General features: G+C 42.2%; 1 protein-coding gene across 1 annotated transcript; it reads left to right on the forward strand.

The window, feature by feature from the left end:
- The first annotated feature begins 41,413 nt into the window (after positions 1–41,413).
- On the forward strand, positions 41,414–107,328 carry LOC117366167 (GRAM domain-containing protein 2B-like). Its single transcript, XM_033957341.1, has 13 exons — positions 41,414–41,663; positions 51,443–51,586; positions 59,478–59,559; positions 79,769–79,838; positions 82,180–82,283; positions 85,033–85,131; positions 87,538–87,636; positions 90,369–90,440; positions 90,582–90,642; positions 93,077–93,154; positions 94,222–94,321; positions 96,251–96,358; positions 105,020–107,328. Exons 1-12 carry the CDS (start codon positions 41,611–41,613, stop codon positions 96,348–96,350), a joined length of 1,062 nt encoding a protein of 353 aa, XP_033813232.1. The 5' UTR covers positions 41,414–41,610; the 3' UTR covers positions 96,351–96,358; positions 105,020–107,328.
- Positions 107,329–108,436: the final 1,108 nt, after the last annotated feature.

Genomic DNA, 108,436 nt, shown 5'->3' on the forward strand with positions numbered 1-108,436 from the left:
TTTGATCAACTAAACCCTCCATGACAGACACTATACATAAAACATTAGAAACAATAACATCTTGGATGAAAGACCACAAATTAAAACTAAACTCAGAAAAAACAAAATTCATTCTCCTAGAAAATGATAAGACACCATCCATTACAAACCTAGTAATCAACTCAACTACATTCCCCATGCAAACCACTCTAAAACTACTGGGAGTGACGATTGACAGGTGCTGTACCATGCAACCAAAAATCAACAAAATAATACAGAAATCCTTTGCAATCATGAGAAACCTATGACAAGTGTGAAAATTCTTCGACAAAACTCAATTCCGGATCCTAGTTCAAGCCCTAATGCTGGGTCTACTAGACTATTGTAACATTCTCTATCTACCCTGCCCCGCGACCATGATTAAACAACTGCAAACAATCCAGAACACAGCCTTGAGGCTCATCTACTCCTGAGAAAACATGACCACATCACCGAGGCGTATCTCCACTCACACTGGCTACCAATTCAAGCAAGAATACAATTCAAGTTCTACTGTCTTCTATTTAAAACCATGAACAGAAACAGCCCAATATACCTAAACAACCGTCTAATCCAAATCACCTCAACCAGACAAAGGAGAACCCATGCTCCACTCACATACCCCCCAATCAGAGAAGTCAAATGGAAAAAAACTGTATAATGGCCTCCTGGCCACACAAGCAGCGAGATTAGACCGCCAACTCTTTACTTTGCTGATAATGACCCCTGACTACAGAACATTTAGAAAAGAAATAAAAACCATACTATTTAAAAAATCCCTGATACCCAACAATTGGAAACCAACCTAACGCCTCCCCACTCTGTAAAACAACCTAACGCCACAAGAACTACTTCATCCCTATGAACCAAGTTGACTACTCCCTAACTATTCTATAATTCCTCTGGAAATGGCCAGATAGATCCTTTATGTAATCCGCCTTGAACCGCAAGGTAACGGCGGAATAGAAATCACTAATGTAATGTAATGTAATAACTTGGGACTGTGCTTCTTTAGGTTCCAGCTGGCTTAGGGCTCTCCCTCTGACCAGGGGGCAGTTGCCCTAGTTGAACTCCCCTAACACTATTCCTGCCATGTGTGACTGAAGTATTTTGTTAGCTTAATTTTTCTATGTAGCATTCTGTAGTAACTTGGTTTGTTCAGTTTTCACAATAGTGAAGGGGATATTTGTGAAAGGGAGGGGAGACAGGGGTTTTGTTGATCCTTGCTCTATATTATTTGTGTTTACAAAATGACAATTGTACAGAATATTGTCTCTTTTTATACTTTCATAAAATAAGTTCAGTATAAAATCATAACTATTCGAGGCTTGTGCGGATGGGATCTGACAGTTTGCAAGGCGGGGACAGGGACCAAGCATGCGGGGCAGGGACGGGGATCAAGCTTGCGGGAATGGGGCAGGGACGGGGACTGAGCTCGCGGGAATGGGGCAGGGACGGGGACTGAGCTCACGGGGATGGGGCAGGGAAGGTGATAATGTTTTTCCCCGTGTCATTCTCTACAATGAAGTCCAGAGGATTTGATAAGATCCCTCACCCAGGCAGACTTGGACCTAGGAATCTACAATTTAGCAATGCCAACAACAGTGACAGCCATGTGGCTGGGACATGTGGTACAAGATCTTTGGTGACATAATGCAAACATCTGTTGTACAAGGATGGGGAAAAGGATTGAGATGCTGGAGATAAAGTTGAAAAGGGGGGTGGTGATGGCCCCAAATCACCAGGATAGGAGACATCCTAGCAGAGTCAGTAGAACAATGCAACTGCTAACATGAAAGAAACAGAACCCAAAAGATGCAAAGAAACCAACATTCTAGAATTCTGTAACCGTACCTAACCAAGAAATACTGACATATAGAGGTCCTTTTACTATGCTGAGGTAAGCACTAAAGCATGCTTTCTGCAGGTTAAAAAGCACTACAACAAGCATGGCCATTAGTGCATGAGTCCTTACTGCCACTTGTTTTGAAGGTGGTACGGGCTGACACACCAACCACATGCTAATCGGTTAGCATGTGGCAATGTTGATGGGCTAACCATTTACTACACAACACACCTACTCTCCGTCCACAGACATACCCCAATGCTAAAAAATAAATTCTACTCTTTAGCATGTGGGTAGTGTGTGCTAGTCCCAGAGCTACCATTCCCCGTTGTAGAGCTTTTTAACCTGTGGTAGGCATGCATCAGTGCATACCATAACTTAGTTTTATCCTATCTGCTTTAAATGTGCTACATGGAGCATCCCCTAGAAATAAAAAAAAAAGCAAATCACAGTTACCAGATGCTAGGGTCCACCTTGAGGATTAGCACCCAAGAAAAGGATCTGGGTGTCATTGTAGACAATATGATGAAACCTTCCACCCAAAAATGCAAACAAGATGCTAGGAATTATTAACAAATGGGATGATTAACAAGACTAAGAATGTTATAATGCCCCTGAATCGCTCTATGGTGCGACTTCACCTGGAGTATTATGCATTCAATTCTGGTCTCCTTATCGCAAGAAAGATATAGTGGCACTAGAAAAGGTTAAAAAAAAAGCGCCCAAAATGATAAAGGAGATGGAACTCCTCTCGTATGAGGAAAGACTAAAAAGGGTTAAGGCTCTTCAGCTTAGAAAAGAGACGGCTGAAGGAAGATATGACTGAAGTCTACAAAATCCTGAGTGGAGTAGAAGGGGTACAAGTGGATTGATTTTTCACTCCATCAAAAATTACAAAGACTGTGGGACACTCGATGAAGTTATAGGGAAATACTTTTAAAACCAATAGGAGGAAATATTTTTTCACTCAGAGAATAGTTAAGCTCTGGAACGCATTGCCAGAGGTTGTGGTAAAAGTGGATAGCGTAGCTGGTTTTAAGAAAGGTTTAGACAAATTCCTGGAGGAAAAGTCCATAGCCTGTTATTGAGAAAGACATGAGGAAGCCACTGCTTGCCCTCGATCGGTAGCATGGAATATTGCTACTCTTTGGTTTTTGGCCAGGTACTAAGGACATGGATTGGCCACTGTGAGAACAGGCTACTAGGCTTGATTGACCTTTGGTCTGACCAGTAAGGCTATTCTTATGTTCTTAAAAAGGTGCTCGTTGCAAACTTAGCTATCTCTGTTTTTGGACTTAGGTTAGCATGCATAAAATTATCTAAAGTGTGAACTTTAGTCCCATGACTAACTAATTCTTAATCTTTTCAAACTGCATTGCACTTCCCTGAACAATAGTTTCTACCTTAGATGGATTTAATTGCAATTTGTTGATGGTTACGCTATCATCAGGTTTCAAACATACATTCAACGCAGCCATTTTTATTTATTCAGTCATTCTAAGAACACACAGAGTTGAATAATATCTGTGAATATGTGAAATATAAAACCACATTGCCTTATTCAATTTCCCAACAGCCAGAGATAAACATTAAACAGTAAAGGTGAAACACATCAGTCCTATCAGTATCAGCCCTTTCCAGCTCTTAGGCCATCTAATACCATATTCTAATCATTTTTTGTATAATTAAATATTTTTACCACTGTAATTATCTATTGCCTATATTTGGCTTATTCTTTCTGTACACCGCCTTGGGTGAATATCTTCAAAAAGGCAGTAATAAATCCTAATAAATAAATAAACATATCCTAATAAATAATGAATATATGTACACTAGAGGAGTATCCTAGTGGTTAATGCAGTGGCTGGAGAACTGTTCAGTTCCCACTGCAGCTCCTTGTGACTTTGGGCAAGTCACTCAACCCTCCATTGTCCCAGGTACGAAATAAGTATTTCAAGTTTCAAGTTTATTTAAAGTTTGCTATACCACCAAATCAAGCTTCAAGGCGGTGTACATCTAATAATTAAATTTAAAATAAAAAAGGGATATAACATAAGTCACAATATACCAATAAAAGACTTTAAAACCAAACAGTATTTTGTACATGTTAATCCAGAGACAAACTACAAGGAAGAAAACAAACAGAAACGATAGGGAAAGGGGGAAAACTACATTGTATCCAAGTACAGAACGGAGAAGGGAAGATACAAGACGGAGGGGAAAACAGAAAGTTGCAAGCTGAGAGAATTAAAGGCAAAAACGTCCTTAAGAAGACGGTTATGGCCCAAAGGCATCTTGAAACGAAAAGGTTTTTAGTTTTGACTTGAAGTAATTTAGGGTTGTTTCATCTCTTAGATGGTCTGGGGCGGAGTTCCAAAGCGAAGGAGCGATAACCAAAAAGTTATTATTGTGCATGGTGTTGATGTGTCTTAAAGAGGGTATGGTAAGCAAGTTTTGTGAAACTGAACAGAGAGTTCTTTGAGAGGCCTACGGTATTAGTAATTTATTGATGAATTCAGGTTAACAAGAGATTCGAATTTTGAAAGTTAATAATAGGATTTTATGTTATTTGGTGCTCCACAGGTAGCCAATGTACTGTATATATATAATATGTATGTATTATATAGTATATATATGTATGTATTATATGCATATATATACATATACTTATATGTATTATATACCAATATATATATATATATATATACAGTATATATATATATACACATATTCACACACATATACATATATGTATGTATTATATAATATATAATGTATGTATATGTAAACTGCTTTGACTGAAAACGTAGAAAGGCAGTATTTCAAGTCCCCTCCCCTTTCCCTTTATTGAATGTAGATGATAAACATAATAGTACCCTCAGTAGTAGCATTCCTCCATCCACAGAGCATAGCAGATCAACCATTAAAGCAGACAACAAATATGTAGTTTCAGTACTGTGTACTGCATGTAACTGATATTTCTACTCACCCAGAAGAGCCTTTTCTCTAGGCTGAATTAATGGTCAATTATCTTAGCTAAGAATGGTGCATTTGAAATATGCCTATAATTTTCCAGAAACTTGAAAATCCAAATAGGTCTTTTTCAAAAGAGGATGAACTTTTGCTTTAAAATAGCAATCAAGGACAAGTTAAGCCCGATAACTCCACATAAGACTCAGGCCCTCTTTTACAAAGGCGTGCTAAGCATTTTAGCACGCATTAAGCGCGCGCTAAATCAATGCGTCAGCTAGCCGCTAATGCATCCATAGGATAACATGCATGTGTTAGCGTTTAGCACATGTTTAGCGCGTGCTAATATTTAGCACATGCTAAAAAGCTTAGCACACCTTTGTAAAAGAGGGAGGTCAATAGTTGAACTTATTATATGCAGCATCATAAGGCTGGCTGGGATCATCCTGTCTGTTGGTGAAAGTTTAAACAGATTTGGGAGCCTTTATGGGCAGTTATGGCTCATAGGGTAGGAGTTGTGCGTTGAATTGTTTTTGGTATAAGATATACCCCCCGTATGGCCATAAAAAGGCTTCACAGTAATTTCCATTAAAACAACAATTAAAAACACATTACAATTTCATAATGCAGCAATACAGACAAATAACAAGGCAACACCAACAAAGACAGAATAGGATGAGACTAATTTCTAGCCAGCGTTTTACTAGGATGTGGAAAGAATGCCAAAAATCTGTAAGAAGGTTCTGAATGTGGGAGGGAAGGTCATTCCAAAGTTTTGGTCCTATAACGGAATACTGATAACCAGGAGGATGTCAGGCAGATTTCAGATACTGGTGGAAGAACAAGACGATTACTATCAGAAGAGCAGAGAGCCCAAGTGGGGTTCCAGGGAAGAATAATTATGCTGAGATAATATGGACTGCATAAACAATGAGATTTGTAAGCCAAGGTCAATAGTTTGAAGGTGATATGATGATCAAAGAGTAGAAGCCAATGTTCTAATTTCAAAAGGGGGCTTACATGATTGAATCGATGTGTGGAATGAAGTAGTTTAACTGCTGTGGATTGTACAAGTTGGAGTCTTCAGCATGGTGAGTGGAAGACTGGCATATAACGAGTTGCAGTAGTCGAAATGGAAGATCACCAGGGCATGAACTAGTGGGTGGAGCAGCATGGGTGATAGCAGAGACTGAATGAACCTAATACGATGTCATCCCAAAAAGGAAGAGCGAATGACAGAGTTAATATGAGGTTTGAAAGTTATTGCTGAAAATTATAACCAGAATTTTGATTGAATCAGAGAATGTGAGTTGGAGACCCTCAGTGGAAGGAGGAGGAGTGTGTGGCGCAGTGGTTGGATCTACAGCCTCAGCACCCTGGGGTTGTCGGTTCAAACCCCGCGCTGCTCCTTGTGACCCTGGGCAAGTCACTTAATCCTCCATAGCCCCAGGTACGTTGGATAGATTGTGAGCCCACCGGGACAGAGAGGGAAAAATGCTTGAGTACCTGATTGTAACAACCGCTTAGATAACCTTGATAGGCGGTATATAAAAAATATCCTAATAATAATTATTTCAATGACCCTTGGATTATCTTTGTACACTTTCAGAGTTGGATAAGTGTTCACCAAGTCTGGAAGTACTGTATTCTCTTTATTAAAAGCCCACCCCTCTGTTTTGGCATAAAAAAAACTCTGTAAATTTCATCTTGAAAGCCAAATTTAGATTTGTCCAATAACAGCCCCTCCCCCTCCCACCAAATTCACAGTAACTGGCATTGCTATCCTCCACCATCCACCTCTCCCCCTTGCAATGACTCACTGGATCCCGCTTCTTCTTACCTTTACTCACTGTTCTGGCATAGATTAGTGCAGGGCCTTGAGCATGCGCAAATGCTCAAGACTCTGCACCAGTCAAGTGCCATAACTGTGAGGAGAGAGGTAAGAAGAGAGATTTGGTGATCTTGGGGCGTTGGGCAGAGAAGATTAATTACTAATCAATGTGATGGATGTGCTTGTTTTTGAATGCATATTAACCCTCCCCCCTCCTTTACAAAGTCGCGCTAGCATTTTTAGGAATTCTATGAGCGTCGGAGCTGTTACTGCCAAGGCCGGTGCTAAAAATGCTAGCATGGCTTTGGAAAAGAGGGGGTAAGTCAAAACATGTCTCGATAGTCGACAAGAAAACACGCATTTCATCATCTACTACCCGCAGTCATTCTAGGTTTTTTCAAATTAATTTCTGCCAGAGCCGAAAATCCAAGTTCGCAAAGATAAGACGATCCAAATGGTAAAAAAGCCTTGATTGCTTTGTTGCTCAAGTTAGGATAACTATTGCATAAAAAATAAAACTACAATTACTTACCGTTAGTTTTCAAGGACCAATTATGTCATAGAATGATGTTTATTTGGGCAGTTGTATTCTTGCACAGCCAGACGCTCATAACATTGACAGACTCTTGCGTATGCAACGTCCATGTCATCTATTCTAGAGTATATTTATGAAAGGAATTTTTAAAAATAAAGTAAAATTCTGGACTCTCTCGTGGTACACCCGAAATCTCTTTGTGGCACACCATTTGAGAGACACTGGGTTAGAGGGTACACTTTCTGTTGCCTGCCCAGGAATACTAAACCTTAAGCTTATATACTGCATCTTCTCTATAAATATAGAGCTCAACACAGTTTACAAAAATTAAAAGGGAAGTACAGTGGGAGTTGGTGGAAAGGGGAAGTGGAAATTTACATTTTTGAAAATACCCAGATTTTCAAGTGTCTACGGAATAGTTGGAAAGAGCCCAGGTTGCGCAGATGGGCAGGGAAATTATTCCAGAGCTCTGTAGTTTTGAAGTGAAGAGATTTCCCTAGTTTTCCAATGTAGGTAATGCCTTTTAGTGAGAGGAAAGATAATTTGAGCTTTTGGATAGATCTGGTGATGTCAGGTCTCGCAGCATTCCAAGACAGAGGAATTAAAGGGGGAAGAATGTGATGGAGGATCTTGAAAGTTAGGCAGGCACATTTACAGTAGACCCTGGAAATTAATGGGAGCCAGTGGAGTTGTAGCAAGAGCGACGAAACATGGTCAAATTTGCTCTTTGCAAAGATCAGCCTAGCTGCAGTATTCTGGATCTGCTGAAGTCTTTGAAGACTTTTCTTGTTCAGACTTAAATAGACCGAGCTGCAGTAGTCCAACTTTGAAAGAATGATTGATTGAACAAGGACAGCGAAATGTTGTTCCTGTGCTTGGCTGCCTTATGCAGGTTCAGAACAAATGAACCCAGAGAAGGAATGCCTACTATTTGGCTAATGTTTTGAGAAGGCACCAAAATAAATTAAGACATTCATGCTTCAAATGAAGCTGGGGTGGTGGAATACCTTTTTCTGTAAATCTAATTGGAATAGTCCACAATTTGGGCCTTTATGCTTGCAGTAGACAGCATGCTACCTTTAAGAACATAAGAATGGCCTTACTGGGTCCGGTAGCCTGTTATCACAGTGGCCAATCCAGGTCACTAGTACCTGGCTAAAACCCAAGGAGTAGCAACATTCCATGCTACCAATACAGGGCAAGCAGTGGCTTCCTCCTTGTCTTTCTCAGTAACAGACTATGGACTTTTCCTCCAGGAATTTGTCCAAACCTTGTCCTTTCCATCCTTCCTTCTCTTTTCTAGCATAAATTATAATCTTTTTCCCAGTTTCTCCTTATTGTCTCTTTGTGTTATTTTCATTTTCTCTGTTTTAGTTAGTTTTTATAATTATTTCCCCCAACCCACCTCCTTTTTCATACATTTTTTTTTTTTGGACTGTAAACTACATACATATCAAAAGAAATTGAACTTAAAATCTTGTTGCGAATGCTGTGCAGGGCAAAATTTGGTAGGGCCATAGCCCCTGTTCTGCTGTCTATGAGATAGAGTCAAAACAGTTTACATCGAACCTGTGTTTCCCTTTCTATCCAAAACTTTTTGATACAAGAAACTTTATCCAGAAAAAAAGTGGTAAAAGTCTCAACTGACATTGGCCCTACAGTCATATTTCCTGGCTGTTGTAACATATTCCCTGCTCTAAATAAATTCTAAATATATTCACAGAATTCCCTCTCCAGGCTGATTCAGTGGCATACTAGCCCTCTCATTTGTGTCAGATTATAATTACTGGAAAGCCTCAGCACAATAACTCTCTATTTTCTAGTATGAGGATGACTTTCTATATTTTACTGAGGGTACATCCTCAAAAGAACTGGGAATCACAAGTCTTCTGTTCTCTCACTATGAATGGGGTATGGGAGGGATGGGAGGGATCATAAGTTGCATGGACTTTATAATCAAGTTCCACATATCCTCAGTAGGAGGGACAGTTTTCCAGCTTGAGCTGCACTTTGACACTGAAAATGAATGTTTCTGATCCCTGGATGATTTTGTATCTGCAGTTTTCATAACTCTCTAAGACAAACATCAAGCTAATAGAGGTGAAAGTGCATCACTGAAGTGCCTCTGGGAATCATAATGTTTAGCTCAAATTTTCCAAAGGTTTAGACAAGGTAGTTCAACATGAAAAAAATAGACATACAGAGGGAGCAACTGAACCCTGATTACATTCGAGCATCAGTAAGCGATCAGAGAGACACCAAAACAAAGTGAATAGCTCAGAAATGTGATTTTATACTGGGATGAAGTTAAGAGGTGATAGGCTCAGAAGTAATCTAAGGAAATACTTTTTTACAGAAAGGGTGGTCGATGCGTGGAAGAATCTCCCGTTAGAGGTGGTAGAGACAAAGTCTGTCTGAATTCAAGAAAGCATGGGACAGGGAGAGGAGGTGTTAGTGGATGCTGCGGATGGGCAGATTGTATAGGCCATTTGGCCTTTATCTGCCATCATGTTTCTATGAGTATATGGAAGATGCGTAAGGACCAGGTGTACTAAGTTTTTATTTTCCTTGATAATATACCAGAAGAAAAATCTCGATTGTAATGTACTTTGAATGGCATAAAGGTTTGAAATCTGTGTTTTCATGCATGAATAGACTGTGTGCTGAGCTGCACGACCTCATAACCATTGCAAGGTTACTCCTCTGTGTTAATGCAGTAAATCTGTCTACCCACCTTGACCCCTGAATTTAGGGCATTTGAGAAGCTTTTATTTATTCAGAAACAAAATGTATTAGAATAAATAAAATAGTTTCTGCAAACAAAGCATGCTGTGGATATTTCTAATGGAATGGCCAAGTGTGACTGAAAATTGGGGAGACTGGGTGGTGGTGGGCTTCATCTAGTTAAGGGATCTCAAAGTCCCTCCTCGAGGGCCGCAATCCAGTCGGGTTTTCAGGATTTCCCCAATGAATATGCTTTGAAAGCAGTGCATGCACATAGATCTCATGCATATTCATTGGGGAAATCCTGAAAACCCAATTGAATTGCGGCCCTCGAGGAGGGACTTTGAGATCCCTGATTTCTAGTATGACCAAAAATCGGGGTGGGAAGGGTTAGTGGAAAGTGATTATGTTCTGTCAAAGATGGTTTCAGCCAATGTTTCACCTAATTTCTATTTACATTTTATCCCTTCTCAAGAAGAGAATGCTGAAAGGCAACTGACACATTCTGCCTCCCCCCCCCCCCACACACAAAAAAAAGTTATTTAACTGTTTTCTTTGAAAGCATGGAACAAGCATACAGAAAAGGAAAGGAAAGTCTTCCTGTTTTAATCTTGTCGAAACGTGACCTGCTATTGTCTGTTCATACTTTCCTGGAATTTTGTGATACAGTGTGAGGAGGATGAAGTCCAAGAACATGTTAAAAATAGATCTGTCTATTTCTGCCTTCCTGTGTTACACTTGTTGTTATCTATTTCTATTGTTTGTAAATGGAGTTGAAGATGATTTGTATGTAATTTGTAAACTGCATAGTCAATATGCGGTATATAAAATTTTAAATAAATGGTAGTAGGTATGGATGGGCAGAGTAGAGAGGATGTGTGATCTTTATCTACCAACCATGGGGATGACAACTGGAGGACCTTACTGGACTAGCACAAAACCAATTTCTTTTTAGATCTGTAATTCATCAAGTTGCTAGGACTCAAACACGAGTCAATGGCACCTAACACCATAATTTTATTTGTTTTTATGGGAAGGGGGTTGGTGGGGGAGGGCTGGATTGGGTTGCCAGTTGATGACTATTGCTGTAATCGCTGGGCTTTAGCAAGTTGGGAGCTAATAAATAATACTCTGAGAGCTGTAAGTAAAGTTTCACGATGCCATAGCTAGTTCTGATAGACTACCAGATCAAAATAATTACATGATTCAATACAAAATACAAAGCAGGAGTGTGAAAACAGCCAAATACATTTGTATTGAATCTGGTTGTGACCTTTTTCACTTTCAATAAAAATATGTTTAAAAAAAAAAATAACTACATGAAAGAACCGGGATTGTCCTGTTATTTTGATTTGCTTGTACACACTTCAAAAGGCAGATAATGGAAGAATTTTATGACTTGTGAAAATTAGAATTCAACTACATGTAGTGTTTAACTTAGATCCCCTGCAGTGAATGTGCCCTAGAGGGCAAGGGGTAGAAGTTGAATGAAGGGAGCATGGCCCACTGGTAAACTCTGCCTCCTTTCCATCTGAGTACCTGTTTTGCTGTCTCCATGGAAACCAACATCAGCATCAGGGAGGTAAAACCTCAAGTATACCTCTGCTTAGATGAGATTCGCAGCACGCCGGGATCTTTCTGCAGAGAGTCCTGATCTGTGCAGCGACCTTGTACCATTGTTAAAGGCAGGTGAAGTCATTGCTGACAGAGTAGGAGATGAACTTTGCACCACACTACCAGCGGAATTAAGTGCAACAGGTCCAGTCAGCAGATACACTACTTGTGCACTCCCTGGCAAGGGCAGAAGGCTGAGGGAAACCGGGTGGGCAGGCAGGCACGTGAAAGAGTGACAGAAGGAACCGGTGAGTGACAGGACACTGCAAAAGAGGAGGAAGGACACAGCAGTATGGATGTTCCAGCGTTTGCACAGGAACAGGCTGAAGGACCCGCTATACATAAGTAGGTGAATTTTGATTCCATTACTGCAATGTTAGCAAGGCTCCTCCAGTTCAACTGACATCTATCATGATGATCTGTTACAGACCATTGTATAATCTGCCACATGGCTTCCAGTGCCTCAGACCAGATTGATACAAGGGGCCGAGATATAGTGGGCCATGAACTTGTAGAAGATAGGTATTACATTTTCTAGGCATAAGTTATATTGTTAATGCTTTTTTTTATAGGGTCTGACTTGTCTTGATTGAGAGTGAACTGTGAACTTAATTTTTGATGATTTGTCCCTCTTTTGTACTGTATTAAGTATTGTGGATATATTGTAAACTGCCTAGGAACTAGACGGTATAGAAATTTTAAATCTAAATAAATAAAAATAAATAAATTGTTGCTATAAAGGAAGGGCATTTTCTGGTTGTTTCAGTTAGGAGGATCTGAGCACCAGGGCAAAGCCACGGGTTCTAATTAAGCCATAAATGTAATAGCTTTAAAAATAGATTTGGGTCCTATTCTGTCATTCCAATGGCTAACAGCAATGATTAGAATTTCAGGTCCAACAAGTTCCTGTTCCAGAGAGCCACAGTCTAACTCTGTGGATAAAGGGCTCCTTTTACAAAGGTGCGCTAGCGTTTTTAACGCACGCACCGGATTAGCGCACGCTACCGCCTGCTCAAAAGGAGGCGGTAGCGGCTAGCGCATGCGGCAATTCAGCGCGCGTTAAGGCCCTAGCGCGCCTTTGTAAAAGGAGCCCAAAGTGACTCATCCAACGTCATAAGAATTGTCAGTGGGGGCAGTTGTGCCGATGACTCCACCGCCAGTTGGGTTTTCAGGATATCCACAAGGAATGCACATGAAATATATTTTCAGACCCTGGCGTATATGCTAATTTATCTCACACATATTTATTAGCTGCAAAGCATTAAAGAAGCTATTTTACAACTTCAATTCAATTACACAATCTGCTTTTAATAATAATATAACTATCTTTTCAATTCTCACAAATCTTATGTTAAACATAAGAACATAAGAATAGCCTTACTAGGTCAGACCAATGGTCCATCAAGCCCAGTAGCCCGTTCTCAAGGTGGCCAATCCAGGTCACTAGTACCTGGCCAAAACCCAAGGTGTAGCAATATTCCATGCTACTAATACAGGGCAAGCAGTGGCTTCCCCCTTGTATTTCTCAATAACAGACATCATGCTACATACCTACAATGAGCCTTATCACGAACTAAAACGTTCAATAATATTGCTATACATTACAGCACAATACAACATGGAAACAAGTGTGGCCAACTTATCAAGTTCAGTCCTAACTTATCAAGTTCAGACCTAACTTCAGCACCGAATCCCTACTGGTCTCCTTAATTTCAAAGGTACAACAATTACATTCTTGTAATAAGTTTGCTGTCCTATTACAATTCGATCTCTCTGCAGCTTTTGATGTCGTCCACCACGATATTCAAATTTATCAACTTTCCGAGATAGGCATCAACTCCACAGTTCTAGATTGGTTCTCGAACTTCCTACGTTCCCGTTCCTATACTGTCAACACGAATGGTACCACGTCCACTCCTTGGACACCGACTGTTGCAGAGTCCCGCAGGGATCGCCCCTATCCCCTATTCTCTTCAACATCTACATATCTTCCCTGAAACTCTTCCATCTATCTTCCCTTGAAACAATCTATACATATGCTGACGACATCCATGTCCTTCTTGAGACAGACTCGAACCTCACCAACCTGTCTGAGAACATAATAGATTGTATAATGAAACTCCAATCCTGGTCCCTCTCAGTACAAATGAAACTGAATGAATCCAAAATGAAATTACTCAGGCTCGGTCCAAAATTAGAATAGCTGCCCACCCTCTTCGCACTGCCCTCTGGCGCCACACTGCATCTTGAGTTCTCAAGCAAGGTCCTAGGCATCATTATCGATTCTTCCCTTCCCTTTCCTTCAATGACCACCTCAACATGCTTTTTTAGCCTCCACATGTTGAGGAAAGTAAGATCCTGCTTCTGCCAACAACATTTTGCCATTCTTGTTCAATCTATCATCCTCTCCAGACTAGACTACTGTAATGCCGTCTATCTAAGCCTAACTAATAAATCCTTCAAAGACTTCAGCCAAGACTGCGGCCAAGTTGATCTTCGCAAAACGCAAATTCGATCATGTTTCCCTACTTCACTGGCTCCCAGTAATTTGCAGGGTTCATTTCAAATGCACCTGCCTGGCTTTTATGTTGAATCATTTTTATTAAACAGTACTAGAATAACAACATTCACAGCAAAATGTTTTTCAAAACATACCAGAAAGCCAATCCCCACCCACCAAACCAAACCCCCCACCCCACCCCGGCAGCAGCGGTGGAATCAAAAGAACCTGAAAAAAAGTAACTAAGGAACTCAAACATTCCAAATTTGAGATTGAACATAAGCAGTAAAAGTCAAACTAAAGGCTTTTAATATCCTTCATGGCATCCTCCTTCCCCTAATTCCACTATCTTTAAACTCCTCAAGTCTCGACACCACCAGGCCCACCCAAAAACTTAAACTATCCTTCCCCTTGCTACAAGATATTCTCTATGCGGGAAAATCTCTCCTCTTCAGAATCACAGGACTTTAGAATAATCTTACTGTCCCACTACGGATTCTGGGCTCCTTCCAACTATTCCGTAAGCACATGAAAACTTGGCTTTTCACAAAAATGTAATGCTCTCTTCTCCCCGTACTCAACCTCAAACCCCATTACATCAATCCTTCCTATATTAAGCTCTTGTAAACCGTGCCAAGCTCTATAATTATGGAGAGAATGCGGTATATAAACTCAAGGTTTAGATTATATTATATTAGAATCTGTCCACTCTCTCACTGTTATACAGATGAGCAATTTATATACTTCTGATCAAATTCCATCAGATCTTGTTGCTGGATCGCAACAGAACTTTTCACACTCCCTTGTGTTTCGTTGTTTTGGAAAGCAAACAGCCCGACACAGAACTGTGTTTCGCCCACTGGCGTCCTCATGAGCTGCAGTTGAATAAGGCTCACATCTTCATAGTTCCATTGAAAGCTGCATGTTGATGCCGAGGTTTGTCACAAACCAGGCATCAGATGAACAAACAGGACCTATGCTGCTCCACTCTGGAAATAATTGAATATTTATTATGGATTATCAATATTTATTATGGATATCCTAAAACCCATGTGGCCAGGAGTTCATGAAGGCACATTTTTAGGAACTGTTGTTCCAAGGTGACTATTTCCAAGGCTGGACAGTCAGTCCTAGTTTTACTGTATTACATGCAGGAGAGCTATAATATTTTTTATTTTTTCTTTAAGAAAAATAGAACATCTCCCTGCGTGCTACAGGTAAAACCAAGACTGACTCAACCTCTTTCTTTCTCCTCTTTCTGTACCCACCCCATCCCCTATAACATGGAGTTTAGTTGCTCTGTTTCTCTTTGTCTCTGCATACCACAATTCCTGTTGAGTTGGTGGTTGAGTTAATGAATCAGGTGGATCTGAGTTTCACACACTTCTCTCAACATTCAGTTTGTGTAAGAGGAAGAACAGAGCAGATATTATGGCTAAACAGGCTGCATTAGAAAGTGAATTTTTATCTTGGGTGGTCCAGAAAAAAAAATAAGACTGGAAAACAGCAGGATTGTGTCATAAGTAGTGTATGTGCCAGAAAGTAAGCAAACCTGTTCGTCGACGTGCATGCTCCAGTGCTGAGCTTCTGCATGACACAGCTCTGACAGTGCACTTCACTCCCGCCTTGCAGCACCTTCTGCTATTCCAGTACACAGCTAAGGCAGTGTTCCTGGACCTGCTCTGTTGTACACCCCCTCCCTTACTATTCCAGTACCAAGACTGTCACGCACCTCACTCCTGCCCTGCAGCACTCCCTACTATTCCAGTGCTGACCTTCATACATAGTTCTGCAATGGAGCTCCCTCAGTAATACCACCACTAAGATCCCCACACACAGCTCTGCTGAAGTACCTAATTTCTGCCCTGCAGCATCCCCTGCTATTCTAGTGCTGAGACCCTCGCATAGAGCTCTGCAGATATACCTTAGTCCTTCCCTAAACTTCCATCTGCTATTCTAGTACTGAGACCATGCCCCATGCTCCCCTCCCCCGAATCTACCAATGCACTTAAAATGCCTACTGTGATTCCAGGACTGATAGCAAACACTCCTCTTCTGTGTCTCTGCTAATCAGTGAGTGAAGCTTATATAAGGACTAGTTAGTGTAGTGCCTTTAGTATGAAGTTCATCCATTCCCCCTCCCTCAAAGAATCAAACAACTCAAGAGTAAAGGGATTACTGTGGCAGATTATACAGAAACATCTACCACCCCAAAGGATGCCCCTGAGTAATTCCTTCTCTGACCTGGAAAAAGAGGATGCCCCAGGAATAAAATCTAAAATGTCTCAGGGATTGGCATGGGGCCAATTCTATTCAAAATATTTGTAAGTGACCAGGAGAAGAACCTTGAGGTGGCAGTGTCTGAGGATGTCAAGATGGCAAAATAATGTGACAAGGTGGTGGCCAAATGTCATCATGTGACCGGGCCGAGTGGTAACACCCATCACAAGTCCACCCCTATGCACCTTGGTTATCTGTAACACACAACACAACAGGGTTACACACAAAGTTCTTAAAACATGTGACCAGGTCTTCCCGACCTCCTAGTCATCCTGAGGTCCTCCCGGGTCCTTCCTGGACTCCATTCCTCCAGGTCTCTCTTGAGTCCTTCCTCTGACCTTGTATTGGCCCTCTAGGTCTTTGGCAGCTTTGGTCACTCCATCAGTTGCCACTTTCCCAGCTGGTCCCTCTGCCAGATGCTCCATAGATCTTGGTCAATGCTCCCAGTATCTCTCAAGCTGCTTCACCTGGGGCCCTCTCTGATGGCTCTTGGTGCCATCACCAGTCTCTCTGCCGGTTGCCACTAACGCCACTACTGATCAGCCACCAGAACCCCTCAGCCTTGAACTCTGCCAGCTCTTCCAGCTGCCTCTTGTAGGGCCACTGCCTGTCCCTCACTCCATGGCCTCTTGGGTCCCCACTACCTGGATCTTTCTTCGCTAGTCCCTCTACTGGTTGTCAAGCCTGAGTCCCTTCCTCAACTCCAGGCTCTGCTGGGCCCTCTAGTTACTTTTGGCTTTTTCCTGCAGATCCCCACAGATCTACCACTGGGCATCACTCCAAGGCCAGATCTTTCCACCAGTATATAGATCCCTAGGAACCTCCCACCAGCATGCTTTTTACTGTTGCACCAATCCCCCACTAGTAGGACTAGTCACCCTGTTCCACTGCACCAGGACCCCTGTCAGTGCTGGTCAGCAGTGGTTTTCAAGGCTTACCAGAATTTAGGCCAGCATTCTTCCTCCTGAGAATCACCTAGCTCCTGAAGGAGTGTATTGCCTTCTGAGCTCGCTGTGCTAGGAGCTGTTCTTTTAAGCACCACAATCCACTCAGGGTGCGTGAATAGCTCCCAGCAGTACTTGTAGCTCTATGCAGATTAGCTGTTCTCTCTGGCTCAATTAGCTCCACTGCTTGGGCTCCCTCCACAGGCCAGTGACAGGTACTTCACCTTGTCACACCAAAGCCATAAGGAAGCTGGGCTGAATATAGAGAAGCATAACTAGCTGACAAAGGTGTTAATGTCACTGTACAAATGATCAATGAGGCCTCACATGGATTGATGTGCACTATCGGAGGCTGTATCTCTTTATGGACATAAAAGACTTGAGACGGTTCAGAGGAAGGTGACAAAAATGGCACAGGGTTTGCGCCAAAAGATGTATGAGAAGAGACTTGAAATCCTGAATATGTATTTCTTACAGGAAAGGAAGGACAGGGAAGATATGATATAGACATTTAAATACTTATTTAATATACAACAAATCTTTTTCAGAGATGACAAAGTAGTAGAATTAGAGGACATGGATTGAGGTTACACTTCTCCCTCCGAATCTGTGGTTTTAGTATCTGCGGATTCGGTTATTCACGATTATTTTTGTGGAGGGAAGAAAAGAAAAGAAACGCTGCATCCCAGACCTCCCCGGACCTTACCTGGTGGTCTAGCAGGCTATCGGGGCAGGGGCGATCTTCCTACGCTCCTGCCTCGTGCAGATCACTCATACAAAATGGCTGCAGGGAGTTCCCGTCGTAGTCTCGAGAGACTACGGGAACTCTCGAGACTACGACGGAAACTCCCCACAGCCATTTTGTATGAGTGATCTGCACGGGGCAGGAGCATAGGAAGATCGCTCCTGCCCTGAAAGCCCGCTAGATCACCAGGTAAGGTCCGGGATGCCGGGGAAAGGCAGGGGGTGGGTCAGAGCCAGCCCAAATGTTATTTGCGGGCCGGCTCTGCCCCTAACCCCTACAAATATTGAGGGAGAAGTGTACTCCTAAGACCACCACCCTGCAACAACAGGAAATACTTTTTCACAGAAAGGGTGGTGGAAGCCTGGAATACCCTCCCGGTGGAGGTGGTGGGGACAAAAACAGTGAAAGAATTCAAAAACACAGAGGATCCCTATACAGAAAGGGGAGAGAATCAAAGGAAAACTTAAATGACCTTTACACTTTAAACAGGGCATAGAGAGGCTTTGTAGGAGCAGATACAACTCTGGCTGCCTTCATGGGCAGACTGGATGGATTTATCAAGTACTGTGTTACTATGTTAATACATGCATTACTAGTAAAGAGATTCCACTGCATAATATCAGACTTAGATAAACAGAACAGTTTATAAAACTAAAGGGGGAAAAATCAACCAAAGGAGAATATAAATTAAATATATAAATAAAATAAAAAGACAAAAAAAAAATGTACACATTACACCAAAGCAAGATGTTTGGTATTACCATTTTTATATACTTCCAACAAGTCTGAAAGCTATAGACGTGGTGTTCATTCAGGTAAAGTAGATATTTTTCTGTCCCTCATAGGCTCACAAGCTGTGGTAAGAATTAGCTTCAGCGTGCCTTTAAGTGGGTCTTTCCCGTACAGTAAGACCATTTTTATTACAGCCATAAAAAGCCCTTATTTTCCATTAATTTTGTTTATGGCCATGCACTGATGTTATCATTAGCACACAGCCATACTTAAAAATTGCTACATGAGCACTTGCTACCACCTATTTAGGAGGTGGTAAGGGCTCTAACCACAGCTTAGTAAAATGACTTCTAAATATGTATCTCAGGCAATGGAGGGTTAAGAAACAGACACAACCACAGCCTCTACCTCAGCATAGCAAGTACACAGCTAGTATCAACAATGTGGATCAATACTAGACTTGAACCAAGCAGTAGTAGGACAAGAGGTCTGGACATCAGCAGGATTGACTTCAAAGTGAGGAATGACTGCACGCAGAGAAAGCTCAGTCAGGAATCTTAACAGCTCACCGATCTTTCTACAACCACGGCCGCAGCATGCGCAGCCATGATGTTTAATGAGGTGCCTGCCCAGGTCACAACTACAAACGCACATTCTGTGACCCCATTTGGGATCCTGGCCCACAGTTTGGGAAGCTCTGGTATAAGGCAAGTGAGCAAACTGAAAACAGGAAAAAAAAAAGAGAGAGATCAACATGTCGCTCTCAGGATGTAGCAGAAAATGCAAAAAAAAAAAAAAAAAAAGCTGGTATGAGGACCAGTGGGTAGAATGATCATGGTAAAGAAAGGGAGTTAGAAGAGCAAAGGTCCTTCAATAAAAGAATTAAATAAATCATTTTTATACATCTAAGGGAAAGACAGAGAAAGCAAACTAAAGGCAGAAGAAGAATGAGCAGTTAGTGAGGAGAAGGACTCACAGAAGGCAAACATCTTAAACAAGTTCATTTGCTCAGTACAAAAAGGGAAGCTGAGCATCTCCAAGATGAATAGAGAGGTGTAATTAATTATGAAATCATAAAACCTTTTACAAGAAGGAAATATCTAAAGTGCAAATAAGACTAGATAAGGCTCTAGCACCTAAGTTGATTACATTCCAGAATGCGAACAGACCTTAAAAAAGTGTTGCCCACACCCATTACAGCTTCATTTCATTTGTCTTTTTATTACAATGAGTGGTGGAAGAATATTGCAAGAAAATAGGTTTTGGATTAAGCATGAGTTCTTGTATCTCCTTTACTCAGAATGGTGCAGAGTGAAAAAGGAAAGACAACAAAACCTAATTTGGATATTCCACACTATGGCCCAGAGATTCACTAAAGATAGCGACTCAATCACTGTTGGCCGATTCTCAGGGGGGCCAACCTAACCTGACAGCAGGAAGGAGTGGGCATCCCTCCTGCTATATCAGTTCAGTGGGGAGAGGGCAGGACCAATGGCAGGAGGGAGTGGGCATCCCTCTTGCCACATTATTGTGGAGGTGGGTGAGTGATGGGGGGAGCGTGTGGTGTCGTGGCAATTGTTGGGGGAGGAGGGTGCGTGATTGTCGGTGGATCATTGGGGAGGACCAGCGGCAGTGATGGGGGATTTAAAAAACATTTTTTTAATGGGACAGATATTTTGCGTGTGTAATACACGCAAAAAAATCTGTCCCATTAAAAAAAAAAAAAAAATCCCGGCAGACCTGTCAATAACACAGGTCTATAGCAGTCAGGTTTTTAGGATCATAAAACCCGATGGAAAATAGCCAAGCAATGTAAGTGAATCAAACGCTTGGCTATTTTCCATGGGGTTTTACTAATTTGCATGGCCTGATCAGAAATGGGCGATCTAGGGGGAAAACACACGATGGGCCGTTTTGTGAATGGGGTTGATTAGCAGCAATCGTCACTAAACCTGTGAAAACAGGTTTAGCGACGATCGCTGACTTTAATGAATTGAGGCCTATATCCTTGTAGCATGGATGGGAACTACTTGGTAGACTGGATGGGTCAATTAGATTTTTTTCTGCTGTCATCTACTATGGTCACTGTGACCTTAGAGACCAGAGACATTCCCAAGGACTGGAAGAGAGTGAATAAGTCTTGTTCCATTAAATGTAATGATAGACCAGCTAAGATCAGTAGAGGACAAAGCAATAAAAACACTACATAAAAAGGAAAAATATTTTATTGCAAGTGTGACAAAGTCACATGAAGTTGTGATATTCCTGACTTTTACTGAGCATTGTGTCCCAGTTGGCAACATGAGGCTTTTATGAGAGAAAGACATCAGGACCAGAAGCTCAAATTACAGATAAGCAGAGTGGCAAACTTAGATGCCCTTTTATTATGGTGCATTAAACGCTAACAGATGCTTAACACAGCAAAATAAAGCCTAACAGAGGAGGCATGCATTCCATATTACTTTTGGCATCAGGGCACGCTAAGCCTGCAATAAACTTTTTTGTTTTTTTGGAAGAATCATGTCAGGGGTAGAAAATGAGTGTGGATGCACTAATCAACTACTAATATTATTAATTATTTCTACAGCACTACCAGACGTATGCAGCGCTCTACAGAGCCACAAAGAAGACAGTCCCTGCTCAAAGAGCTTACAATCTAAACAGACAAACAGGATAAACTAACTAAACTAAAACTTAGTTTTATAGACTGGGTCATCAACCAAATGGAGCTCGACTCAGTTAACAGTAAATGGTAACACAATACTTTAAGAGAACAGAAAACAGAAAATCTAAATTAACAAAAGGGGCTAGTTTTCAAAATGTTTAGCAAACAAGAAAGTCTTCAGAGCGTTCCGGAAGTGGAAGAAGGATCCTAAACTTCTTAGTACAAGAAGTAAGTTATTCCATAGCTCAATCAATTTGAAAACGAAAGAGTAACTGAATCTCCTGGTAGATCCATTATTACCCCTGAGAGAAGGAAATAAAAGTTTTAATATTTGAGATCTTCTTGCAAGATGAGATACAGTTAAGGGAAACAGTTAATCTGTTAGCTGGGTTGGAGGGCAGTGGGGAGTAGGGTTATGGATTGAAGGCTATATCAAAAAGGTGGGTTTTCAGTCTGCATTTAAACAAGGGAAGGGGCTTGGCAGAAAAACTCAGGTGATTTATTCCAGGCATAGGGGGCAGCTAGATGAAAGGAATGAAGTCTGGAATTGGCAGTGAAGGAGCAGGGTAACGTTAAGAGTGACTTATCTGAGGAACGGAGTACTCTGGGAGGTGTATAAGGAGAGAGAAACAAGGAGAGATATTGAGGGGCAGCAGAATGTGTACACTTGTAGGTCAGCAATAAGATCTTGAACTGTATATGATGGCAGATAGGGAGCCAGTGAAGTGACTTAAGGAGAGGGGTGACATGAGCATAGTGAGGTTGGTAGAAGTTTTGCACAGATTGCAGGGGGAAGAGGCGGCACTGCGGGAGACCAGTTAGAAGTAGATTGCAGTAATCTAAGCATGAGGTTACAGGTCCGGGCCCGGGTAGCGTGCTTAGAGAGGAAGGGACAAATTTTGGCGATGTAGAGATAGAAGCAACAGGCAGCCTTAGCAGTATGTTAGATGTCCATAGAAAATGAGAGATTGGAATTGAAGACGACTCCAAGGTTGCAAGCAGAGGAGACTGGAACGGTGACAGTATTATTTGCTGAGCTGGAGAACAGAGGAGGAGAACAGAGGGTTTAGGAGGAAAGAGGAGCAACCCAGTCTTGGACATGTTTAGTTTCAGATGACGGCAGGACATCCAGGCAGCAATGTCAGCCAAATAGGCAGAGACTTTTTCTTGGCTATGGCCTACAGCCCCTCCCCCAGAAAACTGGAGTGTGGGACACTGGGGGGGGGGGGAAGGGAAAGGAATGCTGGCTTTGGCCTACCCTTCCCCCAAGCAAACTGGAGTGGGCAGGCCACATCACAAGCACCATAAGTTGTGCATGCAAATCAGAGCACTCAGCTGATATTGCTGAAGGGTTGTCGGGTAAGGTTTGCCTCTTTGCGGATGAAAGGCGGGAGAGCGGAGATATGATAGAGATGTTTAAATACCTACGTAATGTAAATATGCATGAGTCGAGTCTCTTTCATTTGAAAGGAAACTCTGCAACGAGAGAACATAAGAATTGCCACTGCTGGGTCAGACCCTTGGTCCATTGTGCCCAGGAGTCTGTTCATGCGGTGGCCCTCTGGTCAAAGACCTGCGCCCTAACTGAGAAAAGCCCTATTTGCGTACATTCTAGTTCAGCAGGAACTTGTCTAACTTTGTCTTGAATCCCTGGAGGGCATAGGATGAAGTTAAGAGGTGATAGACTCCAGAGTAATCTTAGAAAATACTTTTTTACGGAAAGGGTGGTAGATGCGTGGAACAGTCTCCCGGAAGAGGTGGTGGAAACAGAGACTGTGTCTGAATTCAAAAGGGCCCGGGATAGGCACGTGGGATCTCTCGGAGAGAGAAAGAGATAATGGTTACTGCGGATGGACAGACTAGATGGGCCATTTGGCCTTTATTTGCCATCATATTTCTATGTTTAACAAGACCAATTGACATGGATAACTGGGAATTAAAATTTAATAATTGATGTTAATTAGTACTAATTAGAAGTTACACACACAACTTGGTAGGTGCATTCCTTAAAGTGGTGCATGCCATTTCTAGTGTGCAAATCTCAAAACAGGGCATGGGTAGGGGAGGAGCATGGGCATTCCTAAAAGTTAGACGCACTATTATAGAATACACCCAATCCACGTACAACATAGGTACAGGTATTTAAGCCTGGTTTTCCTTGGCCTAAATAGGTGCACCTAAATAATGTGCATATACAGCCGCTAAGCGCAATTTATTTTTATTTATTTATTTTAGTATTTATATACCACTTATAGACTAAGTTGTTTACATTCAGGTTCTTAAGTGTGTTTCCTTATCTGTCCTGGTGGGCAAACACTCTATCTAATGTACCTGGGGCAATGGGGGTAATGGGCTAGATTCACTAAGCAAACCGATCGTGTTTGCGACCCCTTTGCCACCCGATTTCCCTCTGACCCGATTCACTAACCTTTGTCCCGATCATCCTCCGATCCGCGCATGCAAATGAAAGGGAACGGCATTGAAATGTAGGCAGGCAGTGATTCATTAACAAAAACCCTGCAACACCGACTGGGCTGGTTGATCACAAACAAGAGACTGCTGGGGACCAGTCGTTCACTGCTTTCCGACTGCCATCTCCTACTCTCTGCCTGCTGTCTACCCCGACTTTCCAGCTCTCTGCCCCCAACTCTCCTGCTCTCTGCCCCGATTTCCTCCTACTGCCCTGCTCTGCCCCGAATCTCCTCTCCTGCTCCCTGCCCTGACTCTCTGCCAATTTTCTCCTGCCGCCCTGATCTGCCCCGACTCTCCTGCTCTCTGCCCTGACTCTCTGCCAATTTTCTCCTGCCGCCCTGATCTGCCCCGACTCTCCTGCTCTCTGCCCTGACTCTCTGCCAATTTTCTCCTGCCGCCCTGATCTGCCCCGACTCTCCTGCTCTCTGCCCTGACTCTCTGCCAATTTTCTCCTGCCGCCCTGATCTGCCCCGACTCTCCTGCTCTCTGCCCTGACTCTCTGCCAATTTTCTCCTGCCGCCCTGATCTGCCCCGACTCTCCTGCTCTCTGCCCTGACTCTCTGCCAATTTTCTCCTGCCGCCCTGATCTGCCCCGACTCTCCTGCTCTCTGCCCTGACTCTCTGCCAATTTTCTCCTGCCGCCCTGATCTGCCCCGACTCTCCTGCTCTCTGCCCTGACTCTCTGCCAATTTTCTCCTGCCGCCCTGATCTGCCCCGACTCTCCTGCTCTCTGCCTGCTGTCTACCCCGACTTTCCAGCTCTCTGCCCCCAACTCTCCTGCTCTCTGCCGCGATTTCCTCCTACTGCCCTGCTCTGCCCCGAATCTCCTCTCCTGCTCCCTGCCCTGACTCTCTGCCAATTTTCTCCTGCCGCCCTGATCTGCCCCGACTCTCCTGCTCTCTGCCCCAAGCGCTGCCCTGGCCTTCCCCCGCAGTGCGAGCCTGCGGTTTTAACCCGCAGATTAAAGCGAGTTAAAACCACGGGCTCATTGAAAAGTTTTGTTAAAAGTCACTGCTCTTCGACACAAGTGCAGACTATCTACAGATGGTCTGCGCATGCGTCAGAATCGCTATAGAGCGATCCGGGCGCTCGTTTGGGGGCGTGATTCCGATCGCCCTCATTTACATGAGGGCGATTCATGAATCAGACCCCCCCGGACTCGGATCGGATCCCTCACGGATTGGATCCGATCCATGCCCTTAGCGAATCTAGCCCTAAGTAACTTGCCCAGGGTCACAAGGAGGTTGATGCAGTGGTTAGAGCTACAGCCTCAGCACCCTAACCCACAACCCCAGGGTGCTGAGACTGTAGCTCTAACCACTGCATCACACACTCCCCACTGTATATACTGTATATTCAGTGGGGGGGTCTTTTATAAAATTGCTCTACGCACCATGCTGATCAGCGCCAATTTTTTGGCACTATATATAGAATTTGGGTCTTAGTGCACAAGTGTGCGAGCAAAGTCCATTTCTTAGCACAACTTAGTAAAAAGGCCCCTTAAACATTAGTAGACTTTTGAACATATGGTAGACTTTTCTGACTTCAGGGCTGTGAGCCACTGTTTTCAGGAGCTAGATGAACGTTTAGAGTGCACACGGGATGATTTTCAGATGATCTATTAAAATATAATTGCCTGGCCGAGCTTTTCTGCCCCAGAGCTAGTTTTCTGAGGGAAGGTAATACTGAGAGAGGGTTTTTACTGGTGGTATTTTTATTATGTGGAATTATAAAGGATTGTGGTGTACTGTTAGTCTGCTGTGTTGTTGTATTTCACGTGTTCTATTTATTAAAGTTTAGGCAGCTTCAGTTTTACATAATTGGTGTTATGTAATTGACTATTAGTTTATGATATGTTGTTTTAATGATGGCTTGTTTTTATACCGTACTGTACTATATGTTACAATTTAGCATATATTAGGGTGAGTTGTGTAAAGCACTTTGAGCAATAATTTTGGAAAAGTATGGACAAACAAGACTAAATAAATAAATGCACAAACCTCCAGCATCACACACAATTTTTATCTGACATTTCAAATATTTGAATAGGTGAGTAAATTACATGTTATGAAGGCTATTCTTTCTGGAGCCTTATGGAAACCCTAATCTAAGTGGTTACCTAGCTAGATTACCCCTGTTGAAAACTGTCCATTTTAGAGTGGCTAAAATTAAATATGGGGTTTTATATTGCACTTACTTATAGCCAAATTAAAAAGAGAGATTCCTAGCTGCATGTCCAAGCTTTACTGGCTTCCAGTAATTTCCAGGGTCTACTTCAAGTGTGCCTGCCTAACTTTCAAGATCCTTCACGGCATTTTTCCTCCCGTTATTCCACTATCTTGGAATTTCTCTAATCCTAATTCCACCAGATCCTCCCAAAAATTAAAACTATCCTTCCCTTCTATAAAAGGTATATCCCATGTTGGAAAACTAGGGACATCCCTCCCCTTTAGAATCACTGAGCTCTGGAACAACCTTACATCCCCTCTCCGAAACTCGAGCTCCCTCCAACTCTTCCAAAAACATCTGAAAACTTAGCTTTTTCTCAAAAATGTAACATCCCCCCCCTCTGGTACCCTAATACCCCTTTTATCTTCCTTACACTTAATCCTATAACCCTCCTTTGTAGTTCCTTTCTATCTTAACCCTGTAAACCGTGCCGAGCTCTACGATTGTGGAGAAGATGCGGTATACAAACCTAAGGTTTAGTTTAGTTTAGTTTACAGTAAAACTTTGGTTTGCGAGCATAATTTGTTCCAGAAGCATGCATGTAGTCCAAAGCACCCGTATATCAAAGCGAATTTCACCATAGGAAATAATGGAAACTCAGACGATTCATTCCACATCTCAAAATCTTTAATACAAAATACAATACGTACTTGCATTGCAAGACCTCGCTCATTTAGAACAGTCATGCTCTTGCAGCATCAGAGAGAGAAGAACTATTGGTTCAGTTGTGATGATGTGACGCGTGTATACTGTATGTACTCATTTTGTATATCAAGTTAAAATTTATTAAACTGTTTTGCAAAACACTTGCAAACCAAGTTACTTGCAATCCAAGGTTTTACTGTATTTGGATTTTTGCTCCTGCTCTGCCACCTGCAGATCAGGGGCATAGCCAGAAGTCCAGTTTGGGGTCCTAGGAATGGACTATGGAGGCCACGGATTTCCTCTCAGTTCTTCTTTCCCACCTCCCAGCTCTCCCTTCCCCAACATATTCATTTGCTGGCTGAGGCCCCGCCATACTGCCTCAGCAGCAAGGAAGCCAGCAGACTGCATCAGATGTCGACGCCAGCACTTCTGCGCATGCTCAGTTCAGTTCAGGAAAATGGTAAAACAAGAGGGCATAATTTGAGGTGGAAGGGCGGAAGACTCAAGAGTAATGTTAGGAAATTTTGGCACGCTAAGTTATTCCGCAGGGATTACATCTGTTGTTAAGTTTAATTTGAATTCACATTTATTCATTAACTTTGTCACACACGTTTGAGTATGCTATGATGGTGTGTGTTATAGGGCTTACAAACAGCCCTGGGAAAATGTACTCTAAGCATTGGGAGCAGCGCAGAGCATTCAGCCTGGCTCCCTGCGCTAATAACCGCTATTGCGGTGTAGTAAAAGGGGTGTCAGTTTATTATTTTTACGGTGCTTTTATCCAAAATGGAGTACAAAACCATACATAACATAATACGTAACAAAATAACACAATGTATAAAAAAAATAACACTACAAGTATTCAAGACAGCAAACCAAGTTATCCCAAATTCTCCCATGTCACAGAAATGCTACCAATCAAAAGCATTTTGTACTGTGTACTGTATAGGCCAGGGGTGTCCAATGTCGGTCCTCGAGGGCCGCATTCCAGTCGGGTTTTCAGGATTTCCCCAATGAATATGCATGAGATCTCTGTGCATGCACTGCTTTCAATGCATATTCAGCGGGGAAATCCTGAAAACCCGACTGGATTGCGGCCCTCGAGGACCGACATTGGACACCCCTGGATAGGCAGTTTCCCTCTGATAATTGGCTGAGGTTCATGGACAAAAACTACCTGCTTACTTTGCATTAAAGCAGCCAGTTTTGAGTACAATCAATCCTGGGCCTCACAGATTGGGCAGCTGGCAAAATCTGTAAATGGTGTGTGATACAGCTCCACAGATGGAAGTGCTGCATTCAGGGGTGCACTGGATAATGTTCTGAACTCCTGCTGTGTAATAGATGTGCCTGCAAGCTTCTGTTGGTCCAGCTTATGGAACCAATTGCACAGGTCAAACCCCTGCCACCCATCCTGAGGCCTAGCTGTATACCTCTACTGTTTCATATTACACCTATATGTAGGGTTACCTTATGGCTCCAGAAAAAGGAGGAAGTAGTGAGACATCCGGGTTTTACTTCTACTGAAAGCAATGGAAGTAAGGAGGACAGATAGAGACATCTGAGCTCTACTTCTATTGAAACAAATGGAAGTAAAACTCAAATGTCTGAATCCGTCCTCCTTTATTTGGAGCCATACTATATGCATTTGTACCTGTCTGTTTTATGTAGATGCAGAAGTCAATGGTTAGCCAAATACAAATAGAGGGATAAAAAGAGATCAGTGCTTCATCAGAATCAGAATATTTTGACTTTTTGTGCCACCATCCTCTCTACACATCTTTTTCTGACTAAAACTGTCATATGTCTTATGCATGTTGTTTACCTTTCAAAGTGTCTGAAACATCAGGTGAAGAATAGGCGTGGTGCTGGAGGTTTATGTATGATCTGAATTGTCACCTTGTTCCCGAAGGCACTGGCTCACAGCCCTGAGGTCAGGAGAGTTTGTCTTCTGTACAGAAACCTAGAAAAAGCTTGTTTTGTGCTTTGCTCATCTGCAGTGAAAGCTTCTGGTCCTGATCTCTTTGTCCAATAGAGAAATAGAAGCCTCACAAAAGAATGCAAAATAAAAATTAGACATACAACAACTTCAGTTGACTAGGGATACTAAAAAGATTTTTTGCTTCATATATAGATTGGGAAAGCTCCAGCTAGCGCATTACAATCTAAAATAACCATGGTAGCCTTTTCCACATCCATGATCCATGAATTTGAAATCTGACCGAGATGCATAGGTAGCAGATCTAAATACCTGGGTGTCACCTTATAGTTCCTGAAGAGAATCTTAATCTTCCAAGAAAAGACTGCTTGGGTGGAGGTGATGCTTGCTGTCATGATCTGTGGTTCTCAACTTTCTTCCAGATCAAGAAAACAGGAGTATAACTTCTGCAGAACTAGCAAGAAGATCAAAGACAGAAAAGGTGGTCCAAGGAGGGAGAAACAACCAAAGGATCACATACGAGCACAAGGTTAGGCACGGTCTTCCTAAGTAATGGTATTCCAGCAAGAAACCATTGAGAAAGTTAACTGTGCCTTAACTTGTGCTTTCACTCTTTATTGAAGATTCTGATGATCCCTGATGAAGGCTTGGCCAAGTTAGGACCTTCTTCAGTAAAACTTTGTATGTGATTCTTTGGTTGTTCCTCCCTCTTTGGACCACCTTTGCTGTCTTTGATCTTCTCAACTTTCTTCAGCAGGAAAACTCCAAGTCAAGGAATGAACTCAGCCCCTGATCTCCTGTACATGTATCTTAAGATATTCAACTGCTCTATGTCACAGATTCAAGGCCTTCAACCTAAGTAGAGAAAGATTACTTACCCGTGAGATCTTAGGAGTGGTACTATTTCTAGCACATTAGTGGCTGGTTGGCTGGCTGACTGGCAGCCATCCAAGCTGCCAAATTACCCATTCCAGGAGACAGACTTTTAGGTCAGTCCTAGTTTTAAACTTACATCCCAAAGAAGTATAGGATGAGGGTGACAGAAACCCAGGACTGCCCAAAATGTCTTTCTCCTGAAATGGGTGACTTGACAGCGCTACCTCATAAATCATTCTACTTTACACACGATGTAGCCAAATACTTCATCATGGAAGCCATTTTTTTAATATTACATTGTGCCTGCAGAGTCATTAGCACATGGGAACTGAAAGAGTCATTATTCTCTATCTCATGGTGGCATTAGTTTGGGTTTATTGGTGACCCAAGAAAAATTCAAAGGTTTCCTAGTGGTTAATATGCTATTGTTCTTTAGCAATGAAGCAAATTATGGGTACCTGTGAAACAAGCTCTGAGAAAAGAATTAAGATGTCTGTAACTGGAATGCTACAAGTGGTCTTCATTCTGCTTGTGCGGTTTCCAGCCTTCACTTTCACTTACTCAGAAATACACAGCCCGTTGCTTTTATTCCTATATTATCCACAGTTTATTGTAAATGCTCAAAACAGACACTCCCACTTCTCCTTCAATGGCTCAATCAACCTGATGATTTACAGACATTGTATGTGTGTGCAAACGTGATTGGGTAGTGGTAGGAAGGAATGGGGAAGACCGAGCGAAGAAAGGGGGAACCAGACAGTTTCCTAGCATAGGTTGGCCAACACTGATAACAAACTGCAGGAAATGAGGTCCTGCCCATCTGTGGAAGGGGAGATTAACAGAAATAGAGATCTGTATAAACTGACCAGACCACCAGCTTCTATCAAAAGATGGTGATGTTAAAAAGGCTACTGCTGTGCCAATCCACCTGATTTTATGTCTACCTGCCTCCCTTTCGTAAAACAATCATTTTTCTGTTCATACCAGTGCTGCCTTTCAAGGGTGGGGTAGGAAGAGCGAGGATTAAAACTATAAGGCAAAGCAGCAGCAGGGCATATGCAATCTCCCTAAAGGAAGGAATGCAGAGTGTATGCATGTTGCATGGAGTTCCAGCAGGGCACCAATAGCTTGGAGTCTGATTGGCTAATCATTTTGGCGATGTCATACCCAACACAAACCTCCATTCAAACCTTTCTCACTAAAGCATTAAACATATAGGCCCGGATTCTCTAACTGCGCTGATTTCTTTAGGTGCCAGTAGGCGTCCACACTCAGTTCAAAATGCTGTCCAAATGGCAATTTTAACTCAGTTTCAAGGCACCAGAATTGCACCTTCATAGGCACTGTGGGCTGCCTCACACCACTAAGGGCATGGCTAATGCCGGAAGTGGTGTTAGGCGGCCTAAAGCACCTACATAGGTGTGGTTCACTGCAAAGATAGGTGCCAGAAATGTAGGCCTGGAAAACCCTGGCCTACATTTCCGGTGCCTATCTTTTGCAGAAGCATGAGTATCTATAAGGCACTGTCACGTGGTTGACACGAGATCGGCAGCCGCCGATATCGTCGGCCTATAGAGAATCCAGGCCACAACATAGTTATATAGTAGTTGACGGTAGTTAAAGACCTGTACAGTCCATTCAGTCCACCCAAAAAGATAAATTCATAAGGTGAGATGTAATACTAAATATGCATACTTGATCTTGATCTGTCCTTGCTATTTTCAGGGCACAGACTGTAGAAGTCTGGCCAACACTGGCTTTGCTTCTTAGTTGTTCATCCATTTGGGAAACAGGGTTCTTGGGCCCTTTGAGTTGTAGCCTCTTTGGGCCAGATTCACTAAATGTACCGATTGTGTCCCGACCAGTTTGCGATTGTTCTCCGATCCCGACTCCGACCAGTTTGCCATTGTTCTCCGATCCCGACTCGATTAAGAACATAAGCAATGCCTCCGCTGGGTCAGACCTGAGGTCCATCATGCCCAGCAGTCCGCTCACGCGGCGGCCCAACAGGTCCAGGGCCTGTGCAGTAATCCTCTATTTATACCCCTCTATCCCCTTTTCCAGCAGGAAATTGTCCAATCCTTTCTTAAACCCCTGTACTGTACTCTGCCCTATTACGCCCTCTGGAAGCACATTCCAGGTGTCCACCACTCGTTGGGTAAAGAAGAACTTCCTAGCATTCGTTTTGAATCTGTCCCCTTTCAACTTTTCCGAGTGTCCTCTTGTTCTTTTATTTTTCGAAAGTTTGAAGAATCTGTCCCTCTCTACTCTCTCTATGCTCTTCATGATCTTGTAAGTCTTTTTCATATCCCCTCTAAGTCTCCTCTTCTCCAGGGAAAAGAGACCCAGTTTCTCCAATCTCTCAGCATATGAGAGGTTTTCCATCCCTTTTATCAAACGTGTCGCTCTCCTCTGAACCCTCTCGAGTGACGCCATATCCTTCTTAAGGTACAGAGACCAATATTGAATGCAGTATTCCAGATGCAGGCGCACCATCGCCCGATACAATGGCAGGATAACTTCTTTCATCCTTGTTGTAATACCCTTCTTGATTATGCCTAGCATTCTATTTGCTTTCTTAGCGGCTGCTGCGCAGTGTGCCGTCGGCTTCATTGTCATGTCCACCATTACCCCCAAGTCCCTTTCTTGGTTCACTAACCTTGTGCCCGATCAATCTCCCACCCGATCCGATCCACCCATGCAAATGAGGGGAAATGGCATGCATAAGCAGGAAGCCATCGATTCACTAAACAGAAGAAGAAATAGCGATTGGATTTGCCGATCCAAAATGAAGCGACTGCTGAGGGCCAGTCGCTTACTGTCCTTTCTGACTCTCCTGCTCTCTGCCACCCTGAAATCCCAGTGTCGAGGTTACATAACAACCATCAAAAAAAAAAATAAAACTGTACATTACTTCCTTTTTAGATATTTTCTTCAAAAAACGCAGTGTGAGCCCGGGGTTTTAAAGCGTGCTCTGTTCCACAATCTGGCTGCACAAAGCGTGTTTTGGCTCCGTGTCCCTGCAGTAGACAGCACACAGCTCTGACGTGCTGCAGGGTAATTAATAGCTCTTTTTCCTACATTTTAATGTGCTGTATGTTAATGTCACATAGGTATCAGTGCAAAACCCCTTTTTGCCTACAGCGGCCATTAACAATCAGGTATGTGCTGCCGCCTGTGGTAGCGTAGAGCCGGCAAGTAAACTGCAACCCCCCTCCCCCTTTATTTTGAGCTCACTTGTGCCAAGGGCAAGCGCGTGTGCAAATGGTATCCACGACCCACAAGGATAATCTGCGCATGCATCCCGATCGCTCTACGATCCGTGGGATCGCCGTAGGGCACGCATCCGATCAGATCATTTGCACGCTGAATCTGTAGTGAATCGGTCGCTCGGCAGAACTCAACCACAAATCGCCCAACAACGATCCAGATCGGTGAGTTTGGTGAACTTGGGCCTTAATGTTCGTGTATAAAGAACATTAAGAGGCTACAACTTATCCAGAGCACTGCTGTTAGATTGATATATACCCTTAAGAGATTTGCTCATGTCTCAGGCTACTATCGGAAATTACACTGGTTGCAAATTGAATCAAGGATATTATTCAAACTTGGGTGCTTTTGTTATAAAACACCACATGGTTTAATTCCAACCTATATGTCTGAGCATTTTTTTTTCTTTGCAAACAGAAGACGCCTTGTTCGTGCAATTAGATTTTTTTGCTTTTCCCTCTGTAAAGGGTTGTTTATATAATAGATTTTTCAATAGAATTATGGCTTACCAGGCTGCTCTTTGGGATAAGAGCTTTAGTAAGTTGATTTCCAGTTCTTATTCTTATTTTAACTTATTCCTATTTTTAAAACCTATCTTTTTAAGAAAAAACATTTAGCAACTGAATTGTTATATCCCTGCATATGTGCAAGTCTTCTTTATTTGTAAACCACGCAGAGCTGCGAGGTTGTAGCGGTGTACAAGAGTACAGTGGTGCCTCGCATAACGAACGCCTCACACAACGAACGCTGCACACAACGAACTTCATGTCTTGATTCACACAACGAACTTCGTTTCACACAACGAACTTCACACAACGAACTTCGTTTCACACAACGAACTTCGTTTCACACAACGAACTTCGTTTCACACAACGAAGTCGCCCGAGCTGCCGATGTATTGCATCCTTCCGCGCAGGCACTGCAGGCAGTCGTTAGTCACTGCGCTTAACTGCCCTCTCTCACTGTATACAGTCGTCCTTTTAAGATAAACTCAATATTTTTTATATATCATGGCTTCTAAAAAAAGCAGGAAGGTGATTTCTGTTGAAATGAAACGGGAAATAATTAGAAGGAGTGAATGTGGGGTAAAACAGTGTGACCTCGTCAAAGAGTTTGGCCTCAGCAAGACCACCATTTTGACAAATTTATCTTTTTTTTATGTCATCTTAGCATATTTTATGCTGCAGAACGAATTATTTTTTTTAACATGTATTGTTATGGGAAAACGCGTTTCACATAACGAACTTTTCGCATAACAAACTTGCTCCTGGAACGAATTAAGTTTGTTGTGTGAGGCACCACTGTACTGTTATGTTATGTTTGACTCACTTGAGTCTCAGAGTGGACAAGAAGAGTTACCATCCTGGGTGCTAAGCTGGAGGGGCACCGTACCACCCTTTTAATAATAATGGTTTATTTTTTATACCGCCAACCCATCAGTTCTTGGCGGTTTACACAATAGTAATTACAACAAGTAATTAAAATAGAGATCCAAATAACAATGTCTTATAAAAGAAAGTAACACAATTCAATAAAAGATACTGACTAACAGAATGCGACCCTAATTTATTCCAAGTAAAATATGCACAATACAAATTATCTCTACTAAAATAGATAAGAAACTGTAAACATTATTCTATAAAAATAATTTTGAAAATCCGCTTATCATGATAATTTTGAAATTGATTAAATATTGTATTGTTTAAATAGATAAGTTTTAAGATCTTTCTGAAATTGATAATAAGTGAGGGCTGGAGAAATAAGAGCATTCAAACATGAATTCATTACTCCTGCTTGAAACGCCAGAGTCCTATCAAAGAATTTCTTAAAGGGAAGGAGATGCCAACGGTATCCCTTGACTAGGTTACTATTTTGGCCGGGGCTGCCTTCAGTGCTGGTACCCTAGCAGTGATGACTTACCACAGACACTCAGGCAGCGGGTGTTCAGAAGCCTGCTTGCTGTCATCCCCTCACCCTCCTCCCCTATGCATTTTTTTCTAGGACACATGAAGTTGGCTGGCATGTATGTCTGAGGGTACCATAGCAACAGCTTTATTCACGTGGCATCCAAACAGGTATCAGCTTGTGCTCCGTCCTTCTCTGCTTCCTTAAACTTGCCCCTTTGCACAATGCAACCAGCGACATGGAAAGGATAGAGAGGTAGAAAGACTGAGGCATGAGAAACATGCAATAAAAACAGACAGATAGATACAGAAGAGAGAAATAGTTTGACAGCAAGTGAGAAAGGATGAAATTAACACGGAAGAGATGAGGAATAGGAGGGAATAGAAATTACTGGCACAGATTCCCTTTTTGTCAGTATCTATGTTCTTTGTAGGGGTGTGAGTTGAAAACAATTTTGTTATACTTTCTATGTTTTATGTGCCTTTTTGAGCACATAAATAATCTTTTTTTTTTTTTTTTTTTTTGCAACACTCAGACTTTTGCAAAATGAATGCCTCAAAATGATTTAGCACAAACAAGATAGAAATCATATCAATTTGTGTCAGTTCAGAGTAAAAATAACACATGATGATATAAATGTATTGCCAATGCTTTTATGTCACTTTAAAATGACCGTGTATCTCTAATTCTTTGCAGTGCATAGTTTAATTTTCTAGGATCCTAATGTGCCCAGGTAGAAACATGATCATAGCCAAGCAATGAGAAGGCGACTGAGTAGTTTGATCACATACTGTCCACTGTGTTAATTATCTGAGACGAGGTACATGCTGGCCACTAACAACAGAAGTATGTAACATACAATGCTTACATAATATTTACAGTGTTGCAGGTACAAACATTGTCGTTTGTGGTGTGATCCTTAAAATGTGTGCTGAGCAGGCACTGGCCCTGCAGAGTTTCCCACTTCGGCAACAGTAAAGTCAGGAAACTCCCACTATAACAGGAATGTGGAGCTGAAGGCAGTAGCAGAAGGATATTTCAAAAGAACAGGTTGTTTTAATTACACAAACGTTATATAAACACCAGCTTTTGTGAAGCATTTCCAGTTATCCTACAGTCCCACAAATCCCCGTATTATTAATTTATTGGTATTTAATAACTGCCTTTATGAAAAGATTCACCTGATTAGTCATACATGAAGAACCAACACACCCTGCAGGCCTCCCCCATACTATAGTCATAGGTGAGGGACCCATGCCTCATGTGATACTTCAGTGCTCTATGCTGGATCCTCGCAAATGACTGAAATACAGGGGAGTGCTACTGGGAATGTGGGACCATCACTTATGACATTTGTACAGGTAAGCGCTGCTTGGAATGTAGGACCCAAACATATGACTGGGCCAGTAGGTCACATGTGAGGGTCCCGTGCTACCTGCAGCCTCCCCTGTACTAACAGCCCTATGTGAAGGTCCCCACACAATATCTGCAGTATTCCCTACAGTTCTCTCTACACATGTGGCTATATCATAGAAAGACTTGAAGCAGTTCAGAGGAAGGTGACAAAAACAGTATGGTGATATGGAAAAAGGGGCAGGACAGGGTTTGTGTCAAAAGATGTATGAGAAGAGACTTGAAAACCTGAATATCCTAGAGGACAGAAGGGATAGAAAGATAAGATATGGATGTTTAAATACTTGAAAGATATTACATATATAACAAATCTATGCTGCAGAGGGGGACGCTTAGAAAAGATACCCTAATGCCACTGAGGTACTTAACAAGATACCAGAATTAGAGAGGGCTGACCTGTTGAGCTCCAAAGTTCTAAATCTCTAACAGTCACAATATAATATAAAATTAAATCTTTTTTTTTTGTTTTATGTGAAACCTCAGTGTGAGGAGATGAGCTCTGAAGAGAAATTTCCAATAGAAAACAACTCTTTTGCTCTGTTTGGCCCCGGGCCCCAGTTTTAAGCCGTCAAGGAAACCATATCTTGATTTCAGCCACATACCATCATCGGATTCACAAGTGTGCATATAAATAAATGTGAATCAAACTGTGATTAATGTCATATAGTTCTAAATCGTGACATTCAATGACAATTGTGACTTAAATTAATTCAGAGTTCAGCAGAACACTCCCCCGGCCAATAGCCAAAAGCTTGAAATATCAGAGGTGCGATAAAAAGTAAGCAAACAGCAAACTTAGCTTATTCCATGTTGTCCGTTTGCTGCTAAAATGTGAGTGTCTGTAATTTATGTAATTTTTCCGCCGCCCATTATCCACTCATACTTCGGTTCGACCCAGCTTGGTCTCAGGGCGCTATTGCTCCTTCCTCAGGAACTTTACTAAAATGTTCAAAATCTTTACAATGCCATGTATTTGTTTTCCTCCTTGATTGGCTAAAAGGCAGAGGGGGGGAAGCAGCAGATCTAGAGAAACTTGAGGTTGCAGGGTGGCAGATCGGACTAACATCAGGAAATTCTTTTTGACAGAAAGGGTGATGGATAGCTGGAATGCCCTGCCAAAACAGTGGCAGGACAAAAACAGTGAAGGAATTCAGAAGCAGTGAGATAAATACAGCAGATCTCTACACAGAAAGAGGATGGAATCAAAACAAAACTGACCAGTGCTTAGAAGGCAACTCCAGTAGTTGGAAATTAAGGCCAGTGCTGGGCGGACTTCTATGATTTTCATCCTGCAAAGGGCAAAGACAGATCAGGAGTCAGCGCAGTTCCTCTGACAGGAGTTTTTTTTTTTTAACCGCCTGTTTCTTCAGAGTTTTATGTTTTATTGCTGTTGTCCATATGGTTCTTGTATACTTCATGTACTGAGCATCATGGACCCCTGAGGAAGAAGTGTTTTGCAAAACACGGACCGTGTCTGGTCTGCACTCTTTACACCAAGAACCAGTTTTGGAAACACATTTTTCATTGATTTGAATAAAATTCCTGTACCTTGTACATTCTCTGCAGTTCTTTTTTTTTGTTTGAAAGACAGATCAGGATCAACTATGAGCATTTTATGCCCTATTTCTATCATATGCTATCAGTGCAGTGCTGTGTAACTCAGTGAGGGAAGTGAAGCCATCTTAAGGTTGAAATTGGTGAACATATTGCTAATTAGCGATATCAATAGATTGTTGGATTGGATTATCATATATTTATTTATTCAGTTTTCTATACCTTTCTCCCAGGGGAGCTCAGAACTGTTTACATTAATTTATTCAGGTACTCAAGCATTTTTCCCTGTCTGTCCCAGCGGGCTCACAATCTACCTAATGTACCTGGGGCAATGCCCAGGGTCACAAGGAGCAGCGTGGGTTTGAACCCACAACCCCAGAGTGCTGAGGCTATAGCTTTAACTACTGCACCACACATTGATAATGGATGTGACTGTGCTACAGCCATAATGATAATGCAGCTCTGTCTGCTTGGTTAGGCAGACTGGATGAACCATGTGAGGCTTTGTCTACTGTCATTTGCTACATTCTAGTCCCATACTTCCCCATAGCACTTCCCTCTGCTACAGCCTTACTGAGGCTCCCACATTCCCTGCTCTGTTCCCTCGTCACGAAGCATCACAGGAGGGTCCCACACTCCCTGCAGCTCACCATCACTGTCTGAGTGTGACATATTCCCAGAAGTGCTTCTCGGTAATGCAGCCCTAAGTGAGACTACCACACCCTGCAGAATTCCCTGCCCATTAATATTAGGGCAGAGCAAAAACCTGGACAAATTCAAAGGAGGAAAAAAAATGCTTCCTCTTCAAAGATGCCTTTGAATAATGATCTCTTCTTTCTATCCTTTTTTTTCTTTAATTTCAACATTAAATAGGCTTTTCCCTACCCTTCCTCTTGTTTTTTTCCTTTTTATGTCTGCTGTACTTTTAAATACTTTTGTTTTATTGTACTTATCTTTTGTTTTATTGTACATCAATATCGTGCCCCCTATTTTAATTATTGTAAAACACTTCGAATTTCTGATAGGCATTTAAAGAAATTTTAATAAAACTTGGACACTTACACTTCAGAGATATCTGAGGATCCCACTTTTCCAGCAGCACTCCCCTGTAGTACTGTCATATCTCAAAAAAGATATAGTGGAATTAGAAAAGGTATAGAGAAGGTCAACAAAAATGATAAAAGGGATGGGATGACTGCCTTATAAGGAAAAGCTAAAGCAGCTAGGGTTCTTCAGCCTGAAGAAGAGATGGCTCAGGGGAGATACATATGCTAGAGGTCTATAAAATACTGATTGGAGTGGAACAAGTTTCAAGTTTAATAGTTCTCTTGATTAATCGCTTAATCATACTTCTAAGCGATGAACAATTTAAAATACATTCAATGGAAAACAATACAGTACAAACTTTAAATAATAACATTGGGTTAAAGACTAACACATCATTCTCATAACACAAGGTAAAAAGGGAATGTGAAATACAATTCAATAAAGAAAAGCAGTACAAAGGAAAAGTACAATAGGGAAACAAATGAAAGCATAATATAATACAATAAAATCACTGGCCTAAGGATTGTTAAATTAAGTACCAAAGGCATCTTTAAAAAGAAATGTTTTTAGATTACTTTTGAATTTTCCTAAATCCTGCTCCTTTCGTAAATAAATTGGGAGGGCGTTCCAAGTCTGTGGAGCGGTTACCGAAAAGATAAACTGCCATCTAGTATTGATAATCTTAAGCGAAGGAATAGTTAATAAATTTTGTTCATTAGATCTTAAAGCTCTGTTTGGATGATATGGAATTAATAATTTATATAAAAATGCTGGAGTTTTATTGAGAAGAGACTTAAAGGTAGCTGTGAATTGCTTGTTTACTCTTTGCAAAAATACTAGGACTAGGGGGCATGCGATGAAGCTACTAAGTAATAGATTTAAAACAAACCATAGAAAATATTTCTTCACTCAGCAGGTAATTAAACTCTGGAATTCATTGCCAGAGAATGTAGTGAAATCAGTTAGCTTAGCAGAGTTTTAAAAAGGTTTGGAAAATTTCCTAAAAGAGGCCATTATTAAGATGGCTTGGAAAAATCCACTATTCCTAGGATAAGTGCATAAAATCTGGTTTTCTCCTTGGGATTTTGCCAAAAGTCCAAAAAGTGAATGAAACCAGGATGGTATCTTCAGGGCAAACTTTATTGTTGAAAAAATATGTATATGTTGTTCAATGTTTTCAAACTTGAATGGTACTATCTTAATACCTTGCTTTACCTAGAGAAAATAATGACCATAATCCATAGTGCCTCTAAGTCAATACAGTTCAACTCAGCTTGTCGTTTAATGATTTATATATACTTCAATATTAGATCTCAGAAACACCACTCCACCGCCCAAAGGAAAAAAAAAATTTCACTGCTTTGGCAAGCTTTATATGTTCAATCCTCACTGGTCTGTGTAGTATTTTTTTTTGTCATATCTAATGCCTCTCTTCTTAAGACTTAAGACTAATTCAAATAACTTTAAATCTCATTTATTCTCGTATTTGTTTAACTTTTACTTATCTCAATGGTTGCCATTAGTTGTTACTTGCGATCTGAGAGGCTGGATCCAACATGTTTTGCAAACGCTTTATCAAGGATCCCCCCCTGAAACCAAATATTTAACATTTAGTACTAATTTATGACTATAAACTAAGGAACCCTCCTTCGAGGGTACAATCTATTGCAGTCATATATGAGGGTCCCACATTCTCTAGAGCTCTTCCCAATACTAAGGTCATATGTGATGATCTGGAGGGGAGGGGTGGCCTAGTGGCTAGAGCAGCTGATCCAGCACCCTGAGGCTGTGAGCTCAATTCCCACTAGGCCAGGGGTAGGCAATTCCGGTCCTCGAGAGCCGGAGCCAGGTTTGGGTTTCAGGATATCCACAATAAATATGCATGAGATAGATTTGCATCTCAAGGAGGCAGTGCATGCGAATCCATCTCATACATATTCATTGTGGATATCCTGAAAACCTGACCTGGCTCCGGCTCTCGAGGACCAGAATTGCCTACCCCTGCCCTAGGCAAGTCACCCAACACCTCATTGCCCCAGGTACAAAACAAGTACCTGTTTAAACTACGCAAACCGCTTTGATTGCCCTGTACTACAATCATATGTGAGGGTCCTGCAACAGTGGCAGCACCCTCCTAATCTATTCATGTGTGAGGGTCCCTGCAGAACTTTTCAGTCTTAGCTGAGCTACTAGAAAGTGTCTTATTTCAGTCTGATCATTTCCCTTCCCTGGCTAATCATTTTGGTTTGGTGTAATAACATTTCCTAGCCCTCGTTCTCAATTCACAGTTGGGCACCCTCCCAGAAATCTGAAGCTAGCACAGATAACATTTTCAGTATCTCTAGTGATGTGGAAATGTAGGAGTTAGGCTTACACCAGGGTCGGGGGTGAAGGAATGCTAGCCAAAAATGGTCAGTGCAAACTCTACACAGGAACACTTTGCAGCCCTCGCTTCTCCACGTTGTTGTTTCTCGCCCCCCCTCCCCCTAAAAAAAAAAAAATGTCCTGTGCCTTTAAGGAGATGCGGTTTCAGACTCGTGCCGTGGGAGGTAAATCGAATTACGCCGGAAGAGCCAATGAAGTGTGAGCCGGGCGCCTGGGCTGTGCCAGCAGGAGAGGAAAGGGGCGGTGCTACCTGGTGTCAGATAAAGCGGCCGCTGGGGAAGAAGGAGGGTCAGAGACGGACCTGGAAGAGAGAAAGAGAGAGACGGGCAGAAGAGGTGCTGGGTAGCCAACAAGAAGATGAGATAGCACAGGGAGCTCGTGTGTTGTAGAAGCCAAGAAGATTCAAAGGAACATTTCAAGAAGGAGAAAAAGCTTCTTCCTCCCTTAAGGTACCCAAGGAGAGCACCGGAAATGAAACTGTTTGGTACGTCGGGACGGGAAAGTTTGACTCTTCCACTGATCAGGTAAGGATCTGTGTCCTATTTGTGTGAGCTGGAGTGGTTGGAGGATGAAAGACTTGACACCGAGCACCAGTGCTTGTTTGACCTTTAGAATTTCATACTTTGCATATTGTAAAGGAGGGATTATTATTATCAATTGTACTAAAAATCGACCTTTCTGGTGCAGTACAGACTGCGATGGGTTGGATCACACCTTGACTTATACGTCTTAGTAGCTCTAAATCATTTTCCTGGTGCCCAGGATTTAGATTTTGGGGGGAAGCGATTTGACATCTCCAGCTGTTGCAGTCGCCCCAGAGCTAAGTCGGAGGTGATCGCCCGGAGATGGTTCAATTTAACTTCTTATTTCTAATGAACTTCTTGTAATTCAGTTAAGTGAGGAGGCTGGAACTTCATGTCTGAGTGTGAATTTAGTATTGTGTGAATTTCTGCAACGTAGAGGTAGTCTTACTGTGTCCTTATTACCAGTGCTCTTAACAGGGTTATATAAATGAGACTGTTTTGGGATATAAGTTGTACAGCTATGCAGAACAGTACAGATGAGTAACACTGACTCAGTCCCTCTCTAATCAGAATCCTGGTAGAAGGCAAATGAAAAAAATATGCTAAAATTCACTGCTTGGAATAAGTAGGGTTCTAGAGACAAGAACAAGTCCCCGTCTAGAAAAAGCAACTGATCCAAGGGGGCCAGTCAAGAGATGAGAGGGGATAGTTACTGACTATATTGCTATAACAGAAAAGCAATGGGATTTCAGCTGCAGGATCTTGGGCTGACAGGGGCACTGCCAAGGCAAAAGTGCCCTCTTCTTTGCAAGGGAAGTATGGTAATATGGACATGAAACCTTTCTGCCCACAACCTAGATTTTTTTTCCCAAGTCCTCTGTGACTAGTGAGATTGACTATAGGGTGAAAACCCCCTAATTGCTTAAAAATTCAGCTAGTGCTAGAGAGAAATAAAAAGGAGATGGCAGCTTAATTTTTAGTTTTCTCAGTACATATCTATTATAGCCAATAGCCAATTACTGGAGTGTCCTTTTGTGTGTCTGACTTGCAGCGAGCAGGCCACACAGTTCTCTATCGGACTTTTTGAAGAGCTTTCTCTGGACATGGGATGAGAACTCCTTTCAGCTAGGGTCTCCATATCCCTCTGCCTCCTGTTGGAGTCCTATAATACCTTCTGTCTTCAGCCTAGCATCTACAAAATCTATAAATTCACATCATTTGTGACCAAAGAAGTCAGCTCTGTTGGTGCAGTGAACGCTGAGCAGCCCTGATATTGTGCAAGTGCCTTCACTGTGTCCACGGAGGGTAATTTGTCCTGATTATTTTCAAATGTTGGCGCCTATGGCTATGACTTCTTTGTGCCATATTTCAGAATAAACAGATCTATACATATTCATTTGCATATAGGGGTACAAAGGGCATCTCTGTATGATACTTGTATCTACATAGCATATATGCAGAAGCAAAATCTTGGTATAATGTAGGAATTATGTACCAACATTTAAAGAGATTCTCCAGCTGCATTTAGAACAGGGGTGTCCAACCTTTTGGCTTCCCTGGGCCGCATTGGCCAAAAAAAAATTTTCTGGGGCCGCGCAAACACTGCAGCAAGGCAGAGGAGGGAGTCGGCAAGACGGTAAACACCCAGGGGCAGCAGAGGAAAACACTGCATTGTCCTCGACCGGGGCTGCACAAAAAACTTCACGGGGCCGCATGTGGCTCTCAGGCTGCAGGTTGGACCTCCCTGATTTAGAACATTTTATAATATGACTTTCAGAAAAATGTTTGTATATGGTACAGTCTGAGGTGCGGTGTACAGATCCGTGCTCTGTGCTCTCTGACATAGTTTAAGTACCTTGACCCTTATATATGCAGATAACATGTATATAAACCTTGATCTCATACACACATAATGTGCATATAATATAATTTTATTGTTTATGCACTGACTGAAATGGCATGTGCTCAGGCTTCTGGGCCACCTTTCAATTAAGAGTATAGGCTCAGCAGTCATATTAAGGAAATGTTATTGGCATGACAAGTGTACGTGTGTTGCCAAAATAACATGTATTGTACAACCAAAATCGAATCAGCAGCCAAAATTTGCCTTGCAGTTTCAGCCAAACCCAAAAACAGTGCTCTTCTAGCAGAGAGCGGGTCCTCCTAGGCCACTGAAGCCATTGCCCACCCCCCAGCAGGTCTTGTTGGGCCAGCCACCTGCAACCACAACCCCTTCATCCTTCTATCACTTGAAGGCCTTTCCCTGGCCTACCTTTAAATGCCCTAGCGGTCCAGTGGCCTCTTCCTAGTGAAGTGAACCCCAGTCCTCTTGCACCTGTCAGTTTCTCTATCAAAATGGCTTCTGAGACCTCCCAGAGCAGCCTCGCAATGCTGCCATGGGAGATCTTGGCAGCCATTTTGTGACTGGAACCAGCCCGATAGGACTCGCTCTGACGACAGCAGCTGTGGAGCTGGGGGCAGACAGAGAGTGATTGGGTGTGTGTGTGTGAGGGGGGGGGGGGGGTAGTTTTGGTTTCTGCCAAAAATGTACTGGCATTTTCAGCTGAAATCAAAGCAAGACCAAACGCTGATTTTTGGCATCAAAATCAAACCCAAAATTTGTTTGGTCTCTAATATGTAGAAGGTAATTTCATATCAGGCTGCCTAGGAAAATATGTGATCCTCTTCTCCTGCATATACAAAGTGGATTTAGGAGTAGCTCAGTCTGCCAAGTTGATACAGAACCTATTGGTGAGCTCCCTGGCATGGACAATGCTATGCTTGGTGGGAGCTTCTTCATTTGTTTCGGAGATTTTGTTTCCAAATAAAACTGTAAGAAATGATAGCAATAAGAGGTGGGGGTGGGGAAGAGGAGGTCCTGTTGGCGTTGTCAGGGTGATGCTGCAGCAGAAAAGGAACATACTGTGTTTGTCCCAAATGAAATTTGTCCATCTGCTGCTTTTTTTTGCTTTCTGGGAAAACTGTATCATCAATAATTAGTTTTTGCTTGGAGTACTCAGTGCTTGTGGTGGGGGGGGGGGGGGTTGAAGGGGTGTTTAACCATGAGTTACAAACATAAGAACATACTGGGTCAGACTGATGGACCACCTAGCCCAGTATCTTGCTTCCAACAGTGACCAATGTAGGTCACAAGTACCTGGCAGGATCCCAGATTGTAGTAAGATTTGATGCTACTATCACCAGGGATAAGTAGTAGCTTTCCCCATTTCTACCTTAATAGCAGGTTATGAACTTTTTCTCCAGGAACTTGTCTAAACCTTTTTTAAACTCAGATATACTAACTGCTTTAACCACATTCTCCGGCAACAAGTTCTGGAGCTTAACTATTCATTTACTGAAAAAAATGTTTTCTTATATTGATTTTAAAATAGGATTTACACATTAATCATGATAAAAAAAATTTAACTGCTGTCACCCTGCATGTCCCTCCCTCCCTTGCTAGCTTCCATGTATCTTCTAAGTTGCTTAGAGAGCATTGGCAGCACAGCAATGTCTGTACACTGCCTATTTGCTCTGGAGGCTCCCTCTAACCAGTTCTGCCCCTGAGGAAACAGGAAATTGCATCATAAGGGGGCAGAACAGGTCAGAGGGAGCCCTGGAGCAGGTGGTGAATAGGCATTGCTGCCGCTAAGTAACTTGGGAGATTCAGGGGGGGGGAAAGAGGGAGAGTGATGTTGGCCCTGGGGGGGGGGAGGAGCAGAGAGAGAGAGGGAAAGATGTTGAACTGGGAGATGGCAGAGGAGAGGGAAGAAGAAATGGACACAGGACAAAAATAAGATGCTAGCAGATGTTTTATAATCTCACGATTAATCACAATTAAGTGTGTGAGAGTCTTTACTTTGTCCTTGCAGTAGTTATCTGGTCACTTTGGATACTTTCTTGGTACCTAGGAAGTCTCATCAAATATTTGATTATTCCTGCAGGACAACTAAGTTTAGGCCGGCCCACGTCCCGCCGTAACCATTCCTCCAGAAACGTCCCTTTCAGCTCTGGGCACATAGCGGGATTCAGATGCCTAAAAAGTCCCTGGATAGGTCCAAAAAGCTGTTTCGATTATCGGCACTTGGACAATCAAGTGGCGACTTGGGCGGGATTTTAGGCGTATTGAAGTGTCGATTATGAACCCCATAGTGTATTTGATCTGTGTTTTAGGAATGCTTCTTTGAGATTATTGTCATTTGTCTGTGGTTTCAGCTCTGTGTCTACTTTGTGTGTGTGTGCATCTGTAGTGCAGTATCCATTCGTGACATAGCAAATATCAGTAGATAAAAACCCATATGGTCCATCCAGTTTGCCCAACAAGAATTCCAGAGTTTTAGCCAACACTCTGTGCAGGTCCCACTTGTTCATAAATAAACAGGGCAGTCTGCAACTTGTTATGGCCATCTTTATTTGATATACCGTCTTTCCTCCGCAGATATCAAAGCAGTTTACACTACATTAACTAGTAAGCAGGTACTCTAAGTATTTTTTCTATCTGTCCCGTCGGGCTCAGAATCTAACTATAGTACCTGGAGCAATGAAGGGTTGATCGAACCTCTAAAGTACAGTTACATGATGCAATCTTGGAATATAATACCACAATACTATTGTTTTCAACCGTAAAAATGTCTTCTCCACCCCCTCCACTGACTAGCTTAATTTATTCACTAATATCAACTTTATGATTCTACCCCTCTCCCTGTGGGGATTTGCAGCACCTGCGATCATAGTATATGCTTTGAATGTGATATGATCTACACATACTTAATTTCTTTTTTTAATTTATGCAAATTTAATAGTTACAATATCAGATGATACCAGGAAAAAAAAGGATTCTTAACATAATTTAACAGTATTTATACATACAAACAAAATTCCTTTTAAAGCCCACAACAATGAGAAGACATGCCACCATTTCTAATTACGAAAAAATAAGAAGAAAACTAAGAATTGGTTCTTGATTCATCCTTATGAATCTTAAACCCTTCCATACTATTTGGGACTCTTACCTCCTCCAATTTCTCAGTTATGAAACACATTAAAGAATAAGACTCATTTCTGTTTTCTAGCTAATAAAAATTGTTGCAATTGAATGGGATCCCAAAATACATATTCAATGTAGTTGCTAAAGCGGGAAGGTCCCCACTGAGACGTAACATACACACAACATGGAGGGCTATGTATGTCAACGCCCACAATCTGGGAAACAAGATCCTGGAATTGGAAACAGAAATGAGAAATGCCAACCTGGATGTGGTGGCGATATCTGAGACCTGGCTCACGGACTCCCATGGGTGGGACATGGTCATACCGGGTTACAACTTGCTTCGCTGGGACAGGGAGGGCAAAATGGGAGGAGGTGTAGCATTATATACTAAAGATGACATTAAGGTCACCAGAATCACAGATGTACAGTACACTGGGGAATCCCTTTGGGTAAATTTGGCCAGAGGGAAGGACAAATGCCTGTATCTTGGCGTAGTATACAGGCCCCCAAGACATCAAGATGACCTAGATATGGAATTAATCGGAGATATAGAGAATATCACCTTGCGTGGGGACAAAGTATTGTTAGGTGACTTCAACATGCCTGATGTGGATTGGGTCACACTTTCCTCTGCTTCCGGCAGCAGCAGGAAGCTATTAAACTCCTTGAAGGGAGCAAGACTCAGGCAACTAGTGTTGGAACCAACAAGGGATCAGGCAATACTGGACCTGATACTTACCAATGGAGAAAGTGTCACTGAGGTCTCGGTGGGCGACACATTGGCCTCCAGTGACCACAACATGGTATGGTTCAATCTCAGGAAAGGTTTCACTAAATCTACCACACTGACCAAGGTCCTCAAATTCAAGGACACAAACTTCCAAAACATGGGAGACTTCGTTCACCAGGCGCTACAAAGCCAAGCAGAAACCGATAACGTGGAAGAAATGTGGTCGACTTTGAAAGCCACCATACAGGAAGCAACAAACCACTATGTTAAATCAGTAAGTAAACGGAGTAGGAACAATAAGCCACAGTGGTTCTCTGCAGAAATCTCGGACCTCATCAAGGAGAAGAAAAAAGTGTTCATCTCTTACAATCAGAGAAACAGGACTCTAGAGTAGACTATCTGGCCAAGTCAAAAGCCGTCAAAACAGCAGTTAGGGAGGCCAAATTCTGCATGGAGGAGTCTCTAGCAAAGAACATCCAGAAAGGAGATAAATCCTTCTTCAGGTATATCAGTGATAGAAATAAGAACTCAGGCGGGATAGTACGTCTCAGAAAACCAGACGGTGACTATGTAGAAACGGACTCGGAAAAAGCCCAACTGTTAAATGAATACTTCTGCTCAGTCTTCACCCGCGAGGCGCCGGGACTCGGCCCTCAACTACAAACAACGGTTGAATCAGTTGACCCGTTTGGTAATTTCAAGTTTACACCCAGCAGTATTTACTGCGAACTGTCAAAGCTCAAGGTTAACAAGGCAATGGGGCCTGACAACCTACACCCCAGGGTGTGATGTCTTGGCGGAACCGCTATCCGTGCTCTTCAATCTCTCCCTTAGTACAGGTAACGTACCAATGGACTGGAAGACAGCTAATGTCATTCCACTCCACAAGAAAGGCTCCAAGATGGAGACAGCAAACTATAGACCAGTGAGTCTCACATTAATAGTGAGCAAACTAATGGAAACTCTAATCAAACGCCAATTGAATACGATTATGAACGAGGAGAATCTACGGGATCCCCGACAACATGAATTTACTAAGGGGAGAGCCTGCCAATCCAACCTGATCAGCTTCTTTGACTGGGTGACAAGAAAGCTGGATGTTAGGGAGTCCCTGGACATCGTTTACCTGGACTTCAGCAAAGCATTCGATAGCGTACCACACAGCAGGTTGCTGAGCAAGATGAGTTCTATGGGATTGGGCGGCATATTGATGAAATGGATTGGGAACTGGCTTGGAGGTAGCAAAGAACATCCAGAAAGGAGATAAATCCTTCTTTAGTGATAGAAATAAGAACTCAGGCAGGATAGTATGTCTCAGAAAACCAGACGGTGACTATGTAGAAACAGACTCGGAAAAAGCCCAACTGTTAAATGAATACTTCTGCTCAGTCTTCACCCGCGAGGCGCCGGGACTCGGCCCTCAGCTACAAACAACGGTTGAATCAGTTGACCCGTTTGGTAATTTCAAGTTTTACACCCAGCAGTGTTTACTGCGAGCTGTCAAAGCTCAAGGTTAACAAGGCAATGGGGCCTGACAACCTACATCCCAGGGTGCTCAGGGAGTTGTGTGATGTCTTGGGGGAACCACTATCCGCGCTCTTCAATCTCTCCCTTAGTACAGGTAACGTACCGATGGACTGGAAGACAGCTAATGTCATTCCACTCCACAAGAAAGGCTCAAAGATGGAGACAGCAAACTACAGACCAGTGAGTCTCACATCAATAGTGAGAGGAAGAGATAATGATTGCTGTGGATGGGCCATTTGGCCTTAATCTGCCATCATGTTTCTATATTTCTATGCAAATCACATGCTGAGTACCTGGTGAAAGATGGGGAAGAACTGTATAAATATAAATACTGTGAATGAGCTAAACTCAAAATCAGCAAATTGAAACTTAATAATAGAACTGCCATGAAACAGTGTCAAAAATATCCTTAACAGCACTGAAATTCAAATAGCAGAGATTTAATACGTCAGCATAATGCTTATGAAACACCTACTAAAATGGTGCGTGGTCATCATAAGGTGTAAGGAGACAAAGATCTCAAGCTGTATACTTTGGAGGAAAGCGGACGCGGGAGAGGAGAGATATAATAGAGACGTTTAAATACCTACGTGAAGTAAATGCGCATGAGTCAAGTCTCTTTCATTTGAAAGGAAGCTCTGGAATGAGAGGGCATAGGATGAAGTTAAGAGGTGATAAGCTCAGGAGTAATATAAGGAAATACTTTTTCACAGAAAGGGTGGTAGATGCATGGAACAGTCTCCCGGAAAAGGTGGTGGAGACAGACTGTCTGAATTCAAGAAAGCGTGGGATTGGCATGTGGGATCTCTTAGCGAGAGGAAGAGATAATGGTTGCTGTGGATGGGCAGACTAGATAGGCAGGGCAGGATTAATTCATCGAGGGCCCCTAGCCACACAAGTACACTGGGCCCCCCTGCCCCGCCCCACCCCACCATGCGCCCAGGCGGAAACAGGAAACTGCGTCGGAGGGAAGCTTTGGGCAAGCAGCACCGCTTACACAATTACAGTTCCCATTGCCTTTCTTACCCGCATTGTTTGCTTGTCTTACTTTCCGTCGATGGAGTGGGGGTTTGCCGATCGGGTTGGTGCCCGTGTTGCCGATCGGGGGGGGGGGGGAGCGGTGTTGCCGATCGATGCTGGAGGGGCCCATCACCGTTTGGAAAAAGCAGTGTTGATTCCTTCCTTCATCGGGCCCCCCTGACCATTTTGGGCCCTAGGCATGGGCCTACTAGGCCTATTGGTTAATCCTGCCCTGTGGATGGGCCATTTGGCCTTAATCTGCCATCATGTTTCTAATCTAAGATCAGGACATTCATATAATCTTCTTGAAATAAATTTATAAATCCACGTGCAAAGCTGTATCTATAAAGTTTGCTGCCGCACTGCCTGAGAGGCTGATCTGAATGTGGCCTTAGGACACTGGGATGTGTTGACTAACATCAAGTCCCTACCCTCCTTAACGCAGAGTGCTTGGCTACGGGACACTTAAAGAGTTGTACTGAGAGCCTATTTTACACTAAAACAACTACACTTCTTCCTCCATATTCATGGGTTCAACACTCACGACTTTGATTATTCGCAGTTTTTATCTTTCTGGCTCCACTCCACAAATGATGTCATCCTGGAGTGCTGAGAAAAAGTTTGGCGCTTTTTTCAGCACTTGCTTCAACGTGCAGAGAGAGAGTTTTGCTTTTTTTCAGCACTTGCTTCAGTGTGGTTGTGCAAAGGAGGTGGGAAAGCTGGTGTCCCTCAGGAGTCGTTTCCTCAGTGTGAAGCACTATTTTGCAAATGTTCTCAAGAACAATTTCTTGTCTGCACTTTTGATTAAGTGCAGACAAGGAATTGTTCCTAAGCACAGCTGCTTTGAGAACATTTGCAAAAATAGTGCTCCACACTGAGGAAAAGGCCCCTGAGGTAGGCCTTGCGGCTGAAACACGTATGTTTCAGGTCTTGAGTGAATAGAAAGATTGAGCACCACAGGCCTCCTCTTGTTTTCCTTTGTTCTACTTTGAGGAGGTAGAATCTCCTGTTTGGGTGTATGTTTTCTACTGTAACCCGCTTAGGTTTTTTTAAATCTACTCTGTCTATCTACCCAAGTTCAGGACTGAAAGGGGGGAATGAGCAGCATGTTGAAGGACAAGGTATTTCTCAGTAGACAAGAGAGAACCCATTTGGAAATGCTCACAAACTTTTAGATACCTGCCAATGAAGTTTGAAGGTGGACTGGTGGGAATGGGATGTCACTGACACACACTGGTCAGCAGTGTCATGGCCCCACATGGGAAATTATTTGGCGGCTCACCTTCAGATAGAATCCAAAGTGGCCCTGGCTTAAAAATTAATGAAGAACAGCCTGTGCTGGAGGGAAGGAGATGTGATATTTGTGTGTACAATACAGTTGAGCTCGGATAACTGTGTACGATGTAGTAGTATGTGTTGCTTGGATATAACAAGGAGGCTGGAATACACAGGTAAATCTATATACAGAATAAATGAGTCTTGCTCTCACATTGCTTTTGCTGTTCTTTTCAGCTTTTCAAATGATACATCCTCACCCCTGGTTTCTACAAAAGTCAAAAAGAGCAAGAAGAAAATGATGGAGCAAAAGAAATCACAGAGCTTTGAAGAAACTAGTTCTGAAGCTTTAAAGCCTCCCAAACTCTCTGCTATGAGCAGGTAAGAGCATGCACCCCCCCCCTACACACACATACACACTTCTTTGGATGATGTAAGAGCATAAGAATTGCCATACTGGGACAGACCGAAGATCCATCAAGCCCAGTATCTTCATCTTATTGTAACTTTATGTTGCTATTTATCCCCAACAGGTCCTGTCGGACATTACCTACTAAAATGTACATATTACATTTTCACTCAGCAAATTGTATTTCTATACTATTGCCTCCTGAGGTCTCTGATCTCTGTATTTCCTCTGAATATCTACTTATTGTAATTCGCTGAATGTCCAGCACTCTTGATTGTAAACCGCCTAGAAGTCGCAAGATTGTGGCGGTATAGAAGAATAAAGTTATTATTATTATTATCCTGTTTCTAACAGTGGCCAACCCAGGTCCCAAATACCCAGCTAGATCCCAAGTAGTAAAACAGATTTTATGCTGCTTATCCTAAGAATAAACAGTGGATTTCCCCAAGCCATCTCAATAATGGCATATGGGCTTCTCTTTTAGGAAATTATCCAAACCTTTTTTTAAACCCTGCTAAGCTAACTGATTTCACCCCTTTACAAACTAAGTTAAAAAGAAGAATCGTACTCAAATACAAGGTTGGACAGCTAGAAACAAAGGAAGAAGATCTTATCATTTAAAGCTTCTATATACTACTATAAACAAAATATAGAGTTGGCAAAGAAGCATTTATTTCAGAGAATATTAGTCAGAGTTCAAATCCTTGTAAAGAGCTTTTCAGATTACTGAGGTCTTTTACCCAACCACCAATACAAAATGGTCCCATACCTTTTACTGCCCAGGATCTTGCAGATTTTTTATAGTCTAAGATAAATAAGATTGTAAAATCCCTACCACAGTTAGATGTAGAGATAGTTATCACTCAAATAGAAACAGAAAACCTTAATTCTAGTAGATCAAATGTGGACTTCATTTAAGTTGGTTGATATATATGATAAGATGATGCTTCTGCAATTCTCTAAAGGAGATTGTAGACTGGATCCTTGTGTTGCAAGGTTGTTAGACTCTGCCAGATCTGTTTCAGTGGCTTACCAATCTGATAAATTCATTATGGCAACATGATATTTATTCAAATGATGTGGAAATAATTATGTTAAATCCCTTATTAAAAGGAGATGATCTGGATCCTATAGATCAGTGTTTTTCAACCTTTTTTGGGCAAAGGCACACTTGTTTCATGAAAAAAATCACGAGGCACACCACCATTAGAAAATGTTAAAAAATTTAACTCTGTGCCTATATTGACTATATATAAAGTAATTCTCTTGAATAGGAATCAAATAAACACAAAGAAAGTATTTTATAATGCTGCCACCGCCAACAACACCGTTGGCGGCGGTGGCACTCAAGTGGCTAAAGAGCCGCAGTTTGCCGGCCTAGGGACAACACTGGAGGGTGGCCAGCTGTGCACCCCCTTGGGACATAAACCTGGGGTGGGGCAGACCGCCCCCCCCCCCACCCTGGTATGCCACTATCTATACTTCACTCCCTCCCTATGACCAAAAATTCTCCTTTCTTCTATTCCCCGTGTACACAACCATCTCTTTCCCTCCCTTCCTCTCTCCAAAGTCCATGCCTTCTGTGTCCAAACACTCATTCCCTCCCTTCCTCTCTCCCAAGTCCATTTCTTCTGTGTCCAAAAACGCATTCCCTCCCTCACCTCAGCATCTCTTTCCCTCCCTTCCTCTCTCCCAAGTCCATTTCTTCTGTGTCCAAAAACGCATTCCCTCCCCCACCTCAGCATCTTTCCCTCCCTTCCTCTCTCCCAAGTCCATTTCTTCTGTGTCCAAAAACGCATTCCCTCCCCCACCTCAGCATCTCTTTCCCTCCCTTCCTCTCTCCCAAGTCCATGCCTTCTGTGTCCAAAAACCCATTCCCTCCCCCACCTCAGCATCTCTTTCCCTCCCTTCCTCTCTCCCAAGTTCATGCCTTGTGTCCAAAACGCACTCCCTCCCCCCTTTTGTGTTCCGTGTTTGCCTCCCAGCCCATCTTTGCAACTTTCTCAGCAAAACGAAGCTCAAGCCGCAAGGCTTGTCTTCTGCTTCCTGCCTGCCCTGCCGCGCACAAATAGCCGAACGGAAGTATTCTCCGACGTCAGCGCTGACGTCGGAAGGCAGGCTTTGCTTAAGCCCTCCCTCCGACGTCAGCGCTGACATCGGGGAACGCTTGCGATCGGCTATATGTTAGCTGCAGGGCAGGCAGGAACAGAAGACGAGCCTCGCGGCTCGAGATGTATTGAACTCCGCGGGTCCCCCGTCCAGCTCTCTCCTGTCCACGTGGGGCGGACCGCCCCTCTCCCTAGACTGGTGGTACTGCCCTGATGGCGGCCCTGACCGTACGGCACACCAGGCAACATCTCGCGGCACACTAGTGTGCCGCGGAACAGCGGTTGAAAAACACTGCTATAGATTGTGGGAACGATCGACTGGTTGCTAACCTTCTAACTAAAGTTATAGAAACAATTGCTACAAGTCCAAGAATATTTAGTGTGTTTTGACCTGCTGGATCCTTTTCAATCAGGATTCCGAACACTCTAGCACTCAAACAGTTCTTCTGGCACTTATGTCTAAAGTGAGAAATTATTTTGATAAAAATGTAGGAGTGTTGCTGATGCAATTAGACTTGTCTACAGCATTTAATTTAGTTAATCGTGATTTGCTTTTGGCTTTCATGGATGAGATGGATATAGGAGGGATGTTTGGAAACAGATGGAAGGTTTTCTTAAGAGAAGATGTTTGCAAGTTAGTTGACAGGGAAACCTCTCGCAACCATGACAGATGACCCAAGGAGATCCCTAGGGTTCTCCCCTTTCCCTCATTCTTTTTAATTTATATCTGAGAGATTTAGGTTTAATTGATTCAGAAAAAAAAGATAATTGAATATTTCTTCTATGCAGACAATATTGTATTAATTTTTCCCTTATTATCTGATGTGTCCAGAGAAGAGCGACTAAAATGGTTAAAGGGCTGGAGGAGTTATCGTACAGTGAGAGATTAGAGAAACTAGGCCTCTTCTCCCTTGAAAAGAGGAGACTTAAGAGGGGACGTGATCGAAACATTCGAGATAATGAAGGGAATAGACTTAGTAGATAAAAACAGGTTGTTCAACCTCTCCAAGGTAGAGAGAACGAGAGGGCACTCTCTAAAGTTAAAAGGGGATAGATTCCATACAAACCTAAGGAAGTTCTTCTTCACCCAGAGAGTGGTAGAAAACTGAAACGCTCTTCCAGAGGCTGTTATAGGGGAAAACACCCTCCAGGGATTTAAGACAAACTTAGACAAGTTCCTGCTGAACCAGGATATACGCAGGTAAGGCTAGTCTCAGTTGACCTAAGGGTCGCCGCGTGAGTGGACTGCTGGGCACAATGGACTACTGGTCTGACCCAACAGAGGCAATTCTTCATTCTTATGATGAATGATATGTTTATGGAGGTCTTTAATTGGATGTCCCTCCCAAATCTCTCTGAAGTTAAACTCAGATAAGACAAATGTAGAAGCAGTGAAACTCCAAAATATAGAGGTTAAATTTAAAAATTAAGGCTCCCTTTTATCAAGCTGCGTAAGAGGTTTTTATCGCAGACCACTGAGGTAAAAGCTCATATTCCTATGAGTGTTGGAGCTTTTACCACAGTGATCTGCGATTTAAAAAAAAAACAAAAAACCCTTACACAGCTAGATGAAAGGGGGCCTAATTTAAATCCGGGGAGTTTGGTTGGATGTAGGTTTAACTATGGAAACTCAGATTAGTAACATGATCAAAAAATATGGTTTAAATTAAAATTGTTGCATAGAATGAATATTTTTTTTTTCTTTAGAGGTTGCAGGTTATAATTCAGTCTCTAATTCTTATTTCCTTGGATTATTGTAACATATGTCTGCTAAGTCTTCCTGCCAAACAGATGAAACGACTGCAGATTTTTGAAAATGTTTCTGTTAAACTTATTCTAGGGGGAAACAGATTTGGTCATGTTATTCCGCTATTGCGAGAATTCCTCTGGTTGATTCTTATTTTTAAAATTTTATATGGATTATGTCCAGGTTGCTTGACAGATTTGTTTACTGTATATATCAATCAACCGGCATTTGCATTCCTTCCGAGAATTGTTATTGGTAATATCTTGTAAAGATTGTAGATTGCTCTCTAGGAAGAGAACACTTTTGGACAGAGCTGCAGAGTTTTGGAATTCATTACCCAGTGAAATAAGAAATGTATCTAATTATATATCACAAAAATATATAATCTGTTATTCTGACCTGCCCATAAGTATCCCACCCTGATGCAGAGCTTTGCTCGAAACGTGATTGTGGTGCTTTGATTTATGGGGATTACTTCATTTAGAAACTAAATATTATTTTTTTAAATATTTCTGGAGCATTTATATGATTTTTAGCATAACACCTGGATTCGTATAGATTGCCCAAATTGGGACATGGATCCCAGATCCGTGTGTAAACTAATTAACCAATTAGGCACTAACAATCAATTATTGGAGTTGGCAGTAATTTGGACTTATGTGGATCTGCCCTACACCCTATTGTATAACATATGTGCCTAACTTTTATAGTAAAAGTGGGCGTAGCCATGGGAGGGGCATGGGTGGGTCAGAGATATTCCCAGAATTTAAGAAACATAGAAACATGATGGCAGATAAAGGTCAAATGGCCCATCCAGTCTGTCTATCCACAGCATCCACTATCTCCTCCTCTCTCTAAGAGATTCCAAGTGCCTGTCCCATACAGTCTTTGTCTCCACCACCTCTACCAGGAGACTATTCCACGCATCTATCATCCTTTCTGTAAAAAAAAAAAAGTATTTCCTTAGATTACTCCTAAGCCTATCACCTCTATTGAAAGAGACTCACCTCATGTGTATTTATTTTTGTATTTATTTTTTTTAAATTTTATTTAATTCTATCTAATTTTTTTTTTTTTTCATCACTTGTTGGATTATTCATTTCTATCTACATCTCTACCTCTGTCTTTATATTTTATCTTTATTTTTCATAAATTGTTTCTTGAGGTACTTTAGTTAGATTGTAAGCCTTTGGGACAGTTAGGGAATTTCCAAGTACCTATCTTATGTATTTATTTCTATTCATTGTATCTTTTAATTTCATCATTTTTGTAAACCGCTTAGAAACCTCACGGTTATTAGCGGTATATAAGAATTAAATTAAAAATTAAATGTCTTATCTCTCTCCTCTACTGTCTTTCCTCCAAAGAATACATATTGAGATCTTTAAGTCTGTCCCTGTACGCCTTATGACATAGACTACTGACCATTTTAGTAGCCTTCTTCTGGAATGACTCCATCCTGTTTATATCTTTTTGAAGGTGCGTCCTCCAGAATTGTACACAATATTCTAAATGAGGTCTCACCAGAGTCTTATACAGGGACATCAATACCTCCCTTTTTCCTACTTGCCATACCTCTCCCTATACACCCTTTAGCATCCTTCTAGCTTTCGCAGTTGCCTTTTTAATAAATATATATATATATATATATATATATATATATATATATATATATTTGTTCATTCACCATGCAACGGTTGACAATGTTTGATTGTATCTTGTTCATTCACCATACAACCGCAGCATGATTGATGTTGGATTATACTCTGTACTGTCATGCTGTGCAATTGTTCAATAAAATATTATTGAACATAAATATTATTGAACATATATTTTATTGAACAATTGCACAGCATGACAATACAGAGTATAATCCAACATCAATATAGTCGAAGCCAAACAGGGTAATCACAGGTTCAACAGCCTACTCCTAGCAGTTGCCATCAAGGAGTTCCAAAATGGTTCCCACATATTCTCCAACTTTCTCCCTTTAGGAGTGTCCAAAGTTTGCCGTTGCCTTTTTAACCTGTTTGGCCACTTTAAGATCATCACATACTATCACACCCAAATCCCTCTTTCGTATACAAAAGCTCTTCACCCTCTAAGCTGTACTGTTCCCTCGGGTTTTTGCAGCCCAAATGCATGACCTTCATTTCTTAGCATTAAATCTTGGCTGTCAAATTTCAGACCATTCCTCAAGCTTCTTTAGGTCCTTCCTCATGCTTTCCATACCATCAGGGGTGTCTATTCTAGTGCAGATTTTGATATCATCCGCAGATTGTCCGTCAGCAATATCACTTACAAAAATGTTAAAAAGAATGGTGTCGGGTCAAAAGCGCGCTGGGACAAAGGCGCGCCCAGACAATTGAGCGTAGCGCGGAGGCGCGCGCTGTTCTAAATTACTGTTTTTAGGGCTCCGACGGGGGGGAACCCCCCACTTTACTTAATAGACATTGCGCCGCGTTGTGGGGGCATTGTGGGGGGGTTGTAACCCCCCACATTTTACTGAAAACTTCACTTTTTCTCTGTTTTTAGGGAAAAAGTTAAGTTTACAGTAAAATGTGGAGGGTTACAACCCCCCATAACGCCGGCGCGATGTCTTAAGTAAAGTGGGGGGATCCCCCCCACACCCCCCCGTTGGAGCCCTAAAAACAGTAATTTACAGCAGCGCGCGCCTCCGCGCTGCGCTCAATTGTCCGGGCGCGCCTTTGTCTTTCGCGCCGTTGTCTGTGAACCAAAAAGAACAGGCCCAAGGAGTAAGATGTTTGTTTGAAGACTGTTGAACAGATTCATCTCTTTGGAATATTTGTCATTATCCTGGGATCTTTATAAAATAGACTTTCTTGGAACTGTGATTAAGCACCCTGTAAAAAAAAAAAAAATCACTCCTGTAGTGTGGAGATTGCACAGACATTCTACACACACAGTTGGTTCAGAGTTACATTCCAGCTGGCATTTAAGCAAATATTTGGAACCTGAACCTCCCTCCCCCATGAAAAAATGTTCCTATAGGACATATGAGCCTTATACACAGAGGGTCTGTTAGAGTTCAGGTGACTAACATTGCAGGGTTCAAAAGAGGTTTTGGACAAGTTCCTGGAGGAAAAGTCCTTAAAAATTATTAGTCAAGTAGACTTGGCAGAGACTTTGCTCTTTCCTGGAAATGAACTATAAGAAACAGATCTACCGGCTGATATTCAAAGCAATTTAGCTTACTTCTGACTGGTTAAATCACTTGGTCAGGGCTATCTCAGATTCAGAAAGCATTTCTATACCAAGACATAGTCAACCCTGAAGTCAATGAAATGGTAATTATAAAAGCACATTTCTAGACTGTCTAATGCAACTCCTGGGACATAACAATGAGCCAATGATGACCTATTTGAACTTGTAACTATGTATTTGTAACTATGACTTAACTATCAGTAACTGTACTGCTCTACTTGTACTAGCAACTCTACTGAATGCCCAGGTCAAACTGTCCATTGTAACTTCCAGGGTATCTGACCCAACCTCTTGTAATGTAATACGACCTTGAACTGAATAGGTAAAGATGGAACAGAACACCTGTTAACTTAACATAACATATCATCTTCCAATTCCTTACTCTCCCCCACATGCTTCCCGTTTCTCCTGACCTTCCTCTTATGCTTTTCCTGACTTCTATAGGAGTCAATTCTATGGGTGCTTGAACACCCAATATTGAGCAAATTCCTTGATAGTCTTCAGGGAGAGATGATTTCCATTGGGTTTAGCACTGCCAATCATTTTGAGATGTTGGCTCCTATATTTCTGTTTCCCCCTTCTTGGCCAGGCTCCCTGTTTTTCCTTTCTCTTCTCTTTCGTTCCCCATATCCCAGTTCCCCTGTAGGTTCGTGCTTGTATGTGGAATATGGCTGATTTGCTTTCATGAACCTACAGGGTTCACATGAAGTTTAGAAGCTTTACTACTTTGTTGCAATTATATCACAAGCATGTTCCTATTTTTCTTTTTTTTTTTTTTCACAGGTCGAAAACCTATGACTCTTCTGTCTCCAAAGGTCCGGAAAATGAGTCTGCCCCTGAACAAAAGCGATCCTTTTCTATGAATGTGAGTTATGCATTTCCTCTCTCTCAATCCTACTCAGTTTTCCCATCCCTTTCCTCTCTCAGCAAACATGGCTATAATGAAAGATCACATTGTCAAGCTCGTTCTTGAAACAGGAACCATATAGGTGACCAGACTGGGGATTAAAGGCTGACTAGCAAGCCAAACCTAGGGACCACAGACAACTTGGCTTCCTAGACTAAAATCTTATACGGTGGAAGTTAGGTCACCTAACACTAGGGCTCCTTGTATAGCTTTTGGCCCAGCCTGATTCATGAGCACAGTGTTGACCCAGAGCCAAAATCATAAGCAGCAGACAGTTTCAAGGCATCCATCCCATCTATTAGTGCTTTGGTTGCCTCAGACTGCACTACCAGCACATTGCTTAACTCTGGATTTTCTTGCTTTTCTCTCCAGCCTGCTAGATGCATTTCCATAGTGTATATAAAAAGGCATCCCAGTTTCCTCTGCATAGTCTCTGTCTTTTTATTGAGACACTCCTCTTGCCACTCCCCCTTCATCCTAGTGGGTTCTAAATACTTGGAGTATGTGGACAGGGAGGAGGAAGTACTCATTTTCTTGGACAGGGATGTGGTAGCAGAAACGTTTTTGTATTCTTACTCATGCTGATGCACTTAGTCTCAAGATTTCCTAAAACTCAGCCAGACTTTCGAGCTGTCGTTAGCCCATTAAAACCAAACGAAGACTGGAGCTAGAATACAATTGGAACGGAGTGAGCTCCAGGACTGCTGGCAGTGTTTAAACCAATTACAAGCACTAATAACTTTGGGGTTAATATACAGCCAGCAGTGGTCAGTGTGGTTTTTTTTTTTGGCCACTGCTGGGCAGTATCCTTGGATATTCATAACTGAATAAATGTTATCCAGCTAAGTGTGTACTAGGGTTGGGGGACCGTGATGTCACCGCTCAAGATGGTTGCTTAGGTCTTGAGCTCTGTTGGCCCTAGCGTGCATTTGGCGATTAATAGCATTTTAAACATGTTACCAGCGATTTTTCTGTGGCGCATCAGTTGCTGGAAAGGGTGGACTTCTCAATATTATGCCCAGTGGCTCTGCAACTCAAAAGGATTTGGCTGAATTTGCTTATCGCTCTCCCTCTTCCCTGTCACGTGTTGGGGATAAAATGGTGATGGAGCATGCAGCGTGTTTTGCAGGACCTCAGCGAGATGTGGTTGCCAATAATGTTCCGATGGTTGCGACCGATCCTTTGCTGGATTTTTGCCAGATCCTGGAGGAAATTAAATCTGATCTTAAAGCAGTTCGCTCTGAGCTTACCATCCTTTCTGCTGATTTAAGGTGAGAGATTAAGGAGCTTGGCAGCAGAGTAATGGAGACCGAGACTAGATTGGAGGAACATTGTGATTCGCTGACTGCAAGTCTACAGATACCTACCTTTTAGATAAAATTGAAGACCTCAAATAGGTCCCGAAGGCATAATCTTCATTTTCAGGGCCTTCCTGAATTGCCTGATTATACTGACTGTGAATTGATAGTTCAGAGGCTGGTGAGATCCCTGTTGGCTGATACCTCAAGGCCTCTGTCTCCTGAAGCTTTTGGTATTGAGCGGACTTTTGCACGTCAGTGGCCTAATGTCCCACGTGATATTGTGGCTTGTTTTACCAACTTCAAGCTGAAGGAACTGATTATATCTGAGGCATGCAAAAAGGACTCTTTTGAATAGGATACTTACCCTATTCAAATTTATCAAGACTTGGTTTCAGTCACGCTGCAGAAGAAGGGAGAGTTAAAACCTTACACTCATTATTTGGTGGGGCAGATGTATCAAGTATAAATGGCAATATCTGTTTGCACTTATTTTTTATTTGAATAGGAAGCTCCATAAAGTGCGTACAATGGAAGATGCTCAAGGTTTATATCTGGATGTCTCTGCTTCCTCTTCTAAGACTGAATCTTGGCTGGAATTGAACAGCAGTGAGATACCCTTGCAATGCGATACCCTTGCAGTGGCAGTGGGTGTCTTGGGAAGGTGCGTCTTGCAAAGCTTCTAGAACTCAATTGTCGCCTCCTGAACCTACCTGATGCTGGTGATTTTCAGTTTTTCAGTGTTAGCAATTGTCACTGCAATATCAGCTGCTTGGTAGTGCAAGGGTATACACCAGGTCCTGCCTGGGGTGTCCTCCCCTCTTTTTATTTTTAAGATGCACTGGTTGTCTTGGTGTACTTGCCCATCATGATTGTTGTATACTGTGACTGGGGGGTGGTTGGAGGGGTGTGGGGGATTTATTTTTATTGTTACATTTTTGTTTATTTGTTTTCCCTAGGGCTAAGGTTTCTTCTGCTTTTTGTATTTCATATGGGTTATGGGTGAACTTCATTTCTTATCTATTAATTTTGGGGGTCTGAAAGTATCAATGAAGCACAGCTGTTATTTAGGCGGCTCAGCTGAAGGCCGATGGTGTTTTTTATTCAGGGAACTCATTTACTTCCTAGGCATGAAAAGGTACTCTTTCATAAGCATTATTTGCCAGCCTTTTTGGCATCTAACAGACTTATGTGAAGACCCAGGGGGAAGGTATTTTATTATCTAACAATTTGTCTTGGCAGATTCATTGTAAGGTGTGTGATAGGGAGGGTCGTTATCTTTTGCTTCAGCTTCAACTGTATCATAATGTTTATACTTTTTTGAACATTTACACACCTAATTTAGCTCAGGGGTTTGTTTGTTTTTTGCTCAGATATCCCAAGTTTTGGTGGAGAATTTGTCTGATACACTTATTGTGTGTGGAGGGGGATTTTAATTTAACTATAGATCCTCTTTTGGAAAATTCTGCTCTGGCTGATATGGTTCAGTTGCATAGTTTTTTGAATCAGTGGGGGCTGGTTGATCTGTGGCGTGTGCTTCATACGGGTCTTAAAGATTTCACTTATCATTCTTCTAAACATAAAACCTATTCTAGAATTGATTACTAGCTGAGTGTTCCTGCGTTACTGGGGCAGTCCCGCGTTACTGGGGCTGGTGTTGGAGGTTTCTATTCAAGCTAATATGTGGTTCTTTTGGTCTTGTCTTGAGAGCTTCGGGTTTTAGGTTCTAGATGTTGGCGTCTTAATGACTCACTTTTGGTGGAGCCCTCCTGTTTAGCTCAGTTGGAGTCTGGCTTGTGTGATTTTTATTGCAGCTTAATGACACACCTGAGATTTCTCCCTTTATTTTGTGGAAGACTTTGAAAGTAGTGATGTGGGATCATTTTATTGCCCTGCAGGCCCTTGTTACCAAAGTAAGGCGGGAAAAGGAAAGTCAGCTTAGGGCGCGACTGGCTTCTTTAGATTTGTCTTGTATGGATCCTAGGGATCAAGGGGATCTGCAGGAACAGCTTCATACGGTTAGACTCCAATTAAGAGTTGGAACTTGCAGACATTGCGAAACAGCTTATTAGAACAAATCAAGTACATTTTTGAATTTGATAACTGTACTAGTTGACTTTGAGCTCAAACTGTGGAAGCGTCGTGAGCAGAATTTTGTATCGGCTCGTACTGATACAGAGGGTAGCATACACACGGATATTTCTTTTATTCAGTGGGAGCTTCTATAATATTATCAGCAGCTTTATACCCTCAAATCTCCTCCTACAGATGACATGATTTCTACTTTTCTTTCAACTTTACAACTTCCTGTCATTACCCCATCAACCCATTACAGCACAAGAGGTTTTGTGGGCTATTAAAGATTTACTTAATGCTAAAGCACCTGGGATGGATGGGTTCACAGGTCAGTTTTATAAAAGTTTTAGTAAGTGGCTGGTTCCTCTTCTGGTCAGGGTGTTCAACAGTGTGGAGAAAAAGTCCAAATTGTCACGTTCATGGTGACAGGCAGCAGTTATTCATTTGTCCAACTGGGTAGGGATCCTAAATTTTCTGGATCTTATCACTTCATTTCTTTACTGGGTATTGATTTTAAGATTTATACTAAGATTTTGATGGTTAGACTTTAAAAAAAATATTGCCGGCTGTGATGCATCCTGACCAAACGAGGTTTATTGTGGGCCGAACTACTTTTGGTAATATTAGATGTATACTACATCTTATAGAGAGAGGACGCACTTAGCATATCCCCTCTTTGGTTTTATCCTTTGATGCAGAGAAGGCCTTCGGTAGGGTCCAATGGTCGTTTATGTTAGCAGTGTTGCAGCACATTGAATCCAATGCAGAAAGACTCCGAAATGCCAGTCTCTTTATATCATTCTTTAGCATAGTTACAAATTAATGGTTGGTACACTGAACTCTTTGAGCTTCTTAGGGGTACTCAGCAGGGTTATCCCCTTTTATTTGCCCTCTCTATTGAGCCTTTTGGCACATGTCATTCGGTTCTCTACTGGAATTATGGGCATAAGGATTCAGGCCCTATTGACCATCGTATCTCATTGTATGCCGACGATATCTTATTGATGTTGAGTAACCCTCAACAGTCTTTCTAGCTCATCTATTCTCTCGGATGCCTTTGATTTGGTGTCTGGATTTCAGATCAATTTCAGTAAATCTGAAATTCTACACATTAATTTGTCAGACTCTGAGGCGCAGGCTTTAAAAGTCCTGTTTCCCCTTTCAGCGGGCAGATAAATCTATCCAGCGGTCCCTCCATTTGCAATGGGAACCCACAACCCCAGGGTGCTGACCTGTAGCTTTAACCACTGCGCCACACACTCCTATTTATTTGGATCATTTACAAAATATCTGGTTTTGGCATAGGCACTAAGGACCAGATTCTGTAAAGGACACTTACATTACGAGGCACCGTTAGGCACCCTAATCGCAGATGCCTAATGACACCTAACTAAAAAGTGCATGCAACTCAAATTGCTTTCATTAACTTAAATGGTGTGGTAATTGGCTGCACCATTGAAGTTAATTGATACATTTTGTAAACAAATAACTAGTTAAGAGTTCTGCATGGAATTCAGAGTGACGCCTAGCGATGCTTAAGTCGAGACACCCTCAGACGCTTAATGACACCTAATCTAATCTTTGATTTTTTTTATACCGATTCATCCCAACAGGAGGGCTCGACTCGGTTAACAAAATATTAATAAAATTATACAGGAGATTAGAACGGAAACTATATCTTTTAGGCCAGAATTTTATTTTTTATGATTGATTATTTGAAAAAGAAGGATCATTAGTAAATTTCTGAAATAAATATGTCTTCAGTACTTTATGAAAAGTGGGTAGATGAGAGAGAACTCCAATTATAGAAGGAAGGTCCTTTCCAACCCTCCAGCAAACAGCCTCCACCAGGAGACAGCCCGAACGCAATCGTATTCCTATAGCATACCTAAATTATGGAATTGACTCCCTCCTGCCATTAGGGCAATTGAGAACCTACTGACCTTCTGGAAAGCAGTAAAGATGCTTCTTTTCATGGACGGGATCCATTCTGGTCTCAAACTTTGACAGACCTTGCCTCAAAACACCTGTTCCTGCTAACCAGTTCTTCTACCGTTCACTGCAGATATGTTAATATCCATTCGTGACTCTATGATTTATTTTCTTAGATTCTGCAAAGCATGTGTTCTTAGTCACATTCTCTATAAGTTTTGTTATTGATTCTATAACGTTGTGTTTTGATCCCGTAGCATGTTATTGACTCTGTAATGTATATATCTCTGTTCCTGACTTTGTGTATGTATCCTTGGAACCCGTTCTGGGATCCTGGGGAGGATGGGCTATAAAAATGAATGAATGAATAAATAAATATTTATTCCTCTCTGGGCCTTGCCTTGGCTCCCTCTTGATAGATTACGCCAGTTTTTACCGATCTTAATATTTTTATGAGAATACCTTTGGCCTCTTGAATTAAACAACGCATTAAGTTGTTTCCTGATATCAGAAAGAAGAAAATACTTCCTATTTCGTTTCTCCCTGACTTTTCCCCTAAACAACATTATAGGACCTTTCTTAATTGGGCTAAACTCTCTTTTCATACTCTTAACCAAGTATGGTTGGGGGGGGAGCTATGCTTTCCTTTGTCGATCTTGTTAATGAGTATGGTATTATTTCTCAAGATCTTTTTCAGTATGATCAATTACGAGGTTTTATAACGTGTAAGGGTCAGGAGGAATTGGAGCTTACAGAAACACAGATGGAGAGGGCCACTCGTACAGGGGCTGGTAGGGGAGGTATTAGTACGCTCTATCAAGCCCTGTTGGTGCAAAGTAATCCTGTCCAGTGGCATATCTCCCATTGGGAGAAGCAAATGAGCTCAAGTCCCTGGGAACCCTTGGCCCTCTGTTTTTTTTTAAAAATATATTTATTTACCACTTATATCCTAAGTGGTTTACATTCAGGTACTTTATCATATTTCCCTCTCTGTCCCAGTGGGCTCAAACTCTATCTAGAGTACCTGGGGCAATGAGGGGATTAAGTGCCTTGCCCAGAGTCACTAGGAGCAGCGAGGGATTTGAACCCACACCCTGTGCTACACACTCAAACATCTCTAAAGTTTCCATATCAGCTTCCTTAATGGCAAATGGTTATAAGAATTTTTTTTTTTATCAGTGGTATATTACCCTGGCTCACCTTTCTAAGATGTTTCCCAGCTGTTCTGAGCTTTGTTGGCGAAATTGTGAACATTTCTTCATATTTGGTGGGACTGTCCTAATGTGCTACTGTATTGGTCCTCTGTGCTTACTTCTTTGAATTCTGTTCTGCAACTGGCCTACCCTTTGCAAATGGACTATTGTTTGCTACATGCGAGACGTCCTGGAGTTTCTAAACCAGCATCTACTTTTGCCAAGCATATGTTTGTGGCAACCAAGCTTTTATTGGCTAGATGGTGGAAAAAAACCTACAGTGCCACCGGTTGAGCAAGTTTTTGCTAAATTGGATTATATATGTCTGATGTCAAAATTGACAGCACTCAAATCAGGGCGTCTTGTTTCTTTTCATAAGACTTGGGATTCTTATTTGACTTGGCATGCTGGTTCTTTATGATCCTATAGCCTGATCATATTTTGTATTTGGTTCTCCTGTTGGCCCTGGAGAGGGGTTTTTTTTTTCATCTCTGTGAGGGTTGGCATTGTACTGCAAAGTTGTGTGTATATTTGGCTGGTGTCGTTTTTCATGCTCTTTTTTTTCCCTTGACTGCTTTTACTTTGTTTATTTTTCTAAAATATAAATAAAGACATTAAAAAAAGTATGATTTAAGGTTACCAGATTTCATCCGTGAAAAAGACGTGTGGTCCTGCCCCATTCTGTCCCCAGCCCTGCCCCACTCAGCCCCGCTGCACCCCAAATGTCATCTCTTCTTCCCTGAATCCTAAATAAACCCAAAAAAATGGGAGAAGGAGTAAACTCAAGCGAAGAAAATCTCCCAAGCCCCAAGGCGGAAACTGAGATGAGAGGGAGAGACTACCTGTAGAGAGGAGAAAGTAAATGCCACTCAAAATAAAATCGGTGTTAAAGTGAAATTTTCAAATATATTAAATATTTGAGAGAGCCCTCAGTCACACAGCCTGACTGAGGGCTCTCTCAAATATTTAATATATTTGAAAATTTCACTTTAACACCGATTTTATTTTGAGTGGCATTTACTTCCTCCTCTCTACAGGTGGTCTCTCCCTCTCATCTCAGTTTCCGCCTTGGGGCTTGGGAGATTTTCTTCGCTTGAGTCTCTTCTTCCCCGAGCATGGAGCCCCATTTGGAGGGCCTCCGAGCATACACGGATGTGACATGGTGATGTCACATCTCATCCACACATCCTTGGAGGTCATCCAGATGCAGCCCTGAGCTCGGGGTCTTCCAAAACCCGGACAAACTTTCATGTTTTGGAAATTCCCCCCCCCTCCCTCCCGGGGCACCGGGCAATTCTATAAAAAGAGGACATGTCTGGGTTTTCACAGACATCTGATACCCCCAAGTGTGACATTCAGCTTTTAATCAGATAAGTTAAGCTAGATAAATATAGGACTGTATTTTATGCAGTCCTATTTATTTGGATCATTTACAAAATATCTGGTTTTGGCATAGGTACTAAGGACCGGATACTTACATTACGAGGCACCGTTAGGCACCCTAATCGCAGATGCCTAATGACACCTAACTAAAGTGCATGCAACTCAAATTGCTTTAACTTAAATGGTGTGGTGATTGGCTGCACCATTGAAGTTAATTGATACAGTTTTTTAAACAAATAACTAGTTAAGAGTTCTGCATGGAGCTCAGAGTGACGCTTAGCGATGCTTAAGTCGAGACACCCTCCGACACCTAATGACACAATTTAATCTTTGATTTTTTTTTTTATACTGATTCATCCCAACAGGAGGGCTCGACTCGGTTAACAAAATATTAATAAAATTATACAGGAGATTAGAACAGAAACTATATCTTTTAGGCCAGAATTTTATCTTTTATGATTGATTATTTGAAAAAGAAGGATCATTAGTAGATTTCTGAAATAAATATGTCTTCAGTACTTTACGAAAAGTGGGCAGATGAGAGAGAACTCTAATTATAGAAGGACGGTACTTCCAAACTTTTATGAATAAAAAAGAAAATGATTGACAAAAATTGGCCATAGTTTTGATTCCTTTAACAGCGGGGAAGCCAAGTTTATATTTCTGAGAGCTCCAAGTTTATATTTCTGAGAGCTCCTAGAATTAGAGATTTCTTGTGAATTAAATGAGACAGGAACCAAAGGAGAAAAAATACCATATAGGATTTTGAAAATTACAGCTGCACATTTAAATTGGATCCTCCAGTAAACAGGAAGCCAGTGAAGGGATCTTGGTAAAGGTGTGACATGATCATATTTATGTTTAATATAGAAACATAGAAGATGACGGCAGATAAGGGCCATAGCCCATCAGGTCTGCCCACTCTACTGACCCACCCCCAAGTCTACTATCCTAGGGATCCCACTCCTGGTGACAGGTTCCCTTGGCTTAACCCTCTAAGGGATCCCACATGGGCATCCCATTTGCTCTTAAATTCTTGTACGCTGTTTGCCTCGATCACCAGCACCGGGAGCTCGTTCCAAGGATCAACCACTCTCTCGGTGAAGAAATATTTCTTGGTGTCGCCATGAAATTTCCCACCCCTGAGTTTGAGCGGATGTCCTCTTGTGGCTGAGGGTCCTTTGAGAAAGAGAATCTCTTCTTCCATCTCGATATGGCCGGTAATATACTTAAACGTCTCGATCATGTCTCCTCTCTCCCTACGTTCCTCGAGTGAGTACAGCTGCAAATTTTTCAGCCTTTCCTCGTACGATAGATCCTTGAGCCCTGAGACCATCCTGGTGGCCATCCTTTGCACCGACTCTACTCTCAGCACATCTTTCGGTAGTGTGGCCTCCAGAATTGCACACAGTATTCCAAATGAGGTCTCACCATGGTTCTGTATAATGGCATTATGACATCAGGCTTCCGGCTGACGAAACTCCTGTAGATGCAACCTAACAACTCTCTTGCCTTAGATGGAGCCTTCTTCACATGATCAGCAGTTTTCATGTCTGCGCTGATGATCACTCCCAAGTCTCATTCTGTTGAAGTTATAGCTAAGGTCTCACCATTCAAGGTGTAAGTTGTGCATGATCTTGCATTTCTTAGCGTTGAAGCCCAGCTGCCAGGTCAAGGACCAAAGCTCCAACAAATGTAGGTCCTGTGTCATACTATCGGGTGAATTGCCGTCTCTCACTATATTGCATAGTGTGGCATCATCAGCGAATAACGTTATCTTACCTTGAAGCTCCTGAGTTAGGTCCCCTATGAATATGGGCTTCAAGGTAAGATAACGTTATTCGCTGATGATGCCAAACTATGCAATATAGTGAGAGACGGCAATTCACCCGATAGTATGACACAGGACCTACATATTCTGGATAAGTTGTAGCCTCAAATTTACATGTGAAAAGAGGACATGTCCCCTGAAAAGTAGGGGTAATTAGGGATAGAGAATAGGCTTGGTTGACTTAGGCATCCGAGTTAATCCTGGCCTAACATACTGATGCCTTCCTCTAGAACAGTATTTCTCAACTCGGTCCTGGAGTACCTCTTTGCCAGTCAGGTTTTAAGAATATCCACAATGAATATTCATAAACTTGATTTGCATACACTGCCTCCATTATATGCACATTTCTTTCATGCATATTCATTGTGGACATCCTGAAAACCTGACTGGCAACGGGGTACTCCAGGACCGAGTTGAGAAACAATGCTCTAGAATGCCTAGGCACCATTAGGCAGGATTTTATAAAGGACGCCTAGTGGTTGATTGATAATGTAGGCTTGTTTAGGTGTATTTTATTGCAGTGTTTCTCAACTCGGTTCTGGAGTACCCCTTTGCCAGTCAGATTTTCAGGATATCCACAATGAATATGCATGAAATAAATTTGCATATAATGGAGGCAGTGTATGCAAATATGCATATTCATTGTGGATATTCTGAAAACCTGACTGGCAAAGGGGTACTCCAGGACCAAGTTGAGAAACACTGCTATATAGAATCTGGCTCTTACTGGTATATTCAATATCACCATCTGCTTAAGTGTTGGCGAACATGTTCAGTTAGCTCCGGACACATGATTTAAATGGCCAGAAGCCTCTTCTGGCCATTTAAATCCTTTTGACCTTTGACTCCTTTGAAATGATGGGCTCTTTTTACTAAGCTGCGCTAGCGTTTTTAGCGTGCGCTAACCCCCGTGCTACATGGAAAATACTAATGCCAACTCTATGGAGGCGTTAGCGTGTAGCGCGTGCGGTAAAACCGCTAGCGCAGCTTAGTAAAAGGAGCCCTGTGTGTCTGTTTGTTTTTATCTAAAATTTTAATATACCACTTACCTTTAAGACTTAAAACAGTTTACAACAAAAAAATTATAAAATCTAGCATCAAAGTGAAAAGAGCTCAATCATATCATTTAAAAAAACAAAACAAAACAACCCTATTGCAATCATACAAAAGCACACCATAACCACATCTCATATTTCCACTAGATTAGCCCTATACCCCTATCCTGACAACAGGACCCCCAAAGGTCCGCTGAAAAAAAAATGCTTTTCTTCAAAACAGAATTCCAAAAGTAACTGCAGCCACTTCTGAAGTGGATATTCATCACAGCTTTCAGAGCCAGGAGGAAGGAAATAGCACTTCTGTTATAATTTATTATGAATAATATTAATTAGGATAGGCCAGATTAGGGGCAGGGTTTCTAAGGATTGTTCCTTAGAACCTGTGTACAAAGAAAGCGCATGAATACTCATTATGCATTGTCTGAAAACTAGAGCTGGTGAAAAGTCTTGAGGACTAGAGTTTATGAGGTCTTGTACTAGACAGAGCAACAGGCAATAAGAAACTGGTCCAGGTTCCACAGAGACCTGGCAACTGCAGAAACTGGGAACTCTGAAGCTTGTTGTCCAGATTGTGGATACTGGATCAAACCTTGGCCCTAGAAATGCAGATTAGGCTGAGAATGGCAGCACCTCTGTCACTGCTTAGAGAAGTGTCACTGTTCCCAGGTTAGGGAACAGAATTACATGCTCATCAGTCCTCTTGCAATATTTATGACATCTGCTCTCCTTTTACTGTCCAGTTCCTGCCACTCAGGAGCTGTGAAATGGCTGTATGGTTTGGCTTTTAGAAATGACCCCAGGTATCATTTAGCTGGTGGCATATTCCTGCTTGATCTGTTCGCAACCCATAGAGCTGGCAGATAGCCATCTGGACTAGGCTATATTCTTGAGTGGAGTTAATTTTCTGCCCTTGACTCAGTGTTTCTAAAGCCCTGAGGGCACACATTGAGGAGCCATTGCAGGATGGATTTTTTTTTTTTTTTTTTTTAAATCCTTCTGTCGGATTTAAAGGAAACTGACATGACCTGCCTCCTCTTTTATGAAAATTTGTCTATTTTGGTACGATAAGCTTGTTTACATTTCCTGTTCTTCTCCCTTTTGGCACATGCAACAGTTTGCTCTCTCTGCAGCTGAAACCACTGCTGTATATTAAAGGCAAAAAGAGTGAATGCAGGCACTCAAAGGAAAAGAGGCCAGCATCACATTTTTATATAAACACACACAACAGTTCTGTAAAAAAGCAACACTGTGTATGGTACAATATGTTATCAGGCCATCCCATGGTCCTTTGCTTTTCCCGGGCCCACCTGACGTTGACACCACCTCAATTTAAAAACCCCCCAAAACAAAACAATTGAAATAGTATACAAGAGACCTGTTTTTTGACTATGCTTTTCTTTCTAGTGCCAGCTGATCCATTCTGGGTTTTACCCCTTTCTCTGTGAGGAGATGAAGTTTCTGCTTTTCTTAAGAATATCAGATAGCTACAAGTTACTGCATGCAATAGGACAAAACCCGGCCCGGATTAGCCTTTTGTGTAAAGTGGGAGCCACTTGACACTCCTGAGTGGAGAGGGAGGGGCTTATCTCACAATGAAGGGGCACCTTATTAACAGAAATCCTCACAGAATGAGCTACCAAACAAGCAGTTAAATTAAAGGCTGGAGCACAGAATCAAACTTCCTGTATGCCCTGCCTATATATTCAGGCCTCAGTGTGAGGTACAGTAATTGGTTTTAAGTTTAAGCACATGATGGCTGTAAATGGTGAAACTTTCCTTTTTTACTTTATGACATTTGTAAAAAAAACCACTGTGTTCTACTGTTGTCTAGAAGGAGGTGGGGATGAAAGGCTTCCTATTCCTACTCTAAGTAGGAGCCTTGGAAGCAGGTCCGGAGTCCTCTACTCCACTTTTTTTTTTTTTTTCTCTCTCTCTCTCTCTCTCTCTGATGTCCCCTGTACGTTCCTCACCTGTGCCTCCATTTATCTAGCCCCAGCCCTAATTGATGTACACTGCCTTCATAAAGACAGTTAATAAATAAATAAATATGATAAGATTGGATAGGTTCATCTAGTTTACATAGTAACATAGTAAATGATAGCTTTGTGTGCCAAGTTAATTAGTTTATCGTAATACTGGTTCAGAATACTGCCGTCTGCCTCATTTCTGGTCTGAAAAAATGGGAGCATATTTCCTCTTTATCAGAAACTCCATAGGTTGCTGATAGAGTCCAGAATTTTGTTTAAATTTTCATGTATTTGTTATAAAGCAGTCTTTGGTATGTCACCAGGTTATCGCTTCTCTCTGAGCCATTCTACTAAGAGTACACGTAGAGTGCACTGCATATGTTTACATATCCCTCCATAAAATCTTGTTGCTACAAGAGGTTCTTTGACAGAACCCTCTCGTTTCAGGCAGCTAAGCTGAATGGCTTGGAAAAATCATGTTAGAGGTTCCTTCTTAATCTGATTTTAGAAAATTGTTGACACAACTTTTTGATAGGCTGGTATCCTAATGCATCCTGTTCCTAGCTTTTAACTGGTTTTCTTTTACTTTCAGATGTATTGTATCTGCATTATATGTATTCGTTCTATTGTTGTGAACCGCCTATTACCTCTCGGTATGGCGGTATATAAGAATAAGAATAAAATTATTATTATTCCTTTACCCCTAGCTCCCTGACCCCTTTCCTGTTTTTGGAAAGTTTCATGCGATCAAGACATACTTTCAGGACTTTTACCCCAGAGGTGTCTGCATGCCAGTGGTATAGCCACAGGGTGGCTGGCCTTGGGGGGCCTGGATCCCCTCCCCCCCACCCTCACACACCCTGAAGGCTTAGGCCCCCCTCCAGGACTGCAGCACCACTTTCCCTTTGTTGGCGGGGATGCTGAGACCCAAATAAATACAGCCATCAAATAAATACAGAGACGCCACCTCCTTCTCCTTGTGCTGCTTCCTTCCTGCAGAGGTCGTTGGCGTGCCTTCAACCTCTAATGCCAACCTCTCATGCACAAGAAGTCCTGGCGTTAGTGGCTGAAGACACACTGCCGACCTCTTCAGGAATGAAACAGTGGGAGGAGGAGGGAAGTGGTGACACCATATTTATCTGGCTGGCAGGACCTTGGCATCCTCGCCAGCAAAGGTATGTTTAGCAGTTGTGCGCCTGCAGGGGGAGGAAGAGGACAAGGGAGGAATGCATTGCCCTCCCCCCCCGTCTACCCCTGAGCACCCCCAAAATTGAAAGGTTAGCTATGTCTTTCTGCATGCTCTGCTTCTGCCCACATATGAAGAACTGTTTTGGTTCTAACTTTGCTGCGTGAGGAATATCATTAAAATCTGTATTTATAATCTCAGGATGGCACAACTCAGATAGCACTCATCAGGAGAAAGGTGGCTTCATTTCAGGCAAGACACATTTCTTTCAATTAGGGTCATTCTTCCCAAAGATATGCGGCCAGCATTAAACTCTTGGGCTTTCTACTTTGTTCTAGTGGTTTTCTCTTAGTGTGATGACAAGGAAACAATAGGTACTGGCTTCTGGTTTTACTTAAAAATAGACATGCGAGCATGTTTAAAAATGGAAATGTGGCACACGATTGCTCATAGGAGGTGGTTAGAAAGGAGGGTGAGCACTTTTTTTTTCTCACTGTGAAAGGCTGTTTTTTCTCACTGTGAAAGGCTGTTAACTGACTTAAGGGAAAGTTTGGGATTCAATTTCAAAATAGAAAGACATTTTTAAAAAAATGGCATAAAGTGGCATTTGGATGTTTTAATCGCCAAAATGTTCAAGTGCTGATTTTCAAAACGGACCTTGTAAACATCTTGCAGGTCATTTTTCCTCCAGTATGTCTAAATCTTAAGGGGGTGTGTTAGAGGCTTGTTATAGGCAGGATTAGGATGACCTTAAGACTTGGACGTCTTGCAGAGATCATGAAACCTTTTTGAAGGCGTCCAGGACATCATTTAGACATTCCGAGATAGACCTGTTTTTAAACGCACATAAGGGCCAAAAAATGCCCAAACTGACCATATGACCTCATGAAGGCATGACTCCCCACACCCCATCCCACCCCCAAAGATGTGAAAGAAATAGTACATACCAGCCTCTATGATAGCTGCAGATACAATATTATGGGAAATTCTAGTACAGCAGCAAGCAGGTGTCTGGAGTAGCCTGATGGGTGGTATAGTGAACCATAGAAAGGGGGATCCAGGCCCATGTCCCACCCTACCCACTACATTTATGGTGGAAAGTGTGAGGCCACCAAAACCCATCCAAAACCTATTGTACTGCCATATTGGTGACTCCTGCAGCCATAAGGGCTTTTGGGATGGTAGACAGGTGAGAATAGTAGATTTGGAGGGAGTTGTGGAGGGCTCACCATACACTGTAAGGGGGCTATGTTGAAATGTATACTTGGGACCCTTTATGTGAAGCTCAAAGAAATGCCCCCTAAGGTGTCCCACTGTTTTTTGGAATGTCTGTGTGATGAGTCCATTAAAATGCTGGTCCCTCCCACATCCAAATGGGTTTGTTTTGGATGTTTTGCATTTTGATGTTTTGATTTTTGAGAATGGCCAAAAAAGATAAGACGTCCTAAGGGCTAGAATGTCTAGACAAAGCCATTTTTGAAAACCAAAGATAGACGACAGACATTGAGGAAGTAGCGCGGGGTCAGGCTGGATGCCAAAAAGATCCTTCCCTGCACCATTGGCTGTGACATTGGAGGAAGCAGCTGCAGCCATCTACTGAGGGAGCTACGGGGGGGGGGGGGGGCTCCAGTAGCGCCGCAGCTGATCTATTAATGGGGCGGCTTTATCTACAATGTCTTTAGATAGGCCGCCCCTTATAAGGAAGCTGCATCCACTGGATCAGTTTGTAAAACCCATGTGTAAGCTGCAGCCTATACATGGGGAAATACGGTACATAAAATACAAAAGAAGTACATAAAACAAAAAATTTTCAATGTGGGAAAACAAACAGGAACATGGAGGGAAAAATGGGAAGAAATACAATAGTTATAGGCTAGAAAACATACAGCTCTCCCTCCGGATTTGCGGTTTCACTACTTGCGAATTCGATTATTCGTGATTTTTTTGCAGGCTGCCCGAACCTCCCTGGACTACTTTTTGCAGGCTGCCCGGACCTTACCTGGTGGTCTAGCAGTGGTCTTGAGACTACAATGGGAACTCACGGTGGCCATTTTGATGACGGCTTTGCACGGGGCAAGAGCATAGGAAGATCACTCCTGCCCCACGCCGCCACTAGACCACCAAGTAAGGTCGGGGACGCAGGAAGGAGGTGGGGGTGGGTCAGAGCTGGCCAAAAAAATTATTCGCGGGCCGGCTCTGCACCTAACGCCTGCAAATACGGAGGGAGAAGTATATAAAGTTAAACACAGCTAGGAGTAGAGATGAAAAAGAAAAATGTTCTTGTAAAGGTAGGAAAAAAGAAAAGTGAAGAAAGAAAAAAAAAAAAAATAGTGGAAACATAAAAAATATTTACAAGGCTATGAATTAAGATGGAAAAGCGCTTTTAAATAAGAAGCTTTTTAGTTTACTCTTAAAATGATCAAATATTCTTTCTTCTCCTAGATATAGAGGTAAAGCATTCTGCATCTGAGGTGCAGTGACAGAAAAAATTTCTAGATGTTTAATACCAATTGTCCTCAAAGAGGGAACAGATAATAGATTTTGATCTGTGGATCTAAGAGCTCGTGAAGGCAGATATGGAATCAGAAGTTTATAGATAAATTCAGGTGCCTTTGAAATAAGAGTTTTGAATGTGTGGTATTATTTTGCATGAGATCCGATGTGCCACTGGAAGCCTGTGAGTTTTTTTCTAAATCTGACTTTAGTCTAGATTTGGGTATTCTAAGTAATCCCTTTTGTCTGGAATAGTTAATATAGGTAAGGCAGAGATAAGCAAGCTTTAGGGCTTTTACAAAGGTGCGCTAGCGTTTTTAGCACATGTACCAGATTAGCGCACATTATAGCGCGTGCTACCCGAAAAACTACCGCCTGCTCAAGAGGAGGTGGTAGCGGCTAGCAAGCATGGCATTTTAGCGCGCACTATTCCGCGCATTAAGGCCCTAAGGCACCTTTTTAAACCACTAGGTCGCATCCTCTTTAAAAGACGATGTGACCTAGTGGTTAGAGCTGTGGTCTGTAAAACAAGAAACCCCACCAGCATTCCTCAGTTCCTGTTTCTGCCACCGTCAGCTTGGGCAAGTCACCTGGGTAAGAGTAAGTAGGGGAGAGGTGTTGCAGCCTAGCACACGAATCTCAACTTGCCTCGATAGCGTGAGTATCTGACTCTAGGTCATAAGGAAAAGGTGAGTCAGTCCAACTCCTGCTTCAAAGAACTTCCTGTTGGAAACATACCAAAATTCTCTGAAACAAGAGTTTTAAATGTATTCATTTCTGGAGTTTTGTAACCTACTTTTCCAGTCTCATGATCAAAGCAGGGCATAATGAAAATGGTGCTGCAGAATAACACAAGTAAGCAAAAATTTAGCATAAATCCACTATTTTAAACAAGAGGGCATCATTGCAGCAATCGATAAAAGCGCTATTGGTGGGTCTTTTCTAAGGGTTTTTTTATCCAGGAGGATGCTTCACTTTCTATATTGAGTGGCTCTCTTGTCCTAAAAACAAAACCCAAAACCCTAGCATTGTGAGGTATACATTGAAGAGAGTACCTCCAGAAATAAGAGCTGGTCTAATGGTTAGCGTAGCGGGCAAAAAACCAGGGAAGCCAGGATTGAGATCTCATTATAGCTCCTTGAGATCTTGTCAGATGAAATAGCAGTAAAAATGCTTCAAATAACACACTCTAAATTGCAAAAAATTGCAATACATTTTTTTTAAATGTAGATATCGGCTATGTGAATCACTTATTGGAATATAATATCATCATCTCATCTGCTTTTTAAAAAATATTTTTTAAAGTGACTTAGTGCTCATAATAACTTTATTTAAAAGCTTCATGCCCATAATGTCAATAGATGTTTGAAGTAACTTAGGGCTCCTTTTACGAAGCTGCTGTAAAAGTTAAAGAGCTCAAACACTATTAGGTAAACTTAGGGGGTTCCCCCAAGGGGGTGCACAACCAGCTGGATCCGGAACCTCCCGCGCTGCTCCAAATAGCACCTCAGCACGGCTGCCGTACTTATAACAGAACAGAGTCGGCAGCTGCGCTGAAGTGAATGAAGGTCCCATGATGCCTGTGCCGTCTACCACCTCTATCCCGGAAGAGGTCGCGGGACCTTGCTGATTTGGAATCGAGAAAGAAAGGAGCATAGTAGGGTGGTGAAGAGAGAGAAAGGATGTCGGGGTGTTATGGAAGGGTGTGGAGGGTGAGAAAGGGGGGTCAGGGTGGTATGGAAGCATGGTGGAGGGAGAGAAAGGGGTAGATGCTGATGGAATTGCGGAGAAAGAGACATAAGGGGGAAGGATACTGCATGAAATTGGGTTGGAAGGAGAGAAAGGGGGCAGATGCTGATGGAAGTGGGGGGAAGGGAGAGGAGAGAGTGAAATGCCAGACCATGTGGGTGTGGGAGAGGGTAGGGAAGGAGAGGAGCGATGCCAGACCATTGGAGGAGGGAAGGGAAGAAGATGGATGCCAGACTAATAGGGGTGAAGGGAGAAATGGAAGGGGGATGCATAAAGTTTCTAGAACAGGAATAGAAAGAGAGAAGATGCCATATAGAAGGGGCAGAGAGAGGGTAGACAGTGGATGAAAGGAAGAGTGAGAAAAAAATGAGAAAAGCAGAAACCAGAGAAGACAAGGTAGAAAAAAATTCTATTTATTTATTTTTTGCTTTAGGTGAGATGGCATCGCTGTTTCTGTGATGTTGCATTGTATGCAGAGTCCAGCTTCTTGGTGCTTCAGTTTAACCTTTGTCTACATATTTTTATTCTATCTCCCCCATTTACAAAACTGTAGAGCGTTTTTAGCGTTGGCATCTGAGCTGTTACCACCCTGGCTAAAAACCACACTACGGTTTTGTAAAAGGGGGAGGGATTAGTTTGTGATTACAAATTCCATACTAGGCAAAGGTGTTTTCTGTGTGTTCAAAAAGACATGGTGTTCTGTTAGGATTGACTGTGTAGGATTGATCTGTACTAGTCTGGCTTGTTTAGTTTTACAGTGGGTTTATTGATGTACTGCTCACTGCTGTATGTAAGATGCTGCCTTTTCCTAGGTATTCATGTGTGACGTGTGGATTGTTACTAAAAATCATGTTTTTCATACAGATGGGGGGGGTATCAAAAAAATGATGAGCCCTGGGTGTCACATATGCTAGGTACGCCACTGCCATTGTGTCAAAAGGCTTAAGTAGCATTCTTTTCCCTTTATTTGAGCAAAATGTTCTGTTTTTACAATAGGTTTGGACAGGGGCAGCAGAATATCCTTTTTGGTTGGAGGGGTCAAACAAACTGACCTCCAACCCCTCCCCAAGCTTTCTAGTTTTTGATACTTTATTGGGCAAGATATTGGTAGGCCCTAGTAGTCCACTGCATTTGCCTACCTGTGGTCTTGGAAGAAGCCCAAAAGCAACAGAACTCTTTTTCTGTAAGTCACTATGTGATTCTAGTACTGTGATTAATATGGTTGAGCCCTTGGAAGGAGAGTCCCTTATAATCTGGTTGAAAAAAATGTCAAACTTTAAGAGGTGGGGATTCTTTGACAAGCCACCTTCTCTCATCTCCAAATGTTACAAAATATCCCTCAAAATAGCTTTTGAAAATTGTCCAGTCAAGCCATGTATGCCATCAGTAGCTGTTTAGCAATGACACTTCTAGGAAGGTTTGTTATACAGAATCATTAATCCCTTTTCTGGATCTCATATTCTTCTGGCTGATGTAATCCACAGAGCAATGGACTAACCAGTAGGGATACCAAAAGCCAATCAACTTCCCCCATCTGGGCCAGAGAACTTTGGCCTCAATAAATTTTAGATTTGACAACTGTGGGCAGTAGGTGACTAGAATCTCTCTGAGCTACCAAATGTTCTTTAAAATCTGCTTTCAACACCTTTCAATGTGCTAGGACTTTTACTTAGAGTAAGTACCTCAGGCATGGCACAACACAGAGCTATTCCTAAGCTGCCTGTGAATGGGTGGGAGTGTTATGTTTCAGGAACTTCTCTTCAAGATAACTAATTTTTATCCTAGTAAATATATAAATCTAAACCGAGATAGAAACTGTTGGAGATTCATCACAAAATGAAGGAATCAAACGTAATGCATGTCTCTCTGTCTCCTCTTCTGTTCATTGTCTCCTTCCTCTCTTTCTCTGTCTTTCCTATTTCACATCCCTTTCCCATTCTCTATTCTTCCATGCTTTCCCTTCCTTCCTTCCTTCCACTTTCCATCTTCTTATTTTCCCAGCTGCCAAAGCACAACGTTACCTTCCATAAGGTCTTCAAAGAGGTACCTGAGGAGGAGAACCTGATTGACTGTAAGTTTAGTTTAATGTCATCCTAAAATGTATGAGTATGCCATGCCTTTTCAACAAATTCATAAGGTGGAATGTAATGGGAAAATAAAACACAAAATATAAAATTTTTTAAAAAGTATTAAAATACAATCTAGAAAAAAATACATCTACCAAGTAACATAAGATATCCCAACTATAAATGATTTATAAGTCCATCACTGAAGCTATTTTGAATTTGGCAAAATTTCAATTTTCTAAATCTCTAGTGAATAGCACACTGAGACATTATGACCTACACTTTTTAATTAAAGAAAATAGCGTCTTGTACCAAGGATATGTTAACAAGTTGTACAAATCAGTGAAAGTGTCTCCCCTATCTATGCCCACCCCCACCCCCTCCCAAGAAAGCTTCACTAAACAGGAAGGGCATGGATTCATGGAGCAGATTGGTTTTCAGCCAGCAAGTTTGAAATCAGTCCCTCATTCGCCAATTCAGAATTGCATATTTTGGATGTTTTTAGCCAGCATTCTAGGCCTGTATGTAGATTCTACACTCTTCTATTTTTCCATAGTTTTGTAAACAGTTGTAATCTTATCTTCAAAAAATGCCATCAGTTATTACAATCCAGATCCAATTCATTGTCTGACATTTTGATAAGACAGATGGTAGAATAAATGTTTTCAGTTAAAAGGGTTCTCTTGAGCAGAAGAAACTGTTAATAGAAAAATAATTTGTCTGTCCCAGAGCAGTAACTGACTTATATGTCATCATAGTGTAAGATTTGCATAGCTTTTTATCTGGTTCAAAATTAGATTTCTGCCAAATTATATCTAAACTTCCTCCTTGCGCTTTCAATAATCTCTCTTCTGCAGAAAACCCTGGAGCATATTTTGCTATGTTCACTAGCTGGGTCTTTTTTTTATTTATTTATTAAAAAATTTTATATACCGCATACAGCTATGCGGTTTCCATATCACATACATAAAATCTTATTTCTCTACAATTATCATATATAACATAGACATGTCTAAACAACATCATTAATCGTCCCTGTTATAAACAGGGATAGAGTGCAAATTCAATCAATTCAGAAATACAAGCAAGCTTTAAGTCATACATTGCTGTCAAAAAAAATTCTAAAAGGCGATTATCAACTGAAATATACCTTAGCATAAGAAGGCATTGGCAAATAATTGAGTTTTCAGCATTTTCTTAAAATTAATTCTCCCTATACAAAACCGTAGCAAGCATTCCATAGTTCTACGCCAGCCACAGATATCATTGATGCTCCGATCCTACCAAATTTCAGATTTTCAGGTTTTTATTAAAATTTGATTCTATCATTTATCAAATTACTAAGCGAGTTCAAAATTAAAAATAAAAACGCCAATAACAATACACATTATTAAAAGAGAATACCATCTCACAAATTTAATTTCCACCCTTTCACCAAAGCGTAGACAAAATGTTGATCCTAAAATCCTCACCAGTTTTTGACATCAATCCAGCAGGTTAATCATACCTCTTGGGTAGATCCTTTTTTCAAGAACCTTTGTTAATTTCATTCACAGTCGATGCCATCAAGGGAAAATTTGGTAAGAGAACGAGCAAACCCAAGTCACTGTCATGGCTCTTACATTGTCCAGAGGGCAAAAAACAAGGTCTAATGCAGGGGTGTCCAGCCTGCAGCCCGAGGGCCGCATGCGGCCCCGTGAAGTATTTTGTGTGGCCCCGGTTGAGGGCGATGCAGTGTTTTCCTCTGCTGCCCCTGGGTGTTTACCGTCTTGCCGGCTCTCTCCTCTGTCTTGCTGCAGTGTTTGCGCGTTTGTGCAGCCCCATAAACATTTATTTCAGCCAATGCGGCCCAAGGAAGCCAAAAGATTGGATACCCCTGGTCTAATGTATGGATAAGAACATTACATCGGAAATAAACCCCCCCCCTTTTTTTTTTTTTTTACAAATCTGTAGTGTGGTTTTTAGCACCGGCCATGGCTTCAACACTCAGAGAATTCCTGTGAGCATCAGAGCTGTTACCAGAGCGGCCAGTGCTAAAAACTTCACTAGCTTTGTAAAAAGGGGGGAGGGGGTTGTGTCATAAATGAATTTTTATAATTGATCTTATGGTTTAATACATAGTAATTTTGTAACTCGGTTTATTGGACCATATATTTTATGTTATATGGATCATTTTGGGTTTTTCTTTTACATTCTAATCAACTTTGAACTCTTGTGTAATAAAGGCAGACTAGAAATGATTAAATTAAAATTAATTTTTTTACCTTCAGGCCACATAACAGTCTTATCTCAGTTACTGCTAATGTGGTCACTGACCTTGCCCCTGCCTTCTTTCTTTTATTCCAGCTTTCTCTTGTGCATGGCAAAAGGAAGTTCTTTACCAGGGTCGTCTCTACATCTCCCCAAATTTCATCTGCTTTTTTTGTAGCATGCTGCGCAAGGAGATTAAGGTGAGCATTTCACGGTTCACAGTCATTCGCGTGTGGGACAAAGCTGTGCTGACATTTGAGCCCAGACAATTGGGCGCAAGACTCCAGCGTGCCGCCGGAAAACTTAATTTTAAAGAGCTCCGGGGTGTATGAGGAGGAACCCCCTAATAGTGCTCGAGCTCTTTAAAATTAACTTTTACAGCAGCGCGCTGGAGTCTTGCGTGCAATTGTCTGGGTCGAAATGTCGGCATGGCTTTGTCCGGCGCGCTTTTGTCCCGTTACCGCATTTCACAATTATAGGCCCCCATTGATGAAGCCGTGTAATGGCTCTGACTCTCATGAGTGTCAGAACTTTTACTGCCGTGGCCGGTGATTAAAAAAAACCTAACTACAGCTTCATAAAAAGGGGGGGGGGATAATGATTAATCCAGTGATTTGGTTGAATTATAGCTCTGCTTTGGACAGTAGTGCCCTCCAGGACCAACTCAAAGGACTGTGGCACCCTGAGCCAACTTTTGCTTTGGCATCCCTCTGTCCCTCCCTAAGCCATGATCCATATCTGCCCCCTCTCTGACTTCTCTCTGAAATCCCTCTTGGTGTTAAAGGGTGCCAAATCCCAAATCCTGGTCCAGCATCTCTCACTCTCCTTCTCTCCACCTGCTGGTAACAGAGAAGAAATGCCAGGCTGGAAATCTGGTGCCCTTTGTCACCAGCACCCTGAATCAGTACCTGACTTTTAGTTCCTAGGATGAGCCAGCCCTGGTGCCCATGCTTGGGGGAAAATTGTTGATTTCCAATTGATCATTGTTCTTAATTATCAGCTACTATTAATGATCACACAAATAAGCTATGCAACTGATAAAGCTCCAATCAAATGAATAATAGTGTTTTATTGGAATGATCCAGACTAAATTGCATTAGTCTGATATAAAACTTGCCATATAGCGGTTTCTAGCACAGGGAGCCGCGCTGAATTGTCTGCGCTGCTCCCGATGCTCATTGAGCTCCTGTGAGCATCGGGAGCAACATGGGCCATTCAGTGCGGCTCCCCGCGCTAGAAACTGCTATTGCAGTTTCGTAAAAGAGGGGGTTAGTGCCTATTACAAAAGGCCTGTTCGTTTGTGTGTCCTGTCCTCAATTTCCACTTATACCCCATTCTGATTGGAACTCTGAGGGGCTCCCACTACCTTGGGCAGTACGGTATTATAGGATGGAATTGAAATTTCTCCATCACTACCTCAAGGCATAGCGATATCTCAAATGTGCCATTGGAATAAAGCTTATAAATGTCCTGGAGCAAAGAAACAACCTAATGGTTAGAGAAGCAGGCTATAAGGCAGGGTTCAAATCTATCATTGATGCTTGTTGGTGCCACCATTGTCTCAGGTGCAAATTTAGAAACTTATTTACTAACCTGCATTAGCACATAAAGGGGCTCATTTTCAAAGCACTTAGATACACAAAGTACCATAGGTTTCTATAGTACTTTGTGTGTAGAAGTGCTTTGAAAATGAGCCCTTTAATGTACTTTAATGCATGTTTGTTTTTTTGGGGTTTTTTTTTTTAAATAAATCTCTATAGATTTTCAAGTAGTAACAGTGCAATACATATGAATCTAAACTTTAATGCATGTTGATACAAGTGATAGGCTTGGTTGTTAAATAGGCCCCATGAAAATTAATATGGCTTGCATTAATGTGCATGAATACAGTAATGGAGATTAATTAATAAGGGGTTTATAAAGATGTGGTAAAAACTGGCCTTAGTGTGCCTTTACATGGATGGGTCTTGGATACAAACCCCCCCCCCCCTCCAGTGGATCAGCTGCCTGTGTGTTTTCTTGGACTTACAAGGTGCATGGGTCTTTCCCATATGCTAAGGCCATTTGTACTGCAGTTGTATAAAATGGTCTATTTTCTTTATATATATTGCTTATTGCGCTTATTGCAATTAGTGCATGGTGATTTTTTTAAAAAAATTACCGAGTGAGCACTGCCACCTATTTTGTAGGTTGTATGGGCCCACACATTATCTCTGTGCTAACCAGTTAGGGCAGGGGTGGGCAATTCCGGTCCACGAGGGCTGGAATTCAGTCGGGTTTTCAGAATTTCCCCAATGAATATGCATAAGGATCTGTTTGCATGCACTGCTTTCAATGCATATTCATTGAGGAAATCCTGAAAACCCGACGATTCCAGCCCTCGAGGACCAGAGTTGCCCTGAGTTAGGGGGTCTTTTACAAAGCTGCGGTAGCAATGCTGCCAAGGTAAATGCATCGAAGCACATAGGAACTGAATGGGCTTCGGTGCATATACCGCGACAGTATCACTACTGCAGCTCTGTAAAAGGGGCCCTTAGTGTGTGGTAAGCCAGATGCACTAACTGGTTAGTGCAGTAAAATTCACTCTCTGCCCATGACATGCCCCCTCAAAATAAAAAAGAAATATTTTTTACCGTGTGATTATTGTGCACACATTTCCGAGTTACAGCAGGATACCCAATTAATCCCACGGTATTCCATTTTTGGCTACATTAGGCATGCATTAGCACCTAATGCAGCTTAGTAAAAGGGCCTTAGATTGTAAGCCTTCTGGGGCTTGAAGTTTTTGTAACTTAGCTTGAGCTTATTTCTAAAAGGTGAGTGATTAAATCCATATCTATAAACCAAAATAGCGTTACCTAAATTTGCCTTTACTCTATTGTGTCTGTTGAGAAGTCAGTGTAGGAGAGCTTAAGCTTAAATCTTAATCAGATTTTCTCTTTTGAGCAGACATTGATTCCTGTCACTTCAGTAGCCGTTCTTAAGAAAGCCAACACTGCACTTCTAGTACCGAATGCTCTGAGCATCAAGACCACTGAGGGAGACAAGGTGAGAACTCAAATGGAAGCACTAGGCCTCATGCACTCACTGGAGAGATGGGTCTTTAAACTAAAGTCTAGCCCAACCTAACCTAGATAAGATTCAGCAGAAAGCTCCATAAGCATGTACTTCTTCCTGTCTCAGAGAAAAATGAACTACAGTTCCACGGGGTTAAACCAAGGCTGAATCTTGCCATTCCTTAGTAATTCATTAGTAATTCTTAGGGTTCATAACTTGCTATCTATACTGTATGTTAAACTCCATGCACTTACAAACTATGGTTAGAGACAGGGTTCACATTTTGCACTCAGCCATCTAAAACTATGCATATATATTTCACCATAGTAAAAAAAAATGGCATTCCCGGGGAAGTAATTTGATCAGAGGAAAAAGGGACAAGAGCACATTTTGGGGCCCATATTCAGACCACGGGAGGCAGCCTGACTAAGACCCGCGGTTGGTGATGAGTCCGGATATTCAATGCCAGGCCATTCCTAGTGACCAGTATTATATATCTGGAGGTGTTACTGGCTGCTATTAACTTAGGCCCCCCCCCCCTTTTTATCAAACCACTTTAGGGTTGTTTTTATCGCCAGCCACAGCTTTTACCGCAGTGGCCAGTGATAAAAAAAAACAAACCTAATGCGCCTTGATAAAAGGGGGCCTTAATCAACTAAGTCAATATTTAGCACTGGCCAATTAAGTTAATAGCGGCCAAAAGTAAGCCTGCTATTTAAGCGGCCTAATTTGGTCTCTCAACTTAGCCAGCCAGCACTTAAATATTCGTGACTAGCTGACTTAAGTCATGCCATATAGCTGGCTAGTGGCTAGCCGAAAACCATGAATATTCATCAACGATAACTGCCTATCTCCTGTTGAACATTAACAGCTAGCTGGCCAAATTTGTGAATATTGGAGGTTTTACATTTAATCTTAATACTTTATTGTATTAGATGGTACAAGCAATCAGGCAGACAATTCTAGCTCCCCTTTTTTTTTTTAACTAAACCACATTAGCGGTTATAAGTGCAGGGAATCGCGGTGAATGCTCTGCACTGCTCCCAATACTCAGAGTTCCTATGAGCGTTGGGAGCAGCGCTGCTCTCTGTGCTAATAACCACTATCATAGCTTAGTAAAAGGGAGGGGCAACTGTAATCCAATATTCCAACATAATGTGCATGTGTACCTTGTTTTTGAAAATTGGCTGGATTTGAGCTGGCTGAAATATACATGCCTAGAGTGCTAGACATGCAGCTGACTGATGTATCTTTACAAATAGCAGGGAATAGCTTCATGTTTGGCTGATTGCCCATATAAATAGGAAAGGGAAAAGGATTGGGACTTGTATACTGCCTTTTTGCAGTTACACAACCACACTCAAAGCGGTTGCAATTTTAGATGAAGTAATATGTAGAAATAAAAACAAAGGAAAAAAATGCCTTTTGTATTGGACTAACTTAATCCCCCCCCTCCCCCCTTTTAAAAACAGTGGCGCAGTTTATAGAACCGGCCGTGGTGGTAACAGCTCCGATGCTTATAGAATGAGCGTTGGAGCTGTTACTGCCGCGGCCGGTGCTATAAACCACACTACGGTTTTATAAGAGGAGGGGTTAATATGGTTTGATTCGCTTTCAAAGGTAACCCCTTCTTTCCTCGAAAGTGAATCATAAACTATATTAAGTTAGTCCAATAAAAAAAGGTTTTGTTTTTTTTCCTTTGTCTTTGTTTTATTTCTACATATTACTTTGAATGGCCACCATTCAATTTTAGAAGAGAAAGTGTATTTGTACAAGTATGTCTCTTTCTAAAATCATATATATATATATATATATATATATATATACATCCACTTACACAGTCTCTTCTAAAATTGATTCCTATATAGCCAGTCTTCACAAAATGAACGTTTCATAATTTCCCTTTACTCTAAAAGTGTCTCTTTCTCAAATACTCTAGTGCAAAAATAGCTGCTGATGCATCAGCTTCTTTTTTTTTATTATTGATTTTTAATCAAAAACAGTGTCGTACAAAAGATATTCCACATATTACACTTATCTATACAGGTAACATAAAATATCAATAATTTCATTTTCCTGCATATAATATCATAATATATCCTAATATAAAATATAAATAAAGAATAAAGTTACCCAAATATCACTATCAATATTTATTCCCCTCCCTCCAACCCCCCACCCCCCTGAATGTGTAAAGATAAATAAACCAAAGAAAAGAAGAGATTGAATTTAGTTTGATCCAGTTATTTTTGGAGTTTGATTCTCATTGTCTATTTTCACCTCGCTCGTGGTAACAGGAATGTGTATGCATACCACAGGCTCTGTGCATTGAAATAGTTCAGCATTGCTCATCTCAAGAATACTGACTTGACCTTTGACCCTTCTCTCTTATTACAGTACCTGTTTGGATCACTGCGGAACAGGGAAGCAGCCTTTCAGGTGGTGAGTTCGCTGTGCAGCCATCTCCAGGGAAGCCAGATTTCAGATGTCTCTCAGGTATATTGAAAATGCTTTCCAGAGAATATAAGAATTACCATATTGAGTCAGATCAAAAGTCCATCTAGGCCAGTATCTTATTAACTGCGACCAATACAGGTCATAAATACTGGCAGAATCCCCCAAAGTAGTAATATTTCATGCTACTTACCTCCAGGGATAAGCCATGGCTTTCTCCAGATCTACTTGGATAACTATTTATGGACTTTACTCCTTAAGGATTTTCTTTTAATTAATAGATATACTTAGGGTTATTGTGGTACACGATTTGTATATTAGACTACATTTTTTTCGGGAGGGGGGTGGGGGAGGGAGAGTTTTGCTAACATTATGGACTTTACCACCAGGAACTTGTTAAAAAAATTTTTAAACACACCCACACTAACTGATTTTATACATCCTCTGGCAATGAGTTCCAGAGCTTGACTATGCACTGAGTGAAAAATATTTGTTAGAGAAGTATTATGTAGCTTCATGGAGTGTCCCCTCATTTTTGTAGTTTTTGAAAGAGTAAACAACTAATTTGCATCCACCCTTCCATGCTACTCAGAATTTGTAAAGTTCTATCAGATTTCCCCTCAGCTGTTCCCCAAGCTGAAGAACCATAACATCTTTAGCCTTTCTTCATATGAGTCATTCCATCCATCGTTGCCCTTCTCTGTACCTTTTCTAATTCAACTGTATCTAACTTATGTGGTTTGCAGTTGACAGTGGTTATGAAAGCAAGAGATTGTTAGTGATGGTAGAACTCAGGCAAAGGAAAGAATTTTATTTTAAAAAAAAAAAAAAACCCACAGAATTTTGATGAAAAAGTTCTGCAACTTGACAGAAGCAATAAGGAAGGGAAGGAAAACATGAGGGGAGATAAATATTTCATATTGATGAAATTAGAGGGAAACCGAATTTTGGTTTTGGTTTCAGATTCAGCCCTGAAAATGGTCCAAAATCCAGGTTTGAGTTTTGGCTGAAAATGCCAGTGTATTTTCAGCTGAAACCAAAATTCTCCCCCTATCCAAGATCATTCTCCAACCACCCATAGACCCTCCCTGGGCCTGAGTGAAGAAACCTTGGTGGTTTAATGTCCTCTTTGGAGGCAGGAACAAACCCCACTCATTCCTGGTCCGGTGCTGCTGCTCAGTAGAAATGGTTGCTAAGATTTCCTGTGACAGCCTCGCAAGACTGCTATGTTAGGTCCTGACAGCCATTTTGAGATTGCAACCAGCATGGGCAGGAGTGAGTCTGTGGGAGCCTTGCAAGGCTGCCACGGAAAATCATGGCAGCTGTTTCTACAGGAGCGAGTGGGGATGCTCCTGTGCCCACTATCCACCAATGCCAAGGTAGGCCCAGAAGGGGGCCACCACTGGAGGTGGAGGGCTCAGTAGGAGATGGCCAACATGGTGGGAACTGCCATGGGGGAGAAGGGGTTGCTTGAGAGAGGCTTTTTTGGTCAGTTGAGGAGGGGAGTACAGATTTCTATCTAAACCGAGCTGCCAATTTCAGTTGCAGATTCAGTTTCAGGCCGGCTGTAGGTGAAATCATATCTACTGGATCACAGCTGAACATTGACACTGAAGGCCACTTGAGCCCTGGGTTTCTCCACTGGAAGAAGGGTCAACTTAATCTTTCTCTGCCCCTGTGATGGCCACCTTTAAATAAAAAAAAGCAAATGAGTAGGGGTCTGACACAATGTCTTCCAGTCAATATAAAGTTTAATCAAATTAAGACTCATATAGTGGAGGAGGTGCTGCAAGATAAGAGTAGGTCCAACACTTGAGTTAAAGATTTTCCTCCATATGAGATGGCAACAGTCCCTGCTGAAGGTATGGGATGTTATCAGCTGGGGACTCCTTTCTTTTGGTGTCCTGTCAATGAAAAGAAGCACACACAGGCTTCAGGGAACTTGATGGCACCCTTGTGTTTGTGCATGAGATGTAGGATTATCATATGTCCGGATTTACCCAAACATGTCCTTTTTAGGGGACTGTCGGGGTGTCCGGATGGATTTAGAAAACCTGGCAATATGTCAGGGTTTTGGAAGGCCTCGGCCATGCCAGAGCATGGGGCTGCATCTGGAGGGCCTCCGAGCATGTGCAGATGTGATGTGATGACATCACATGCATGTGTGCATGCCTGTGACATCATCGCATTACATCTGCGCATGCTCAGAGGCCCTCCAGATCCAGCCCCAAGCTCAGGGAAGGAGAGGAGATGAGGTTTTGTGAGGGTGGTGCTGGGGGCAGAACGGGCATGGCTGAGGTAGAACAGGGCGAGGCTGAGGGTGGGGTGGGGTGGGGCAGGGCCACGTGTCCTCTATTTTTACTAAAACAAATATGGTAACCCTTATGATATGGGGTGCGAGGTCTAATTACCTTAGAGGACTACGAGCACCTCCTGTCTCCCCCTTCCCTTTTTTGAGAAAGTGGTTAGAACAGTAGTCTAAGAAACAGGAATCAGATTTAATTTCCACTTCCATTGTCAACTCCTAGGGACCTTAGATAATCATTTTACCTTCCATAATCTGTCACACACGTGAAGGATAGTTCTATAAAGGGAGACAAAATGTAGGCGCCAGTTCCTCTAGTCTAGGAATATAAAATATGCCATACTGGGTCATACTATTGATCTACCAAACCCAGAATCCTAGCCCAGACTTGTGTGATAAAGCCAGTAGTCAACTTTACGTGCTGCCCAGAGTCCCCTCTGAGTTTAGGATGTGCTTTCTTTTGATGCAGGATGGAAGCACAAACAGCAGTCCCTTAGTCTCTCCAGCTGACACCAGCTCTGAGCAGTGCAAGAAGACTTTGGTAAGAAGGCAGGATGGAATAGGGAGGAAAGGGTTGCAAGATTCCAGTCCTAGCCAAACAGTTTTTTCCACCGTGTTTGTAAGAAGTGCTTTTCCAAAGCAAATGTGATAGGCTGATCATAAATGTATTTTAATATTTTAGAATTCCAGCCTATCGGATCTAGAGCAGAAGTCTGAAGTGTATCGCTTCCCAGATGTATCAGGTAAGGCAGAATAATTTGTAGTTTAGCTAGAAATTGTGGAAAAGATCTTTGAGCTGACATGGAGGCCAATGCATTTTACAAACCAAGAGACAGGTGCTAAACTGCTAGTGATAGAAACAAAAGATAGCACCAGAAAACCCAAAACAAAACCCTGAAAGATAAAATGTCAAGATTCATTAGTAGAAAACATGCCTTTGCTACAGGTCTCGGTGATGGGAGATTTTTCCTCCCTTGTAGAGGAGTTATAAGATGGTTTTTCATTGTTTTCCATTTCTCCACTGCAAAAGTTAAAGGAATGGTCTAATGCCTGGCAACTAAAATTCAATGCAAAGAAGTGCAGAGTGATGCATTTGGGGATTAGAAATCTGAGGGAGCCATATGTGAAGGGGATGAGGAGAAGGAACTTGGGGTGATAGTGTCCGAAGATCTAAAGGCAAAGAAACAGTGTGACAAGGCGGAGACTGTTGCCAGGATTCTGAGCTGTATAGAGAGAGGCGTAACCAGTAGAAGAAAGAAGGTGTTAATGCCCCTGTACAGGTCATTGGTGAGGCCCCACTTGGAATATTGTGTTCAATTTTGGAGACCATATCTGGAAAAGGATATAAGACGACTTTAAGCAATCCATAGAAAGGCAATGAAAATGGTAGGGAGGGGTTGTGGCAAAAGACATATGAGGAGATACTGGATGCCCTGTATATGTATACTCTAGAGCAGTGGTTTCCAACCCTATCCTGGAGGACTCCTAGGCCAATCGGGTTTTCAGGCTAGCCCTAATGAATATGCATGAGAGAGATTTGCATAGAATGGAAGTGACAGGCATGCTAATCTGCTCCATGCATATTCATTAGGTCTAGCCTGAAACCCCGATTGGCCTGGGGGTCCTCCAGGACAGGGTTGGGGACCACTGCTCTAGAGGACAGGAGGGACAGGGGAGACATGAATCGGATGTTCAAATACTTGAAATGTATTAACATAGAACAAAATCTTTTCCAGAGAAAGGAAAATGGTAAAACCAGAGGGCATAATTTGAGGTTGAAGGGTGGTAGACTTACGAATAATGTTAGGAAATTCTTCTTTACAGAAAGAGTAGTTGATGCTTTGAATGACCTCCTGAGGGAGGTAGTAGAGAGGAAAACAGTGACAAGAGTTCAAAAAAGCATGGGATGAACACAGAGAATCTCTAATACAAAATAATGGGTATTTATTGAAGAACTAAGGCCAATACTGGGTGGACTTGCATGGTCTGTGCCCCGTATATGTCCATTCAGTTGAGGATGGGCTGGGGAGGGCTTCAATTCCTGGGATGGTTTAGATAGGCTAGAGTGAGTTTCGACAGAGACTTCAGTAGTTGGAACATAAGCACAGTGCTGGGCTGACCTCTAGCTCTCTGGCCCAGAAATATCTACGAAAAAAAGACAATTTAATTTAAATCCATGAATTTATAATGTGTGTACGGTTGGGCAGACTAGATGGACCATCCAGGTCTTTATCTGCTGTCATTTATTATGTTACTATGTTTTGATATTTACATTGTGAAGACTCATGTACTTTGAATTCATAAACAACCACTGACCCTAATACAGCCTTTTTAGGTGAAATGTGGCCACATCTGGTGGGTTTTCTACTAATAAATCTTGGAATTTTACTTTGGACATTGTTTGGTGTTTTCTTTTGTTTCTATTTCAAAAGCAAATGCATTTTTACATACATCCAGAAACATGAAGGCCATGTTCATTTCACATCATTCCAATCAAATATATGCCAGTAAATTGATTTCAAAATGGCAACCAATGCTCCAAAAATCGCATGCAAATGAGGGTCACAGAGGTTTACAGAAATCCCTTCCGATCAGTCGTTGGAGAAAGTGACTGACACATGCGCAGAGCTGGCATGGGAAGCCCAAAACAGCGTTCTGCTGCTCAGCTGTTTGGGGCAGGAAGAGTAGCTTTTTTTTTTTTTTTCCTTAAATGGGCACAAACGTTGTACGTGTGTTACACACGTCTGTGCCCTTTGTGAAAAAAATCCTACTCTTTCTGCCCTGAACAGCTGAGTGGCAGGAGGCTGCTTCGGGCTTCCCCTGCCATTCAGCTTTTGGCACTTTTTAACACTACCGGCACCTCCAGACCAGTCTGTGATTTTGGAGCGTTAAAAACTGGAATTTCATTTTGTCCATCACCAAGGCATTACTTGGAGTGCTTGTTTTGATATTAATGACCGCATGATACAACATTTGCATAGCAGAGTCAAAGGCTTCCGCAGGGTGCCATTAAGTGCATCGGTGGGTAAAATATTTAGACGCTAAACCGGTTATAACTGGTTTAGCGTCGATCGTTACAGGCAAGGTGAGTTTTGAGCACATGGGCCTTAGACATTTTACACATCCATTTGACAACGCCAAAACACAATACTTTCTTTTATATTTGCTTCTGACTAGATGGTGCAAGTCAAGTGATAAACAGAATTAAGGGTGGAAACCAGGTGGCTGGCTCTTCACTAGAAGTGCAGACTAAGGGTGAGTGCCTCTGAATTCAGCCTGTGTTCTGCTTTTTTTCTGCTCCTTTGGGCTTCCAGGTAAATTGAAACTGGCACCAAATGCCTTCGTTGGCAAATACCCTATGGCAGGGCTGCCCAAGTCCGGTCCTTGAGATCTACTGTCAGGCCAGGTTTTTAGGATATCCACAATGAACATGCATGAGAGAGATTTGCATACCAAGAAGGCAGTACAGGCAAATCTCTCTCATGCATGTTCATGGACTGGCAAGAATGTCAAACCCCTGCCCATCGAAGAAATTTGCTGCTGAGCTGCTTCCCTCCTCCTCGCCCTGCAGCAGTAACCCAGAAGTCAGTGGATTTCCTCCAGGTGCCAAAGCAGGGACTCCTCGCATATGCTCAGTTTGCGCAAGAACTGAGCATGCTCAGGCAGTCCAAGAGTTGGCAGCTGGTGGCACCCCACTGACTTCCAGGTTACTGCAAAGCAGCGCAAGGAGGAGTGAAGCGGCTCGGCAGTGAATTTATTTGGCTGGTGTGGCTTCGGCATCCCTGCCAGCAAAGGTATTATTCTTAATGCACTGAGGGAGGTAGAAAGAGGAAATATTGCCCCCTCAGTCCACCTCTGAACCCCTAAAATCAGAGTTCTGGTTACACCCTTGCTGCCTATGTCCCAGCCACATGTGCGCGCCCTTGTATTTATGCGCCATATACATTAGGCATGCCGTTTTAGAAAATAGGTACCCTGCTGGCACTTATGTATGTATTTATGTATGATAATTTTTATCGCATAACAAAAGTTAGTTTATAAGTTGACACCAATGTTTTATTTGTATTTTTTGTGATATTGTACATCGCCTAGTAATTTAAAATAGGCGATTCATTAAGAACAAATAAACTTGAACTTGAACTTATGTGGGTAAGTGTACACTTAAACACGTGAAAACTTGTATTCTAGACATTTATATACACAGGGGGGTACCCAAATATGGTTACCCTGAATTATAGACTTGCCTGGTTCCCCATATAATTGAACTTTGCATGTTGCCCCTTTACTCATGTTGGCTCCTGTTTCTCCCTTTTTCTGCACAGGAGAATCCTGGAAGAACAAAGCAAGCCCCAAAACAGCCATACAAGCCAGGTGGCGAGAGATTAGCACCATCAATGTCATCCTTATAATCTACCTCTTGCTGTGAGTTGGACAGGGAGTGGGTAGGCCGATCTGGCCGTTCTTTACATGCTCCCGTGGCTATCAATGACTCTGTAACTCTGTGCAGCGCTGCGTACGTCTTGTAGCGCTTGAAGAGCCGCCTGTTTACGGCCTTCAATAACTGACCTCACGGAAACCCAATATGATGGTATAATTAATATATATTTTATTAACGATCAATAAGACCAGCCAGTGTGAGCTGTAGAAAAGCAGTATGTCAGAAATGTATGACTGACCACTGGAAAGAATAATGGACATGATTTTGATCTGTGTCGCCTTCTTATATTCTTTTCAAAGTGCTCCAGCCGTTCACACACTGTTCACATATACTTCCTTGATAGTTCCAAACAATGGTGTAGTGAGGGTGAAGGTGCCCAGGCCGGTGGCACCTCTCCCCTGCCCTCTTCTTCACCTCCTGCTCCTTCCTGACCCTCCCCCCTGCTGTGCACACACCTCCTTTCCTTCCCCCGTACCTCTTTACATTTCCCGATATGAGTGGAATCACTAACTTGCTGCTGGCGTTGGCTCTCCCTCCGATGTCGCTTCATAGGTGCGGGACCCGGACGCGACGTCAGAGGTTGGAGTTGCTGCTTGTTTGGAGTAGGGAATGAAGGCGCGCAAGGCAGGGGGAGGAGTGGGAAGAAGCAGAGTGTGGAGAGGAAGAGGAGTGCCGGTGCCCCCACCAAAATGGCACCTGGGGTGACCGCCCCCGCCCTACTTACTATGCCATTGGTTTCAAAGGATCACTGCATCCTTCCAAAGCAAGCAGCTTACACTTCTAATTACAGTGTTCCCCCACAAATTCATAATTTGCGAATCGCGGACTCATTCATGGTCTGCTCTGACCGCCTCTTCCTGTAGTAAAGTCGGGCTACACCAATGTGTAGCCCGACTTTACTACAGGAAGAGGCGGTCGGAGCAGACTGCGAGTGATTTTCTTCACCCGCCGGTGCTCCAGCTGCCTTCTCCTGCCTCCCATGCCTTTTGACAGGCGAAAAACCGCATTCACGATTTTTTGAAATTTGCAGGGGTTCCTGGAACGGAACCCCTGTGAATTTTGGGGGAGTACTGTATCTCTACAGTTTGACTGGTTCCTTTTTTCAAGTATTCTCTCTGTACATCTGGATTTCTCCCACCAGAAAATCCCTGATCCAAGAGCCAAAATTAAAATGTCTTTTCTTATTTCTTTGTGGTTATTCCAAATCTGGTCTTTAGTCTCTGCATGAAAGATTTATATTTGTGTGTTGGGATAAACTGACCTTGTGTCTGGCAGTTGTTACGACACTTGTCTGAGGGAGAAATATAGGTGTACAGTGGGCGTAGTAAGGGGGGGAGGGGTGGGCCGCCCCGGGCGTCATATTGGTAGGGACACCGGCACCCCTCCGCCTCCCTCCCTCTTCCTAATCCTCTCCTCACCCCCTTCCCTTCCCCGTATCTCTAACTGTTCACCTCCACGAGCAACAGCTTCAACGTGCTCCTCGTGACCGCGTCGTCTCTCTCACTGATGTCACTTCAGGTGTCGCACATAGAAAGTGGCGTTGGAAGGAGAGCTGACAGGGACGCGAGAAGCACGTTGAAGTTTTTGTGACTCATGGCAGTGAACAACTAGAGGTATGAGAGAAGAGAAGGGGGGGTGGGGGGCGCATGTGCACAGCAAGAGAGAGTGGGGAAGGAGCGGGGCGCCTCTCACCCTCGCTACGCCACTGTAGATGCCAACTTCACTTTCTGGTGTAATATTTACTACTTACATGTAGTCATTGGCTGGAAGAGTGAACTCTGCTCCCGGTTTGCTACCTGTTGGTTGATCACTTGCTTGGAGCACTGATACACATTGGCTGGCCTTTGAGTGTAGAGAATGGGTGTAACGCAAGACATAAGAGCTGTTGACTAACCTCACTGTATGGTTTTCAGGGTGATTATTCTGCTTTTGTCCTCTGGGTACATTGGCCTGAGGATCGTGGACCTGGAACAACAGCTGACCTCAATGGGTGCATGGCCAGATCGGAGCTGATAGTGTAGGTGAGTCCCTGTTGTTCATTTTTCGTACCCACCACAGGCTAGGTTTCGCAGCATCCAGCATGACCTGTGAGGGTGGCTTGAAAAGTGTGGTAAAAAAGCAAATTAAACAACTAGTCTCCATCGAAGGCTAAATATTTAGTCCAATGAGCTTCCAGTTGTTTCATACCATAAGAAAAATAACTTATGGAAAAAACTGGAAACTCACTGGTCTAAGTGTACAGTAGAGAATGACATGGTGACAGAATTCATCACCGTTCCCGTCCCTCAGATAACTACTGGAAACCATCTCCATTTTATTCTTTAAGGCGAGAGGGAAGAATCAGAGTATGAATGGTCCTTGCCACTGACCCTCAAGCCTTGCATTGAAGAATGCTGGTGTAGAAGGGCTGAAGTTGAGATAGACAGTAAAAAAATGACACTGGATGGTTTCCCGCAGTTATCCGCGGGGACGGGAATGGTGATGAATTCTGTCACCGTGTCATTCTCTAGTGTACAGTCCTTGATTTGGAGACTACATTGTTTAACTTGCTTTTATACCAAACTTTTCAAACCACCCTCAGATGAGATTTCCAGATCAGTCCTTTATTGGTCTGAACAGCTCTTTGCATATTTCTTATAGTGTGTTGTTGGTTTTTTTTTGGGGGGTTCCCCCCTCCCCCCCAAAAAAGATAAGTGTCACACTTGTGAGAATTATTTCCTTCTATACCATACTTTGAACTGTATAAATACAGACAATTGAAAGCAAATTGTCATGATTTGCTCCATTGTGAAATGGGAATAAATTTTAAAAAAACCACTCAGACTATTAATGAGAAAATATTAGGGGCCAACTCTTTGGTAAGTGCTTTATGGTGTCATGTGAAGGACGTAGGCCTGGTTCCCACTAGCCAGCGATGTATTGTTTATTTGGAGAAGGCATAGAAACATAGAAACATAGAAATAGACGGCAGATAAGGGCCCACGGCCCATCTAGTCTGCCCACCTTAATGTCCCTCCCCTACCTTTGCCCTGTGAATAGATCCCATGTGCCGATCCCATTTGGCCTTAAAATCAGGCACGCTGCTGGCCTCAATCACCTGTAGTGGAAGACTATTCCAGCGATCAACCACTCTTTCAGTGAAAAATAATTTCCTGGTGTCACCTCGTAGTTTCCCGCCCCTGATTTTCAACGGATGCCCTCTTGTTGTCGTGGGATCCTTGAAAAAGAAGATATCTTCCTCCGCCTCGATGCGGCCCATAAGATACTTGAACTTCTCGATCATGTCCCCCCTCTCTCTGCGCTCCTCGAGCGAGTATAGCTGTAATTTGTCAAGCCGTTTTTCGTATGGTAGATCCTTGAGTCCCGAGACCATCCGGGTGGCCATTCTTTGCACCGACTCAAGTCTCAGCACATCCTTGCGATAATGCGGCCTCCAGAATTGCACACAGTATTCCAGGTGGGGCCTCACCATGGATCTATACAATGGCATAATGACTTCCGCCTTACGACTGACGAAACCCCTTCGTATGCAGCCCATGATTTGTCTTGCCTTGGACGAAGCCTGCTCCACTTGATTGGCAGACTTCATGTCCTCACTGACGATTACCCCCAAGTCTCGTTCTGCTACCGTTTTTGCTAGGATCTCGCCATTAAGGGTATAAGACTTGCATGGATTCTGGCTGCCCAGGTGCATAACTTTGCATTTTTTGGCATTGAAGTTGAGTTGCCATGTCCTAGACCATCGCTCCAGTAGGAGTAGGTCGTGCATCATGTTGTCGGGCACTGAATCTTCGTCTGTTGTGCATTTGCCCATTACATTACTAAGTTTGGCGTCATCGGCGAATAATGTTATTTTACCATACCAAATGTAATAGCAGTGTGCAGAGACACGTGAAGAGTAATTTAGTAACAGATTGCCCAGGGGAGGAAGCCAAGCAGAGACTTGATTTTAAACCTGTTTCATAAAGAAACATAGAGGGGCATTTTCGATAGGACATCTAAGTCTGACCCTGGACGTTTTGAGAAAAATGTCCAAACAATTGGATGGAGTCAATGTCCATTTTTGAACCCGCAAGCATCTCTTTTTTTCTTTTTGTAATGGTCCAGCTAGACATTATGTCTAATTTTTTTTGCCATTATAAAAAAGAAAAAGTCCAAATTAAAAATGTCCAAAACAAGTCATTTGCATGTAGGAGGGGCCAGACAGGTATGTCAGCAGAGCAGTGGGGCACCCTAGGGGGCACTGCTGTGAACTTCACATTAAGGGTACCAAGTACACATCTCACCATAACCCTCATATTATATGGTGAGCTCTCCAAAACTCCTTCAGAACCTAATGACACGCTTTGACACACAGCTCCTGATTGGATAAGGCCCGACTTCGTGCAGGAAGAGGCGGTCTGAGCGTACTGCGAGTGATTTCCTGCATTCGCGGCGCTCCGGCTGCTCTCCTGCTGCCCTCTTCAGGCTCCCTAATGAAAACCTGTATTTGCAGTTTTTCAAGATTCGCGGGGGTTCCGTTCCAGGAACCCCTGCAAATCTTGGGGGAGCACTGTATACCCTAAACATGCTCATACCAGAGTTAAGTTAATTGTCATCACACACTCTTATGTGGGGGATAATTTTATAAGAGGCCTTTCATGCGCACATACGCAATTCATCAAGTCACTAGGACTCGAGCACGAGTCGATGCCACCTAACAACAACAATCGATAATCTTTTACTCCTCGCAGCTCGCAGTCTGCTTACGAGAATTAGAAGACACCCAGTAAAATAGCATGACCTTGGATGAGATTATGCAGCCAGTACGACATATACAAAACCTGCCCAACCAGTGGCGTAGCGAGGGTGAGGTGTCCCTCCCTATCCTTGTCTCCTAGGCGCCCCCCCTTCCCTTCCCTTGTACCTCCAGTTGAAGTTGTTACTCGCGGTGGTCAACAGCATGTTCCTTGCGACCCCATCAGCTCTCTCTCCGATGTCACTTCCTATGCACGGCAGAAGTGATGTTGGCGGGAGAATCAACGGGGTCGCGAAGAGCACGTTGTTGACCGCTGCAAATAACTTCAACTAGAGGTATGGGGGAGGGGTGGAATGGGGAGGAAGGGGGGTGCCAGTGCCCCCACCAATATGTCACCCAGGACAGACCACCCCCTTGCTCCCCCTCCTTACTATGCCACTGTGCCCAATATTGTTAATGGAAGAATACATTTTCTAGTGGCCATTCTAAGTAATATATAATGTGAATGAAGGACTCTGGTAAGAATTCACCAGAGTTGGGGAGCCATTAGAAATTGCCTCAGTGATTTGATAGGTTTTTTACAATGCTCACCTTGGCTTACATCATCGTACCTTCCGTGTTAAAACTGAAATGTGCCGTAGTATAAAATTTTATATAAATTCTCAAACTTTATCTTCTGGTGTTATTTAAAAGTGCACCATATTCTGTCCACTATTAACCACATTGAATCCCACATGGCGATGCCCGTTTTTGTAAATAATGAAAATAAAAGGGCTGACACTTATATTTAAAGCTACGGGTCGGTACTCTGCAGTGGCTCTGTTTTGATGTTCTCTTCTTTTTTTTCAAACTGGTTCTTAATAAAAGCCTGCAGCAACCTTGCGGCCTCTAAGGGAGGGAGTCTCGGCAGCCTCTCAAATTAGTAGCCATACTTAGGATCTGGGTTTTTGGAGGCAGCTGGTTGGGCCTTGGGTCTGGACTGAGTTCAGAAGAGTTGAATACACGAGGCAGCTGTGAATGAAGGTGGCCTATGGTTCTGTAGTTCCAATAGAGGCTAGTTCTGATTAAGCTGGAGGGCCAAGGAGCAGGAAGCAAAACTACCTGGGCACAAATCCAAGATTCTATATATAGTGCCCAGATGCACGTGCAACTTAACTGAGTAACGAGCCCCTAACTAGAGTGCTAACAACAAATTATTGAAGTTAGTTGGCACTCATTAAACATCTGACGATGCACTATTCTACCGCTGCGGCCTGCGATAAAAACCCCTAACACAGCTTCATAAAAGGAGGTGGGGGAGCAGGAGCTAAGCACTATTCTAAAAAGCTTAACTGTACTAGCATGTAACTCAAAAGGGAGCATGGCCATAGGGCATTCCAAAAGGTTGTGCCCATCGTTACAGAACAGGGATCTCAAAGTCCCTCCTTGAGGGCCGCAATCCAGTCGGGTTTTCAGGATTTCCCCAATGAATATGCATGAGATCTGTGTGCAGGCACTGCTTTCAGTGCATATTCATTGGGGAAATCCTGAGAACCCGACTGGATTGCGGCCCTCGAGCAGGGACTTTGAGATCCCTGTTATAGAATATGGCCTCAGCATGCTTAATTTGGGCGCCAGCATTTGCACCGGGTCTCAGCAGGTGCAACTGCTGGTACCTAAATTTAGAAGCATGCGATGTTGCTACTATTTAGGTTTTTACCAGGTACTTGTGACCTGGACTGGCCACTGTGGAGACAGGATACTGGGCTAGAAGGATCATTGGTCCGACCCAGTATGGCTATTCTTACGTTCACCCTTTAGAGAATCACACGTGGCACCAATTTTTTTTCCAGCACCGAGTTTTGAACATTAGTTATAGAATTTTTCCCCTCCTAAAGTGTACATTTGGAGAATTGATTTCTAAAACAGGAATTATTGCCAAAATCACAGCCTCACGAGTTGGGGGCTCTGTATGATAATTCTCTATTAACAGAGCCTTAGCACCAATCCTATTACTGTAACATTATTTATTTGACAATTACTAAGAACGACATGACCAGATTGCTACTGAGTCAGAATACAGCGGTCAGACTGATTTATGGCCTGACCAAGTATGACCACGTTACGCCATTTTACCGCGAATTGCATTGGCTACCGACGGAGGCTCGTGTTCTGTTTAAGTTGGGTTGGTTCTGTATGGAACTGCTCCATTCTACCTGGTTGATAGATTTACTATTGCATCGCACAGACATAGTCAAAAATCTCATGCCTTGTTTAATTTTCCCTCTGTACTGGGTTGTAAAAGCAAAAAATTTCTTGAACATACTTTGGCATTTCAGGTAGCTTCCCATGATAAAGAATTTCGATCGTTATTACTTATTGCTTATTCCTATAAACATTTTAGGACTTTGTTGAAAATGTATCTTTTTTTCAAAATACTTGGTTAAATGATTTATTCTGTTTCCAATAATATTGTTCTTTGTTTATAATCTTTTGTAAACCGCGTTGAACTTACGGCTACGCGGTTAATAAAGCACGATTCTTTTCTATTCTCTCTTCTTTAGTAATCTAATCTAGTCTAGTCTTCTGTTTATATACTGGGTCATCTCTCATCGGAGCTCGACTCAGTTTACAAATATTTTACAATTAGTCAGGAGACTAGAGTGTACATAAATGACGTAGAAGTGTGTTTAAATTAGAAACTAACAGAACTTGCATTGTTATGGGTTAGTGGATTCTGCAGGTAAAGACTGGTGAAAAAAGAAAAATAAAAAAATATATATTTTACTACGCATTAAGAGAGATTGTTTTTGAAATGGGAATTCTGGTTTTTCCACATATTTGGAAAGGCTGTCAGACTCCTCTTGTACAGTCAGAAAGGCTTTGTGAGCACACACATCTTCACGTGCACAGATAACATACCAATGCCCTCCACATGGGTGTGTCATTATAGAAAACATCAGATAGCTCTTGCTTTGGCACATGCACCCCCCCCTTCCCCCAAGTGCAATAGCAGGAACTACTTTGCCAGATCCAAAATAATTTAGAGAGAACAAACTGCTCTGAGCCTAGAATTTTTGGAAATCCTGGTCCCAACCACTCTGCTCTTCTTGAACATGTCATGATACAAGGGCAACTGCTGGACAAGGAAAAGCACCAAGAATGATGGTTTTTTTTATGACACCTCCCTTTCTATTTTGGGCTTGCACACTCAGGCTGACTCAAAAAGAAAATATGGCACTCAGTTCCTGGTGACAGCCCTACAAACTTAAGAAATCATACCTAATCTTGCATTTATATGTAACCTTTCCAGTCCCTCATGACAACCACAAGTGGCTTATAATATATTGAAAGGACATCCATGCACTGATAACATCTAAGTTGAAGATCCATTTTACACACTGAAAAGTCCAAATTATGTTTTTGTGGCAGCCAGGAATATCCATGTTATGAAATGGCCACATAGATGTCTATGTAAAGCAAAGGGGTAGCCTAATAGTTAGAATAGTGGGCTAAGAACCAGGGACCCAATTTTGAATCCTACTTCTGCTGTTTGGGGGTGGGGGGGGGGGGGGGAGTGGTTATCTGAGCTCTCCAAGGACAGAAAAATACTTACTATACCTGAATATACACTACTGCAATAGCCTTCAGGCTTGCATATTTCCTAAGTCCAGCTTACTTTCTTTTCTTTTTCGACTCATTTTTTCGATTAAAATTACATCATGCTACATTTGCAATAAGGGTTTTTCTGGCTGATGATCGAAGCATGAGGGGGAGCTGATAAATATATCCAGCTCTCTCTCATAGTCCCGCTGCAAAACGAGCACCTCGTGGCTTCTGAGGCCTTTTCCCTTATTCGTTGTTTGTCTCCTGAACTGCCTGAAGATAAATTTTAGGCAAGACACTCAGCATATAGCTGGAGGTTGTGTAGATGATATTGCATATTTCTTATACATTCAGGTACAGCGGATTTTTCTGTCCCTGGAGGGTACACACACACATACAAAGAGCTGAAGTGGGATTTGAACATGAGTCCCTTAGTTCCCAATCCACTGCACAAACCATTGGTCTCAGAGCTGCATGGATTGTTGTTCTCTCATGGTTTCCGCATCTGGTATTGTGCTTGTTGCAGATTTCCAGGTCTCACTGCGCCTTCTCAGATAGAAACTGATGTTTCAGCCATCATGCTGTGGTTTCATCAGCATGATGGCTGAAACGGCGGTTTCTACCTGAAAAGGCACAGCAAGAACCGGAAACCTGCATAGAGTGCTATTAAGAATGCCTATAGTTCCTGAAGCTATCAGACTCGTACCAGTTTCACATTTGGGGAACAGCAACCACTGGGAGATTAGTGAGGTGATTTGCCTTAGTCCCTCCAGTAAGAGCATCTTTTTGTAACCTGGACATACTGAGTACTGGGTCTAAGTACGGGTCTCCATCTTTTCCCTTTCTGAGCTCAGAGTTAGGCATCCATAGTTAGGTCCTTCCCTAGTCCTACACAAAACATGCCCAGACTACACCATCAGTTTTAGATGTCCATATCCTGACTTTATAAAATCAGGATTTGAAGGGCATAGAAAGAGTAGAGAGGGACAGATTCTTCAAACTTTCAAAAGAATAAGAGGGCATTCGGAAAAGTTGGAAGGGGACAGATTCAAAACAAATGCTAGGAAGTTTTTCTTTACCCAACGTGTGGTGGACACCTGGAATGCGCTTCCAGAAGGCGTAATAGGACAGAGTACGGTACTGGAGTTCAAGAAAGGATTGGACAATTTCCTGCTGGAAAAAAGGATAGAGGGGTATAGGTAGAGGATTACTGCACAGGTCCTGGACCTGTTGGGCCGCCGCGTGAGCGGCCTGCTGGGCACGATGGACCTCGGGTCTGACCCAGTGGAGGCATTGCTTATGTTCTTATGAACATCAGTGCACTATGAACCTCTAATAGACATCCAAAACAAGAATAGAGTTTCTGAAATAACCACCACAATGTTATACAATATATCATCATTGTTTGAGATAATTGTTTAAAGATTGTGTTGCATGATATATGCAATTCATATTTAAATGCTCTATTGGGGGTTGTTTTTTTTTAACAATTTTCTGTTTGTAACCCACTGCAAGCACTGAGGATTGAGCAGAATAGAAATGTTTTAAATGAATAAAATATTAAAATGCATTTCATTAAACAATTCAGTGCATAGATTTGATCATAACCCGTCCCCTTTTACGATGCCGTTAGGGTTTTTTTATTGCCTGCCGCTGCGGTAAAAGCTCTAATGCTCATAGGAATTCTATGAACATCTGAGCTTTTATCACTGTGGCCTGCGATACAAAACCCTCTAACACAGCTTCATAAAAGGAGGGGAGGGGGGGTTAGCAGGAGCTAAGCCTAGTGTTTTGAAAAAAGCTCTTTGGTACTCCCTTCTAGCAGGCACCAAGGAAATTGCCATAGTCCCCAAGAGCTGGTAGAGTTGTCAGGATATATATACACAATGACTCAGCAAGAGATATGCTTCCTGGCACTGCCTCTATTATATGAAAATATCTCATGCATATTCATTGCAAATATCATGACAACTGATCTAGTGCTAGCTGTTGGCCACCTCTGGAACAGACGTAGCTTGCTCTGCTTTTCTCAGACATGGTTTACACCCCACATTCAAGCAGAGATTGGACCATAGTTGGGGGCATTGCCTCATTCGTGATTTCTTAAGCAAATATTGTCTGTTTGGTAGTTCATATTTTCCTATACGTTAATTAAGCTCTAAAATTAGGCATTCAGACACTAGCTAAAAACTCCAGATCAGTGTTATTTTAGCCCCTAAAAACACCACCTTTGCCAGGATGTTGTCATCAAAATCACACGTTCCAATGTGGAATCATCAGCAAGAGGTGTTAAACATTTAATTAGTATGCCTTCTGCTTGAGCCCTAATCTTATAGATTGTAATGTGATATGTTTGCAGGTACATGGAGTTGCAACGAAATCATGCAAAAGTCTCTTGTCCGTGAGGCCACGCTCTGCTGGACAGAGGTGACCTGGAAAACTGTGAAGAAGTATCCCAGTGGGAGCCTGCAATGTGGACCACCCCACTTACAAGCACAGATTCATTCCAAGACTATTTATATGTTTCATCTGATTTAGATGTAGCACTGTAACTGATGTGAAAGATTAATGGACTTTGCCTTTTAATACTTGGAGGGTAGGCATGGGAGCATGAGGACGTCAGGTTAAAGGAGCATCAAAGCCATTTAATTAGGGAGTAATATCCCGATTACAAATGCTGGTTTACGGCTAGGTCATGCCAGGCTGCAGACCTGAAACCCTTGTAATCTACTGATGGGAGGCTACAATTTTTGTCTCTCTAAACAAAATCACTACTACACATTTCAGAGGGAAAAGCACGTGCTGTGGCGTTTTCTTTAATTGCCTCTCACAGCAGCACAGAGACATGAGCCTGTGAGCATTTTGAACCCAGCATGACCCAGAACTTTATCCAGATGAAAATAAAATGGACCCAGCTGTAGATTGGTTTTGTCATGGGCTCCTGGGCTTCTATTTTTTTAAGAAGCAGTCACCTTTAGCTGGTGTTCATGCCTGGATTTTCAGTTAGACTGTTCAGTAAAAAATCTGTTAGAACAGCAGGAAATCCACCAACCCTGCAATCAAAAGGTAAAGCTGTCTTGTCCATTTTCTGATCACAGAATATGAATGGCAACTTTGAGTGTTAACATAAGTTGTAACTGCACATCTACAATCAAGATGAATGTATATTTTTTAAATATATATATATGTATAATATAAGATTTTTTATCCTAAAAGCTATTTATCACAGCACTTTAATGTACTGTTATTTAATTTAAATTATGTGTTTAATTCTTTTTCAGTTCAATTAAAGAGAGAAATTGAATTATGAAGTATGCTATATACAAAAAATAAAGGACCTCAAACACCCAGGCCCAACAATTATCGGTATTGTTACTAGGGTATCAAATCATCGGTCTCAAAATTGATCAAGCTGATTACTAAAAAAAAAAGCCTTCAATTTGCGTATATTGCAATTACATACAATTTATTAAATCCATTGCAATTCTATAAATATGAAAAAAGAACACTTAACTGGGTTTACTCCAAAGGAGGCTCAACTGTGCCACTCAAAAGCTTCTTCAGGGAAAGTTACTCAATATATACCATGGAATCGCTAAACTGCTGAGCAAGCACGCTCAACGGAGGTATGTCAGTGAACCACTAAGAAAACAATGTTGGCACTGAGGAGTGCTTGCTAAGCAGTAATGGAATGATGTAGCATTGAAGATTGTTTGACATCTAGCTATTTATATATTATATTTTTGAAGAAGTCCTTTCAACAGAAAAAGAAGTTTAGCAATTCAATGATATTTTAACACATTCCCGGAAGAAGATTTTGAATGCAATGGTTGAGCCTCCTTTGGATTAAACCCAGTTTTATGGAATTAATGAAATTGCAGTGGATTTAATTAAGATATTTTATTGGAATTGCAATATACACATATTGAAAGTTTTTGGGGGTGGTGGTTGTTAGGGGTATGTTTTTTTTTGTAATCAGCATGGTAAAGATACCAATAATTGTCAGGTCTGGGTGGCTGAGGTCCTTTATTTTTTTTGTATATTACATACTTCATAATTCAAATTCTCTTTTTTTTTTGTTATCAGAATTTTTGAGTTGAAGTTCATCTCCACGTGTTGGTTGTTTTTTTTTTGTTTGTTTTTTTAATTTTCTTAATTCTATTCCGTGCCATCCCAGGACTTTTCAAAGGTTTTTCAAGCTCATGTGGTACATCTTTGAGGTGGTGTGGAAACTTCAACCTTGCTCTGTAACTTGTATAATTTTTCTACACAGTCTCTTGGTTTGGGAATGGGGAGATGGCATGTGTAAATAAGAGATGATGGCTTCTGGTGATTTTCCCGGAATATTGTATCTGTGTTATTATGCCCTCCCCAACAGGAGAAATCGGGGGCCAAAATCATTTGCTAGAAGGATGATCAGTACTTTTGCAGTGTCAGTGTAGAAAAAATTCAACCTGATTTTCCTCAGCTACGTTGACTGTACAGTATCATTTCTGAATGATTAAAGTGAGGCACCACGCCTGTTAAATTTTGTCTCCATGTTAGGGCTTTATTTTTCTCATATCAGTAGCTTCAGCTGCCTTCTTCTCTCTCTCTCTTACAAGGGCAATAGAGCACTACATTTCTCAAAGTTGGCAGAGGATGCTATAGATCAGCACATAGGTGATAGGCTTAAATACCCTGGTCACTTGTACCAGTCTGTCTAGGTCAGGGGTAGACAATTCCGGTCCTTGAGAGCCGGAACTAGGTCCAGTTTTCAGGATATCCACAATAAATATGCATGAGATAAGATTTGCATCTCAAGGAGGCAGTGCATGCAAATCCATCTCATACATATTCATTGTAGATATCCTGAAAACTGACCTGGCTCCAGCTCTAAACGACTAGAATTGCCTACCCCTGGTCTAGGTCTATTGCAGGGATCTCAAAGTCCCTCCTTGAGGGCCACAATCCAGTCGGGTTTTCAGGATTTCCCTAATGAATATGCATTGAAAGCAGTGCATGCACATAGATCTCATGCATATTCATTGGGGAAAGCCTGAAAACCCAACTGGATTGCGGCTCTCAAGGAGGGACTTTGAGACCCCTGGTCTATAGTATCTTCATGACCTTTTTTTCTCCCAGACTCTAGCCCAAGAGTGTCAAAGTCCCTCCTCAAGGGCCGCAATCCAGTTGGTTTTTTAGGATTTCCCCAATGAATATGCACAAGATCTATTTGCATGCACTGATTTCAATGCATATTCATTGGGGAAATCCTAAAAACCCAACTGGATTGCAGCCCTTGAGAAGGGACTTTGACACCATGCTTTAGACGCAATGCATATTGAACTTGTAGATTTCTTGTGTATAGATGTCACATCCAACATGAACTTTTGCCCTCAAATTATGGGTTAAGGTAATCCAGTATTCATTAAAAGAATCTAGGGTTAACACTACCTCTTCTGGAAATAGCATGAAATAACCACTGTGGGAGGAAGCTACAGCCATCTTTCATGTGGCACACTCTCAGTTATAAACATGGTTCTGAAAGACTATACTCTTATACTGAGAGGAATAGATCACAGGATGGAACCAGTGAAAGCTCAAAGCCATTTTCTCTCTTCAACCTCTCCTGACTGATGCCAGCATTGGCTAAGGCTCTGAATAAATCTTGAACTGTTAGGAAAGAAGAGAAATCTAGAAAATAAAACATCTTTCAGAGGGTCCTTATCATTTTTTTTATACTTGATGCTAAACATTGATTGTAAAGATGACTGCAATGGGATGATTTTTTAAT

Source organism: Geotrypetes seraphini, chromosome 8 (genome assembly GCF_902459505.1).
Source record: "Geotrypetes seraphini chromosome 8, aGeoSer1.1, whole genome shotgun sequence".
NCBI lineage: Eukaryota > Metazoa > Chordata > Amphibia > Gymnophiona > Dermophiidae > Geotrypetes > Geotrypetes seraphini.

Bases quoted from the DNA above. Each gene is read 5' to 3' on its own strand.
- LOC117366167 (XM_033957341.1), top strand. From the start codon at position 41,611: ATGAAACTGTTTGGTACGTCGGGACGGGAAAGTTTGACTCTTCCACTG. The intron at 79,839-82,179 runs GTAAGTTTAGTT...CTTTTATTCCAG, and splicing joins GGAGGAGAACCTGATTGACT to CTTTCTCTTGTGCATGGCAA. The intron at 87,637-90,368 runs GTATATTGAAAA...CTTTTGATGCAG, and splicing joins AGATTTCAGATGTCTCTCAG to GATGGAAGCACAAACAGCAG.